This window comes from Carcharhinus amblyrhynchos, chromosome 13 (genome assembly GCF_965287045.1).
Source record: "Carcharhinus amblyrhynchos chromosome 13, sCarAmb.v2.hapA, whole genome shotgun sequence".
In the NCBI taxonomy this organism is placed as follows: domain Eukaryota; kingdom Metazoa; phylum Chordata; class Chondrichthyes; order Carcharhiniformes; family Carcharhinidae; genus Carcharhinus; species Carcharhinus amblyrhynchos.
In genome coordinates, this window is record NC_137336.1 from 71,493,185 (window position 1) to 71,637,073 (window position 143,889).

General features: G+C 50.5%; 1 protein-coding gene across 1 annotated transcript; it reads right to left on the minus strand.

Annotated features, from left to right (window-relative positions):
• Positions 1 to 6,675: 6,675 nt before the first annotated feature.
• Positions 6,676 to 114,240, minus strand: LOC145351974 (kin of IRRE-like protein 1). Its single transcript, XM_080201818.1, has 15 exons — positions 114,041 to 114,240; positions 46,377 to 46,526; positions 38,426 to 38,575; positions 37,353 to 37,510; positions 36,919 to 37,069; positions 27,690 to 27,795; positions 25,478 to 25,626; positions 23,626 to 23,753; positions 21,822 to 21,948; positions 21,041 to 21,141; positions 20,234 to 20,432; positions 19,285 to 19,392; positions 17,363 to 17,502; positions 17,105 to 17,182; positions 6,676 to 8,958 (listed from the first exon to the last, which is right to left on the minus strand). The coding sequence occupies exons 1-15, from the start codon at positions 114,087 to 114,089 to the stop codon at positions 8,521 to 8,523; spliced, it is 2,232 nt and encodes a 743-aa protein (XP_080057944.1). The 5' UTR covers positions 114,090 to 114,240; the 3' UTR covers positions 6,676 to 8,520.
• Positions 114,241 to 143,889: the final 29,649 nt, after the last annotated feature.

Sequence of the window (143,889 nt, forward strand, 5' to 3'; positions counted from 1 at the left end):
TCTCCACAGGCATTTAAGTCCAGCAAGGGGCATGCATGCGGCAGGTTGTAGTGGGCTGCTCTTGGACGTTGCTTCGGGAGTTGCCTATTGCTTCATGTCGTTAGTGTGCTTAAACTGGACCATCTCGAGGGCAACATGACAGCTCAGAGACTATCTCTGTTGCTGTGCGGACACATGGATTTGGGCCTGTGTCTGTGGGAGTTTGCACGTTCTCCCCGTGGTTGCGTGGGTTTCCTCCGGGTGCTCCGGTTTCCTCCCACATCCCCAAAGATGTGCTTTTAGGCTGATTGATTGGGTAATAAATTGTCCCTAAATTGGACCTCCCTGATCCTCGCACATTAGGCGTAGACTAAAATCATGAATAGGTCACTGAGACCGTGGGACGGCGGCGCGGGCTCGTTGGGCTGAAGGGCCTGTTTCCCGTGCTGTGTTGTTGTTCTTTGTTCTTATGTGAAGTTAAAGCACATGGGGTTGCAGGTAATGTCCTGAGATCGAAGAAAGCTGGTTAGCAGATAGCAAGCAAAGGGTTGGCATAAATGCGTCTTTTTTTGATTGGCAGTCTAGTGGGGTTCTGCACTAGATCTGTGCTAGGACCAAAAGTTTTCACATTATATATTGAAGGTTTGGAATAGGAAACTGAATGTATTATCTCCAAATTTGCAGCTGATATAAAGTTGAGTGGAAAGGTGAGCTGCGAGGAGGATGCAAAGATGATGCAGCGTGATTTGGACAGGTGGAGTGTGTGGCCATAGGTATAGCAGATGCAGTGTAATGTGGATAAATGTGAAGTTATTCACATTGGTAGCAATAATAGAAAGACAGAATATTACTTGAATGGGTGTAAACTGAGAGAGGTGGATACTCATTTTGTAAATTGAGTTTGTGTCTTTATATGTCCTGTTTGTGAACTGAAATCTCACTCACCTGATGAAGGGACAGTGCTCTGAAAGCTAGTGGCTTGTGCTACCAAATAAACCTGTTGGACTTTAACCTGGTGTTGTGAGACTTCTTACTGTATTTACCCTGGCCAATGCCGTGGTTTACTGTGTCCAACGCCAGCATCTCTATATCACTGTACACAATCCCAATGGACCTAAACTCTTCCGGATTCACTTACACTGTATACAGTTCAAATGGACCCAAACCCCTTCCCAATCAAGCCCACTGTATACAGCCTTAATGAATGAATACTCCTTACTATTCAGTACATAATAGACAGAAACACCTTCCCATTCACTCCCACTGCACATAATCCCAATGGAAACAAACTCATTCCCATTCACTCTCACTGTGGACAATCCCAATGGATCCAAACCTCTTCTCATTAACTCCCACTGTACAAAACTTCAATGGAACTGAACACCTGTCCATTCATTCTCACCATAGACATTCCAAATGGATTCAAACCCCTTTCCATTCACTCTCACTGTACACATTCTCAATGGACCCAAACCCTTTCCCATTCACTCCCACTGTACGCATTCTCGATGGACCCAAACCCCTTCTTATTCACTTCCACTGAACACAGTCCCAGTGAACCCAAAACCCATCCCATTCATTCCCACCATGCACAATCCCAATGGACCCAAACCCCTCCTATTCACTCCCACTGAACACAATCCCATTGGATTCAAACTGTGCATGGCACGGTGGTACAGTGGTTAGCACTGATGCTTCACAGCGCCAGACACCTGGGTTTGATTCCTGGCTTGGGTCACTATGTGGAGTTTGCACGTTCTCTCTGTGTCTGCATGGGTTTCCTCCAGGTGCTCAGGTTTCACTCCAATGGCGCACAATCATAATATACCCATGTCCTTCCCATTCACTCCCACTCCAATGCTTTTCCTTTTTAACAGTGTATTTATGTTGAATACGAAGCTCCAGTCCCATTGTATATTTTTTAGAAAGTATATGAGGCCTTGGTAATATTTATCAGATTGATTTACTGCTGAGAGATATGCCTCTGACTACATCAATGGTGTTGAAGTGGAAATAGAACATAGAACATAGAACATTACAGCGCAGAACAGGCCCTTCGGCCCACGATGTTGCGCTGACCAGTTACAAAAACAATGACCCACTAGCCTATACCAATCCCTTTTCGTCCATAAACCTATCCACAGATCTCTTAAACGCCCCCAAACTAGACGCATTTACAACTGCAGCAGGCAGGGCATTCCAATCCCTCACCACCCGCTGGGTAAAGAACCTACCCCTGACATCTGTCCTGTAGCTACCCCCCCTTAATTTAAAGCCATGCCCCCTCGTGGTTGAGAGCTTCAAGTTTCTACACCTACAATCTGTTCTGGTCCCCCTACACAGACACAAGAGCTAAGAAAGTCCACCAACCCCTCTACTTTCTCAGGAGGTTAAGGAAATTCAGCATGTCCACTATGGCTCTCACCAATTTTTACAGATGCGCCATAGAAAGCATCCTTTCTGGATGTATCACAGCTTGGTATGGCTCCTGCTCTGACCAAAACTGCAAGAAACTGTGAATGTAGCCCAGTCCATCACGCAAATCAGCCTCCCATGCATTGACTCTGCTTACACTTCCTGCTGCCTTGGAAAAGCAGTCAGCATAATCAAGGACTCCATGTACCCTGGAGATTCTCTCTTCCACCTTCTGTCAGGAAAAAGATACAAAAGTCTGAGAACACATACCAACTGATTCAAGACAGTTTCTCCGCTGCTGCCATCAGACTTTTGAATGGACCTATTACATATTAAGCTGATCTTTCTCTTCCCCTTATTTGTAACTGCAACACTGCATTCTATGCCCTCTCCTTTCCTTCTCCCCATGTACTCTATGAACGGTATGTTTTTGTACAACGCAAGAAACAATACTTTTCACTGTATCCTAATGCATGACAATAATAAATCAAATCACAGGGGCAGTATCAAGAATGACCAGATACAGAGGGGCAGCACAGTGGCACAGTGGTTAGCACTGCCTCCTCACAGCGCCAGAGACCCGGGTTTGATTTCCGGCTTGGGTCGCTCTCGGTGTGGAGTTTGTATGTCCTCCCCGTGTCTGCGTGGGTTTCCTCCCACACTCTAAAGATGTGTAGGTTAGGCTGATTGGCCATGCTAAATCGTCTCTTAGTGTTGGGGGACTAGCTCGGGCAAATGTATGGGGTTGTGGGGATAGGGCCTGGGTGGGATGGTGGTTGGTGCAGACCCGATGGGCTGAATGGCCTCCTTTTGTACTGTAGAATTCGATGATTCTATATTAAAGACAGGCGATCAAATGCCCAGTCAAAAATGGATATCTTCAGGAGTGTCATAAAAGAGATAGAATGAGAGAGACAGACATTGAAGGAGGTAATTCCAAGTCCATGCAGCCAAATGAACTACCAGCAATGGAGGAGTGATGAAAATCAGGGGTGGGGCGGGCTTCAAAGGTCCTGAATAGGGAGAGGCACATTGATTTCAGAGGTTTGCACGTCTTGGAGAAGTTTATACAGGGGCTGGAGGAATTTTGCCTTCAAGGACTAAGAGCATTCTGGAAGAATTTGTACATTAAGCTGGGCACAATGACAACTTTTAAAAGGCATTTGGACAGATACACAGATAGAAAAGGTTGAGAAGGGTATGGGCCAAATGCAGGCAAATGGGGTTAGCTTAGATGGGCATTTTGGTCAGACTGGGCCAGTTTGGGCTGGAGGGCCTGCCTCTGTGTCATGGATTAGGTGTCCCTGTCTGTTAAAGGGTTAATGCAAGTGCTATGGTTACTGCTGTTGCTGGAAAAGGTAACACTTCACAAGAAATGGTAATTAAGCAGTTTGAAAGAAGCTGGAAGCCTCTGAACCTGGAGTTTGGGGGCCTTGGTTACAAAATGGTCACAAGACGGTTTGATCACAAAAAAACATATCAGCAAACCAGTTTAAAAACTGCTTTCTACTTTTTGGGAGAAGTGAGAAGGATTAGCTGCTGAGGTAAGGAAGACAACACCTCCTGAAGATCCAGACCCCATCTAAAGCTGCCCCCAAATCACTTGAGGTTCTGAAATGGACTGACTGCAAGTTTTCCGCAAACTCCACCTGAAAAGTAGTGTCATCGATTGTTGCATCAGTCCTGAGGGAACAACCGTTTAAGCCAGACACCACTTCAAACACTCCAACATCTATCCTTTTCCCTCAAACCATTGACTTATAATCTAGAAACATAGAAAAACTACAGCACAATACAGGCCCCTTCGGCCCACAAAGTTGTGCCAAACATATCCCTACCTCAGAGATTACTAGGCTTACCTATAACCCTCTACCTTACTAAGTTCCATGTGCTCATCTAAAAGTCTCTTAAAAAGACCCTATCGAATCTGCCTCCACTGTTGCCGGCGGCCCATTCCATGCACCCACCACTCTCTGAGTGAAAAACTTACCTCTGACATCCCCTCTGTACCTACTCCACAGCACCTTACACCTGTGTCCTCTTGTGGCAACCATTTCAGCCCTGGGAAAAAGCCTCTGACTATCCACTTGACCAACATCTGCACTGTTGAAGATTCAATACAGAGAGTGCTGCACTGTCAGAGGGTCAGTACTGAGGGAGTGCTGCACTGTCAGAGGGTCAGTACTGAGGGAGTGCTGCACTGTCAGAGGGTCAGTACTGAGGGAGTGCTGCACTGTCAGAGGGTCAGTACTGAGGGAGTGCTGCACTGTCGGAGGGTCAGTACTGAGGGAGTGCTGCACTGTCAGAGGGTCAGTACTGAGGGAGTGCTGCACTGTCAGAGGGTCAGTACTGAGGGAGTGCTGCACTGTCAGAGGGTCAGTACTGAGGGAGTGCTGCACTGTCAGAGGGTCAGTACTGAGGGAGTGCTGCACTGTCAGAGGGTCAGTACTGAGGGAGTGCTGCACTGTCAGAGGGTCAGTACTGAGGGAGCGCTGCACTGTCAAAGTGTCAGTACTGAGGGAGCGCTGCACTGTCAAAGTGTCAGTACTGAGGGAGTGCTGCACTGTCAGAGGGTCAGTACTGAGGGAGTGCTGCACTGTCAGAGGGTCAGTACTGAGGGAGTGCAGCACTGTCAGAGGGTCAGTACTGAGGGAGTGCTGCACTGTCAGAGGGTCAGTACTGAGGGAGTGCTGCACTGTCAGAGGGTCAGTACTGAGGGAGTGCTGCACTGTCAGAGGGTCAGTACTGAGGGAGTGCTGCACTGTCAGAGGGTCAGTACTGAGGGAGTGCTGCACTGTCAGAGGGTCAGCACTGAGGGAGTGCTGCACTGTCAGAGGGTCAGTACTGAGGGAGTGCTGCACTGTCAGAGGGTCAGTACCGAGGGAGTGCTGCACTGTCAGAGGGTCAGTACTGAGGGAGTGCTGCACTGTCAGAGGGTCAGTACTGAGGGAGTGCTGCACTGTCAGAGGGTCAGCACTGAGGGAGTGCTGCACTGTCAGGATCAGTACTGAGGGAGTGCTGCACTGTCAGGATCAGTACTGAATACATTGCTTGCTTCCTCCCTGCTCCCACTTTTGCTTTGCTCCCTGTGCTTTTTCACCTGCCCGATGCTTGATCCGCCCTTCCCTTACCCTCCTTGTCCCTCCAGTCCTCCTCCTCTGCCCTCCTATCTCCATCCATGTTCAGAACTCTGTTGGTACCAGCAATGCGTGAGGCAGTCTCCCTACTCCCCACATAGCCCAGCAACCCCCTTACCACAGGCCCTTCTCTCGTGGGCCCCCAACTCCAGCTCTTCTGAAAGTGGCCTGTGGGTCAGGGAGAGAACCTGGTGGGTAAAGGTATGAAGGCGTCCAAGAGACACTGGCTTCCCTGTTCCCGCAATGTTTTAAATATAGCAGTGTTTTAAATATAGATTGACACCAACAGCTGCACCTTGCTGACTTGAAACACACAACACTCTCTAAGCCAGGCCTAATGCCAGGCTGCTCTGATGGCAGTTTAACCCTTTCCTGGATACCTCCCTGTCTCTTTGTCCCCCGCACTCTCCCCCTCTTTCTTTGTGTCCCTGTTTCTCTTTCTTTCTACTCCTTCTCTACTTATTCCTTCTCTATTGCTCTTTATCCCTTAAGCTGTCTCTTTCTGTCTCTCCCTCTCTGTTCCTTTGTTCTTTCCGTCTTTCTCTTGTATACCTTGCTATCTCCCTTTCCATCTCTCAATCTCCCCTTTCTCCATCTCTTATTCTCTATCTCCCTTAATCACTGTCCTTCTGTCTCTTTCAGTCTGTTTACCTGTCACTGTCTTTATCTGTCTCTCTTTCAGTCTCTTTACCTGTCACTATCTCAATGTCTCCATCGCAGTCTTTCTCCATCACTCATCTGTGTATTAGCCCCATTCGCTCCATCTCACACTTTGTCTCTTTCCCCTGTCTCCATCGATCTCCCCACCATCTCTCTCACCCTTGTCTCCCCCCTCCCTCTTCATTCCTCACTTGATCATTCTCTCCATTTCTGTCTCTTCTCTCTCCAGCTCTCTTTCGATTGTTCTCTCTGTCTCATCTCTCTAGCTCCAAGTCAGACAGGATGAAGGAGCCTGTTAGTGGAATATGAGGCTATTCAGCCCATTGTCTGGTGTTCTTCAATTTAGGATGACTCATTGCTCTAATACATCCTGCCCTTAGCGTGGCGCGCAGAGTCCTCTCGGAAACACACAAGAAAGCTGGGAACAGGCCCACCTTCATCCACAGATATTAAATTCAGCACTGACATACAGCCAGGACAAGAGTCAAGTTTCAAATTGGTGTTTAATTTTTAAATTGTTCTTCAAATCTGAAAACAGTGACAGGGCCGTAAGCTGCCGATGGTGCCAGTGAGCTGGAGTAAAGAATGAAATCCCTCACTGTCTGCTTTGTGCTTCAATTTGTATGGAGGGACCATCACAAGATGGGAGGAGTAAGAGGACGGAGCCAGAGATAAACAGAGAGCTCCTGTCCCAGACATAACACTCCCAGGACAGGTGCAGCACAGGGTTAGATACAGAGTAAATCTCCCTCTACACTGTCCTATCAAATTTGTACTGTGTGAATGGATTGGGAGTTGGAGGGAAGGTCTAAATGTCGGAGTGGTTGAGCCACTGATGGCTCATAAGCTCCAGATCTGGTCTGTTTGCAGGGAGCTGGGAATGGGGTTGGAATGTTTGTCAATGACAATGAGGAATTAGGGAAGGAGAGACTCGCACACTGTGACCATCAACTGCAACGTCCCGTGTGTAGGTGAGTGTGGAATGTTTACAGTTTAGCTTTGCCCCAAAATCAGACAGCAACCGAGCTTCACAAATTTGTCAGTGCTGGGATTTTAGGTGCAGTCGCATCTGTGATAGAGTGATAATATATATATATATATATTTATATAAATATATACAAAGTTTATATAAAATACCGCAGCAGGTAGAAATATATACAGACAGGTCCAGTAGGCTGGAAGGAGGTGGGCATTACCCATCGCTGATTGAAAGGACAGAGAGCATCTCAAAGTGGGAGAGTTGTCGGAGACTCACTGGCTGTAAACTCAAGAGGTGGGGGTTGCTGACCAGGTGGGGTGGTGGGGGCAGCACAGATGGGGAATCAGCAGAGCTGGGTCATTAAGAAGACATGGGGAAGTTCACCAAATTTGAACGGAGGAGAATTGGAGGGAGGGATATTGGAGGGGAGGGGAATTGGAACAGAAGGAACGGATCCTCGCTCTGGACGTGTTTCATGGAGCAAGTTATAGGGTGTCTTTTATTAACAGGATGTGGGCGTCGCTGGCTAGGCCAGTATTTATTACCCATCCCTAACTGTCCTTGAACTGAGTGGTTTGACAGACCGTTGCAGAGGGCATTTAAGAATCAACCCACATTGCTGCGTGGTTCTGGAATCACATTAGGTCAGACTAGGTAAGGACGACAGATTTCCTTCTCTATAGGATATTCGTGAACCAGATGGTTTTTTCAACAATTAGCAATGGACCGATGGCCATCACTTATTTTAATTTCTGACTTTTAATTTCAGATTTTTATTGGATTCAGCTCTGGCCGCCAGTGGGATTTGAACCCAGGGGCCTCTGGATTGTTGGGCGGTGAAAATACCATTATGTCACTGACTACCCTTCCCGCCCCATCACAGCGAGACGCTCTCACTGTCTGAATCGGCTTAATACTGACTGGTTGCCTTGAGAAGCCCCACCTTCATTTCGTCACCCCGGATGCTGCAATGCTGATTGATCACGATTCGAAAGGCACATGTAGGGAGGGCATTAATTGGTCCTTCATCATCCCCTTTGAGCCCGTGGGGGAGAGTGTGGCGGGGAGAGGAGGTAGAAGAAGGGATGAAGCTACTTCTCTTTTCCTCATCCTTAATTTCCTCCTCAACCCCCCGCATTCCTGATCCCGCCCTTTGCCTCCCTCTCCAAAGGAGCAGTCTTCATTTGCCCTTTTACGAGTTGACTATACAGTGCGCTCATTGGCAGATTGCGCGGGAGATATCCACGGTGAGGTGGGGAGGGGGGAGTGCAGGGGTGGGCGGAGAGGGTTAGGAATTGGGCAGTCTTCCACTCAGGTGTGTGTGTGGGGAGGGGGCGAGTGGGGAGAGCATCACACGTGCGTCTGCATGCGTTGCTGATAGGGCCTCCCATGCTCCGATTGCTGCGAGGAGGAATACGAGTAGCGTGACGCTCCGGTGAACTTGGCGGCAGGGTCGAAGAGGCGCTCCAGGTTACCCGGCCGCCCATAGCCCGCCAGCCCACAGGGCGGGTAGCCCGGGTAGCCATAGGCATCGAACGAAAGCTGGCTGGCCCCCTCCCCCCCGCCCCCCGGGGCCTCGCCCACGTAGTCCGGCAGGCGCCCATAGCAAGAGGCGGGCAGGGGGGCGCCAGTTGCCGTGCCGTAGCCGCTGGCGTGAGAGAGGCGGGAGGGGGGCCGGGCTTCATAGCGGGGTCCAGGGGGAGCCGGTCCATAGTCCGCATAGAGCAGCGTCCGTGATGGCAGCCGATCGTCCTGTGCTCGCACGTTGTAATAGCCGTTCGTCGGGTCCTGAGGCAAATTGGGGAGAGGAAAATAAAAGATGGGGGGGGTCGGTTAAAGGCGGGTGACATGTCAATCATCCTCCATACATTTTATTGCCATCACTCTCACGCCCACCAAAACCCACCACATCGCCATGGCATTGTTGGTAACTACACCTCTTTAAGTGCTTGCCAGTGACCTGTACAATCCTGGATTGCCTTCTTCACCCCCAAGCCACCCCACCAAGGTTTGCCCCTTGAATGATTAATGCTAACTCCTTCTGCCACAGGGAACACAGAATAGAAACAGGAGTAGGCCATTCAGCCCATTGAGCCTGTTCCACCGTTCTATATGATCATGGCTGATTGGACACTTCAGTGTCTTTTACACACACTGCCCCATAATCCTTTATTTCATTGTTAATCAGAAATCTATCAATCCCTGCCTTAAACTTACTCAGTACATAAGAACATAAGAAATAGGGGCAGGAGTAGGCCATCTAGCCCTTCGAGCCTGCCCCGCCATTCAATAAGATCATGGCTGATCTGTCGTGGCTCAGTTCCACTTTCCCACCCTCTCCCCATAACCCTTAATCCCCTCTCTTATCAAGAACCCATCAACCCGCTTCTTAAAAATATTTAGCGAGGCAGCCTCCACCACTTCAACGGGCAGAGAATTCCAGAGATTCACCACCCTTTGAGTGAAGAAGTTCCTCCTCAACTCCGTTCTAAACCGCCTCCCCTTTATCTTGAGGCTGTGCCCCCTAGTCCTACTGTCTTTTTTGAGCGGGAAGAGTCTCTCCACCTCTATCCTATCCATCCCATTCATCATCTTATACGTCTCAATGAGATCTCCCCTCATTCTTCTAAACTCTAACGAGTACAAGCCTAGTTTATTCAGCCTCTCCTCATAGCTCAATCCCCTCAACTCCGGTATCAGCCTAGTAAACCTCCTCTGCACTCCCTCCAGGGCCAAAATATCCTTGCACAGCCCTCTGGGGAAAGATTCATAACCCTCTGTCGAAAACAATTCTCTTCATCTTAGTCCTAACTTAGTCCATATTTTGAAATTGTGCCCCCTGGGTCTGGGAACCCAACCAAGGAAACATCTTACCTGCATCGACCCTGCTTATTCCTTGAAGTATTTTGTAGGATTCAGTGAGGTCACCTCTCATTATTTGAAATATCAGAGAATACAGGACCAGTTTTCCCAACTTCCCTTCATAAGACAGCCCTGTCTCCCTGGAACAGGTCTGGTGAACCATCATTGCACCCCCCTTCATGGCAATAATATCCTTTCTGAGGTAAGGGGACCAAAGCTGTACCCGGTACTCCAGCTGTGGTCTACACAAGTTCCTATACAGTTGAAGCAAGGGCTGGAAATTTTACCAGCTCACCTGTCCTGATTCTGGGGCAGGTGGGTCAGAGAACGCATTCTCCACTGGCCTCAGGTGGAGTCGTACGAGCCTTGGGCAGATGTGCCAATAAAATTCCACCCAATGTCTCACTGCTCCTGTACTCAATTCTCTTGCGATAAAGACTAACATTCCACTAGCCTTCCTAATAGCTTGCTGCACCTACATGTTAGCTTTCAGTGACTTATGGACATCTATACTTTTTAATTTCTTACTATCTAGGAAATAAAATTCTTAAAATAAGAATGAGTGACAAACATGGTAATCTCAGAAAATGGTTTATCTTCAAGGACCAAGAACATTCTGGGAGTAGATAGGAAGAAACTTTTCCCCTCAGTAGACAGGTTAAGAACCAGGGGACATAGATTTAAGGTAAAGGGGAATTGCGAAAACGCTTTTTCAGCTAGAGAGTGGTGGGAATCTGGAACTCACTGCTTGAAAGGGTAGAAGTGGAACCTCTGATAACATTTAAGGAGCATTCAGACAAGCACTTGAAACATCACTGACAGGCAGAAAGCCGGAGCACAAAGGGACTTGGAATCATGGTTCATGAAAGCCAGAAAGCTGACTTACAAGTACAGAAGACAAATGGAATACTGGCTTTTATTTCTGTACAATCATAGAATCCCTACAGTGCAGAAAGAGACCATTCGGCCCATCAAGTCTGCACTGACTCTCTAAAAGAGCATCTTATTTACCCAGACCCTCCAGCCCTGCCCTATCCCTGTAATTACATGCATTTACCATGGCCAGTCCAATAACCTACACAGCTTTGGGACACTAAGGGGAAATTTAGTATGGCCAATCCCCCTAACCTAACATCTTTGGAGTGGAGGAGGAAACTGAAGCACCTGGAGGAAACCCACACAAACACGGGGAGAATGTGCAAACTCCACACAGACAGTGACCCAAGGTCAGAATTGAATCCAGATTCCTGGCACTGTGAGACAGCACCGTGCCGCACTTTTCTAAAAATAAGGAAAACCATTTACTGCAAACCTTTGCCCTTCCAGCTAGCTTCCTCTCTTTTCCATCACTTACTCATCCCAGAAGTCCACCTCAGACAGACCCGGACCCCTTCTTCAAAATAGCACCAACCTCAATTACCCCTTTGGCCTGCCTTTGCTTCCCCCACTCTGTCCCAGCACCTATCTCTCATTTTCTCTCTCTCTTTCTTGACACATGGCTGTCCAAACCGCCAACCCATTGGGTGCCAATCTCTCACCATCCAACCAATCCAAAATTGAAGTGGTTGAAGTATAAAAGAGGGGTTGCTACAACTGTACAAGGTACTAGCAAGGCCAATTTAGAATACTGTGCACAAGTTTGGTCTACGTATTTAAGGAAAGATATGTTATCATTGGAGGCAGTACAGAGGAGGTTTACCAGGATAATCTTGGGTATGGAGAGACTGCCAAATGAGAAAAGGTTAAACAGGTAGACAGATACTCGCTGGAGTTCAGAAGAATGAAAGGCATTATGATTGAAACATATAAGATTCTTGGGGGAGGGGTTGGACAGGGCAAACATGGGGAGGATCTTTCCACTCATGGGAGAATGTTGGACCAAAGGACATAGTCTCAGAATAAGGGGATGCTCATTTGAGATGGATTTGAGGAAGAATTTCTTCTGTCAAAAAGTGGTGAAACTTTGGAATTTTTTGTGGAGGCTGAGTCCTTGAACATTTTCAAGGCTGATTTATCAGTTGGGGAACTAAGGGTTAAAGTGATGAGCAGGAAAGTGGATTTAATGAGTGTTTGATCAGCCATGATCATATTAAATTGATGATATTGTGGGGCGGCACGGTAGCACAGTGGTTAGCACTGCTGCTTCACAGCTCCAGAGTCCTGGGTTCGATTCCCGGCTCAGGTCACTGTCTGTGTGGAGTGCACACGTTCTCCTCGTGTCAGTGTGAGTTTCCTCCAGGTACTCCGGTTTCCTTCCACAGTCCAAAGATGTGCGGGTTAGGTTGATTGGCCATGCTAAGCAATTGCCCCTTAGTGTCCAGGGATGTGTAGATTAGAGGGATTAGTGAGTATAATATGTAGGGATATGGGGGTAGGGCCTGGGTGGGATTGTGTTTGGTGCAGACTCGATGGGCTGAAGGGCCTCTTTCTGCTCTGTAGGGTTCTAGAGTCTATAGTAAATGACAGCGCAGTCTCAAATGGTCAAATAGCCCACTCCTATTTCTTATGGTCTTATGGCCAACAAGGTTTCGGGTCAACAGCTGAAAAATGGAATTGATGGCTTGATAGTTGGCATCAACATCTTAGGCCGAATGACCTTAATTTTGTGTTTTTTACAATAGTGGTGTATACACATGTGGCCAGTGGGCCAACATAGTGAAAGCAGAACTGGAAACTACAAGAGTGAGAAAGTGCGAGGGTGAGGGTGATTGGTCGGGGAATGTTTGACTTGTTTTCCCTCATCGATCTTTCAAATACTGGAATAACTCAATGGCAACTGTAGGGAAGGCTTCAGAATATGAGGTGGAGGGAGGATCCTCCCATCCCACTGTGCTGCTTTTGTAGCGTAGTGGGCTGGGAGATTCGAGTGGAGGCTGGTTTGCGGGCTTCCCGCTGGGTGCCCTGGCCTCTGTGAGTCTACAAGCGCCGGATTTCCGGTGCCCCTGTCAGCTCTGCCCCAGGAATCGGCACAAAGCTGAATAAATTATGAAAATTCTAATTTCCATGCAATTTAAATCCCATTAGCGGGCCTGGGACTGAAGATTCCAGGCATGCTGGTGTCTCTCCACCACCAGGAGCATTTCATTCCAGTGGGGTTTAGTATAGCTCCCCACTTACAGGGAGCTGGCAATCCCACGCCAGTGGAGTGAAGGGAGGCTGTCAAGGTCCCCCCAGAGGGTTGGGCACTGGGGTGGAGGGGGGTCTGGGCATTGCCACCCTGGTGTACCAGCCTGGCCCCTTGGCACTGTCCACCAGGAATTGGACAGTGCTAAGGGGGTCCTGCTGTCACTCTGCATTTGGGCTGAGTGGCAGAGGGAGGGAGGCCAATGATTGGGGCTGGCCATTGGCAATATCTGCTCCAGTTTTACAGAAATACGACACTTGGAATTTTTTTGGGAGAATCGCCCTCCCTCCACCCACTTTGGTTTTTAGAACAGAGGTTCATAAAACATATTGAAAGCCGTAGGGTTTACTCATTAAAATAAATAAAGGTAAACAAGTAAAAGTTAAAGATATACCTAAAACACACATACCTGTGTGATTAACAAAGAGAACTTTTAGTAGTTTAGATTAAGCACAGTAAAGTACACAAGGTAAGTGCAAACCTTTCTTTGGTTTTTCCCAATTTGAATTTGATTAATATATGAATGATGAAGCATTCTTGTTATGAAATTTTCAGCCTGTATTAAATACATTTAATCTTACCCATGGGGTCATGATTAGTGAACAATCCAATTTCAATTGTACGGCCCACTGAGGTGAAGGACGTAAGAACATAAGAAATAGGAGCAGGAGTAGGCCATCTAGCCCTTCGAGCCTGCCCCGCCATTCAATAAGATCATGGCTGATCTGTCGTGGCTCAGTTCCACTTTCCCGCCCTCTCCCCATAACCCTTAATCCCCTCTCTTATCAAAAACCCATCAACCCGCATCTTAAAAATATTTAGCGAGGCAGCCTCCACCACTTCAACGGGCAGAGAATTCCAGAGATTCACCACCCTTTGAGTGAAGAAGTTCCTCCTCAACTCCGTTCTAAACCATCCCCCTTTTATCTTGAGGCTGTGCCCCCTAGTCCTACTGTCTTTTTTGAGTGGGAAGAGTCTCTCCACCTCTATCCTATCCATCCCATTCATCATCTTATACGTCTCAATGAGATCTCCCCTCATTCTTCTAAACTCTAACGAGTACAAGCCCAGTTTATTCAGCCTCTCCTCATAGCTCAACCCCCTCAACTCCAGTATCAGCCTAGTAAACCTCCTCTGCACTCCCTCCAAGGCCAAAATATCTTTGCGTAAGTGCGGCGCCCAAAACTGCACACAGTACTCCAGCTGCGGCCTCACCAATGCCCTATACAGCTGCAGCAAGACCTCCCTACTTTTATATTCAATCCCCCTCGCTATGAAGGCCAGCATCCCATTTGCCTTCCTGACCACCTGCTGCACCTGCAAGCTGGGTTTTTGCGACTCATGCACAAGGACCCCGAGGTCCCTCTGCACCGTCGCCTGTTGCAGTTTTTCGCCCCGTAATTAATAGTCCTTCCTACCATTCTTCCTACCAAAGTGGACCACCTCACACTTGCCAACATTAAACATTAAATTCCATTTGCCATTTCCTGGCCCATTCGCCCAGCCTATCTAGATCCTTCTGCAGACTCTCCACACCCTCCGCACAATTTGCCGTTCCCCCAATCTTGGTGTCATCAGCAAATTTCGACACCCTACACTCGGTTCCCTCCTCCAGATCATCTATATAAATGGTAAAAAGCTGAGGCCCCAGCACCGACCCCTGGGGCACTCCACTAGTCACCATCCGCCAATCCGAATAGCACCCGTTGACCCCCACTCTCTGCCTCCTATTTGACAACCAATCCTCTATCCACGCTAACACCCTACCCCCAACTCCATGTCCCTCGACCTTCTGCAATAACCTCTTGTGAGGTACTTTGTCAAACGCCTTCTGAAAATCTAGAAAGACCACATCCACCGGCTCTCCTCTATCCACCGCCCTAGACACATCCTCATAGAACTCCAGTAAATTTGTCAGACACGACTTCCCTTTAATGAAACCGTGCTGCGTCTGCTCTATCAAGCAATTCCCTTCAAGATGCCTCGCAATTTCCTCCTTAATGACAGATTCTAACATTTTACCTGCCACAGACGTTAAACTAACCGGCCTATAATTCCCCGCCTTTTGCCTGGCACCCTTCTTAAACAACGGCGTAACATTAGCCGTTTTCCAATCATCCAGCACTTCCCCGGAATCCAGCGACGTCTGGAAAATAACCACCAAGGCATCCACTATCACCTCCACCATTTCTTTCAGAACCCTCGGATGCATTCCATCTGGTCCTGGGGACTTGTCCACAATCAGCCCCTCCAGTCTGTCGCGCACCGCCTGTCTAGTAACAGTAATGTCATTCAGGCCCTCCAGTCCTACCACCTTTCCATCGCTAACACCCGGCAAATTATTCACGTCCTCCTCCGTGAAGACTCACTCGCTAACTGAGGCTGCCATCGCTGCCTTAAAGGGTTAATGCAGGCAGTGTGGTTGCTGTTGTTCCCGGAAAGGGCAGCATTTCACAAGAAAAGGTAATTAATCAGTTTGAAAGAAGCTGGAAACGGTTTTGGCGGGGGGGGAGTTAATAGAACATAGAACATAGAACATTACAGCGCAGAACAGGCCCTTCGGCCCACGATGTTGCGCCGTTGGCGGTGCAGTTACAAAATGGTCACAAGGTGGTTTATAGGTTTGAAAATAAATGCTGGGGAGTATTAGAATTAGACATTGCACTCCTCCCACGTCAGTCAGAACAACACTTAGGGGAGGGGAGGGGAGGGGTCTTGGAGGAGAGATTGTAGGGTAGGAGGATTTGAATGGAGTGGGATTGGGGGGAAGAAGAATTTGAGGGGAGTTCAGAGAGCGTTCACTAGGATGATCCCCGGTGTGGAAGGATTGTCTTATGAGGAAAGCTTGAGCAGATTGAGACTGATTGGAATTTGGTGATCTCATTGAAACAAAAAGGATTAAGGGGGCTTCACACGGTAAATGCTGAGAGGATATTTCTCACGGGAGAGTCTTGAACCAGAGGGAATAGCCTCAGAATAAAGTGGGCACCAATTTAAGATGAGGAGGAATTTCTCCTCTGTGGCAACTGTAAGGATGTCTTCAGACATGTGAAGCTGTGGGCCTTGGCCACAGACAGCTGTGGGAGGAGAGTACAAATTATATACAAATCATCATGTGTTTAAGGCTGAATTAGATTTTTGCAAAGCAAGAGAACGGAAAAGCGGGAAAGGGGACATGATGTACGTTGGATCAGCTATGACCCTAGTGGTTGACAGAAAAGACTCGGGGGGCTGAATAAGCTACTCGTTTTTCCTGTTTCATATGGTCTTTTGGAAGGGGGGTTGGAGGATGAGACAATTGAGGGAGGGGGAGTGGAGATTGGGGAGGGGGGAATGGAGAGGGGGGGTGGAGAGGGAAGGGAAGTGGAGGGGGAGGGGGAGTGGAGGGGGAGCGGGGAGGGCGAGTGGAGGGGGAGGGGGAGGGGGAGCGGGGGGGAAGGGGAGTGGGGAGGGAGGGGGAGCGGGGAGGGAGGGGGAGGGGGAGCGGGAACGGCGGGGGGAAGGGGGGGAGGGAGGGAGAGGGGGAGCGGGGAGGGAGAGGGGGAGCGGGGAGGGAGGGGGAGCGGGTAGGGAGGGGGAGCGGTGAGGGAGGGGAGTAGAGAGGGAGGAGAGTGCGGAGACGGAGGAGAGTGCGGACAGGGAGGGAGCGTGGAGAGGGAGGGAAGGGGATTGGAGAGGAAGGGGATCGGAGAGGGAGGCGATCGGAGAGGGAGGCGATCGGAGAGGGAGGCGATCGGAGAGGGAGGGGGATTGGAGAGGGAGGGGGATTGGAGAGGGAGGGGGATTGGAGAGGGAGGCGATTGGAGAGGGAGGGGGATTGGAGAGGGAGGGGGATTGGAGAGGGAGGGGGATTGGAGAGGGAGGGGGATTGGAGAGGGAGGGGGATTGGAGAGTGAGGCAATTGGAGAGGGAGAGTTAAAGCTGAGGCTGAGGGAAGGGATCCTGTACCTTCAGCTCACAGTCCTCACGGGTGTCCAGAGTGTCCGAACGGAGATCTGCTTTCAAATCCATGTCGTCCTGGAAAGCCTGTGGGGACAGACAGAGTGTCAGCAGGAAGCTGGCCAGCTGGCTGGGCATCGTCAGATATACGACTGTTTCCTAGACAGGATTGAGCAGTGTCTGGTCATCTCATCCTCACAGACAGACAGACAGCAATTTCGTTCCAGTAGACAGTCTGTACAGAAAAACCTGCAGAAAGATTCATACCGAGTACATGGCCTTTAACACACGTGTTGCAGTCGACATGTTTGATTCTTCCTCATCCATCTCCTTACTCATCAGCTGAGAATCTTTGTTCACAGTCTCGACCTTGATATCAGGCTTCCCCAGAGTTACATCCTTACGACCTGCAATAGCAAACAGCCAATGGACATGATATTGTAAATCTCCCTCTACACTGTCCCCATCAAACACTCCCAGGACAGGTACAGCACGGGGTTAGATACAGAGTAAAGCTCCCTCTACACTGTCCCCATCAAACACTCCCAGGACAGGTACAGCACGGGGTTAGATACAGAGTAAAGCTCCCTCTACACTGTCCCCATCAAACACTCCCAGGACAGGTACAGCACGGGGTTAGATACAGAATAAAGCTCCCTCTACACTGTCCCCATCAAACATTCCCAGGACAGGTACAGCACGGGGTTAGATACAGAGTAAATCTCCCTCTACACTGTCCCCATCAAACACTCCCAGGACAGGTACAGCACAGGGTTAGATACAGAGTAAAGCTCCCTCTACACTGTCCCCATCAAACACTCCCAGGACAGGTACAGCACAGGGTTAGATAGAGTGAAGATCCCTCGACACTGTCCCCATCAAACACTCTGCTGTCTTGGATATGGGGGGGGCGGGGGCGGGGGGTGCAAGTGGGTTTTGGAGGGGAGAGCATTGAAGGTGCCGTGGAAGGGAGGTGTCTTGGAGGTGGGTGGGATTAGAGGGCAGCATGGTGGCCAGTGGTTAGAACTGATGCCTCACAGCACATGGATCTCAGATTCTATTCTGGCCTTGAGTGATTGTCTACGTGGGATTTGCACATTCTCTACATGGGGTTCCTCCAGGTTCTCCGGTTTTCTCCCATTGTCCACAGATGTGGTTAGATGGATCGGCCATGCTAAATTGCCCCAAGATATGTAAGTAAGGGGGAATTAGTGGACAAATATATGGGATATGTAGAGTTAGAGGGCTTGGGTTGGGTAAGATCCTCTATCAGAGACTTGGTACAGACAGGATGGGCCGAATGGCCTCTTTCAGCACTGTAGGGATTCTATAATTCGTGTTTGGTGGTGATTGAACTGGAAAGATGGGCAAGGTCAGGAGGAGGTTTGTGGGACAGAGATTGGGGGGTTGGGGGGGGGAGGGGGGGTGCGGTGGGAGGAGAGAGGAGGGGGGCCGGAGAGGAGGGGGGATCGGAGGGGGAGGATGGGGTCGGAGGGGAGGGGGTGTCAGACAGGAGGGGTGTCGGAGGGGAGAGGGGTCAGAGAGGAGGGGGATCAGGAGGGAGAGGGGACTGGAGGGAACCAGAGGGGAGGGTGTCGGAGGCGAGGGGGTCAGAAAGGAGGAGGTTGGAAGGGAGGGGGGTCGGAGGGAAAGGGGGGACGGGGGGATCATGGGGGTAGGAGGGGAGGGGGGGTCGGAGGGGAAGAGGTCGGGGGTGGTCAGAAGGAAGGGGGGCTTAGAGAGGGGTGGGGGTCAAAGGGGAGGGGTGTCAGGGGAAGGGGGTTTGGGGGGAGAGGGTCGGAGGGGAGGCGGGTCGCAGGGGAGGGGGGGTCGCAGGGGAGGGGGGGTCGCAGGGGAGGGGGGGTCGCAGGGGAGGGGGGTCGCAGGGGAGGGGGGTCGCAGGGGAGGGGGGGTCGCAGGGGAGGCGGGTCGCAGGGGAGGGGGGCCAGATGGGAGGGAGTACCGGAAGGGACCGGGGTCGGAGGGGAGCGGGGCTGGAGGGGAGAGGGTTTGGAGGGGAGGGGTTTGGAGGGGAGGGGGGAAATCAGAAGGGAGAAGATTTGGAGGGGAGGCAAATCAGAGTAGATTGTAGGATAGGGGCTTTGTCTTGGAGGGTGATTGCAGGTGTGGGACAGGAGGGGGATTGTCAGGGAGGAGGATTGGAGGTCATGTCCATTGAGGTCACTCACTGCGCTTCCGTCTGCGGTAGAGGATGATAGCGAGGGCGGTGAAGAGGACAGTCAGCAAGATTCCAAGACCGACTGTGATGCCGATGATTAATCCAATTGGAAGAATGTCTGGAACAGAGAGAACAAGAAAGAAAAAGAGGAGGGAGATGAGTACTGAATGAAACCTGGCCTCAAAGTAGAGAAAGTGCCTTCAATCCTTTTTTGAACGTACATCATCTGGGGCCCTAAATGATGTTAGGTCCCTTGTTGAGGTGTGTTCTATCGTCTTTCTGCTCCAGGTGGACCACAGGGAGAGAGACACTAATTCCATTTGTAACCCTGACTGAAGCCTGAGGCCTAAATTTAGAGTTCAGGCCAGGACTGGGCTCATGCTGCCACCTTGTGGAGGTAAGACAAACTGCAGGGAACAGCAATGCGGTATCAGCATCTCCTTTCCCACTAAATATCTCGTGACTGAAGTAGAAGTAGGCTTACATTAACATTGCAATGAAGTTACTGTGAAAATTCCCTAGTTGCCACACTCTGGCTCCTTTTCAGGTACACTGAGGGAGAATTTAGCATGGCCAATCCACCTTAACCAGCATATTTTTCGGACGAGGGTCTCTTTCCCTTAATCTCTCCCTGTTGCTCTCTTTGAGTCTCTCTTTATCAATCTCTCTCTGTCTCTGTCTATTTCTGCCTCTATCTCTCCCTCTGTCATTTGTTCTGTCACTCTCCATCCCTCTCTCTCTGTTGCTCTCACTCTTTCCCATCACACTCACTCTCGATCGGTCTCTCTGTCACTCTCTCCCTATCGCTCTCTCTCTGTGTCTCTTTCTCTCTCTCACTCTCTCCATCTCTCATTCTCTCTCTATCATTGCCTGTCTCTCTCTTGCTCTATGAAAGCAGGGTTACTTCACCCTGCGTAGTACTGGTTCCGGGAGTGATAAAACTGGAATTGCCGCCTCACCTTGCTTGCTGAGTTGAATGAGAGCTGTGCCAGGCCCGAAAAAATTCCAGGCCGTGCAGTTGTAGTGGGTTTGAAAGTCCAACTCTGCCACATTGTTGATGAGCAGAGTGGACCGCACACCAGTGGCTGTGCCCACTTTCTCAACAGTGTATCGTTCAAACGTCCCTGATTCCAGAACATTGTCTCTGAAAGCCCAGACCTAGTAGACAAGGGACAAGAATTAATAAAACCCAGTGCACTGCCAACTATCGCTCTCAAATGCCCATCTCCCCATTTACACACAGTGCACAGTCTGTTCCCCTATTGGAGGGGGGATTAACCCTCTCACCCACCTCTCCCCATTGACACACACCGGGCAGTCTGTTCCCCTATCGGAGGAGGGATTAACCCTCTCACCCACCTCTCCCCATTGACACACACCGGGCAGTCTGTTCCCCTATCGGAGGGGGATTAACCCTCTCACCCACCTCTCCCCATTGACACACACCAGGCAGTCTGTTCCCCTATCGGAGGGGGGATTAACCCTCACACCCACCTCTCCCCCATTGACACACACCGGGCAGTCTGTTCCCCTATCGGAGGGGGGATTAACCCTCTCACCCACCTCTCCCCCATTGACACACACCGGGCAGTCTGTTCCCCTATCGGAGGGGGATTAACCCTCTCACCCACCTCTCCCCCATTGACACACACCGGGCAGTCTGTTCCCCTATCGGAGGGGGATTAACCCTCTCACCCAGCTCTGTCTATTGAATTGCTGCTTTTCTCTGATTGACAATGTAAGCTGAGGTTATTTTTCACACTTACAATACGATCAGGTAGTGGGGTACTGCCGATGTAACACTCCATTCTTCCCTGATGCCCCTCCGCTGCATACTGCACTGTGTTGCTCGAAATGATGGGAGGACCTTTGGGGAGAAAATAAAGGTGTTTGCAGATGGTAAATGGCACTGAGTGCAGACTGATTGAATGAGCGGGATCTCCCTCGCTGTCCCCATCGGATGCTGGCTCCCACCTCCCAGAGCAGGCACTGGGCAGATTGGGGAGCTGGATAGGAGATCTCAGCCCTCCCAACACTGCACCCCTCTCGCCACTCAGTAATCACCAGACTACCCAGAGACTTCCAAAACCCAAACAGGGAGATCACAACCTCCACTCCTCCAATCGCCCTCTCCTCCACTTCCCCTCTGCTCCAATCCCCCTTATCTCCAAACCCCCCTTCTCCAACCTCCCCCTCCTCCAAGTCCTCTCTGCTCCAATCCCCCTTACCTCCAACTCCCCCTCCTCCAATCCCCACTCCTCCAATTCCCCGCTGCCTCAATCCCTCGTCCTCCAATGCCCCTTACCTCCAATCCCCGCTCCTCCAATCCCTGCTCCAATTCCCCTCCCATCAATTCCTCTCCAATCCCCATTCCACTCCAATGCCTCTCCCCTCTGAAATCTTCCCTCCCAATTCCATCCCCTCCAACCCCCTCCCCTCCCATTCTTCTACCCTCTGAACCTCCTTTTCCTCCACTTATCTTCCAATCTTCCACCCCAAACATGCCCAGCTCAATTCCACATAATCAGAGTGTGTGGTGGTCCTCACCATTGACATTGAGGGTAACCTCTCGCTCGCCGACCCCGATTTGGGGTACAATGGCCTTGCAGACATAGGATCCAGCGTCAGCCTGGCTCACCGACTTCAGACGGAGGTGGTTACTGTTACTGAGGACCTGTGATCAAAAGAAAAACAAAGAGAGAGAGAGACAGAGAGAGGGAGCTCAGAGAGGGTCCAGTATACACATCTCGCACACCAGTAGACCCCCCGCTACCTCACCTCACACCCCCCCACACACACACACACACACAGAACCTTTCCAGCACTGAGAACACTTCCACAGTCTTCATCCTATCACCCCCTCTATCCTCATCCTATCGCCCCCTCCACTTCTCAACCTATCACCTTCCACCCCTCATCTTATTGTCCCCTCTACCCCTCACCCAATCACTTTCTCCATCCCTCACTCCCACTGATGTTGGAACCGATTACATCGACTCTGCTCACCCACCTCTCCAACATTGTCTCCCCTCACCCTGTGTCTCACTCCCCACCAAAATCCCCTTCTGCTCCCCACCACCTTCTATAGAAAACTGAGGGACACAGAGAGAGAGAAAGAGACAGAAAAACAGAGATAGAGGGAGAGAACAGACAGAGAGAGACAGACTGACAAAGGGAGAGACAGACAGGGAGGCAGACAGAAAAAGAGAGAGAGAGAGAGAGAAAAAGACAGAGGAACAGAGAAAGGGGGAGGGAAGAGACAGAGAGAGGACAAAGACAGAAAGAGAAAGAAACAGAGAGAGAGAAACAGAAGAGAGAGAGTCCAAGAGAGACAGAGAGGCTGAGGGAAAGCTGTGATTCAATGCGCTCCAGCTGTTGATTTCAGACTGATTCCCTGAGCCAATCTCATCGATTTGATCCTTCTCCAAAGTTGGGTGTGGACTTGCTCCCCCATCACAACGTCGCTCCCATTCGTGAACCCACAGCCCACTGGACTTGTGTAGTCTTCCTCCCCCACACCATCTCCCCTCAATGACCCCTCCCCACACGCACCCTCTCAGTGACCCCTTCCTCACACCCTCCCCCCTCAGTGACCCCTCCACATCCCCCTCTCAGTGACCCCTCCCCTACACAGCCCCCCGTCAGTGACCCACCCCCACATCCTCTCCCCTCAGTGACCCGTCCCCCACACCCTCCCACTCTCAGTGACCCCTCCCCTACATACCCCTCTTAGTGACCGCCGTGACCCCTCCCCCACACCCTCCTTCCTCAGTGACCCCTCACTGCGCCCCCCTCAATGACCCCTCCCCTACACCCCCTCAATGACCCCCTCCCCACGCCCCTTTCCCTATACACCCCTCTCGGTGATCCCTCCCTCATACACCCCCTCAGTGACCCCTTCTCCTATACCTCCCCCTCAAAGATGCCCCCCCCACCCCCCTCAATGACCCTCTCCCCCAGTGACCCCTTCCCCTACCCACACCACCCCCCGTGACCCCTTCCCTACATCCCCCTCAATGACCCTCCCCCGCAGCCCTAAGTGACCCCTTCCCCTATACACTCCCTCTCGGTGACCCCTCCCCCACACACCCCCTCAGTGACCCTTTCCTCTACACAACCCCTCTCAGTGATCCCTTCCCCACACAACCTCTATTACCTACCGCTCCCCTAAACACCTCCACACCCCCTCAGAGACCTCACCCCACCCCCACACAAACCAGAGAGAAACTCCACCCCCCCCGACCAAACCGTCTCCCACACACACTCTCTCAGAACCCCCTCCTCCTCAGCCACACATCCCCACGCAGAGACCACCTCCCCAACTCACACCCTCCAGCAGTGGCAACCCTACCATGTTTGATCCTTTCCTTGTCCACGTCAGGGTCAATGGTGGGTTCCCCACCCAGACACAGTTCAGTGTGACGTCTTGCCCTGTATCAGCTACAGTCATCTTTGGCTCCTCCACAATAATGGGTCCAACTGCAGAGACAGAGAGAGAGAGAGAGACGGAGAGACAGAAAGACACAGAGAGAGAGAGTGAAAGAGGATGAGTGAGAGTGGAAGAGAGGGACAGATAGAGTCAGTGAGGCACACAGAGACAGGGAGAGCAGAATGGAAGGAGAGAAAGAAGAACAGAAAGAGCAGGAAAGAGAGAAAGACAGAGAGCGAGAGAACAAAAGACAGAGGGAGAGATATAGGCAGGGAGAGAGGAGAAATTGAGACATTAGTGGTTCATAAATTCTAGCAAAACCATGCAGTTCTCTAATGTCCTTTACAGAAGGAAATCTGCCCTCCTTAGCTGGTCTGGTCTACATGTGTCCAGACCCACAGCAACTTGTTGACTCGTAACCTCCCTCTGAAATAGCCTGGTGAGCCACTCAGCCAAGAAGGCAAATATTGGCCACCTTCTTAAGGGGCATTTAAAGAGTGGGTGTTTAATGCCCAGCCCTACCAGCAACACACATTCCACAAAAGAATAGAAAAGAAAGTCTCTTATGTGGAGCTTGATTGAAAGCCTTCCGGTGAATGAATTAAAATAGATTCTCCCCTATCCACCGGATCCTTAGAAATGTTTTAAAGCTGATGGGACCTTGTGAAGGTCTGCAATGGCTTTGAAGTGCTTGGGAAAGCCCTGAGGCTGTGAAAGAGGCAGGGGAAATGGAGATCTTCCTGGGCAACAAGCTGAAGGAGGTTTCCCACACATGCTCTCAGACCCACTGAAAAGGAGGGGAATTGGAGAGGAGAGGAGGGGGAGAGAGATCTGAGAGGAGGGGGTTTGGAGGGGAGGGGCTTCAGCATGGACAGGGAGTGGAGGGGAGGGGGATCAGATGAGAGGGGGAGTGGAGGGAGGGGGATGTGAAAGGAGGGGGATCAGAGGGGAGGATGATCAGAGGGGAGACGGATCTGAGGGGAGGGGAATCAGAGGGGAGGGGGAATCAGAAGGGAGGGGGATCAGAGGGGAGGGGGATCAGAGGGGAGGGGGATCAGAGGGGAGGGGGATCAGAGGGGAGGGGGAATCAGAGGGGAGACGGATCTGAGGGGAGGGGAATCAGAGGGGAGGGGAATCAGAGGGGAGGGGGATCAGAGGGGAGGGGGATCAGAGGGGAGGGGGATCAGAGGGGAGGGGGATCAGAGGGGAGGGGGAATCAGAGGGGAGGGGGATCAGAGGGGAGGGGGAATCAGAGGGGAGGGGGAATCAGAGGGGAGGGGAATCAGAGGGGAGGGGGATCTGAGAGGAGGGGGATCTGAGAGGGGGGTAATCTGAGGGGAGGGGCATCAGCAGGGAGGGGGATCAGAGGGGAGGGGAATCAGAGGGGAGGGGGAATCAGAGGGGAGGGGGATCAGAGGGGAAGGGGATGTGAGGGGAGGGGATGTGAGGGGAGGGGATATGAGGGGAGGGGATATGAGGGGAGGGGGATCAAAGCAGAGGGGGATCAAAGGGGAGGGGGATCAGAAGTGAGGGTGAATCAGAGGGGAGGGGGATGTGAGGGGAGGGGGATGTGAGGGGAGGGGGATCAGAGCGGAAGGGGATCAAAGAGGAGGGGATGTGAGGTGAGGGGGAATCAGAGGGGAAGGTGAATCAGAGGGGAGGGGGAATCAGAGGGGAGGGTGTATCAGAGGAGAGGGTGATCAGAGGGGAGGCGATGTGAGGGGAAGGGTTCAGAGGAGAGGAGGAATGGAGAGCGAGTCATTGTGACACTTACACTGTACATCAACCAAGGTGCTGACGTTGGTGCTCCCGACAGCGTTTTCCACCTCACAGGAAACCGGCTCGGTGAAATAGGTGTGATCAATCGCAGTCTCATACACATGGCCCCTCGCTCCATCAATGAGAACACCGCCCTTTGCCCATCTGAAAGGATGTGAGAGGGAGATGGAGCCAGAGACAGAAAGATGAGGAACAATGAGAGATCAAGATGGAGATGGCAGAGAGACAGTCAGAGAGAGGGTCAGAGAGAGAGGGAGAGAAACAGAGAGAGAGAGAAAGAGAGAGAGGGAGAGGCAGAGAGAGAGCAAGAGAGGGGCAGAGAGAGAGAGAGAGAGGGAGAGGAACAGAGAGAGAGAGAAAGAGAGAGAGGGAGAGGCAGAGAGAGAGCAAGAGAGGGGCAGAGAGAGAAAGGAGGAGGGAGAGAGAGAGACAGAGAGAGGGAGGCAGAGAGAGAGGGGCAGAGACAGAGAAAGAGAGGGGCAGAGACAGAGAGAAAGACAACAGAGGGAGAGAGAAAGACTCAGAGAGAGTGACAGAGAGAGAGAGAGACAGACAAAGAGACAGAGAGAGAGGGACAGACAAGGGAGAGAGAGAGAGAGGCAGATAGACAACAGAGCAACAGAGAGAATGACAGAGGGGTAGTGACAGAGACAGACACAGTCAGAAAAATTCAGACAGAGAGAGAGAGAGAAAGAAAGAGATAGATAGAAGGGAAGGAAGAGTTAAATTGGTCAGTCAAGTTAAGTCAGCAATCAATTACAGAAATGGAGATGACATTTCTTGAGCAAGAGGCAGAACAGCCTCCTCAGATCACAATTTCTTCAAGGTCTTGGTGGTTCTATGGTACAGTGTGGTGCACCCAGCTGATATGGGGACCGTGGCTGAGGCGGAGGTAAGACTGACTGAGAAAAACACTGAATACTAAAGGGGAGGCCATTCAGCCCAGTTGACTTCTGTGAAATTAAAAAGCAGTGCAAGCAGGAGGAATCTCCCTGATTTACTTGACTAACATTTAACCCACAATCAAATCCAACTGTCAGAGGGTCAGTACTGAGGGAGTGCTGCACTGTCACAGGGTCAGTACTGAGGGAGTGCTGCACTGTCAGTGGGTCAGTACTGAGGGAGTGCTGCACTGTCAGAGGGTCAGTACTGAGGGAGTGCTGCACTGTCAGAGGGTCAGTACTGAGGGAGTGCTGCACTGTCAGAGGGTCAGTACTGAGGGAGTGCTGCACTGTCAGAGGGTCAGTACTGAGGGAGTGCTGCACTGTCAGAGGGTCAGTACTGAGGGATTGCTGCACTGTCAGAGGGTCAGCACTGAGGGAGTGCTGCACTGTCAGAGGGTCAGTACTGAGGGAGTGCTGCACTGTCAGAGGGTCAGTACTGAGGGAGTGCTGCACTGTCAGAGGGTCTGTACTGAGGGAGTGCTGCACTGTCAGAGGGTCAGTACTGAGGGAGTGCTGCACTGTCAGAGGGTCAGTACTGAGGGAGTGCTGCACTGTCAGTGGGTCGGTACTGAGGGAGTGCTGCACTGTCAGAGGGTCAGTACAGTGGGAGTTGAGCAGTGGTATTAGCTTGGAGATTGATACAGGACTATGACAAGACAGTGGGGCAGTGAGATTAATTTGTAATTTGATACAGTGTATGTGGGGATAGCACAGGACAGTTGGATTAGTTTGGGGATTGATACAGGGCTATGGGGAGAGAATGGGGCAGTGGGGTTAGTTTGGCAATTAATGCAGAGCTATGGGGAGAACAGGGCAGTGAGATTTGTTTGAGGATTGATGAAGGGCTATGGGGAGAGAGTGGGCCAATGGATTAGTTTGAAGATTGATACAAGACTATGGAGACAGCGAGGCAGTGGGACTAGTTTAGAGATTGATACAGGGGATATGGGGAGTGCTTGGGGCAATGGGATTAATTTGGGATTATTACAGGGTTATGGGAAGAGAACGGGGCGGGGGATTAGTTTTGGGATTGTTGCAGGACTATGGGGAGAGTGTGGGGCATTCAAATTAGTTTGGGATTGTTACAGGGCTATGGGAAGAGCATGGGGCAGTGAGATTAACTCGAGGATTGTTAGAGGTTTACAGGGAGAGCAATATGGAGAGAGAATTGTAGGAAAGCATGGATCCTAGTGTGTCACTCGCCTGGTCAATACATTGGTCTACGTTGCTAAGTGGTGAGTGCAGAGGAGTGACCTCCCATACCTGTAGTTCCTGATGACTGGGTTTGCGTTCACTGTGCAAGTGAAGACAACACGATCCCCCTCACGAACCTTCTGTGGGTGGATGGATAACGTGACGCTTGGCAGATCTGAGGAGAACAAAGTGGGAGAACGTGAGAGATCGAGTGAGTTGCATAGGATAAAAACAGGGCAAAATCAGAGAGACAAAGAGCATTGCGGGGGAATAGACAGCAGAGACAGGGAAAGTGAAAAGGTGAGAGGAAAGGAGAGAAATTACAGGGACAGAGTGAGAGGGAATGAGACAGAGAGAGAGAAAGAGAGAAAGGAACAGGAAAGAGAGAGAGCAGAAGACAGGGAGAGGGAGTGGAGACAAAGGGAGAGAGGCAAAGGGCATGAGAGAGACAGGAAGTGTGAGAGACCATCAGAGAGACAAAGAGAGACAGAAAGGGAGAGAGGCAAAGGGAGACAGAAAGAAAGAGAGACAGAGAGACAGAGAGGGGGAAAGTCAAAGACATATACAGACAGAGATTGTGAGTGATGGAGAACAAGAGAGAGCAAGTGATACAATGAGAGAGATAAAGAGCAATAATCAGGCAGAGAGCGAGACAGACAGACAGAGAGTGAGAGACAGAGTAAGACAGAGAGAGTAAGACAGAGACAGAAAGAGAGAGAGAGGCAGACAGAGAAACAGAAAGATTGAGAAAGAGAGACAGAGTGAGAGAGATAGAGAGAAAGAAAGTGACAGACAGGGAGAGAAAGAGATACAGAGTAAGAAAGGGGAATACACAGGTTACTCAGAACAGTGAAGGCCACTGATGAAGAGCTGAACAATCAGTAATTGTAGATTGAGACAGCTCTTCATTACCCAATTAATCACATTAATTCATTCTTTCTTCATCTGTCTCTCTCTCTCTCTGTCTCTCCCCCTCCACCTTCCTCTTTCCCCCACACAGCATGGTGGCACAGTGGCTAGCACTGTTGCCTCACAATGCCCTGGGTTCAATTCCGGTCTCCAGGTAAAGTGGGATCTGTACAAGCAGGATGGTCTACATCTGAATCAGGATATTTTGCTAGTGCTTTTGGGGAGGAGTTTGAACAAATTTGGCAAGGGAAATGGGACGCAGACTGTTAGCAGTGTAAGGGCACAGAATCACACAGCAAAATGATCAAGTCGGAGGGAGTATATTAAGTTTCTTTATTAAGAATTATTAAGAAACTTTGTATTAAGTTTCAAGGGGGTAAGGTAAGGCTGGACGGCCTCTACGTCAACACTAGGAGTGTTGCAGGTAAAATGGAGGAGTTAAGAGTAATGATTGACTCATGGAAGTGTGACATTGTAGACGTCACAGACATGTGGTTGGAGGAAGGGCAGGATTGACAACTTAACATTCTGGGATATAGCACCTTCAGATGAGACAGGGAAGGAGGTAAAGGAGGAGGAGACATTGCATTATTAGTTAAGTACATAAGAACATAAGAAATAGGAGCAGGAGTAGGCCATCTAGCCCTTTGAGCCTGCCCTGCCATTCAATAAGATCATGGCTGATCTGTCGTGGCTCAGTTCAGTTACGACAGTAAGGAGAGATGATATCTTGGAGGGGGCATCAAATGAAGCTTTGTGGAGAGAGCTTAGGAATGCAAAAAGGGCAGCAAAATTGTTAGGTGTTCATTGTAGACCCCCCAGATAGTCCAAGGGATATTGAGGAGTAAAAATGTGCTCAATTTGTAGAAATGTGTACAAACAATAACAGCAGGGTTATTATATTAGATGATATTATAGCTCTAGCTCATTAGAGGGGTCAGTTTTTGCACAAAGCATGCAGGAAGGTTTTTTGACTCAGTATGTAGATAGGCCAACTAGAGGTGAGGCTACATTGGATTTGGTGCTGGGAAATGAGCCAGACCAGGTGTTAGACTTGGAAGTTGGTGTGCATTTTGGTGATAGTGATCTGGATGAGGGTATAGTTGGGTGGATTAGTAAATTTGCTGATGACACCAAAGTTGGAGGTGTGGTAGATTGTGAGGAAGGGTGTCATAGTCTGCAGGGAGACTTAGATAGGTTGCAGAGCTGGGCCGAGAGGTGGCGGATGGAATTTAATGCGGAGAAGTGTGAGGTAATTCACTTTGGTAGGAGCAACAGATGTGTCGAGTATAGGGCTAACGGGAGGACTTTGAATAGTGTGGATGAACAGAGGGATCTAGGTGTGTGTGTACATAGATCCCTGAAAGTTGGGAATCAAGTAGATAAGGTTGTCAAGAAGGCGTACGGTGTCTTGGCGTTTATTGGTAGGGGGATTGAATTTAGGAGTCGCAGTGTAATGTTGCAACTGTACACTACTCTAGTGCGGCCGCACTTGGAGTACTGTGTGCAGTTCTGGTCCCCGCATTACAAGAAGGATGTGGAGGCGTTGGAGAGGGTGCAGAGGAGGTTTACTAGGATGTTGCCTGGTATGGTGGGGAGGTCCTATGAGGAGAGACTGAGGGATCTAGGGTTGTTTTCGTTGGGAAGAAGGCGGCTAAGAGGGGATCTTATTGAAACATATAAGATGATTAGGGGTTTAGATAGGGTGGATAGTGATAGCCTTTTTCCTCGGATGGAGAAAGCTAGCACGAGGGGGCATGACTTTAAATTAAGGGGGGGTAGCTACAGGACGGATGTCAGGGGTAGGTTCTTTACCCAGCGGGTGGTGAGGGATTGGAATGCCCTGCCTGCTGCAGTTGTAGATGCGTCTAGTTTGGGGGCGTTTAAGAGATCTCTGGATAGGTTTATGGACGAAAAGGGATTGGTATAGGCTAGTGGGTCATTGTTTTTGTAACTGGTCGGCGCAACATCGTGGGCCGAAGGGCCTGTTCTGCGCTGTAATGTTCTATGTTCTATGTTCTATGTTCTACAATTCGGTTACGTTCACCTTAGTGATGGAAAGGGATAGGCATGAACCTCGGGTCAGTAGTTTTAGCTGGGGGAAGGGTAATTATGAGGCTATTAGGAGAGAATTAGGAAGCATAGATTGGACTAGGAGACTACAGGGTCTGGGAACGTTCGAAATGTGGAGTTTTTTCAAGGAGCAGCTACTGCGAGTCCTTGATATGTATGTCCCTGTCAGGCAAGGAGGAAATGATCGAGCTAGGGAACCGTGGTGCACTAAAAAAGTTGATTCGCTGGTTAAAAGGAAAAAGGGGGCTTATGTCAGGATGAGACTTGAGGGCTCAGGTACTGCACTGGAAAGCTTTAGATTGGCTAGGAGGGAGTTAAAGAGTGAGTTAAGAAGGGCTAAAAGAGGACATGAGAAGACTTTGGCTGATAGGATTAAGGAGAATCCTAAGGCATTCTATAGATATGTTAAGAACAGAAGATTGGTTAGGGCAAGATTAGGGCCAGTTAGAGACAGCAGTGGGAAGTTATGTGTGGAACCGGAAGAGATTGGAGAGGCATTGAACCAATATTTCTCTTCGGTATTCACGCAGGGAGACATAAATGTAGCTGTGGAGAACACTGGGTTACAGGGTTGTAAACTGGATAGTATTGCAGTTGATAAGGAGGATGTGCTAGATATTCTTGAGGGTTTGAAAATAGATAAGTCCCCTGGGCCGGATGGGATTTACCCTAGGATTCTATGGGAGGCAAGAGAGGCGATTGCAGAGCCTCTGGCTCTGATCTTCAGGTCGTCGTTGGTCACAGGTATAGTGCCAGAAGATTGGAGGATAGCGAATGTTGTCTCATTGTTTAAGAAGGGGAACAGAGACTTCCCCGGGAATTATAGACGGTGAATCTTACTTCTGTTGTGGGCAAGGTTTTAGAAAAAATTATTAGGGATAGGATTTATAGTTATTTAGAGACTAATGAATTGATTGGAGATAGTCAGCATGGTTTTGTGGAGGGTAGGTCGTGCCTTACTAACCTTATTGAGTTTTTTGAGAAAGTGACCAAAGAGGTGGATGGGGGTAAGGCAGTTGACGTGGTATATATGGACTTTAGTAAGGTGTTTGATAAGGTTCACCATGGAAGGCTTCTGCAGAAAATGCGGATGTATGGGATTGAGGGTGATTTAGTTAATTGGATCAGGAATTGGCAAGCAGATAGGAGACAGAGGGTGGTGGTTGATGGTAAGTATTCGTCATGGAGTTCGGTTACAAGTGGTATGCCTCAGGGATCTGTTTTGGGGCCACTGCTGTTTGTAATTTTTATAAATGATCTGGATGAGGGTATAGTTGGGTGGATTAGTAAATTTGCTGATGACACCAAAGTTGGAGGTGTGGTAGATAGTGAGGAGGGGTGTCATAGTTTACAGAGAGACTTGGACAAGTTGCAGAGCTGGGCCGAGAGGTGGCGGATGGAGTTTAACGCGGAAAAGTGTGAGGTAATTCACTTTGGCAGGAATAACAGATGTGTAGAGTATAGGGCTAATGGTAGGACTCTGAATAGTGTTGATGAACAGAGGGATCTAGGTGTATGTGTACATAGATCCCTGAAAGTTGGGAATCAAGTAGATAAGGTTGTTAGGAAGGCATACGGTGTCTTGGCGTTTATTGGTAGGGGGATTGAATTTAGGAGCCGCAGCGTCATGTTGCAACTGTACAAAACTCTGGTGCGGCCGCACTTGGAGTATTGTGTGCAGTTCTGGTCCCCACATTATAGGAAGGATGTGGAGGCATTGGAGAGGGTGCAGAGGAGGTTTACCAGGATGTTGCCTGGTATGGAGGGGAGGTCCTATGAGGAGAAACTGAGGGATTTGAGGTTGTTCTCGTTAGAAAGAAGGCGGCTAAGAGGGGACCTTATTGAAACATATAAGATGATTAGAGGTTTAGGTAGGGTGGACAGTGATAGCCTTTTTCCTCGGATGGAGAAAGCTAGCATGAGGGGGCATAGCTTTAAGTTAAGGGGTGGTAGTTATAGGACGGATGTCAGAGGTAGGTTCTTTACCCAGAGGGTGGTGAGGGATTGGAATGCCCTGCCTGCTGCAGTTGTAAATGCGCCTAGTTTGGGGGCGTTTAAGAGATCCGTGGATAGGTTTATGGATGGAAAGGGATTGGTTTAGGTTAGAGGGTCATTGGCTTTTTAATTGGTCGGCGCAACATCGTGGGCCGAAGGGCCTGTTCTGCGCTGTAATGTTCTACGTTCTATTTCAACTTTCCCAACATTAACTGGGATATGTATAGTGTTAAGGGCTTGGATGGAGTAGATTTCTTGAAATGTGTACAGGAGAACTTTTAAAATCAATATATAGAAGGTCCAACAAGGGAAGGAGTTATGCTGGACCGGATTCTGGAGAATGCAGCCAGACACATGGTTGAGGTGGTTGTGGGGATCATTTTAGTGATTGTGATCACAACATATTACAATTTAAGCTCGTTATGGACAAGGAAATAGATAAGCTGCAAAAGAAGTTTTGAATTGGGGAAGAGCCAATTTTAGTAAAATAAAGCAGGATCTGCTCAAAGTAGATTGGGAACAGCTACTAATGGTAAAGTCTACGTAAGAGCAGTGGGGGGGCATTCAAAAAGGAAATGGAAAGAGGGCAAGGTCAGCATGATTCCTCTAGGGTGATAGGAAAGACTAACAAACCCAGAGAACTATAGAGACCAGAGACATTCAGGAGGAAAAGAAAGGGTTTAAACAAGTTCCAGGGGATCAAATCAGAGGTGGCATTAGAGGTACAGAAAGTGCAGGGTGGAGCTTAAGAAAGCAAGTAGGAAAGCAAAGAGCGGATATGAGAAAGCTCTGACAGGTAAAAGTAGGAAAAAATCCCAAGATATTCTATAAGTATATCAATGGGAAGAGGATGACCAGGGAAAGTGTAGGACCAAGAGGGCAGTCTGTGGGTGGAACCAGAGGACATGGGTAGAGTGTTGAATTAATAGTTTGCATCCAAGTTCACCCAAGAGAATCAGGGTGGAAGTATGGAATTCAGGAAAGAGACAGCAAGGTCCTTGAGCAAATTAACATAGGGAAGGACAAGGTAATGGAGGTGTTAGCAGCTTTAAAAGTGGATAAATATCCATATCCGGATGAATTGTGCCCTAGGCTGCTGTGGGAGACAAGGAAGGAGATTGCAGAGGCTCTGACCTAATTTTTCAATTCTTCTCTGGCAATGAGAGAGGTCATGATGTGGGTATGCCGGCGTTGGACTGGTGTAAACACAGTAAAAAGTCTGACAACACCAGGTTTTAGTCCAACCGATTTATTTGATAATAGACTCACAAGCTTTCGGGGTTAGCCCCTTCGTCAGGTGAATGGAGAGTTCGTGGCCTCAGACAGAGCATATAAAGCACAGACAGTTTAGAGATTACTGATTACAATGCGAATCCTTACACCTAACCTGCTGTTCAAGACCTGAAGTGGCTGACAATGTGAGTGGAAGGAGCACTGATCACAGGTTACAGAGATGTGTATTGTCTCCAGACAGTACAGTAAGTCAGGTTTTGCAAACCCAGGCAAGTCACGGGGGTTACAGATAGTGCGACATGAACCCAAGATACCTGTTGAGACCGTCCTCATGTGTGCGGAACTTGGCTATCAGTCTCTGTTCAGCGACTCTGCGCTGTCGTGTGTCGTGAAGGCCGCCTCACACACGACAGTGCAGAGTCGTTGAACAGAGACTGACAGCCAAGTTCCGCACACATGAGGACGGTCTCAACAGGGATCTTGGGTTCATGTCGCACTATCTGTAACCCCCGTGACTTGCCTGGGTTTGCAAAACCTCACTTACTGTACTATCTGGAGACAATACACATCTCTGTAACCTGTGATCAGTGCTCCTTCCACTCACATTGTCAGCCACTTCAGGTCTTGAACAGCAGGTTAGGTGTAAGGATTCGCATTCTAATCAGTAATCTCTCAACTGTCTGTGCTTTATATGCTCTGTCTGAGGCCAGAACTCTCCATTCACCTGACGAAGGGGCTAACCCCGAAAGCTTGTGAGTCTATTATCAAATAAATCGGTTGGACTAAAACCTGGTGTTGTCAGACTTTTTAATGAGAGAGGTGCCAGACGACTGGAGAACAACTATTGTGGTTCTGCAGTTTAAGAAGGGTTGTAGAGATAAACCAGGAACTTACAGACCAGTGAGTCTCACATCAGTGGTAGGAAACTATTGGAGAAACTTCTGAAGGAAAACATCTATCTTCACTTGGAAAGGTAAAGCTTGATCAGGGAGATTCAGCATGGCTTTGTCAGAGGGAGGTCATGCCTAACTAATTTAATTGACATGATGTGGAGATGCTTGCTTTATTTTGGGGTGGGCACAGGTTAAAGTCCAACAGGTTAATTTGGTATCAGGAGCTTTCGGAATGCTGCTTCATCAGGTGAGTCAAAAATTTCCTAATTACATTGAATATTTTGAGGAGGTGACCAGGTGGGTAGATGAGGGTGGTGCAGTTGATATAGTTTATATGGATTTCAGTAAAGCATTTGACAAGCTCCCACATGGGAGACTGGTAAAGAAGGTAAATTCACATGGAATACACGGTAATTTGATAAAGTGGATTCAAAATTGGTTCAGTTGTCAGGGACTAGAGTGTGATGACACAAGGCTGCCTTAGTGTCTGGAAGCCAGTCTAATAGCCCCCTATTACTCATCATTTATATAAATAACATTGATGACTATGTAGGGGGTAGGATTAGTAAGTTTTAAGATGACACAAATATTGGCTGGATGGTTAACAGGCTGAGTGCCTTGGGCTCCAAGAAGATATAGATGGAATGGCCAAATGGACAAATAAATGGCAGATGGAATTTACTTGAAAAGTGTGAGGTGATACACTTTGGAAGCAGTAATTTGACAAAGTACTCAATGAAGGGTAGGACACGAGGGAGGTCTGTGGAACAAAGGGATCTTGCCGTGCTTGTCCACAGATCTCTGAAAGCAGAAGAGTACGTTGGTAGGGTGGTGAAAAAGGCATATGGGACACTTTATCAATTGAGGCAAAGATTACAAAAGCAAGGAAGTCATGTTGGAGTTGTACAGAACTTAAATGAGGCCACTGCTAGAGTACTGTGTGCAGTTCTGGTCACCACATTATCTGATTGCATTGGAGGGGCTGCAGAGGAGATTCACCAAGATGCTGCCTGGGATGGAATATTTAAGTTATGAGGAGAGGTTGGGTAGGCTTGGGTTGTTTTCTTTGGAGCAGAGATATGCAGGTTAGATTGACTGGCCATGCTCAATTGCTCTTTCATGTCAGGGGGACTAGCAGGGTAAATACATGGGGTCACTGAGATAGGGCATCGTTGTGATTGTTGATGGGGCAGATTCGATGGGCCAAGTGGCCTCTTTCTCCACTGTAGGGATTCAATGATTCTATGACTGAGGGGGGCGACCTGATTGACGTATACAAGATTATGAGGGGCATGGACAGAGTGGATAAGGAACCCTTAGTTGAATTTTCCATTCGTGTCAAAAGATGTGTAGGTTAGAGGGATTAGTGGGGTAAATTTGTGGGGTTATGGAGATAAGATGTTCTGTCGGCCAGTCAATGCAGACCCAATGGGCCAAATAGCCTCCTGTTGTACTGTAGGAATTCTATTTTATGAACAACCTCTCTCCACTCCTACTCTCTCTCTCTCCCACACTCTTTCTTACTCTATATCTCTCTTGTGTTGCCTCTCTCTCACTCCATCTCTCTGTTCCTTACTCATTCTCTCTCTCTCACTACATTTCATTCTGTCTCCCTCACTCTGCTCCTCTCTCTCTCTCACTCCACCTCACACTCTCATTCCATCTCTCTCTATGCCTCTCTCGTTCTGCCTCTTTCTCTCTCTCTAACCATCTCACACTTCATCTCTCTCTCACGTTCCATATCTTTCTCTCACTCCATCGCTCTCTCACACTCCACCTGTCTCTTTTGCAATTCATCTCTCTCTTTCGTGCTCCATCTCTCTCTCTCATGTTCCATCTCTCTGTCATGTCCCATCTCTACTCTGCCTCTCTCTTCTCTTCTCCCTCCACCTCTCTATCTCCTTTGCTCCAAATCTATCTCTCTTACACCGTGTCTCCATCTTTCTCAGTCTATCGCCCACCCCACACACTCTCTCTCACTCTGCCTATTTCATTCCATCTCTCTTGCTCATTCCATCGCTCTTGCTCATTCCATCTCTCTTATTTGATCTCTCTGTCACTCCATCTGTCTCCTCTCTCTCTCTCTCCCTGTCTCTCTCAGCTTGTCCTGCTCACTTTGTCTCTCCTTCACTCCATCTCTCTCTTGCTCTGTCTCTCTCTCTTTCTCTCTCAATCTCTCTCTCTCTGTCTCTTACGGTGAACGTTGAGTCGGACTCTGCTCTCCTTTCCTGACGGCAGTGCCTCGTTCTTGGTTCTGCAGATGAATTCACGGCCAATATCCCGGTCTGTAGGACAGAAGGTCAGAACGCTGACCGTGGTCGCGCGCTTTCCATCATCCATCAGAGCCTGAAAGAGAGAGAGGATAACACGGTTACTGCTGATAGAGAAAGAAAGAGAGAGAGAGAGTGTGTGAGAGAGAGAAAGAGATAGAAAGAGAGAGAGCAACAGAGACAGAACGATAGAAACAGAGCAAGAGAGAAAGCGACATAGAGTGACAATGAAAGAGACAGAGAGATGGAAAGAGACAGATAGAGACAGACTAAGAAAGAGACGTAGATACAGAGGAAAATTGACAGAGAAGGACAGGGAGAGACAGAAGGCGAGAAGAGGAAACTCTGCTGGAATGTACCTGGGTTGAAGTTGCTCCATTCTGCTGTTGCCCCTCACTGTGCCAGGCAATCTCGGCTGCCGGCTTGGCTCCTTCAACATGACACGTCAGATTGTATGGAATGCCAGCCCTCAGCAAGATCTCTGGTGCACCATCGATGACTGGGTCACTGGGAGGGACTAGGAAGAGGAGAGATCCACACCATTGGAGAGACAGTGAGAAGTCCAGACTTCTGTGATGCATCCCACTCTTTATCAACACTCACACCCTCAAGGCGAATAACAACATCACAGCAGCATGGGGAATGGTCAAAAAGTATTTCACGGCAACTTGATCAGACAAAATTATACTCCCAGCATAGAATGAGATAGGAGTGACAGAGCGAGAGACAGTGGGGGCGGGAGGGTGTGGGGGAGGAGAGAGAGTCAGGGAGAGAGAGGGAGGGAGGGAGAAAGAGTGGGAGGGAGATAGAGAGAGGGAGGAAGAGAAAGGGAGAGAGGAAGACAGCAAGAGAGAGGGGCAAGGAAGGAGAGGGAAAGGGACAGAAGGTGAGAAAGAGAGGGATAGAGAGTGTGGTGCATCAGGAGGGAATTCCAGATCTTCGGGCCCCAAGCACCTGAAGGCACAGTCACCAATGGCGGAGCAATGGGAATTGAAGTGTCTGGAATCGGAGGAACGCAGAAATCTCATAGGATTATAGGAGCTGGAAGAGATTACAGAGATAGAGTCGACGGAGGTCACAGCGATTGGGAGGGTTGTAGGGGCTGGTGGAGGTTACAGAGATAGGGAGCGTTGAGGGGCTGGAGGAGGTCACAGAGATTGGGAGGGTTATAGCGACTAGAGGAGGTTACAGACATCGGGAGGGTTGTAAGGTCTGGAGGAAGTTACGGAGATCGGGAGGGTTATAGGGACTGGAGAAGGTTACAGAGATAGGGAGGGGTGTAGGGACTGGAGGAGGTTACAGAGATAGGGAGAGTTGAAAGTCAGAAAGTTCGCTTGCATTGAATGCAAGAGAACTGGACATGGGGACTATGTTTCACGAACTAAAGTTTTACGGAGCAATCTAGGATCATCCAAAATATCTTGGCACTTACTCAATACGGTCAGTGTAGCTCGGTCAGAGCGGAGAGCAACCTCTGTTGCCTGACATTCATAATCCGCATCATCTGAGAGCTCTGCTTCCTGGATCTCAAGGTCATAAACACCCTTGTCCATGTCTCCCAGAATTTGATACCGAGGCCAGGCTGCAAAACAGGAGTCAGGGTTAGACACAGACTAAAATTCCCTCTACACTGTCCCCATCAAACACTCCCAGGAGAGATAGAACACAGAGTTAGATGAAGGCCATACCTCACTCTCCACTGTCCCCATCAAACACTCCCAAGACAGGTACAGAATGGAGTTAGATACAGAGTAAAGCTCCATCCACACTGTCGCCATCAAACGCTCCCAGGACAGGTACAGCACTGGGTTACATACAGAATAAAATTCCCTCTACACTGTCCCCAACAAACACTCCCAGGACAGCTACAGCACAGGGTTAGACACAGAGTAAAGCGTCATTACAGGAGCTCTAGAGACATGGTCACACCCAAGGTGCAGGCAGATGGGTGACCACTACAAAGGGCAGACAGTCAGTACAGAAATCCCCCTCTCTAACAGATATACCATTCTGGATACTGTTGAGGGGATGGCCTATCAAAGGAAGACAGCAGCAGCCAGGGCAGTGGCAGCACGAGTGGCTCTGTTGTTCAGCAGGGAGGATCAAGGCGCAGAAGAGCGATAGTTATCGGGGACTTTATTGTCAGGGGCACAGACAGGCATTTCTGTGGCCAGGAAAGAGACTCAGGATGGTATGTTGTCTCTCTGGTGTCAGGGCCAAGGATGTCTCTGAATGCGCATGGGACATTCTGAAAGGGGAGGACGAACAGCTAGAGGCCGTGGTACAGATTGGTACTAACAACATAGGCAGGAAAACTGCAAGGGGAGTTCAGGGAGTTAAACAGTAAGTTAAAAAAGAGAACCTCTAGGGTTGTAATCTCAGAATTATTTCCTGTACCACATGCTAGTGAAGCTAGGAATAGGAAGATAGTGCAACTAAACACGTGGCTATAGAGGTGGTACAGGAGGGAGGAGTTCAGATATCTTGATCATTGGGATCTCTTCCGGGACAGGTTGGACCTGAACAAGTACGTGTTACACTTAAACTGGTGGGACACTAATATCCTGGCAGGTAGATTTGCTAGAGTCACTTGGGAGGGTTTAAGCTAGTATGGGCAAGGGAGTGGGCTTACCTGACTCACCTGACGAAGGGGCAAACCCCGAAACCTTGTGGATTTACTATCAAATAAACTTGTAGGATTTTAACCTGGTGTTGTGAGACTTCTTACTAAGGCAATGGGAACTAGAGCAGTAGGTCAGCAGGAGGGAGGGAGAGTTACAGACTAAAGCCAGTACAATTAAGAGGAAGAGTTGTTGAACACAGCAGGACTGGTGGTCTGAAGTGCATTTGTTGCAACGTGAGGGGTATAACAGGCAAGACAGATGAGCTAGATTAGTACTTGAAACTATGATGTTGTTGCTATTACAGAGGCTTGGTTGAAAAGGGGACAGGATTGGTAGCTAAACATTCCAGGATTTAGATGCTTCAGGCGGGGTAGAGGAGGATGTAGAAGGGGTGGGGGAGTTGCATTTCTGGTTAATAAGAATATCACAGCTGTTCGGAGGCAAGACATCTCAGACAGTTCAGGCAGCAAGGCAATATGGGTAGAGCTTAGGAATAGGAAAGGCGCAGTTGCAATGTTGGGGTTTATTACTGACTTCCCAACAGCCAGCGGGAGATAGGGGAGCAGATACGCAGACAGATTTTGGAAAGATGCAAAAACAACAGGTTTGTTGTGGTAATTTTAACTTTCCCTATATTGACTGGGATTCACTTACTACGAAGGGCTTGGATGGGACAGAACTTGTCAGAAGCATCCAGGAGGGTTTCTTGAAATATTATGTAAATAGCCCAACTTGGGAAGGAGCCATCTTAGACCTGGTATTGGGGAATGAGCCCGGCCAGGTGATCGAAGTTTCAGAGGAGAGCATTTTGGGAACAGTCATCATAATTCCATAAGTTTCGGGGTGCTTGTGGATAAGGACAAGAGTGGTCCTTGGGCGAAAATGTTAAATTGGGGGAAGACTGCAACAACATTAGGCAGGATCCGGAGAGTGTATTCTGGGGGAAGCTGTTTGAGGGTAACTCAACATCCGACATGTGGGAATCTTTCAAATGTCAGTTGATTGAAGTTCAGGACCAGTATGTACCTGTGAGAGTGAAGGATAAGTGGAGCAAGTATTGGAAACCCTGGGTAATGAGCCTTGTCAAAAAGAAAAAGGAAGCATTAGTTAGGTCTAAAAGGCTTAGGACTGATGAAGCCCTTGAAGAATAGAAAGAACATAGGAAGGAATTTAAGAAAGGAGTTAGGAGGGATAAAGGGGGTCATGAAAAGCCCTTGGCAAACAGGGTTAAGGAAAATCCTAAGGCATTTCATATGTATGCAAAAAGCAAGAGGGTAGCCAACGTGATACCGTTGTTTAGGAGGGATAACCCGGGTAACTATAGGCCGGTGAGTTTGATGTCAGTGGTAGGCAAGTTGATGGAGAGGATTCTTAGGGATAGGATGTATGAGCACTTAGAGCATTGCGATCTGATTAGGGATACGCAGCATGGCTTTGTAAAGGGGAAGTCTTGCCTTACGAATCTGGTAGAATTTTTTTGAGGAGGTGACAAAAACGGTTGATGAAGGACGAGCCGTTGATGTCATCTATATGGATTTCAGTAAGGCGTTTGACAAAGTCCCTCATGGTAGGTTGGTTGAAAAGATTAAGGCTCATGGAATACAAGGCCAGGTATCTAGATGGGTTGAGGACTGGCTTGGTAAGAGGAGACAGAGAGTAGTAGTGGAAGGGTCCTTTTCTAGCTGGAGGTCTGTCACTAGTGGTGTGCCGCAGGGCTCAGTACTTCTCTTTGTAGTATATATAAATGACTTGGAAGAGGGAGTAAGTGGTGTGATCAGCAAATTTGCAGATGACTCTAAGATGGCTGGATTGGCGGGCAGTGAGGAGCAGTGTCTGGCAATACAACGGGATATAGATAGGCTGGTATATTGGGCAGATATATGGCAAATGGAGTTTAATCCTGATAAATGTGAGGTGATGCATTTTGGCCAAAATAATGTAGGGGGGAGTTACATGATTAAGGGTAGACCTATAAAGAGTATAGAAACGCAGCGGGACCTGGGGGTGCAAGTGCACAAGTCTTTGAAGGTGGCAGTACAAGTGGAGAAGGCTGTGAAGAAAGCCTACGGTATGTAAGCCTTTATAGGAAGGGGTATAGAATATAAGAGCTGGAGCCTAATGCTGCAGTTGTATAGAACATTGGTTAGGCCACATTTGGAGTACTGCGTCCAGTTCTGGTCGCCTTACTACTGGAAAGACGTGGAGACCCTGGCGAGAGTGCAGAGGAGGTTCACCAGGATGCTGCCTGGTATGGAAGGACTGGACTATGAGGAAAGATTGAGCAAACTGGGGCTGTTTTCCCTTGAAAGATGGCGACTGACGGGAGATCTAATAGAGGTATATAAGATTATGAAGGGTATAGATAGAGTAAATAGTGGTAAGCTTTTTCCTATGTTAGAAATGCATAGTACGAGGGGCCATGGGCTTGGGGTGAGGGGGGCGAGGTATAACACGGATATTAGAGGGAGGTTTTTCACACAGAGGGTAGTGGGGGTATGGAATGCTCTGCCAAGCAAGGTGGTGGAGGCAGGAACGCTGGAGTTGTTTAAGAGTTACTTAGATGGGCACATGAATGGGTTGGAGATGGAGGGATATAGGACATTGTTTTAAATAAGGTTCAGTAGCCTTGGGACGTCCCTGGTAATGTATAAGGATGTGGAGTGATACTAATGTTTTTCTCTTTAATTCACAGCTTTTAAGTTGGTCCACCTTGTTGCCCAACGAGGGGCATACACGCAATGGATCGTACAAGGGCTGCTCTTGGATGTTCGAGAATAGCCTAGTATTTCATGATGTTAGTGTACGCTTAAACTGGACCAGATGCTGGGCAACATGACAGCTCAGCGACTATCACTGTTTGCTGTGCAGACACATGGATTTGGGCCAGTGTCTGTGGGAGTTTGCGCATTCTCCCCGTGTTTGCGTGGGTTTTCTCCAGGTGCTCCAGTTTCCTCCCACACCCCAAAGTTGTGCTATTAGGCTGATTGGAGGTGATAAATTGTCCGTAAATTAGTTTTCCCTCAATGTGGAATGCCATAAGCATAGATAGGGGTCATGGGTGGAAGGGGGACTCGTAATGTTAAAATGGTGGCGCAGGCTCGTTGGGCCGAAGGGCTTGTTTCCCGGGCTGTTTTTGTTCTTTGCCAGGGAAAGGGTTGGTCCACTCAAGGATAGTAGAGGGAATCTATACATGGAAGCAGAGGAAACGGGAGAGATACTAAATGAATACTTTGCCTCAGTATTCACCAAAGAGAGGGACGTGATGGATGAGGAGCCTAGAGTAGAGTGTGTAGATATTCTGGCTCATGTCAATACCAAAAAAGGAGGTGTTGGTCATCTTAAAAAGCATGAAAGTAGATTAGTCCCCAGGGCCTGATGGGATCTAACCCAGAACACTGAGGGAGGCAAAGAAAGAAATTGCAGGGGCCTTGACAGAAATCTTTCTATCCTCATCGGCTTCAAGTGAAGTTCCAGAGGACTGGAGGATAGCCAATGTTATTCCTTTGTTTAAGAAGAGCAGCAGGGATAATCCAGGAAATTAAAGGCCAGTGAGCCTCGTGTCAGTGGTAGAGAAATTATTGGAAAAGATTCCTAAGGACAGGATTTACTCACATTTGGAAACAAATGGACCTATTAATGATAGACAGCATGGTTTTGTGAAGGGGAGGTTGTGCCTCACTAACTTGATCGAGTTTTTTGAGGCAGTGATGAAGATGAGGGAAAGGCAGTTGATGTTGTGTATATGGACTTCAGTAAAGCTTTTGACAAGATACTCATGATACGAAAGGTGAAGTCACACAGGATCAGAGGAGCGCTGGCAAAATGGATACAGAACTGGCGTGGCCATAGAAGACAGAGGTTAGCAGTAGAGGAATGCTTTTCTGGATGGAAGGCTGTGACTAACGGTGTTCCACAGGGATCAGTTCTGGGGCCTTTGTTGTTCATAGTATGTATATATAAATGATTTGGAGGAAAATGTAACTGGTCTGATTAGTAAGTTTGCAGACGACATGAAAATTGGTGGAGTTACAGATAGGAGGATTGTCAGAGGATGCAGCAAGATATAGACCGGTTGGAGACTGGGGCGGAGAAATTGTAGGTGGAGTTTAATCCAGGCAAGTGTGAGATAATGCATTTTGGAAGGTCAAATACATGTAGGAATTATACAGTAAATACTGGAACCATTCGGAGTATTGACCGGCAGAGAGATCTGGGGGTATATGTCCACCGATCACTGAAAGTGGCAGATGGATAAGGTAGTCAAGCAGGCACATGGCATGCTTGCCTTCATCAGTCAGGGGACTGAGTATAAACAATGTTGCAGCTGTATAGATCCTTAGTTAGGCCTCATTTAAAACATTGTGGACACACTACCAGAACAATGTAGATGCTTTGGAGAGGGTACAGAAGAAGTTTACCAAGATGTAATGAAGGGAGGTTGGATAAACTCGGTTTGTTCTCACTGGAACGACGGAGATTGATGGGTGACATGATAGAGATTTACAAGATTGAGTGGCATGGACAGAGTGGATCGTCAAATGCTCTTTCCGAAGGTAAACAGTCAAGTACTAGGAGACGTAGGTTTAAGATGTGTGGGGAAAAGTGTAGAGGAGATGTACAAGGCATGTTTTTTAACACAGAGGGTGGTGAACGCCTGGAACGCGCTGCCTGGGGAGGTGGTGGGAACAGATACGATAGCAGCATTTAAGGGGCAACTAGACGACTACATGAATAGGATGGGAATGGAAGGACTCCATAAATGCATATGATTTTAGTTTATGCAGACATCATGATTGATGCAGGCTTGGAGGGCCTACGGGCCTGTACCTGTGCTGTACTTTTATTTGATCTTTGTTCATTGTAAAGCTCCCTCTACGCTGTCCCAATCAAACATTCCCAGGACAGGTACAGCACAGGGTTAGACACAGAGTAAAGCTCCCTTTACACTGTCCCCATCAAACACTCCCAGGACAGGTACAGCACGGGGTTAGATACAGAGTAAATCTCCCTCTACACTGTCCCCATTAAACACTCCCAGGACAGGTACAGCACGGGGTTAGATACAGAGTAAATCTCCCTCTACACTGTGCCCATCAAACACTCCCAGGACAGGTACAGCACGGGGTTAGATACAGAGTAAATCTCCCTCTACACTGTCCCCCATCAAACACTCCCAGGACAGGTACAGCACGGGGTTAGATACAGAGTAAATCTCCCTCTACACTGTCCCCATTAAACACTCCCAGAACAGGTACAGCACGGGGTTAGATACAGAGTAAATCTCCCTCTACACTGTGCCCATCAAACACTCCCAGGACAGGTACAGCACGGGGTTAGATACAGAGTAAATCTCCCTCTACACTGTCCCCCATCAAACACTCCCAGGACAGGTTCTGCACAGAGTTAGACACAGAGTAAAGCTCCCGCTACACTGTCCCCATCAAACACTCCCAGGACAGGTACAGCACGGGGTTAGATACAGAGTAAATCTCCCTCTACACTGTCCCCATCAAACACTCCCAGGACAGGTACAGCACGGGGTTAGATACAGAGTAAAGCTCCCTCTACACTGTCCCCATCAAACACTCCCAGGACAGGTACAGCACAGGGTTAGATACAGAGTAAATCTCCCTCTACACTGTGCCCATCAAACACCCCCAGGACAGGAACAGAACAGGGTGAGATACAGAGTAAAGCTCCCTCTACACTGTCCCCATCAAACACTCCCAGGACAGGTACAGAACAGGGTGAGATACAGAGTAAATCTTCCTCTACACTGTCCCCATCAAACACTCCCAGGAGAGATAGAACACGGAGTTAGATGAAGACCATACCTCACTCTCCACTGTCCCCATCAAACACTCCCAAGAAAGGTACAGAATGGGGTTAGATACAGAGTAAAGCTGCATCCACACTGACCCCATCAAATGCTCCCAAGACAGGTACAGCACGGGGTTAGACACAGAGTAAAGCTCCCTCTACACTGTCCCCATTAAACACTCCCAGGACAGGAACAGAACAGGGTGAGATATGGAGTAAAGCTCCCTCTACACTGTCCCCATCAAACACTCCCAAGACAGGTACAGCACGGGGTTAGACACAGAGTAAAGCTCCCTCTACACTGTCCCCATCAAACACTCCCAGGACAGGTACAGCACGGGGTTAGACACAGAGTAAAGCTCCCTCTACACTGTCCCCATCAAACACTGCCAGGACAGGTACAGCACAGGGTTAGATACAGAGTAAAGCTCCCTTGACACTGTCTCCATCAAACGCTCCCATGACAGAAACAACATGCGGCAAGATACCAAGCAAAACTCCCTGTCCAATGACCCCATCAAATACATTCAGGACAGTTAAAGCATCATGCTAAATATATAGTATTTCGAGTGGAGATATAGAGCATCAGGTCACTGTGTGGAATTTGCACATTCTCCCCATGCCTGCATGGGTTTTCTCTGGGTGCTCCGGTTTCGTCCCACAGTCCAAAGATGTGCGGGTTAGATTGATTGACCATGTTAAATTGCCCCTTAGTGTCAGGGGGGCTAGCTTGGGTACATGCATGCAGTTATGGGGATAGGGCCTAGATGGGATAGTAGCCGGTGCAAACCCAATGGGCTGAATGGCCTCCTTCTGCATTGCAGAATTCTATAATTCTATATTTCCTTCTACTTTCAGGACAGATACAGTGGTGGTTAGATATAAACTGAATCTTGCTCTGCCAATGATGGGGGATGAAGTTAACATCGAGTTCCTTACCTGGTAACCCATAACCCATTCCAAGGGCAAGTCCATCTTTGGTCCATTGTACAATTCCTGAATAATTGGAGACTGCGCAGGACAGAACAGCTCTCTCTCCGGCGACCACCACTTGGTCTAAAGGTTGCTGCGTGATTCTGGTACTGCTACCTGTGTAAGGAAGGGCAGCCATTTTAAATTAATCAAACCATTTGCAACAGTTCCACTCCTCATCACTAACATATGATTTGTCAAGCTCCCTTCACTCCTTACTGACTCTTGGCAAATTAGAAAGGACATCAATCATCATCACTTCGAGCCAATAACTGCAAATTATTCTCCAAACAATCAAGTTTCCACTAACCATGGAGCAATTGCACACTGACTGACCCTAAAACATGCTTCCCTGAAAGATCCCATCCGGAGAAGCAACTCCAACTACCCTCCATAAATTGGATAAGGCAGATGAGCACCATTTCATCCATGGTGGCTGTGCAAAGTCATTGAAAGAGACGTCCAAATTATCCACAGTAGTAAAAAGGATATTCATATCAATTCAAATACATCAACCATTACTCTTCTCGATACAAATACAATCCTCACTCCACTCCATTCCAATACAATCCTCACTCCACTCCATTCAAATACAATCCTCACTCCTCTCCATTCCAATACAAGCCTCACTCCGCTCCATTCCAATACAATCCTCACTCCACTCCATTCCAATACAATCCTCACTCCGCTCCATTCCAATACAATCCTCACTCCGCTCCATTCAAATACAATCCTCACTCCGCTCCATTCCAATACAATCCTCACTCCATTCCAAATACAATCCTCACTCCACTCCATTCCAATACAATCCTCACTCCACTCCATTCCAATAAAATTCTCACTCCGCTCCATTCAAATACAATCCTCACTCCACTCCATTCCAATACAATCCTCACTCCGCTCCATTCCAATACAATCCTCACTCCGCTCCATTCAAATACAATCCTCACTCCGCTCCATTCCAATACAATCCTCACTCCATTCCAAATACAATCCTCACTCCGCTCCATTCCAATACAATCCTCACTCCACTCCATTCCAATACAATCCTCACTCCGCTCCATTCAAATACAATCCTCACTCCACTCCATTCCAATACAATCCTCACTCCACTCCATCCAAATACAATCCTCACTCCACTCCATTCCAATACAATTCTCACTCCGCTCCATTCAAATACAATCCTCACTCCACTCCATTCCAATACAATCCTCACTCCACTCCATTCCAATACAATCCTCACTCCGCTCCATTCAAATACAATCCTCACTCCACTCCATTCCAATACAATCCTCACTCCACTCCATTCCAATACAATCCTCACTCCACTCCATCCAAATACAATCCTCACTCCACTCCATTCCAATACAATCCTCACTCCACTCCATTCCAATACAATCCTCACTCCACTCCATCCAAATACAATCCTCACTCCACTCCATTCAAATACAATCCTCACTCCACTCCATTCCAATACAATCCTCACTCCGCTCCATTCCAATACAATCCTCACTCCACTCCATTCCAATACAATTCTCACTCCGCTCCATTCAAATACAATCCTCACTCCACTCCATTCCAATACAATCCTCACTCCACTCCATCCAAATACAATCCTCACTCCACTCCATTCCAATACAATTCTCACTCCGCTCCATTCAAATACAATCCTCACTCCACTCCATTCCAGTACAATCCTCACTCCACTCCATTCCAATACAATCCTCACTCCACTCCATCCAAATACAATCCTCACTCCACTCCATTCCAATACAATTCTCACTCCGCTCCATTCAAATACAATCCTCACTCCACTCCATTCCAGTACAATCCTCACTCCACTCCATTCCAATACAATCCTCACTCCGCTCCATTCAAATACAATCCTCACTCCACTCCATTCCAATACAATCCTCACTCCACTCCATTCCAATACAATCCTCACTCCACTCCATCCAAATACAATCCTCACTCCACTCCATTCCAATACAATCCTCACTCCACTCCATTCCAATACAATCCTCACTCCACTCCATCCAAATACAATCCTCACTCCACTCCATTCAAATACAATCCTCACTCCACTCCATTCCAATACAATCCTCACTCCACTCCATCCAAATACAATCCTCACTCCACTCCATTCCAATACAATTCTCACTCCGCTCCATTCAAATACAATCCTCACTCCACTCCATTCCAATACAATCCTCACTCCACTCCATTCCAATACAATCCTCACTCCACTCCATCCAAATACAATCCTCACTCCACTCCATTCCAATACAATCCTCACTCCACTCCATCCAAATACAATCCTTACTCCACTCCATTCCAATACAATCCTCACTCCACTCCATTCCAATACAATCCTCACTCCACTCCATCCAAATACAATCCTCACTCCATTCCAAACGAATACAATCCTCACTCTGCTCCATTCCAATACAATCCTCACTCCACTCCATTCCAATACAATCCTCACTCCACGACATTCCAATACAATCCTCACTCCGCTCCATCCAAATACAATCCTCACTCCACTCATTCCAATACAATCCTCACTCCGCTCCATTCCAATACAATCCTCACTCCACTCCATTCCAATACAATCCTCACTCCGCTCCATTCCAATACAATCCTCACTCCGCTCCATTCCAATACAGTCCTCACTCCACTCCATTCCAATACAATCCTCACTCCGCTCCATTCCAATACAATCCTCACTCCACTACATTCCAATACAATCCTCACTCCGCTCCATCCAAATACAATCCTCACTCCACTCATTCCAATACAATCCTCACTCCGCTCCATTCCAATACAATCCTCACTCCACTCCATTCCAATACAATCCTCACTCCGCTCCATTCCAATACAATCCTCACTCCACTACATTCCAATACAATCCTCACTCCGCTCCATCCAAATACAATCCTCACTCCACTCATTCCAATACAATCCTCACTCCGCTCCATCCCAATACAATCCTCACTCCGCTCCATTCCAATACAATCCTCACTCCACTCCATTCCAATACAATCCTCACTCCACTCCATTCCAATACAATCCTCACTCTACTCCATTCCAATACAATCCTCACTCCACTCCATCCAAATACAATCCTCACTCCACTCATTCCAATACAATCCTCACTCCGCTCCATCCCAATACAATCCTCACTCCGCTCCATTCCAATACAATCCTCACTCCACTCCATTCCAATACAATCCTCACTCTACTCCATTCCAATACAATCCTCACTCCACTCCATTCCAATATAATCCTCACTCTACTCCATTCCAATACAATCCTCACTCCACTCCATCCAAATACAATCCTCACTCCACTCATTCCAATACAATCCTCACTCCACTCCATCCAAATACAATCCTCACTCCATTCCAAACGAATACAATCCTCACTCCGCTCCATTCAAATACAATCCTCACTCCTCTCCATTCGAATACAATCCTCACTCCACTCCATCCAAATACAATCCTCACTCCATTCCAAACGAATACAATCCTCACTCCGCTCTATTCCAATACAATCCTCACTCCACTCCATTCCAATACAATCCTCACTCCACTCCATTCCAATACAATCCTCACTCCACTCCATTCCAATACAATCCTCACTCCGCTCCATCCAAATACAATCCTCACTCCACTCATTCCAATACAATCCTCACTCCACTCCATTCCAATACAATCCTCACTCCACTCCATTCCAATACAATCCTCACTCCACTCCATTCCAATACAATCCTCACTCCACTCCATTCCAATACAATCCTCACTCCACTCCATCCAAATATAATCCTCACTCCATTCCAAACGAATACAATCCTCACTCCGCTCCATTCCAATACAATCCTCACTCCACTCCATTCCAATACAATCCTCACTCCACTCCATTCCAATACAATCCTCACTCCACTCCATTCCAATACAATCCTCACTCCGCTCCATCCAAATACAATCCTCACTCCACTCATTCCAATACAATCCTCACTCCACTCCATTCCAATACAATCCTCACTCCACTCCATTCCAATACAATCCTCACTCCACTCCATTCCAATACAATCCTCACTCCACTCCATTCCAATACAATCCTCACTCCACTCCATCCAAATATAATCCTCACTCCATTCCAAACGAATACAATCCTCACTCCGCTCCATTCCAATACAATCCTCACTCCACTCCATTCCAATACAATCCTCACTCCACTCCATTCCAATACAATCCTCACTCCGCTCCATCCAAATACAATCCTCACTCCACTCATTCCAATACAATCCTCACTCCACTCCATTCCAATACAATCCTCACTCCACTCCATTCCAATACAATCCTCACTCCACTCCATTCCAATACAATCCTCACTCCACTCCATTCCAATACAATCCTCACTCCGCTGCATTCCAATAGAATCCTCACTCCGCTCCATTCCAATACAATCCTCACTCCGCTCCATTCCAATACAATCCTCACTCCACTCCATTGCAATACAATCCTCACTCCACTCTATCCAAATACAATCCTCACTCCACTCCATTCCAATACAACCGTCACTCCACTCTATTCCAATACAATCCTCACTCCACTCCATTCCAATACAATCCTCACTCCACTCCATTCCAATACAATCCTCAGTCCACTCCATTCCAATACAATCCTCACTCCCCCATTCAAATACAATCCTCACTCCACTCCATTGAAACACAATCCTCACTCCCCCGTTGAAATACAATCCTCACTCCACTCCATCCAAATACAATCCTCACTCCACTCCATTCCAATACAACCGTCAGTCCACTCTATTCCAATACAATCCTCACTCCACTCCATTCCAATACAACCCTCACTTCACTCCATTCCAATACAACCTATGATAAATCCTCACTCCCCCATTCAAATACAATCCTCATCCCACTCAACTGAAACAGAATCGTCCAGTGAGAACAAACCAAGTTTCTCCAATCTTTCCTCATAGCTAATGCCCTCCATACCAGGTAACATCCTGGTAAATCTTTTCTGTACCCTCTTAAAATCTCCACATCCTTCTGGTAGTGTGGCAACCAGAATTGAACGCCCTATTTCAAATGTAGCCTAAGTTTCTATAAAGCTGCAGCATGACTTGCCAATTTTTAAATTCAATACCCCAGCCGATGAAGGCAAGTATGCTGTATGCCTTCTTGACTACCTTCTCCACCTGCGTTGCCACTTTCAGTGACCAAAGTACATCTACACCCAGATTCCTCTGCTTATCAATACTTTTAAAGGTTCTGCCATTTACTGTATATTTCCCCTCTGTATTTGACCTTCCAAAATGCATTATCCCAAATTAAGCTCCATCTGTCATCTCTCTGCCCAAGTCTCCAACCAATCTATATCCTGCTGTATCCTCTGATGGTCCCATCGCAATATGCAATTCCACCACCTTTGTGTCATTCGCAAACTTACTAATCAATCCAGTTACATTTTCCTCCAAATCATTTATATATATTACAAATAGCAAATGTTCCAGCACTGATCCCTGAGGATTAGTCACAGACTTCCATTCAGAAACACATCCTTCCACTGCTAACCTCTGTCTTCTATGACTGAGCCAGCTCTATATCCATCTTACCCGTTCACCTCTGATCCTGTGTGACTTCACCTTTTGTACCAGTTTACGAGGGGCCTTGTCAAAGACCTTACTGAAGTCCATGTAGCCAATATCTACTGCCCTACCCTCATCAATCATCTTCATCACTTCCTCAAAAAACTTGATCAAGTTCGTGAGACACAACCTCCCCTTCACAAAACTATGTTGCCTCTCATTAATACGTTCACTAATCTCCAACTGGGAGTAAATCCTGTCTTGAAGAATCCTCTTCAATAATTTCCCTACAACTGAAGTAAGGCTCACTGTAATTACCTGATTATCCTTGCTACCTTTCTTAAACAAAGAAATAACGTTCTCCAATTCTCTGCGACCTCCTCTGTAGCCAGTGAGGATACAAAGATTTCTCTCAAAGCTCCAGCAATTTCCTCCCTTGCCTCTGTCAGTATCCTGGGGTATATTCCATCAAGCCCTGGGGACTAGTCTATTTTAATGTTTTTAAAGACCTTTTTGATCTCAAATGACCCAAAACTATCTATGCATCCTTTCCCAGACCCATCATCACCAAATCTTTATCTTTGGTGAATAGTGATGCATTTAATATCTTGCCCATTTCCTCTGGCTGCAAGCACAGATTCCCTCCCCTGTCCTTGAGTGGGCCAACCCTCTCCCTGGCTACCCTCTTGCTTTTAATATATGTATAAAAAGCCTTGGGATTTTTCTTAATCCTGCTGGCCAATGACTTTTTGTGACACTTTTTAGCCCTCCTGACTCCTTGTTTAAGTTTCTTCTACTTTCCATATATTCCACACTTGCTTCATGTGTTCCCAGCTTCCTAGCCTTGACAAATGTTTCCTTTTTTTCTGTCTGGGCTCACAATATCTCTTGTTATCCAAGGTCCCTGAAACTTGCCATACCTGTCCTTCATCCTTACAGGAACATACCGGTCCTGAATTCCTATCAACTTACACTTGAAAGCCTCCCATACGTCAGATGTTGATTTACCCTCAAACATCTGCCCCCAATCCACATTCTTCAGTTGCTGCCTAATATTGTTGTAATTAGCTTTTCATTGATTTTGCACCTTCACCTGAGGACTACAATTACCTTTATCCATCAGTACCTTAAAGCTGACTGAATTGTGGTCATTGTTCCAGAACTGCTCCCCTACTGAAACACCGACCATCTGGCCAGGCTCATTCCCCAATACCAGGTCCAGTACAATCCCTTCCCTAGTTGGACTATCTACACACTGTTTCAAGAAGCCCTCTGGATGCTCCTTACAAACTCTGCCCCATCCAAACCCCTAGCACTAACTGAGTCCCAGTCAATACTGGTAAGTTAAAGCCACTCACCACAACAACCCTGTTACTTTTACCCTGCCTACATATCTGTTCCTCTATCTCCTGCTGACCGTTAGGAGGCCTACAGTAAGCCCCTAACATTGTGACTATACCCTTCCTATTCCTGAGCTCTACCCATGTTGTGTCTCTGTATGAGCACTCTGAGATGTCCTCCCGCAGTACAGCTATGATAATCTCCTTAATCAGTAGTGTAACTTCCCCACCCCTTTTATGTCCCCCTCTATCCCACCTGAAACATCTGTATCCTGGACTATTAAACTGCCAATCCTATCCTTCCCTTAACCAAGTCTCTGTAATGGCAAAAACATCATAGTTTCAAGTATTAATCCAAGCTCTAAGTTCACCTGCCTTACCTGTTACACTTCTTGCATTCAGTCCACCAAACGCTCTTTGATCAGCAACCACACCCTGCCTGTTCTTCCTCTGAGTCTTACTGACCCTAATCTCTAGATTCCCTTCAGTTAATTCACCTTGGCTTTGCTTCCCACCCCCCACTGTCAAAATAGTTTAAATCATCCGACACAATCCTCACTCCGCTCCATTCCGACACAATCCTCACTCCGCTCCATTCCAAGACAATCCTCACTCCACTCCATTCCAATACAATCCTCACTCCGCTCCATTCCAATACAATCCTCCCTCCACTCCATTCCAATACAATCCTCACTCCGCTCCATTCCAATACAATCCTCACTCCGCTCCATTCCGACACAATCCTCACTCCGCTCCATTCCGATACAATCCTCACTCCGCTCCATTCCGACACAATCCTCACTCCGCTCCATTCCGACACAATCCTCACTCCGCTCCATTCCGACACAATCCTCACTCCGCTCCATTCCGACACAATCCTCACTCCGCTCCATTCCGACACAATCCTCACTCCGCTCCATTCCGACACAATCCTCACTCCGCTCCATTCCGACACAATCCTCACTCCGCTCCATTCCGACACAATCCTCACTCCGCTCCATTCCGACACAATCCTCACTCCGCTCCATTCCGACACAATCCTCACTCCGCTCCATTCCGATACAATCCTCACTCCGCTCCATTCCGATACAATCCTCACTCCGCTCCATTCCGATACAATCCTCACTCCGCTCCATTCCGATACAATCCTCACTCCGCTCCATTCCGATACAATCCTCACTCCGCTCCATTCCGATACAATCCTCACTCCGCTCCATTCCGATACAATCCTCACTCCGCTCCATTCCAATACAATCCTCACTCCGCTCCATTCCGATACAATCCTCACTCCGCTCCATTCCGATACAATCCTCACTCCGCTCCATTCCAAGACAATCCTCACTCCACTCAATTCCAATACAATCCTCCCTCCACTCCATTCCGATACAATCCTCACTCCGCTCCATTCCAATACAATCCTCACTCTGCTCCATTCCGACACAATCCTCACTCCGCTCCATTCCGACACAATCCTCACTCCACTCCATTCCGATACAATCCTCACTCCGCTCCATTCCGACACAATCCTCACTCCGCTCCATTCCGACACAATCCTCACTCCGCTCCATTCCGACACAATCCTCACTCCGTTCCGACACAATCCTCACTCCGCTCCATTCCGACACAATCCTCCCTCCACTCCATTCCGATACAATCCTCCCTCCGCTCCATTCCGATACAATCCTCACTCCGCTCCATTCCGATACAATCCTCACTCCACTCCATTCCAATACAATCCTCACTCCGCTCCATTCTAATACAATCCTCACTCTGCTCCATTCCATACAATCCTCACTCCGCTCCATTCCGATACAATCCTCACTCCGCTCCATTCCGATACAATCCTCACTCCGCTCCATTCCGATACAATCCTCACTCCGCTCCATTCCGATACAATCCTCCCTCCGCTCCATTCCGATACAATCCTCCCTCCGCTCCATTCCGATACAATCCTCACTCCGCTCCATTCCGATACAATCCTCACTCCGCTCCATCCAATACAATCCTCACTCTGCTCCATTCCGATACAATCCTCACTCCGCTCCATTCCGATACAATCCTCACTCCGGTCCATCCCGATACAATCCTCACTCCGGTCCATCCCGATACAATCCTCACTCCGCTCCATTCCAATAGAATCCTCACTCCACTCCATTCCAATACAATCCTCACTCCACTCCATTCCGACACAATCCTCACTCCACACCATTCCGATACAACCCTCACTCTGCTCCATTCCGATACAATCCTCCCTCCACTCCATTCCGATACAATCCTCACTCCGCTCCATCCCAATACAATCCTCACTCCGCTCTATTCCGATACAATCCTCACTCCGCCCCATCCCAATACAATCCTCACTCCGCTCCATTCCGATACAATCCTCATTCCGCTCCATCCCGATACAATCCTCACTCCGCTCCATCCCGATACAATCCTCACTCCGCTCCATTCCGATACAATCCTCACTCCGCTCCATTCCGATACAATCCTCACTCCGCTCCATCCCAATACAATCCTCACTCCGCTCCATTCCGATACAAACCTCACTCCGCTCCATTCCAAGACAATCCTCACTCCACTCCATTCCAATACAATCCTCCCTCCACTCCATTCCAATACAATCCTCACTCCGCTCCATTCCGATACAATCCTCACTCCGCTCCATTCCAATACAATCCTCACTCCGCTCCATTCCGACACAATCCTCACACCATTCCGACACAATCCTCACTCCACTCCATTCCGATACAACCCTCACTCTGCTCCATTCTGATACAAACCTCCCTCCACTCCATTCCGATACAATCCTCACTCCGCTCCATCCTAATACAATCCTCACTCCGCTCCATTCCGATACAATCCTCACTCCGCTACATTCCAATACAATCCTCACTCCGCTCCATTCCAATACAATCCTCACTCCACTCCATTCCGATACAATCCTCACACCACTCCATTCCGATACAATCCTCACTCCACTCCATTCCGATACAATCCTCACTCCGCTACATTCCAATACAATCCTCACTCCGCTCCATTCCAATACAATCCTCACTCCGCTCCATTCCGATACAATCCTCACTCCGCTACATTCCGATACAATCCTCACTCCGCTCCATTCCGATACAATCCTCACTCCGCTCCATTCCGATACAATCCTCACTCCGCTCCATTCCAAGACAATCCTCACTCCACTCCATTCCAATACAATCCTCCCTCCACTCCATTCCAATACAATCCTCACTCCGCTCCATTCCAATACAATCCTCACTCCGCTCCATTCCGACACAATCCTCACTCCGCTCCATTCCGACACAATCCTCACTCCACTCCATTCCGACACAATCCTCACTCCGCTCCATTCCGACACAATCCTCACTCCGCTCCATTCCGACACAATCCTCACTCCGCTCCATTCCGACACAATCCTCACTCCGTTCCGACACAATCCTCACTCCGCTCCGTTCCGACACAATCCTCCCTCCACTCCATTCCGATACAATCCTCCCTCCGCTCCATTCCGATACAATCCTCACTCCGCTCCATTCCGATACAATCCTCACTCCACTCCATTCCGATACAATCCTCACTCCGCTCCATTCCAATACAATCCTCACTCCGCTCCATTCCAATACAATCCTCACTCCGCTCCATTCCGATACAATCCTCCCTCCGCTCCATTCCGATACAATCCTCCCTCCGTTCCATTCCGATACAATCCTCACTCCGCTCCATTCCGATACAATCCTCACTCCGCTCCATTCCGATACAATCCTCACTCCGCTCCATTCCGATACAATCCTCACTCCGGTCCATCCCGATACAATCCTCACTCCGGTCCATCCCGATACAATCCTCACTCCGCTCCATTCCGATACAATCCTCACTCCGGTCCATCCCGATACAATCCTCACTCCGGTCCATCCCGATACAATCCTCACTCCGCTCCATTCCGATACAATCCTCACTCCACTCCATTCCAATACAATCCTCACTCCGCTCCATTCCAATACAATCCTCACTCCGCTCCATTCCGACACAATCCTCACTCCACACCATTCCGATACAACCCTCACTCTGCTCCATTCCGATACAATCCTCCCTCCACTCCATTCCGATACAATCCTCACTCCGCTCCATCCCAATACAATCCTCACTCCGCTCCATTCCGATACAATCCTCACTCCGCTCCATCCCAATACAATCCTCACTCCGCTCCATTCCGATACAATCCTCACTCCGCTCCATTCCGATACAATCCTCATTCCGCTCCATCCCGATACAATCCTCACTCCGCTCCATTCCGATACAATCCTCACTCCACTCCATTCCGATACAATCCTCACTCCGCTCCATCCCAATACAATCCTCACTCCGCTCCATTCCGATACAAACCTCACTCCGCTCCATTCCAAGACAATCCTCACTCCACTCCATTCCAATACAATCCTCCCTCCACTCCATTCCAATACAATCCTCACTCCACTCCATTCCGATACAATCCTCACTCCGCTCCATTCCAATACAATCCTCACTCCGCTCCATTCCAATACAATCCTCACTCCGCTCCATTCCGACACAATCCTCACTCCACTCCATTCCAATACAACCCTCACTCTGCTCCATTCCGATACAATCCTCCCTCCACTCCATTCCGATACAATCCTCACTCCGCTCCATTCCGATACAATCCTCACTCCGCTCCATTCCGATACAATCCTCACTCCGCTCCATTCCGATACAATCCTCACTCCGCTCCATTCCGATACAATCCTCACTCCGCTCCATTCCGATACAATCCTCACTCCGCTCCATTCCGATACAATCCTCACTCCGCTCCATCCCGATACAATCCTCATTCCGCTCCATCCCAATACAATCCTCACTCCGCTCCATTCCGATACAATCCTCACTCCGCTCCATCCCGATACAATCCTCATTCCGCTCCATCCCAATACAATCCTCACTCCGCTCCATTCCGATACAATCCTCACTCCGCTCCATTCCAATACAATCCTCACTCCGCTCCATTCCGATACAATCCTCACTCCGCTACGTTCCGATACAATCCTCACTCCGCTCCATTCCGATACAATCCTCACTCCGCTCCATTCCAATACAATCCTCACTCCGCTTCATTCCGACACAATCCTCACTCCATTCCGACACAATCCTCACTCCACTCCATTCCGATACAACCCTCACTCTGCTCCATTCCGATACAATCCTCCCACCACTCCATTCCAATACAATCCTCACTCCGCTCCATTCCGACACAATCCTCACACCATTCCGACACAATCCTCACTCCACTCCATTCCGATACAACCCTCACTCTGCTCCATTCTGATACAATCCTCCCTCCACTCCATTCCGATACAATCCTCACTCCTCTCCATCCCAATACAATCCTCACTCCGCTCCATTCCGATACAATCCTCACTCCGCTCCACCCCAATACAATCCTCATTCCGCTCCATCCCGATACAATCCTCCCTCCGCTCCATTCCGATACAATCCTCACTCCGCTCCATTCCAATACAATCCTCACTCCGCTCCATTCCAATACAATCCTCACTCCGCTCCATCCCGATACAATCCTCACTCCGCTCCATTCCGATACAATCCTCACTCCGCTCCATTCCGATACAATCCTCACTCCGCTCCATTCCGATACAATCCTCACTCCGCTCCATTCCGATACAATCCTCACTCCGCTACATTCCGATACAATCCTCACTCCGCTCCGTTCCGATACAATCCTCACTCCGCTCCATTCCAATACAATCCTCACTCTGCTCCATTCCGACACAATCCTCACTCCGCTCCATTCCGATACAATCCTCACTCCGCTCCATTCCGACACAATCCTCACTCCGCTCCATTCCGATACAATCCTCACTCCGGTCCATCCCGATACAATCCTCACTCCGGTCCATCCCGATACAATCCTCACTCCGCTCCATTCCGATACAATCCTCACTCCGGTCCATCCCGATACAATCCTCACTCCGGTCCATCCCGATACAATCCTCACTCCGCTCCATTCCAATACAATCCTCACTCCACTCCATTCCAATACAATCCTCACTCCGCTCCATTCCAATACAATCCTCACTCCGCTCCATTCCGACACAATCCTCACTCCACACCATTCCGATACAACCCTCACTCTGCTCCATTCCGATACAATCCTCCCTCCACTCCATTCCGATACAATCCTCACTCCGCTCCATCCCAATACAATCCTCACTCCGCTCCATTCCGATACAATCCTCACTCCGCTCCATCCCAATACAATCCTCACTCCGCTCCATTCCGATACAATCCTCACTCCGCTCCATTCCGATACAATCCTCATTCCGCTCCATCCCGATACAATCCTCACTCCGCTCCATTCCGATACAATCCTCACTCCGCTCCATTCCGATACAATCCTCACTCCGCTCCATCCCAATACAATCCTCACTCCGCTCCATTCCGATACAAACCTCACTCCGCTCCATTCCAAGACAATCCTCACTCCACTCCATTCCAATACAATCCTCCCTCCACTCCATTCCAATACAATCCTCACTCCACTCCATTCCGATACAATCCTCACTCCGCTCCATTCCAATACAATCCTCACTCCGCTCCATTCCAATACAATCCTCACTCCGCTCCATTCCGACACAATCCTCACTCCACTCCATTCCAATACAACCCTCACTCTGCTCCATTCCGATACAATCCTCCCTCCACTCCATTCCGATACAATCCTCACTCCGCTCCATCCCGATACAATCCTCACTCCGCTCCATTCCGATACAATCCTCACTCCGCTCCATCCCAATACAATCCTCACTCCGCTCCATTCCGATACAAACCTCACTCCGCTCCATTCCAAGACAATCCTCACTCCACTCCATTCCAATACAATCCTCCCTCCACTCCATTCCAATACAATCCTCACTCCGCTCCATTCCGATACAATCCTCACTCCGCTCCATTCCAATACAATCCTCACTCCGCTCCATTCCGACACAATCCTCACACCATTCCGACACAATCCTCACTCCACTCCATTCCGATACAACCCTCACTCTGCTCCATTCTGATACAATCCTCCCTCCACTCCATTCCGATACAATCCTCACTCCGCTCCATCCTAATACAATCCTCACTCCGCTCCATTCCGATACAATCCTCACTCCGCTACATTCCAATACAATCCTCACTCCGCTCCATTCCAATACAATCCTCACTCCACTCCATTCCGATACAATCCTCACACCACTCCATTCCGATACAATCCTCACTCCACTCCATTCCGATACAATCCTCACTCCGCTACATTCCAATACAATCCTCACTCCGCTCCATTCCAATACAATCCTCACTCCGCTCCATTCCGATACAATCCTCACTCCGCTACATTCCGATACAATCCTCACTCCGCTCCATTCCGATACAATCCTCACTCCGCTCCATTCCGATACAATCCTCACTCCGCTCCATTCCAAGACAATCCTCACTCCACTCCATTCCAATACAATCCTCCCTCCACTCCATTCCAATACAATCCTCACTCCGCTCCATTCCAATACAATCCTCACTCCGCTCCATTCCGACACAATCCTCACTCCGCTCCATTCCGACACAATCCTCACTCCACTCCATTCCGACACAATCCTCACTCCGCTCCATTCCGACACAATCCTCACTCCGCTCCATTCCGACACAATCCTCACTCCGCTCCATTCCGACACAATCCTCACTCCGTTCCGACACAATCCTCACTCCGCTCCGTTCCGACACAATCCTCCCTCCACTCCATTCCGATACAATCCTCCCTCCGCTCCATTCCGATACAATCCTCACTCCGCTCCATTCCGATACAATCCTCACTCCACTCCATTCCGATACAATCCTCACTCCGCTCCATTCCAATACAATCCTCACTCCGCTCCATTCCAATACAATCCTCACTCCGCTCCATTCCGATACAATCCTCCCTCCGCTCCATTCCGATACAATCCTCCCTCCGCTCCATTCCGATACAATCCTCACTCCGCTCCATTCCGATACAATCCTCACTCCGCTCCATTCCGATACAATCCTCACTCCGCTCCATTCCGATACAATCCTCACTCCGGTCCATCCCGATACAATCCTCACTCCGGTCCATCCCGATACAATCCTCACTCCGCTCCATTCCGATACAATCCTCACTCCGGTCCATCCCGATACAATCCTCACTCCGGTCCATCCCGATACAATCCTCACTCCGCTCCATTCCAATACAATCCTCACTCCACTCCATTCCAATACAATCCTCACTCCGCTCCATTCCAATACAATCCTCACTCCGCTCCATTCCGACACAATCCTCACTCCACACCATTCCGATACAACCCTCACTCTGCTCCATTCCGATACAATCCTCCCTCCACTCCATTCCGATACAATCCTCACTCCGCTCCATCCCAATACAATCCTCACTCCGCTCCATTCCGATACAATCCTCACTCCGCTCCATCCCAATACAATCCTCACTCCGCTCCATTCCGATACAATCCTCACTCCGCTCCATTCCGATACAATCCTCATTCCGCTCCATCCCGATACAATCCTCACTCCGCTCCATTCCGATACAATCCTCACTCCGCTCCATTCCGATACAATCCTCACTCCGCTCCATCCCAATACAATCCTCACTCCGCTCCATTCCGATACAAACCTCACTCCGCTCCATTCCAAGACAATCCTCACTCCACTCCATTCCAATACAATCCTCCCTCCACTCCATTCCAATACAATCCTCACTCCACTCCATTCCGATACAATCCTCACTCCGCTCCATTCCAATACAATCCTCACTCCGCTCCATTCCAATACAATCCTCACTCCGCTCCATTCCGACACAATCCTCACTCCACTCCATTCCAATACAACCCTCACTCTGCTCCATTCCGATACAATCCTCCCTCCACTCCATTCCGATACAATCCTCACTCCGCTCCATTCCGATACAATCCTCACTCTGCTCCATTCCGATACAATCCTCACTCCGCTCCATTCCGATACAATCCTCACTCCGCTCCATTCCGATACAATCCTCACTCCGCTCCATTCCGATACAATCCTCACTCCGCTCCATTCCGATACAATCCTCACTCCGCTCCATCCCGATACAATCCTCATTCCGCTCCATCCCAATACAATCCTCACTCCGCTCCATTCCGATACAATCCTCACTCCGCTCCATCCCGATACAATCCTCATTCCGCCCCATCCCAATACAATCCTCACTCCGCTCCATTCCGATACAATCCTCACTCCGCTCCATTCCAATACAATCCTCACTCCACTCCATTCCGATACAATCCTCACTCCGCTACGTTCCGATACAATCCTCACTCCGCTCCATTCCGATACAATCCTCACTCCGCTCCATTCCAATACAATCCTCACTCCGCTCCATTCCGACACAATCCTCACTCCATTCCGACACAATCCTCACTCCACTCCATTCCGATACAACCCTCACTCTGCTCCATTCCGATACAATCCTCCCACCACTCCATTCCAATACAATCCTCACTCCGCTCCATTCCGACACAATCCTCACACCATTCCGACACAATCCTCACTCCACTCCATTCCGACACAACCCTCACTCTGCTCCATTCTGATACAATCCTCCCTCCACTCCATTCCGATACAATCCTCACTCCTCTCCATCCCAATACAATCCTCACTCCGCTCCATTCCGATACAATCCTCACTCCGCTCCACCCCAATACAATCCTCATTCCGCTCCATCCCGATACAATCCTCCCTCCGCTCCATTCCGATACAATCCTCACTCCGCTCCATTCCAATACAATCCTCACTCCGCTCCATTCCAATACAATCCTCACTCCGCTCCATCCCGATACAATCCTCACTCCGCTCCATTCCGATACAATCCTCACTCCGCTCCATTCCGATACAATCCTCACTCCGCTCCATTCCGATACAATCCTCACTCCGCTCCATTCCGATACAATCCTCACTCCGCTACATTCCGATACAATCCTCACTCCGCTCCGTTCCGATACAATCCTCACTCCGCTCCATTCCAATACAATCCTCACTCTGCTCCATTCCGACACAATCCTCACTCCGCTCCATTCCGATACAATCCTCACTCCGCTCCATTCCGACACAATCCTCACTCCGCTCCATTCCGATACAATCCTCACTCCGGTCCATCCCGATACAATCCTCACTCCGGTCCATCCCGATACAATCCTCACTCCGCTCCATTCCGATACAATCCTCACTCCGGTCCATCCCGATACAATCCTCACTCCGGTCCATCCCGATACAATCCTCACTCCGCTCCATTCCGATACAATCCTCACTCCGGTCCATCCCGATACAATCCTCACTCCGGTCCATCCCGATACAATCCTCACTCCGCTCCATTCCAATACAATCCTCACTCCACTCCATTCCAATACAATCCTCACTCCGCTCCATTCCGATACAATCCTCACTCCGCTCCATTCCAATACAATCCTCACTCCGCTCCATTCCGATACAATCCTCACTCCGCTACGTTCCGATACAATCCTCACTCCGCTCCATTCCGATACAATCCTCACTCCGCTCCATTCCAATACAATCCTCACTCCGCTCCATTCCGACACAATCCTCACTCCATTCCGACACAATCCTCACTCCACTCCATTCCGATACAACCCTCACTCTGCTCCATTCCGATACAATCCTCCCACCACTCCATTCCAATACAATCCTCACTCCGCTCCATTCCGACACAATCCTCACACCATTCCGACACAATCCTCACTCCACTCTATTCCGATACAACCCTCACTCTGCTCCATTCTGATACAATCCTCCCTCCACTCCATTCCGATACAATCCTCACTCCTCTCCATCCCAATACAATCCTCACTCCGCTCCATTCCGATACAATCCTCACTCCGCTCCACCCCAATACAATCCTCATTCCGCTCCATCCCGATACAATCCTCCCTCCGCTCCATTCCGATACAATCCTCACTCCGCTCCATTCCAATACAATCCTCACTCCGCTCCATTCCAATACAATCCTCACTCCGCTCCATCCCGATACAATCCTCACTCCGCTCCATTCCGATACAATCCTCACTCCGCTCCATTCCGATACAATCCTCACTCCGCTCCATTCCGATACAATCCTCACTCCGCTCCATTCCGATACAATCCTCACTCCGCTACATTCCGATACAATCCTCACTCCGCTCCGTTCCGATACAATCCTCACTCCGCTCCATTCCAATACAATCCTCACTCTGCTCCATTCCGACACAATCCTCACTCCGCTCCATTCCGATACAATCCTCACTCCGCTCCATTCCGACACAATCCTCACTCCACTCCATTCCGATACAACCCTCACTCTGCTCCATTCCGATACAATCCTCCCTCCACTCCATTCCGATACAATCCTCACTCCGCTCCATCCCAATACAATCCGCACTCCGCTCCATTCCGATACAATCCTCACTCCGCTCCATCCCAATACAATCCTCACTCCGCTCCATTCCGATACAATGCTCATTCCGCTCCATCCCGATACAATCCTCACTCCGCTCCATTCCGATACAATCCTCACTCCGCTCCATTCCGATACAATCCTCACTCCGCTCCATTCCGATACAATCCTCACTCCGCTCCATTCCGATACAATCCTCACTCCGCTCCATCCCAATACAATCCTCACTCCGCTCCATTCCGATACAATCCTCACTCCGCTCCATTCCAAGACAATCCTCACTCCACTCCATTCCAATACAATCCTCCCTCCACTCCATTCCAATACAATCCTCACTCCGCTCCATCCCGATACAATCCTCACTCCGCTCCATTCCGATACAATCCTCACTCCGCTCCATTCCGATACAATCCTCACTCCGCTCCATCCCGATACAATCCTCATTCCGCTCCATCCCAATACAATCCTCACTCCGCTCCATTCCGATACAATCCTCACTCCGCTCCATCCCGATACAATCCTCATTCCGCTCCATCCCAATACAATCCTCACTCCGCTCCATTCCGATACAATCCTCACTCCGCTCCATTCCAATACAATCCTCACTCCGCTCCATTCCGATACAATCCTCACTCCGCTACGTTCCGATACAATCCTCACTCCGCTCCATTCCGATACAATCCTCACTCCGCTCCATTCCAATACAATCCTCACTCCGCTCCATTCCGACACAATCCTCACTCCATTCCGACACAATCCTCACTCCACTCCATTCCGATACAACCCTCACTCTGCTCCATTCCGATACAATCCTCCCACCACTCCATTCCAATACAATCCTCACTCCGCTCCATTCCGACACAATCCTCACACCATTCCGACACAATCCTCACTCCACTCTATTCCGATACAACCCTCACTCTGCTCCATTCCGATACAATCCTCCCTCCACTCCATTCCGATACAATCCTCACTCCGCTCCATCCCAATACAATCCTCACTCCGCTCCATTCCGATACAATCCTCACTCCGCTCCATCCCAATACAATCCTCACTCCGCTCCATTCCGATACAATCCTCACTCCGCTCCATTCCGATACAATCCTCATTCCGCTCCATCCCGATACAATCCTCACTCCGCTCCATTCCGATACAATCCTCACTCCGCTCCATTCCGATACAATCCTCACTCCGCTCCATCCCAATACAATCCTCACTCCGCTCCATTCCGATACAAACCTCACTCCGCTCCATTCCAAGACAATCCTCACTCCACTCCATTCCAATACAATCCTCCCTCCACTCCATTCCAATACAATCCTCACTCCACTCCATTCCGATACAATCCTCACTCCGCTCCATTCCAATACAATCCTCACTCCGCTCCATTCCAATACAATCCTCACTCCGCTCCATTCCGACACAATCCTCACTCCACTCCATTCCAATACAACCCTCACTCTGCTCCATTCCGATACAATCCTCCCTCCACTCCATTCCGATACAATCCTCACTCCGCTCCATTCCGATACAATCCTCACTCCGCTCCATTCCGATACAATCCTCACTCCGCTCCATTCCGATACAATCCTCACTCCGCTCCATTCCGATACAATCCTCACTCCGCTCCATTCCGATACAATCCTCACTCCGCTCCATTCCGATACAATCCTCACTCCGCTCCATCCCGATACAATCCTCATTCCGCTCCATCCCAATACAATCCTCACTCCGCTCCATTCCGATACAATCCTCACTCCGCTCCATCCCGATACAATCCTCATTCCGCTCCATCCCAATACAATCCTCACTCCGCTCCATTCCGATACAATCCTCACTCCGCTCCATTCCAATACAATCCTCACTCCGCTCCATTCCGATACAATCCTCACTCCGCTACGTTCCGATACAATCCTCACTCCGCTCCATTCCGATACAATCCTCACTCCGCTCCATTCCAATACAATCCTCACTCCGCTCCATTCCGACACAATCCTCACTCCATTCCGACACAATCCTCACTCCACTCCATTCCGATACAACCCTCACTCTGCTCCATTCCGATACAATCCTCCCACCACTCCATTCCAATACAATCCTCACTCCGCTCCATTCCGACACAATCCTCACACCATTCCGACACAATCCTCACTCCACTCTATTCCGATACAACCCTCACTCTGCTCCATTCTGATACAATCCTCCCTCCACTCCATTCCGATACAATCCTCACTCCTCTCCATCCCAATACAATCCTCACTCCGCTCCATTCCGATACAATCCTCACTCCGCTCCACCCCAATACAATCCTCATTCCGCTCCATCCCGATACAATCCTCCCTCCGCTCCATTCCGATACAATCCTCACTCCGCTCCATTCCAATACAATCCTCACTCCGCTCCATTCCAATACAATCCTCACTCCGCTCCATCCCGATACAATCCTCACTCCGCTCCATTCCGATACAATCCTCACTCCGCTCCATTCCGATACAATCCTCACTCCGCTCCATTCCGATACAATCCTCACTCCGCTCCATTCCGATACAATCCTCACTCCGCTACATTCCGATACAATCCTCACTCCGCTCCGTTCCGATACAATCCTCACTCCGCTCCATTCCAATACAATCCTCACTCTGCTCCATTCCGACACAATCCTCACTCCGCTCCATTCCGATACAATCCTCACTCCGCTCCATTCCGACACAATCCTCACTCCACTCCATTCCGATACAACCCTCACTCTGCTCCATTCCGATACAATCCTCCCTCCACTCCATTCCGATACAATCCTCACTCCGCTCCATCCCAATACAATCCGCACTCCGCTCCATTCCGATACAATCCTCACTCCGCTCCATCCCAATACAATCCTCACTCCGCTCCATTCCGATACAATGCTCATTCCGCTCCATCCCGATACAATCCTCACTCCGCTCCATTCCGATACAATCCTCACTCCGCTCCATTCCGATACAATCCTCACTCCGCTCCATTCCGATACAATCCTCACTCCGCTCCATTCCGATACAATCCTCACTCCGCTCCATCCCAATACAATCCTCACTCCGCTCCATTCCGATACAATCCTCACTCCGCTCCATTCCAAGACAATCCTCACTCCACTCCATTCCAATACAATCCTCCCTCCACTCCATTCCAATACAATCCTCACTCCGCTCCATTCCGATACAATCCTCACTCCGCTCCATTCCAATACAATCCTCACTCCGCTCCATTCCGACACAATCCTCACACCATTCCGACACAATCCTCACTCCACTCCATTCCGATACAACCCTCACTCTGCTCCATTCTGATACAATCCTCCCTCCACTCCATTCCGATACAATCCTCACTCCGCTCCATCCCAATACAATCCTCACTCCGCACCATCCCGATACAATCCTCACTCCGCTCCATTCCGATACAATCCTCACTCCGCTCCATTCCGATACAATCCTCACTCCGCTCCATCCCAATACAATCCTCACTCCGCTCCATTCCGATACAATCCTCATTCCACTCCATTCTAATACAATCCTCACTCCGCTCCATTCCGATACAATCCTCACTCCGCTCCATCCCAATACAATCCTCACTCCGCTCCATTCCGATACAATCCTCACTCCACTCCATTCTAATACAATCCTCACTCCGCTCCATCCCAATACAATCCTCACTCCGCTCCATTCCGATACAATCCTCACTCCACTCCATTCTAATACAATTAGCCGAATATTGGGCTGTGGTCCGGGAGAATCCTTTAAAGGAACGGAAGCTTCTGACAGGAGAGGAGGTTAATGAGGCTGCTGCAAGAGCTTCTTGTCCAGTCAATATACACCTCAGCACGTCAGCAATTTGAAGACAGGGGAAGGGAATTGGAGGGAAGTGTATTGAGGGAGGAGTTGGGAGAGAGCAGATTGGAAGGTCAGAATTGGTGAGGGACAGAATTGGAGTGATGTTGAAGAAAGCTGCATTAGAGACGAAAGAATCAATGGGAGGGAGCGATTGGAAGAGTAGGTGTTCCAAAGGAATGGATTGGAGTGGAGTGGGATTTGAGGGGAGTTGAATTAGAGAGAAGAAGAGAGGTCCACAATGGCACAGTGGTTAACACTACTGCCTCACAGCCCCAGGGACCGGGATTCAATACCCGGCTTGTGTGTGTGGAGTTTGTGCGTTCTCCTCGTGTCTGCATGGGTCCAAAGGTGTGCGGGTAAGGTGCATTGGCCATGCTAAAATGTTCCTTAGTGTCATGGGGACTAGCAGGTGTAAATGCTTCGGGTTATGGGGATAGGGCCTGGGTGGGATTGTGGTCAGTGCAGACATGATAGGCCGAATGGTCTCCTTCTGCACTGTAGCAGTTCTATGATTGGAAGGGAGAGGATTGGAGAGGAGAGGGATCAAAGAGGAGGGGGATCAGAAGGTTGGATGATCGGAGGGGAGGGGGGATCGGAGGGGAGGGGGATCAGAGGGGAGGGGGATCGGGGGGAGGGGGATCGGTGGTGAATTGGAGGGGAGGGGGATCGGGGGGAGGGGGATCGGGGGGAGGGGGATCGGTGGTGAATTGGAGGGTAGAGAGATCAGAGAGAGGGATTGCGGGGGAGGGGGATCGAAGCGGAGGGGGATTGGGGGTCAGGGAAGAATTGGAGTGTTGAGGGATCGGAGAGAGGGGGATTTGTGGGGAGGGGTGTTTGAGGCCAGGGGATTGGCAGGGAGATGATTATGCTCAGATGGGCAATGGAGGCAAGTGGAACTGGAGGGTGATTGCAGAAGAGAGAATTTGGGTGGGAGCATTATTGAAGGGGAAGAGGGCTGGGGGTTGTGGGGTTGAAGGAGAGTGGACTGAAGGAGATTTGGAGGGAAGGAAATCAGAGGGGAGGGAGATTAAGGGAGTAGTCACTTTACAGGATGAAGCTAGAAGAGGGGAGGGTTAAATGCCGTGGCAGAGAGCTCAGTGAAATAATTTCCTTGGTATGCTTGAACAATTTAAGAGAAAGATATTAATCTCTCCTCAATGGTTTGATGCTGCTGTCTGCTTGAATTCATCAACACAAACATCAATGCTGCTGCCTTCGGCCTTTTACTCTGTACTTCTCTGTCCCACTCTCTCTTTCTCTCATTCTTTCTCAACACACCCTCTTTCTCTGTCTCACTCAATGATTTTGTCTCACTCTCTCTGTCCTTGCTTCTGTCCCCCTTTTCTGCCTGTGTCTTTTTATGTCTATGTCTATCTCTCTCCTGCTCTCTGCCATCCATGTCTCCCACTCTATCTTTCTCTCTTGTTATCTCTCCCTCTTTCTGTCCCTGGGATTCTGTGTCTCTCTCTTCAACTCCTTCTTTCTCTCTTTCCCTCTCTTTCTGGCTCTTTGTCTCTCTCTCTCTCTCTCAGTGACCTGGTATACATGTGGAGATTTCAGAAGAAACGGTCTTTTATTCCACTCGACAGATCTCAGATGGCTTTCCAGAACTGCCCCTGCAGCATAGTTCTGTGTGTTTTTTCTCTCTCTCTCTCTCTCTCTCTCGGCTTTTTTCTTGTAAATCACGATCCATTCCTCTCGCCGGAAGCAGTCACATTTCTATTTTTAAACTTCAGCTAATGCAAGGGACTGCGGCAGAGAAGATTAAAGGAACAAGAGTTGCCCATCTCTGAGCTGCTCAGTCACCAGAGTTCTCCACTCTCCAACAGGTCCCCACACAATGGGCCTTTGCAAAAAGTTACTCATCAGCATCACAACCAATCCCCTGGGGATGAGGCCATCTCAACTCAGTGAAAGGAATCTCTCTCTACTTCTCTTTATCACACTCTCTCTCTCTGTTTGCCTCTATCCCTCTGTCTCTTTCTCTTGTTTGCATTTATCTCTCTTTCCCTCTGCCTCTTTCTGTCTGTGTCTCACTGTCTCTCTCACTTTCTGCCCCATATCTCTTCCTTGTACCCTTCTGTCTGTATATCTATTTCTCTGTCTCTCTCACCGTGTGCGCATGTGCTCTCTCTCTCTCTGTCTCTCTCTTTCTGACAATGTTGATCTCTCTATGTCTCTCTGTTTCTTCCTCTCTTTGACCCTCTCTGTCTGCCTGTCTATTTAACTCTCTCTCACTGTTTTCTCACTTTTTAACTCATTCACTCTATTACCCTCACTTCTCTGTCAGTCTGTCTCTTTAGCTCTCTGTTTGCATCTCCCCGTCTATCTGTCTCTCAGTCTCTCCATCTGTGTGTGTCTCTCTCTCTCTCTTTAGCACACTCAATCTATGTCTGTCTCCCTTTCTCTGTCTTTTCACTGTTTCTCCTTCTGTCCTGCGTTCTTGTCCTCTATTCCCACTCCTCTCTCAATGTTTCTCCCTTCTTTCGCTCTCTGACTTCCACTGTCTCATGTTCTCTCTTTCTCACCCTCTTTACGATGCTCTGAATTTGCCTCACTCTTTCTTTCCCTCTATCTGTTTCTCCATCAATGTCTCTTTCCATCTCTGCCTCTCTCTGTCTTCCTCCCCAACCTTTCTTTTCGCGCTTCTCTCTTCCTGCCTCTCCCTTATTCTCTAAATTTCAGTATTTCTCCCTCAACATCTTTCCTTCTCTCTATCCCTGACTTTCCTTCTGTCTCTCCTTCACCGTGTCCCTTCATCCATTACCCTGATTGTTTTTCCGTCCTTCATTTCTGCCACTTTGTAACTTCTCCTCCATCACACTGTCTTGCTCTTTTTCTCACTCCTGCATTTTCTCTCCCTCCACAGCATTTCTCCCTCCCTCTTTCAACCTCACAGCCGGACTTGCGTCCCTACAAAACTCTGACTCTCGCTCCATCCCCTCACCATCCCCTCAATCTCCCTCTATTCCCTCACTATCCCACAGACTCTCCCTCCATCCTTTCACCATCTTCCCCGACTCTCCCTCCATTCCCTCATTATCCCCCCGACTCTTCCTCCATCCCCTCACCATCCTCTCCAATTCTCCCTCCATTTCCTCCCAGACTCTCCCTCCATCCCCTCACCATCCTCTCCAATTCTCCCTCCATTTCCTCCCAGACTCTCCCTCCATCCCCTCACCATCCTCTCCAATTCTCCCTCCATTTCCTCCCTGACTCTCCCTCCATCCTCCCCACTCTTCCTCCATCCCCTCACCATCCTCCCCAACTCTCCCTCCATTCCCTCACCATCCTCCCCGACTCTCCCTCCAGTCCCTCACCATCCTCCCTGACTCTCCCTCCATTCCCTCACCATCCTCCCCGACTCTCCCTCCATTCCCTCAACATCCTCCCCGACTCTCCCTCCATCCCCTCACCATCTTCCCTGACTTCCTCCATTGCCTCACCTTCCTCCCTGACTCCCTCCATCCCCTCACCATCTTCCCTGACTCTCTCTCCATTGCCTCACCCTCCTTCCTGACTCCCTCCATTCTGTCACCATCCTGCCTTCCTCTCCCCTGACAAAACTCACCACTCCCACTTAATAAGGAATGAATTGTTGGTTTTGAGACCCGTGACTCTGGCTAGCACAGGGAAATGCAAGCCAGAAGGTAGGAATTTGCCCTTATTGCCCTCCATCCAGGATGCTTGAGAACAAGAATGGATGTTTGCATTTCTGACTGACCCCAAAAGTTTACATCTCAGCAATAACTACCTGGATTTGCAAACGGGGCCATTCAACCATTGGCAGGGGAGAGGGTAATGGGTGTCAGGATGGGGTGGCAGTAGGGGGATGGGGGACAGTAGGGAAGATAATCTGGACAGTGAGAAATTAGCTGATCAAATGCTTCAAAACACTAGCCCGTTGGCTAACTGAGTTAATTCTGAGAATAACATAAATCTAACAAATTCTGCAGGGGTTATCTGAGAGAGGAGGTGGAGATGGGTAACTGAGGCAGGAATTGAGGGGGTGCCTGAGGGAGGAGTGGGAAGTGCAGGGGGAAGAGTTTGGAGATGGGTAGATGAAGGAGGAGGTGGAGAGGGGAGTTTCTGAAGTGGGATACAGAGGGAATGGCTGAGGCAGGGGATGGAAGGAATGATAGCTGAGGTGGGATAGAGAGGAGTAGCTGACGGAAGGGTTTAGAGGTGGGTAGATGAGGGAGAGGTTAAATGAGGGAGGGGGAGGTAGTTGAGGCGGGGTGGAGAGGGGATTGGCCGAGGGAGGGGGTGGAGCTGGGTAGGTGAGGGAGGGGATGGTAGTTGAGGTAGGGGTTGGTAGCTTGCGTGAGGGCGGAGGTGTCGTTAAAGGATGGGAGGGGGAGCCTAAGTGGGAGGGGGTTAGAAAGGGAGATTTCTGAGGTGGGGTGGAGGGGATAGCTGAGGCAGGGCATGGCAGGGGTGGGTAACTAAGACAGAGGGGGTGGAGGGGGATGCAGCTGAGGCAGGAGTTAGAAAGGGGGCCTGCAACAAAGCTTAATAAAAACTGGGAGCCATGGGAGGGATTGAAACGAGGTCAGCTTTGCGATTCTACCAGCGGAACGCTGGAGAATTCTGAATTAAACATTGACTTTGTGTGTTTGGGGCATTGCTAATGCATTTGGCAGAGAAATTCGCTTTACATTCTCAGTAATTGTGGATCTGTGAGTATGTATGTGAATAAGAGAGACAGAAGAGGTGAGAGAAGAAGAGGGAGAGAGAAAGAGATGGAGGGAGAGAGGAGAGCCTCCTTGATGACAGTTGGAGATTCAAACAGCTGATTCATAACCTAGGTGTCATATTTGACTCCAGTTGAGTTTTTTGGCTCATGTTCACTCATTACGTTGGCTATTTCCAACTCCATAATATCGCAGGCATCACCCCTGCCTCATTCCATTGACTACAGAATTCGTCAGTGACTCAACTATCCCAGCACTCTCCCAGATCCGAGCCTCAATGATCTTCAGCTCATTGAAAATGCTGACCCCTTCTCTCTGAACTCATGCGAAATCCCAGTCACCCATCACCCCCGGCCATTCTGATATATAGTGGCTCCCACAACAGCAACACCTAAATTTGAAATTCTCATCTTTCCATTCTAATTCCTCTGTGACCTCCATAGAAGTCCTACAGTGCAGAAGAAGATCATTCAGCCCATCAAGTTTGCATCAACTCTCTGAAAGATCACCTTACCCAGTCCCATCCTCCATAACTCCACACATTTAGCATGGCCAGTTCACCTCATTGACTTCAGGAAACGTAAAGGAGAACATGCCTCTGTCTTCATCAACGGGGACAAAGTAGAAAGGTCGAGAGCTTCAAGTTTTTAGATACCCAGATCACCAACAGCCTGTCCTAGTTCCCCCATGCCAACACTACAGTTAAGAAAACCCACCAACACCTCTAATTTCTCAGAAAACTAAGGAAATTTGGCATGTCAGTTACGACTCTCACCAACTTTTGCAGCATTCTTTCTTTTTGTATCACAGTTTGGTATGGCTCCTGCTCTACCCAAGACCGCAAGGAACTACAAAAGGTTGTGAATATAGCCCAATTCATTACGCAAATCAGCCTCCCGTCCACTGACTCTGCCTCAGCAAAGCAGCCAGCATAATTAAGGACCCCACATACCCTGGACATTCTTTCTTCCACCTTCTTCCTTCGGGAAAAAGATACAAAAGTTTGAGGTCATGTACCAACTGATTCAAGAACAGCTTCTTCCCTGCTGCTGTCAGACTTTTGAATGGACTTACCTTGCATTAAGTTGATCTTTCTCTACGCCCTAGCTATGACTGTAATACTACATTCTGCACGCTCTCCTTTCCTTCTGTATGAATGGGATGTTTTGTCTGTGTAGCGTGCAGGAAACAATACTTTTCACTGTATGTTTATATATGTGATAATAATAAATCAAATCAAATCAAATCAAATCACCTAACATGCACATCATTGGACTGTGAGAGAAAACCAAAACACCTACAACACTCATGAAACTCCTCCAGTCCCTACAACCCACAGGTGCACCGGTCCACCTTGTTGTCTAACGAGGGGCATACACACGGTGGGTCGTACGTGGGCTGCTCTCGGATGTTTCGAGAGTAGCCTAGTACTTTGCATTGTTTGTGTATGCTTAAACTGGACCAGCAGATGGGCACCATGACAGCTCAGTGACTATCACTGTTTGCTGTGCAGATACATGGATTTGGGCCAGTGTCTGTGGGAGTTTGCGCATTCTCCCTGTGGTTGCGTGGGTTTCCTCCGGGTGCTCCAGTTTCCTCCCACATCCCAAAGATGTGCTCTTAGGCTGATTGGTGTAACAAATTGCACCTAAATTATTCTCCCCTCAATCTGGTTTCCAATGTGGGTGCCATAAGCATAGACATGGGTCAAGGGTTCAAGAGGAAAAGCACAATGTTAAAATGGCGGCACAGGCTCGTTGGGCCGAAGGGCCTGTTTCCCATGCTGTGTTGTTCTTTGTTCGCTTTGTAACCCTCCCTATCCTTGTAACCTCCTCTAACCCCTACCTCTCTCCCGTTCTCTGTAACCTCCTCCAGCCTCGGCAACACTCCCGATCTCATGAACATATTCCCACCCCTATAACACTCGCTATTTCTGTAACCTTCTCCAGCCCCCATAAATCTCCTGTCTCTCTTGATCCCTCTCCTCTCTCCCTCTTGAATGTTCCGTATCTCTCTCTACCTTCCCTACATCACTGCGCAAATCAACCTGGTCATCACTCCCTCGTCCCACAGGTTCCCACAGATCCACATTCTCCCTTGCTTCTTGTGCCCCTCATCATCTTCCCCCGTCCTCTCTTCAGGTTCCCAGGGTCTTGCTGACACACCTAATTTTTCATTCACGACACTGCTAATTGTCAATCATGCACAGACTCTGTAGTTAATGTGCCTGGTCCAAAGAGTGAGATGGAGATAACTATCACTATAATCCTGGCTCCAATTTCATCTGTCACCAGCGATTAACAGCAAGCAGTTTGCAACACTCAATCCTTTGGTGTTCCCATTCATACAGAGACTGTTCTGTTGGTAATCAGAGTTCCCACAATACTCAATTCCAATGGATAACATCACTTCCCATTCACTCTCACTGTACACAATCCGAATGGAATGAATCTCCTTCCCATTCACTCCCACTATACACAATTCCAATGGACCCAAATTCCTTTGCATTCACTCTCACTGTACACAATCCCAATGGAACAAATCCCCTTCCTCTTTACTTCTACTGTACACAATCTCAGTGGACCCAAACCCCTTTGCATTCACTCCCACTGTACACAATACCAATGGATCTAAACCCTTACCCATTCACTCCTACTGCAGACAATCCCAAAAGGACTCAAATATCCTATTGTACTGAACTGATTGGGAGACACCTTCTCCTTATTTATTCCATCCAAATATTTACTGATTTTGAACCTTGATAAAATCTCATCCCCCCCTCCCCCTTTCTCTGCTCTCCCAGGCTCTCCCCATTAACTGAAGTCCCTCATTCTCTGGAACCGTTCCGGTAAATCTTCCACCACACCCCCTCCAAGGCTTTGAAAGCCACTTTTTTCAAGTGCACTCCAACTGGCCTGATCAATAGACCAAGAGACCATTCAGCCAATCCTTTTGGTGCTGTCTCACTGAGACACCAATGACAGTCACTGGTGCATCCAATGCATTCCCAGTTTCTTGTTTGGGAACCATGTCCTCCATTTCCCTCTGAAATCTTGTATTAGAAAGAAAAAAACATAGGAAATAGGAGCAGGCCATTCGGCCCTTTGAGCCTCACCATTCAATATAATCATGGCTGATCCTCTACCTTAACCCCATTCTTCAATGCTCTCCCCCTACCTCTCGACACATTTTGTGTCGAGAATTCTATTTCCTTCTTAAATATGGTAGAAATACCAGAGGTTCACCACCCTCTGGGTGAAGCAATATCTCCTCATCTCAGTCCTAAATGGCCTACCGTGTATCCTGAGACTGTTCTGGACCTTCCAGCCAGAGGAATCCAGTCTGTCCAGCCCTGTCAAAATTTTATACGTTTCAGGAAGATAATGACACATTCATGGGAAGGCAGTGGCCTATCAGTATTGTTACTAGACTCGTAATCCAAAGAGCCAGGGTAATGCTCTGGAGATCAGGGTTCGAATCCCATCATGGCAGACCGTGACATTTGAATTTAATATATTAAAAGAATCTGGAACTAAAAGTCTACCGGTTACTATGAAACTACTGTCGATTATTGTAAAAACCCACCTGGTTCACTAATGTCCTTTAGAGAAGGAAACCTGCTGTCCTAATCCAGTCTGGCCCACATGTGACTTCACAGCCACAACAATGTGGTTGACTCTTAAATGCCCTCTGAAATGGCTTTACCACCTGACTCAAAGGCAATTTGGGATGGACAATAAATGTTGGCCTAGCCAGAGATGCTCACAACCCATGGAAGACCAAATGACTGGTTAGGAAATGTGTTGGAGCAAGTCGCTGATGTTGGGGTTGAGTGAGGGGATGTTTCATCAGGGCATGAGGGGGAGTGCCCTCCACAAACCCCTTCCTGTCACTACTCAGGAACACCACTCACCCCCTCCGCCTCCCATCCTGCACCCTACCCCAGTGGGAATCGTGTGATCTGTCTGCATTGTCGCTGGGATTGTGGGGGAACAGGAGGGGGTAGAGGGAGTGGGAGTGATGGGGAAGGGGAGAGTAACAGAGCAAGAGGAGAGGGAGAGAGGGAGCGAGGAGAGAGGGAAAGATGGGGAGGAGGTGAAAGGGAGAGACGGAGGGTGAGGGAGAGGAGTGGGTAACATCCCTAGAACATTAGCTGAGTTTCTGGATTAATAGCCAGCCATAATATCATTAGGCTATCACCTCCCTGTGAGTGGAAAGAGTGGGAGAAGAGGGAGTGGAGAAAAGGAGGGGGAAAAGAGGGAGTGGAGGAAAGGAATGAGGAAGAGGAACTGGGCAGGAAGGAGGAGACACAGTGAGGGAGATGGAGTGAGGGAAGGGCAGTAAGAGGTGGGAATTGAGGGAAAGTGAGTGAAGGGAGGTAATTATACGACAGAGTGAGGGGACAAATTGAGATGAGGGAGTGCGGGGAGAACGTGAGGGGTGAGAACGGTGGGGGGGAGGCAGAATGGAGGCAGTGAGGTAGAGGGAATGAACGACAGGGACAGGAGAGGGAGGAGATTGGAGGGAGGGAGTGGGGAAGCTGGATTGGGGAAGAGGGGATGGGGAAGAGGGAGTGAAGGAGATGAGGAAGAATGAGTGAATGAATGGGAGAAAGGAGAGGGGTGGAGTGAGGGACAAAGAGAGAAAGAGTATGGGCTGTGATTAAGCCTGTGCCTGTTGACATTAAATCCATGAGCAAACCCATGAGCAAACAATAACCGATGAAAATCTGGAACTGACTGCCCCATTTTTCTCATTCCTCTGAGCTGATATCAGCTGCATTCCCAATTTCCAAATTCCCCGCAACACCAAAGACTCTGAATAAGCCTCTGAACCAGTTCCTCCCATTGGAGGATCAGTACTGAGGAAGTGCTGCACTGTCAGAGGGTCAGTACTGAGGGAGTGCTGCACTGTCAGAGAGTCAGTACTGAGGGAGTGCTGCACTGTCAGAGGGTCAGTACTGAGGGAGTGCTGCACTGTCAGAGAGTCAGTACTGAGGGAGTGCTGCACTGTCAGAGGGTCAGTACTGAGGGAGTGCTGCACTGTCAGAGGGTCAGTACTGAGGGAGTGCTGCACTGTCAGAGAGTCAGTATTGAGGAAGTGCTGCACTGTCGGAGAGTCAGTACTGAGGGAGTGCTGCACTGTCAGAGGGTCAGTACTGAGGAAGTGCTGCACTGTCAGAGGGTCAGTACTGAGGGAGTGCTGCACTGTCAGAGGGTCAGTACTGATGGAGTACTGCACTGTCAGAGGGTCAGTACTGAGGGAGTGCCGCACTGTCAGAGGGTCAGTACTGAGGGAGTGCTGCACTGTCAGAGGGTCACTACTGAGGGAGTGCTGCACTGTCAGAGAGTCAGTATTGAGGAAGTGCTGCACTGTCGGAGAGTCAGTACTGAGGGAGTGCTGCACTGTCAGAGGGTCAGTACTGAGGGAGTGCTGCACTGTCAGAGGGTCAGTACTGAGGGAGTGCTGCACTGTCAGAGGGTCAGTACTGATGGAGTACTGCACTGTCAGAGGGTCAGTACTGAGGGAGTGCCGCACTGTCAGAGGGTCAGTACTGAGGGAGTGCTGCACTGTCAGAGGGTCAGTACTGAGGGAGTGCTGCACTGTCAGAGGGTCACTACTGAGGGAGTGCCGCACTGTCAGAGGGTCAGTACTGAGGGAGTGCTGCACTGTCAGAGGGTCAGTACTGAGGGAGTGCTGCACTGTCGGAGAGTCAGTACTGAGGGAGTGCTGCACTGTCAGAGGGTCAGTACTGAGGGAGTGCTGCACTGTCAGAGGGTCAGTACTGAGGGAGTGCTACACTGTCAGAGGGTCAGTACTGAGGGAGTGCTGCACTGTCAGAGGGTCAGTACTGAGGGAGTGCCGCACTGTCAGAGGGTCAGTACTGAGGGAGTGCTGCACTGTCAGAGGGTCAGTACTGAGGGAGTGCCGCACTGTCAGAGGGTCAGTACTGAGGGAGTGCTGCACTGTCAGAGGGTCAGTACTGAGGGAGTGCTACACTGTCAGAGGGTCAGTACTGAGGGAGTGCTGCACTGTCAGAAGGTCAGTACTGAGTGCTGCACTGTCAGAGGGTCAGTACTGAGAGAGTGCTGCACTGTCAGAGGGTCAGTACTGAGGGAGTGCTGCACTGTCAGAGGGTCAGTACTGAGGGAGTGCTGCAATGTCAGAGGGTCAGTACTGAGGGAGTGCTGCACTGTCAGAGGGTCAGTACTGAGGGAGCGCTGCAATGTCAGAGGGTCAGTACTGAGGGAGCGCTGCACTGTCAGAGGGTCAGTACTGAGGGAGTGCTGTGCTGGCAGATTTGCCAAATTTGTACAAGGGTTTAAAACATGGAGTTGAGAATTTCCTGTCTGGGAAGGGATGGTCCCTGTAACAGTCTAAACTACCAACCCTGACCTTTCACCTGTGGACAATGAAAGGTCATAGTTCACCTCAGCGTTGAGTCTGGATACTGAGACCGGTCAGGATGAATAATTGATGATTGCGTGATTATTTAAGGGGCTTTCAATAAAATCTCTTTGTTTCACTATTCGCACCAGTGACCCTAAAATGATGTGTTTAATCTTTTAACAATGTCTCATGGAAGATAGATGGATGGAAAGTGACATCAGTCACAGGTGATGAAAGCCTTTCAGGAAAGGAAGGACTGGCTAGAAATGAGGTAGTGGAACAAAAGGCCATTCGGCCCCTCTTCTATCTGTTACACAGGAACAGCAGAAGGCCATTCAGCCCCTCTCAAATCTGTTACACAGGAACAGGAGGAGGCCATTCAGCCCCTCTCGTATCTGTTACACAGGAACACAAGGAGGCCATTCAGTCCCTCTCATATCTGTTACACAGGAACAGGAGAAGGCCATTCAGCCCATCTCGTATGTTACACAGGAACACAAGGAGGCCATTCAGCCCCTCTTATGTCCGTTAAACAGGAACAAGAGGCCATTCAGCCACTTTCATATCTGTTACACAGGAAGAGGAGAAGGCCATTCAGCCCCTCTCTGCTTGTTACACAGGAGCAGGAAGAGGCCATTCAGCCCCTCTCTGCTTGTTACACAGGAACAGGAGAAGGCCATTCAGCCCCTCTCTGCTTGTTACACAGGAAGAGGAGAAGGCCATTCAGCCCCTCTCTGCTTGTTACACAGGAACAGGAGGAGGCCCATTCAGCCCCTCATATCTGTTACACAGGAACAGGAGTAGGCTGTTCAGTCCCTTTCGACTTTGTTACACAAGAACAAGAGATGGCCATTCAGCCCCTCTCAAACCTGTTACACAGAAACAGGAGTCCCATTCAGTCTCTCTCTCTCTCTCTCTCGAGCTTGTTACACAGGAACAGAAGGTGCCATCAACCATTCCTGAACCCTTCACAAAGGAGGCCCATTCTGATCTCTCTCGAGTTGTGGGTTCCTTATCTCACTGTATAGTAGGGGAGGCTGTATGAGACTGAGTAATTGAGGACTATCCAATTGTTTGATGCTCATTTTCCCACTCACGCTCCTCTGCCTTCAGAATCTAATTTTTATAGCCAGGAATGTGCAGCATTTCCTGTCAGCCACAGGCCTGGGAATTTCTTTGCAGACCGCGTGTTTTCCCACTCCTTCTCTTGAGGAGAAACATAAGGCAGAACGCCTCCCTCTCGTTCTTTCTCACAGGAACAGAGGTGAGGGAGGGAGTTGTGGGCAGGAGGGGAGAGGTTGGGAGGAACTCTGCAAAGTTAAAGGAATCACTGTAATTGTCCCTCTCTCTCTGTCGCTCTGTCTTTTTGTGTGTCCCTCTCTCTTCCTGGCTTTACACACTTTTTTTCTCTCTATTTACGTTTCTACCTCTTTCTGTGTGTCTTCCTCATCCTGTCTGCTTCTATGACTTTTTCCCTCTGTAATCTACTCAGAATTTCTCTCTGTCCTTTCCTGTCTCTCTGTTCCCCTTCTCTCTCACTACCCCTCCTCCTGTTGTCTTTCTCTCTCACTACCCCTCCCACTGTGTGTGTGTCTCTCTCTCTCTATTCCCCCCTCACTCTCTCTCACTGTCCCTCTCCCTCTCACTACTTCTCTCTCTCCCCCTCTGTCCCTCTCTCTCTCTCTCTCCTTGTCTCTGTCTGTCTGTCTCTCTCTCCCTGTCTCTCTAGAATTTCAGTGTTATACTGATATTGCCATCTCCTTTCCTCTTTCCAATCCTGCTTTGATCTCTCTGTGCGACTCAATCCTTTTTCATCCCTCGTTCACTCTCCAATTAGTCAGGGGGCCCCTGGGCACAGCCGAACCCGACTGAAGCACAGAATTAGGTCAGCAGTGGGATTAGTGCAGGATCAGGCTGAAAAACTCTCTCCCCGGTGCAAGACTGATCTCACTACCAACAACACCATGCATTGGAAAAAGTCAAACATCTTCACAGAATGATTATCTAACCGTTGTGCAGTTTAAGACTCAGAAGGTGACATGAGGGACAGGTGACCAAAAGCTCGGTTGAAGAGAAAGAATTGAAGGAGTTTCTTAAATGGGGAGATACAGAGAGAAGCAGAGACAGTGAGACATACATAAAGAGAGAGAGAGAGACAGATAGAGAGACAGAGAAAGGGAGGCAGAGAGAGAGAGAGAGAGACAAGGAGAGAGATGAGAGCGAGGGAGAGAGATACAGATAGGAATAACAGACAGAGAAAGACGCATGGAAGTTCAGGAAGGGAATTCCAAAGTGTAGGTCTCCAGGCAGCTGAGGGCATGGTCAACAATGGTGGACTGATGGGAATTTGAGAATGATTGAGAGACCAGAATTGGAGGAGTGCAGAGATGTCAGAGGCTAATAGCTGAAGGAAATCACAGAGATGAGGAAGGTTGTAGGGGCTGGAGGAGGTACAGAGATAGGGAGGTTGTACAGGCTGCAGGAGGCTACAGAGATAGGGAGGGTTGTAGGAGCTGCAGGAGGTTACAGAAATAGGGAGGGTTGTAGAGGCTGGAGGAGGTTACAGAGATAGGGAGGGTTGTAGCAGCTGGAGGAGGTTACAGTGAAAAGGAAGGTTGTAGGGATTGGAGGAGGTTACAGAAATAGGGAGGGTTGTAGAGGCTGGAGGAGGTAAAAAAGATGGGGAGGGTTGCAGGCACTGGAGGAGGTTACAGAGATAGGGAATGTTGTAGGCACTGGAGGAGGTTACAGAGATAGGGAGGGTTGTAGGCACTGGAGGAGGTTACAGCGATAGGGAGGGTTGTAGGCACTGGAGGAGGTTACAGAGATAGGGAGGGTTGTAGGCACTGGAGGAGGTTACAGAGATGGGGAGGATTGTAGAGCTGGAGGAGGTAAAAAAGATGGGGAGGGTCGTAGCAACTGGAAGAGGTTACAGAAATAGGGAGGGTTGTGGGCACTGGAGGAGGGTACAGAGATAGGGAGGGTTGTAGGAGCTGGAGGAGGTTACAGAGATTGGGAAGAGGGTGAGTAAACACTGGAGGGATAAACAAAGAAAAGGTCAGAATTTGAAAATGAAGGTGATGGGGGATTGAAGTGGGGGCTTGGAGAGGAGGGGGATTGGAGGAGGAGAGGGGGATTGGCGGAGAAGGGGATTGGGGAGAGGGGAGCGGGATCAGAGGGGAGGAGGGTTGATCGTAGGGGAGGGGGATTGGCGGGGAGGGGGACTGGCGGGGAGGGTGCATCGTATGGGAGGGTGGATCGTAGGGGGAAGGTGGATCGTAGGGGGAGGGTGGATTGTAGGAGAGGGGGATTGGAGGAGGGGGAATGTGAGGGGGGATGGATAGGGGATGGGAATTGGAGGAGAGGGGAATCAGAGGGGAGTCTAAGACGAGGGGGATCGGTGGGTAGGAGGATCAGAGGGGAATGATTTTTAGTATAGGGGGATTGAAGTGAAGAATTATTCAATGATTATGTTGGATTTTAATTGTTTTTTCATTCAAGGGCAACTGGGGAATGTGCTGGATTTGGAGTTTGTAAAAATCCACAACAGCCTTGTCTCAGATAGAGGCAGCGGATAAATCTTAAACCCAGATTCTGTCATGAGAAAGACCTCTACTGTCCCCATCAAATACTCCCAGGACAGGGACAGCACGGGGTTAGATATAGGGTAAATCTCCCTCTACACTGTCTCCATCAAACACTCCCAGGACAGGTACAGCACAGGGTTAGATACAGAGTAAATCTCCCTCTACACTGTCCCCATCAAACACTCCCAGGACAGGTACAGCATGGGGTTAGATACAGAGTAAATCTCCCTCTACACTGTCCCCATCAAACACTCCCAGGACAGGTACAGCACGGGGTTAGATACAGAGTAAATCTCCCTCTACACTGTCCCCATCAAACACTCCCAGGACAGGTACAGCACAGGGTGAGATACAGAGTAAAGCTCCCTCTACACTGTGACCATCAAACACTCCTAGGACTCTTTCGGGCAGCACGGTAGCACAGTGGCTAGCATTGCTGCTTCACAGCTCTAGGGTCCTGGGTTCGATTCCCGGCTTGGGTCACTGTGCAAATTCCACACAGACATTCTCCACGTGTCTGTGTGGGTTTCCTCTGGGTACTCCGGCTTCCTCCCACAGTCCAAAGATGTGCGGGTTAGGTCGATTGGCCATGCTAAGAAATTGCCCCTTAGGGTCCAGGGATGCGTAGGTTAGAGGGATTAGTGGGTATAATATGTAGGGATCTGGGGGTAGGGCCTGGGTGGGATTGTGTTCGGTGCAGACTCGATGGGCCGAAGGGCCTCTTTCTACACTGTAGGGTTCTATGATTCTATGACAGGTACAGGACGGGGTTAGATACAGGGTAAATCTCCCTATCAAACTCTGCTTGTATTTAGACATACTGATGAGGTGCAGTCAGGAGGATGTTTGTTCAGTGTATTGACGTGATCAGCTAGCAATCCCTCTCAGTTGGCCTCCTGCTCCCCCCATCACATTGCGAGCAGACAAAAGGCCATGAACGAGAGGCCAGCATTCATAAAGCCCCTGGAAGATGAAAAGGCTGCTGTGACGTGCAATCTGTGTTATCTGAAACAGACTTTCTCTCACTCTCTTGCACATCACTACTCCCTCAGTACCCCTCATGCATTCCTTAGAAACATTAACTCCACAGTTACACTCGCACAGTCTCACAAAGATCCTCAGAAACACACTCTCAGACACGCACAGTCTCACACATACTCAGAAAGACACAGACACTCACACGGTCTCTCACACACACATAGACACGTTTAGAGGCACACAGTCTCACATCCATACTCAGAAACACACTCAAACACTCATACAGTCACACTCAGAAACATTCACACAGTCTCTCACACACACTCAGAAACATACCCTTCGACACACACACCGGAACTATATCACCTCTCCCACTACAGAATCAGAGTGGGCGAGGGTCTAACAATGGAAGTCTCCTGGGGAGGAATTTCCGTTCTCGCTCAAACGAGGCCATAAAATCCCATTACGGCAGGATTTTCCAGCCCCGCTCATCCCAAAACCGAAAAATCCCACCTGAGGCAAATGGACCTTTCCATATTCTGCCCTTGGCCGCTCTAATTTCAGTGGGCAGGCGGAACAGTAATATTCGCCCCAAAGTCTCACAAACACTCTCAAAGAAACAGTCTCAGACAGTCTCTCACACACTCTGAAACATACTCTCAGACACACACACCCTTAGACACACGCCCAAAATCTACCACCTTGCCTGCCATGGAATAAGAGCTGGCGAGGGTCTGATGGAGGAAATCTCTGTTGACCTGGGGTGGGAGTTTCTGGTCTTGCTCAATGGTCTCTGGTTCCACCGGCGAGGCCAAGTCGACTGCTCCCCGTTGATGGGGAGCATGAGTATTCCTCGCCGGCGAGAACCTTTCCCGGCGAAATCACAAAGGGAGGCAGGCCCAGACGACTGAGCACGTGAGGGTGGAAGGGTGGAGCCAGAGACCATTGAGGCCCCCTAGGAAGGCTAAGGACAAGGGGGGGTGCCCCTTGGCCAGTGACAGTCTGGGACCTGGGCAATGCCCACTGGGCAGTGCTCAGGGCGGAGCCAATGTTGGCAGGTCAGTGGGGGTGGGGATAATGGGGGAGGGCCCAGTAACATGGGACTAATGGGGGAGGGTGCCCGCTGCCACTCTGCAGTGATCGGTGAGGCGGGGAGGAGGAAGATGGGAGGGGGGCCCCACTCTGCAGTGATTGGTGGGTGGAGGGCAGTGGGGCCATGATTGGTGGAGAAGGGAGAGGGTCCACGATTGGTGGAGAAAGGAGAGGGTCCGCGATTGGTGGGGAAGGGAGAGGGTCCGCGATTGGTGGGGAAGGGAGAGGGTCCGCGATTGGTGGGGAAGGGAGAGGGTCCGCGATTGGTGGAGAAGGGAGAGGGTCCGCGATTGGTGGAGAAGGGAGAGGGGCCGCGATTGGTGGAGAAGGGAGAGGGTCTGTGATTGTTGGAGAAGGGAGAGGGTCTGCGATTGGTGGGGAAGGGAGAGGGCCCGTGATTGGTGGGGAAGGGAGAGGGCCCGTGATTGGTGGGGAAGGGAGAGGGTCCGTGATTGGTGGGGAAGGGAGAGGGCCCGCGATTGGTGGGGAAGGGAGAGGGTCCGCGATTGGTGGAGAAGGGAGAGGGTCTGTGATTGTTGGAGAAGGGAGAGGGTCTGCGATTGGTGGGGAAGGGAGAGGGCCCGTGATTGGTGGGGAAGGGAGAGGGCCCGTGATTGGTGGGGAAGGGAGAGGGTCCGTGATTGGTGGGGAAGGGAGAGGGTCCGCGATTGGTGGAGAAGGGAGAGGGTCCACGATTGCTCTAGGCAACCGGGAGTCTGCTGGGGCTGCACCTACAGCCCAGGCCCCTGCAATTGGAGGGAGGGTGAGCTGCTTCAGGCTGCCTGCATTAACAGGGGCCTGACAGCTCACTCTTTGTCTGTCAGATCCCTGCTACTGCTAATGCACACGTGCACCATCGGAGGCCTGCACATGCGCACTACCTCCCTCTGCAGGCTTTCGGGCACGTTAAACCCTCCCACAGGCTTCTACAGCGAGCAACAGGCTCACTCAGAATTTTACAGGTAGAGTGCGTCTCTAGGGACCTAAAAACATGCCCAAAAGATGGATCTGAAACTTTCCTAGTTTCAAGTCTGCTCAGCACTTAGAAAATGGCAAAATACTGCGCATAGACTCTCAGACAGTCACATTCTCACACAAAATTCAGAGGCATTTATAGTCTCACACACACACTCAGAAATACACTCTCAGACACTCAAGTCACACGGAAACTTAGAAACACACACGCAGAAACACTTATAGTCTCATATACATGCTCAGAAACAAACTGTCATACACTCACACAGTTACACACACTCAGATACTCACACAACCTCACAGACACACTCCAAAAACTCAAAGACACTCGTACAGTCTTAGATTCACACTCATTGTCACTCCCTCTTAGGCATTCTTACCCTCTTGCTCTCAGGTCCTCTCGCACAACTGCCCATACGCTATCTCCCGCCCTTGCGTGCTCTCCCGCCCTCATGCTCCCTCCTGCTCTTGCACTCTCCCCGCTTTTACACTCTCTCCACCCTAGCACTCTCCCCCCTCTCGCACTCTCCCCCCTCACACTCTCCCCGCTCTTGCACTCTCTCCCTCGCACTCTCCCCACTCTCGCACTCTCCCCCTCTCACACTCTGCCCCCTCATACTCTCCCCGCTCTTGCACTCTCCCCCCTCACACACTCTTCCTGTTCTCACGCTCTCCCACCTCACACACTCTTCCTGTTCTCGCTCTCTCTCCGCTTTCGCACTCTCCCCGCTCTCGCAATCACCTCGTTCCCACACTCACCCCATTCTTGAGCTCACCCCACCTCTCGCATTCTCCCCACCTCTCGCAATCACCCCGTCTCGCACTCATCCTATCTTGCACTCAACCTATCTTGCACTCACCGCCCTCACACCCTCCCCGCTCACATTGTCCCCACTTTCACACTCCTCTCTCAAATTCGCCCTTGCTCTCACACGCGCTAGCTCTCTCTCATACATTCGCTCTTACACACGCACTCTCGGTCTCTCACACACTCGCTCTCTCTCATACACATGCCCCTGCTCTCACAAACATGCACCCGCTCTCCTTCTCACTCATGCTCTTGCTCGCACACACTCGCTCTATCACACTCACTCTCGCTGTCACACACTCTTGCTCTCAGACACTCGACCTCATGCTTACACTCGCCCTCGCTCTTAGACACTCACGCTCACTATCAGACACTCACCGTCGCTCTCACACACTCGACCTCGCCCTCACACTTTCCCCACCCTCATTCTTTGCACACTCTCAACACACTTCCCCCCTCACATTCTCCTCCTGTCTCAAATTCGCCCTCGTTCTCACACACTCACTCTCGTTCTCACACTCTCCCCACCCTCACACATTTCCATTCTCAACACACTCCCCTTACATTCTCCTCCTCTCTCAAATTCGCCCTCGTTCTCACACACTCACTCTTGCTCTCACACACTCGCCCTTGCTCTCATGCTTGCCCTCGCTCTCACACACTCGCCCTCGCTCTCACACACTCACCCTTGCTCTCGTACACACCCTCTTGTTGTCACACACATGCCCTCTCTCTCAGACTAACCCTTGCCCTCACACACTTGCCCTCGCCCTCTTCCTTGCCCTCACACACGGCCTCGCTCTCACACACTCGCTTTAACACTCGCCCTCGCTCACACACACTCGCCCTTGATCTCACACATTTGCTGTCACTTTCACACACTCGCCCTCGCTCTCACACACTCGCCCTCGCTTTCACACACTAGCCCTCACTCGCAAACAATAGCCCTCGCTCTCACGCACTCGCCCTCACACGCACGCCCTCGCTCTCATGCACTCACCCTCGCTCACACATGCGCCCTCTCTCTCATACTTGCTCCCGCTCACTCGCTGATACTTGAACACACTCGTCCTCGCTCTCACACGCTCGCCCTTGCTCACACACTTCTTCCCATTCCCTCGCCCTTGCACGCCCGCCCTCGTTCTCGCGCGCCCACCCTCGCTCTTGCGCACTCACCCTCACGCACGTGCCCTTGCTCTCACACTTGCTCCTGCTCACTCGCTCATACTTGCACACACTCGTCCTTGCTCTTGCACACTCACCCTCCCTCTCACACACTTCCTTCTGTTCACTCGCTCACACTCAGACACAGTAGCCCTCGCTCTCGCACGCTCGCCCTCACTCTTGCATACACACTCGCTCTCACACACTCACACTCGCTCTCGCACACCCGCCCTCGCACTCACACACCCGCCCTCGCTCTCATGCACCCGCCCTCGCTATCACACACGCGCTCTCGCTCTCTCACACACTCGACCTTGCTCTCACGCGCTCGCCCTCACTCTCACACACTTCCTCCCACTCACTTGCTCATTGTCGCACACACTCGTTCTCGCGCTTGCACGCTGCCCTCGCTCTTATACACTCGCCCTCGCTCTCATGCTTGCTCCCACTCACTTGCTCATACTCGCACACAATTGGCCTCGCTCTCACACAGTTCCTGCCGTTCACTCATGCTCGCACGCGCTCGCATTCGCGCACACGCTCGCCCTCGCTCTCACACGCTCACCCTCACTCTCGAACGCTCGCCCTTGCTCTTGCACACTCGCTCTCACACACTCGCCCTCGCTTTTGCACACTCACCCTCGCTCTCACACACTCACCCTTGCTCTCACACACTCGCCCTCGCACTCACACTCCTGCCCTCGCTCTCACACACGCGCCCTCGCTCTCACATATGCGCCCTCGCTCTCACACACTTGTTCCCGCTCACTTGCTCATACTCACACACATTTGTCCTCGCTCTCGCACTCTTGCCCTCACTCTCACATACTTCCTCCCGGTCGCTTGCTGATGCTCGCACACATTCGTGCAGCTCGCCCTCGCACACTTGCCCTCACTCTCATGCAGCCGCCGTCACTCTCAGGTACTGCCCTCACTCTCACAAACTCACCCTTCCTATCACACACTCGCTCTTGCTCTCACGCTCGCCCTCACTCTCACACACTCGCCCATGCTCTCACACACTCGCCCTTGCTCTCACACACTCGCCCATGCTCTCACGCTCGCCCTCACTCTCACACACTCGCCCATGCTCTCACACACTCGCCCTTGCTCTCACACACTCGCCCATGCTCTCACACACTCGCCCTTGCTCTCACACACTCACCCATGCTCTCACACACTCGCCCATGCTCTCACACACTCGCCCTTGCTCTCACACACTCGCCCATGCTCTCACACACTCGCCCATGCTCTCACACACTCGCCCTTGCTCTCACACACTCGCCCATGCTCTCACACACTCGCCCATGCTCTCACACACTCGCCCTTGCTCTCACACACTCGCCCTTGCTCTCACACACTCGCCCCTGCTCTCACACACTTGCTGTCACTCTCACATACTCGCCCTCACTCTTACACACTTGCCCTCGCTCTTACACACTTGCCCTCGCTCTTACACACTCACCCTCGCTCTTACACACTCGCCCTCACTCTAACACACACCCTCACTCTCACACATTTGCTGTCACTCTCACACAATCGCCCTCGCTCTCACAAACTCGCTCTTGCTCGCAAACAATAGCCCTCCCTCTCATACACTTGCCCTTGCACTCACACACTCGCCCTCGCTCTCACACACTCGCCCTCACTCTCATGCACTCGCCTTTGCTCTCACACACTCACCCTTGCTCAGACACACACCCTCACTCTCACATTTGCTCCTGCTCACTCGTTCATACTCGCACACACCCGTCCTCGCTCTCGCATGCTTGCCCTGGCTCTCGCATACTCACCCTTGCTCACACACTTCTTCCCATTCCCTTGCTCTCGCGCGCCAACCCACTCTCTTGCACGCTTGCCCTCGCTCTGGCGCCCTCACTCTCAGGCACGAGCCCTTGCTCTGTCCCGCTCACTCGCTCACACTCACACACACTCGTCCTCGCTCACACACACTCATCCTCGCTCTCTCACGCTTGCTCTCCCTCTCACACACTTCCTTCTTTTAGGAGTCGCAGTGTAATGTTGCAACTGTACACTACTCTAGTGCGGCCGCACTTGGAGTACTGTGTGCAGTTCTGGTCCCCGCATTACAAGAAGGATGTGGAGGCATTGGAGAGGGTGCAGAGGAGGTTTACTAGGATGTTGCCTGGTATGGTGGGGAGGTCCTATGAGGAGAGACTGAGGGATCTAGGGTTGTTTTCGTTGGGAAGAAGGCGGCTAAGAGGGGATCTTATTGAAACATATAAGATGATTAGGGGTTTAGATAGGGTGGATAGTGATAGCCTTTTTCCTCGGATGGAGAAAGCTAGCACGAGGGGGCATGACTTTAAATTAAGGGGGGGTAGCTACAGGACGGATGTCAGGGGTAGGTTCTTTACCCAGCGGGTGGTGAGGGATTGGAATGCCCTGCCTGCTGCAGTTGTAGATGCGTCTAGTTTGGGGGCGTTTAAGAGATCTCTGGATAGGTTTATGGACGAAAAGGGATTGGTATAGGCTAGTGGGTCATTGTTTTTGTAACTGGTCGGCGCAACATCGTGGGCCGAAGGGCCTGTTCTGCGCTGTAATGTTCTATGTTCTATGTTCTATGTTCTGTTCACTCGCCCACGCTCGCACACGGTAGCCCTCGCTCTGGCCTGCTCACACTCACTCTTGCATATGCGCCCTCGCTCTTGCACACTCACTTTCACACACTCGCCCTTGCTCTCGCACACCCGGCCTCGCTCTCACACACCCACCCTCGCTCTCACACTCCTGCTCTCGCTCTTACACGCCCACCCTCGCTCTCACGCACCCGCCCTCGCTCTCTCGCCCTCGCTCTCATGTGCTCGCCCTCACTCTCACGCGCTCACCCTCGCTCTCACACACTTCCTCCCATTCACTCACTCAGGCTGGCACACGCTCGCTCTCACACACTCGCCTTCGCTATCACGCTTGCTCCTGCTCACACTTGCATACGCTTGTCCTTGCTCTCGCATGCTTGCCCTCGCTCTCACACACTTCCTGCCGTTCACTCGCTGACGTTCGCACACATTCGCGCACGCTCACCCTCACACACTTGCCTTCACTCTCACGCAGCCGCCCTCGCTCTCACAAACTCATCCTTCCTCTCACACACTCGCTCTCGCTCTCTCTCTCACACACACACACACACACACACATACACACACACACACACACGGTCTCACTCTCACACTCGCCCTCGCTCACTCACTTTTGCTCACACTTGCTCCCGCTCACTTGCTCATACTCGCACGCACTTGTCCTCGCTCTCGCATGCTCACCCTTGCTCTCACACACTCGCCCTTGCTCACACACTTCCTCCCATTCACTCGGCCTCGCTCGCCCACCCTCACTATCACACACTCAGCTTTGCTCTCACACACTTGCCCTCACTCACATTCTCCCCACTCTCAACACACTTCCCCCCTCACATTCTCCTCCACTCTCAAATTCACCCTCGCTCTCACACTTGCCCTCGCTCTCACACACTCGCCCTCACTCTCTCACACAGGGTCTTGCTCTCACAAACTCAGCCTTCCTATCACAGACTTGCTCATGCTCTCACACTCACCAAGCTCTCACGCATTCGCCCTCGCTCTCACACTCGCCCTCCCTCTCACACTTGCTCTTGCTCTCAGAAACTTGCCCTTGCTATCACACACTCAGACTTGCTCCCACGCTCGCCCTCACAAAGCCCTCACTCTCACGCAGCCGCCCTTCCTATCACACACTCACTCTTGCTCTCACGCTCACCCTCGCTCTCACACACTCGCCCCTCCTATCACATGCTCGCTCTTTCTCTCCCACACTCACCCTTGCACACTCGCCTTCGCTCTCACAAACTCACCCTTCCTATCATGCACTTGGTCTTGCTCTCTCACACTTGCCATCACTCTCACACACTCGCCCATGCTCTCGCACACTCACCCTTGCTCTTGCACACTTGCCCTCGCACACTCAGCCTCGCTGTCACATACTCACTCATACTCTCACACACTCGCCCTCGCACACTCACCCTCGCTCTCACATACTCACTCATACTCTCACATACTCACCCTCGCGCTCACACACTCGCCCATGCTCTCACATACACAGTCTCGCACTCACAATCGCCCTCGCCTTCACACTCGCCCTCGCTCTCACGCACTCGTTCTCACACTTGCTCCCGCTCACTTGCTCATACTTACACACACCCGTCCTAACTCTCGCACACTCGCCTTTGCTCTCAGGCTCGCCCTCGCTCTTGTGAGCCCGCCCTTGCTCTCGTGTGCTCACCCTCGCTCTCACGCGCTCGCCCTCGCTCTCACACACGTGCCCTCACTCTCACACTTGCTCCCGCTCACTTGCACACACTTGTCCTTGCTCTCGCACGCTTGCCCTCGCTCTTGCACACTTGTCCTCACTCTCACACATGCACCCTCGCTCTCACATACTCGCCCATGCTCTCACACACTCGTCCTTGCTCTCGCTCTCGCACACTCGCCCTCGCTCTCACATACTCACTCATACTCTCACACACTCACCCTCGCACACTCGCCCTCGCTCTCACATAGTCACTCATACTCTCGCACACTCACCCTCGCTCTCACACACTCGCCCATGCTCTCACACAAACAGTCTTGCTCTCACAATCGCCCTTGCCGTCACACTAGCCCTCGCTCTCACGCACTCGCACTCGTTCTCACACACTTGCTCCCGCTCACTTGCTCATACTCGCACACACCCGTCCTAACTCTCGCACACTCGACCTCGCTCTCGTGAGCCCACCCTCGCTCTCGTGTGCTCACCCTCGCTCTCACGCACTCGCCCTCACACACACGCGCCCTCGCTTTCACACACGCGCCCTCACTCTCCCACTTGCTCCCGCTCACTTGCTCATACTCGCACGCACTTGTCCTTGCTCTCGCACGCTCGCCCTCGCTCTGGCACACTTGCCCTCACACACTCGCCCTTGCTTTCGCACACTTGCCCTCGCTCTCACACATGCGCCCTCGCTCTCACATACTCGCCCATGCTCTCACACACTCGTCCTTGCTCTCGCACACTTGACCTCGCTCATACTCACACACTCGCCCTCGCTCTCACACATGCGCCCTCGCTCTCACACACCCGCCCATGCTCTCACACACACACTATCTCGCTCTCACAATCACCCTCGTTCTCACACTCGCCCTCACACACTTGCTCCCGCTCACTCGCTCATACTCGCAGACACTCGTCCTCACTCTTGCACACTCGCACTCGCGTGCCCGCCCTCGCTCTCACGCATGCCCCCTTGCTCTCACACACACATGGTCTTGCTCTCTCACTTGCCCTCGCTCTCACAAACTTGGCCTTGCTCTCACACATTTGCCCTCACTCACATTCTCCCCACTCTCAACACACTTTCCCCCCTCACATTCTCGTCCTCTCTCAAATTCACCCTTGCTCTCACACTCGCCCTCGCTCCCACACACGCGCTCTCAAACACCTGTCCTCGCTCTCAAACACCCGTCTTCGCTCTCACGCACGTGCCCTCGCTCTCACACACTCGCCCTCGCTCTCACACACCCGCCCTCGCTCTCACACACGCGCCCTCGCTCTCACACACCTGCCCTCGCTCTCACACACCCGCCCTCGCTCTCACACACCCGCCCTCGCTCTCACACACCCGCCCTCGCTCTCACACGCTCGCCCTCGCTCTCACACACCCGCCCTCGCTCTCACACCCGCCCTCACTCTCATACACTCGCCCTCGCTCTCACACACTCGCCCTCGCTCTCACACACGCGCCCTTGCTCTCACACACCTGCCCTCGCTCTCACACACCCGCCCTCGCTCTCACACACCCGCCCTCGCTCTCACACACCCGCCCTCGCTCTCACACGCTCGCCCTCGCTCTCACACACCCGCCCTCGCTCTCACACACCCGCCCTCACTCTCATACACTCGCCCTCACTCTCATACACTCGCCCTCGCTCTCACACACTCGCCCTCGCTCTCACACACGCGCCCTCGCTCTCACGCATGTGCCCTCGCTCTCACACACCCGCCCTCACTCTCACACAGTCGCCCTCGCTCTCACACCCACCCCCGCTCTCACACCCACCCCCGCTCACACACCCACCCCCGCTCTCATACACTCGCCCTCGCTCTCAAACAGTCGCCCTCGCTCTCACACACTCGCCCTCGCTCTCACACACTCGCCCTCGCTCTCACACACGCGGCCTCGCTCTCACACCCGCCCTCGCTCTCACACACACGCCCTCGCCCTCACACACTCGCCCTCGCTCTCACACCCGCCCTCGCTGTCATACACTTGCCCTCGCTCTCAAACAGTCGCCCTAGCTCTCACACACTCGCCCTCGCTCTCACACCTGCCCTCGCTCTCACACACGCGCACTCGTTCTCACACACTTGCTCCCGCTCACACTCGCACACACCCGTCCTAACTCTTGCACACTCACCCGCGCCCTCACACACTCGCCCCTGCTCTCACACACTCGCCCCTGCTCTCATACACTCGCCCTAGCTCTCACACACTTGCCCTCGCTCTTACACACGTGGCCTCGCTCTCACACCCGCCCTCGCTTTCACACACGTGCTCTCGCACACTCGCCCTCGCTCTCACACACTCGCCCTCGCTCTCACACACGCATCCTCGCTCTCACACCCGTCCTCACTCTCATACACTCGCCCTCGCTCTCACACACTCGCCCTCGCTCTCACACACGCGCCCTCGCTCTCACACACGCGCCCTCGCTCTCACACACGTGCCCTCGCTATCACACACGTGCCCTCGCTCTCAAACACCCGCCCTCGCTCTCATACACTCGCCCTCGCTCTCAGTCGCCCTCGCTCTCACATAAGAACATAAGAAATAGGAGCAGGAGTAGGCCATCTAGCCCTTCGAGCCTGCCCCGCCATTCAATAAGATCATGGCTGATCTGTCGCGGCTCAGTTCCACTTTCCCACCCTCTCCCCATAACCCTTAATCCCCTCTCTTATCAAAAACCCATCAACCCGCGTCTTAAAAATATTTAGCGAGGCAGCCTCCACCACTTCAACGGGCAGAGAATTCCAGAGATTCATCACCCTTTGAGTGAAGAAGTTCCTCCTCAACTCTGTTCTAAACCGCCCCCCCTTTATCTTGAGGCTGTGCCCCCTAGTCCTACTGTCCTTTCTGAGCGGGAAGAGTCTCTCCACCTCTATCCTATCCATCCCATTCATCATCTTATATGTCTCAATGAGATCTCCCCTCATTCTTCTAAACTCTAACGAGTACAAGCCTAGTTTATTCAGCCTCTCCTCATAGCTCAACCCCCTCAACTCCGGTATCAGCCTAGTAAACCTCCTCTGCACTCCCTCCAAGGCCAAAATATCTTTGCGTAAGTACAGCGCCCAAAACTGCACACAGTACTCCAGCTGTGGCCTCACCAATGCCCTATACAGCCGCAGCAAGACCTCCCTACTTTTATATTCAATCCCCCTCGCTATGAAGGCCAGCAACCCATTCGCCTTCCTGACCACCTGCTGCACCTGCAGGCTGGGTTTTTGCGACTCATGCACAAGGACCCCGAGGTCCCTCTGCACCGTCGCCTGCTGCAGTTTTTCGCCACGTAAGTAATAGTCCTTCCTACCATTATTCCTACCAAAGTGGACCACCTCGCACTTGCCAACATTAAATTCCATTTGCCAGTTCCTGGCCCATTCGCCCAGCCTATCTAGATCCTTCTGAAGACTCTCCACACCCTCCGTGCAATTTGCTGTTCCACCAATCTTGGTGTCATCAGCAAATTTCGACACCATACAGTCGGTTCCCTCCTCCAGATCATCTACATAAATGGTAAATAGCTGAGGCCCCAGCACCGACCCCTGGCGCACTCCACTAGTCACCAACCGCCAATCCAAATAGCACCCATTAACCCCGACTCTCTGCCTCCTATTTGACAACCAATCCTCTATCCACGCGAACACCCTACCCCTAACTCCATGCCCCCTTACCTTCTGCAATAACCTCTTGTGAGGTACCTTGTCAAACACCTTCTGAAAATCAAGAAAGACCACATCCACCGGCTCTCCTCTATCCACCGCCCTAGACACATCCTCATAGAACTCCAATAAATTTGTCAGACACGACTTCCCCTTAACGAAACCGTGCTGCGTCTGCTCTATCAAGCAATTCCCCTCAAGATGCCTCGTTATTTCCTCCTTGATGATGGATTCTAACATTTTACCTACAACAGACATTAAACTAACCGGCCTATAATTCCCTGCCTTTTGCCTGCTACCCTTCTTAAACAACGGCGTAACATTAGCCGTTTTCCAATCTTCCGGCACTTCCCCGGAATCCAGCGACATTTGGAAAATAACCACCAAGGCATCCACTATCACCTCCGCCATTTCTTTCAGAACCCTCGGATGCATTCCATCCGGTCCTGGGGACTTGTCCACAATCAGCCCCTCCAGTCTGTCGAGCACCACCTCTCTAGTAACAATAATGTCATTGAGACCCTCCAGTCCTACCACCTTTCCATCTCTAACACCCGGCAAATTATTCACGTCCTCCTCCGTGAAGACCGAAACAAAAAAGTTATTCAAGACCTCAGCCATTTCCCCATCCCCTACCACTAAGTACCCCCTCTCATCCTCTAAGGGTCCAACGTTCACCCTAGCCAGCCTCTTCCTTTTTATATATTTATAAAAACTCTTGTTATCCTTTTTTATATTAAGCGCTAGCTCAGCTTCATAGTTTCTCCTACCCTTCTTTATCAACTTCTTTGTCAATCTTTGTTGACATTTAAACCTCTCCCAATCCTCTTCTCGCCCACTACTCTTAGCTACTCTAAACGCCTCCGCTTTTAACACTTTCCTTCACCTCCTTCGTTATTCGCCCTCACTCTCACACACCCGCCCTCGCTCTCACATACTCACTCATACTCTCACACACTCACCCTCGCTCTCACACATTCGCCAATGCTTTTACACACAACAGTCTCGCTCTCACACTTGCCCTCGCTCTCATGCACTCGCACTCGTTCTCACACACTTGCTCCCACTCACTCGCTCATACTTGCACACACCCGTCCTAACTCTCGCACACTCGCCCGTGCCCTCACACACTCGCCCCCGCTCTCACACACTCGCCCCCGCTCTCATACACTCGCCCTCACTCTCACAACCCGCCCTCACTCTCACACACCCGCTCTCGCTCTCACATACTCACTCATACTCTCACACACTCACCCTCGCTCTCACACACTCACCCTCGCTCTCACACACTCACCCTCGCTCTCACACACTCGCCAATGCTCTTACACACACAGTCTTGCTCTCATACACGCGCCCTCACTCTCACACTTGCTCCCGCTCACTCGCTCATACTCGCACACACTTGTCCTTGCTCTCGCATGCTCACCCTCGCTCTTGCACACTTGCCCTCACACACTCGCCCTCGCTTTCGCACACTTGCCCTCGCTCTCGCACACTCGCCCATGCTCCCGCACACTCGCCCATGCTCCCACACACTTGTCCTTGCTCTCGCTCAATTGCCCTCGCTCTCGCACACTCACCCTCGCTCTCACACACTCGCCCATGCTCTCACACACACGCTATTTTGCTCTCACAATCTCCCTCGTTCTCACACTCGCCCTCACTCTCACACACTTGCTCCCGCTCACTCGCTTATGCTCGCACACACTCGTCCTCACACTCACACACTCGCCCTTGCTCTCACGCACGCCCCCTTGCTCTCACACACTCTCGCCCTCGCTCTCACACACTCGCCCTTGCTCACACACATTCGCCCTTGCTCTCACACACGCACCCTCGCTCTCACACCCGCCTTCGCTCACACACACCTGCCCTCGCTGTCACACACCTGCCCTCACTCTCACATACCCGCCCTCGCTCTCACATACTCACTCATACTCTCACACACTCACCCTCGCTCTCACACTCACCCTCGCTCTCACACACTCGCCAATGCTCTTACACCCACAGTCTCGCTCTCACGCTTGCCCTCGCTCTCACGCACTTGCGCTCGTTCTCACACACTTGCTCCCGCTCACTCGCTCATACTCGCACACACCTGTCCTAACTCTCGCACACTCGCCCTTGCTCTCACACACTCGCCCTCGCTCTCGTGAGTCCGCCCTTGCTCTCGTGTGCTCACCCTCGCCCTCACGCACTCGCCCTCGATCTCACGCATGCCCCCTCGCTCTCACACACTCGCGCTCATTCTCACATGCACGCACCCTCGCTCTCACACATGCGCCCTCACTCTCACACTTGCTCCCGCTCACTCGCTCATACTCGCACACACTTGTCGCACGCTCACCCTCGCTCTTGCACACTTGCCCTCACACACTCGCCCTCGCTTTCGCACACTTGCCCTCGCTCTCGCACACTCGCCCATGCTCCCACACACTTGCCCATGCTCTCACACACTCGTCCTCGCTCAATTGCCCTCGCTCTCGCACACTCGACCTCGCTCATACTCACACACTCACCCTCGCTCTCACATACTTGCCCTCGCTCTCACACTCACCCATGCTCTCACACACACACTATTTCGCTCTCACAATCTCCCTCGTTTTCACACTCGCCCTCGCTCGCATGCGCTCGCCCTCGCTCTCACACACTTGCTCCCGCTCACTCGCTCATGTTCGCACACACTCGCCCTTGCTCTCATGCACGCCCCCTTGCTCTCTCACTTGCCCTCGCTCTCACACACTCGTCCTCACTCCCACACACTCGCCCTCACTCCCCCACACTCGCTCTCAAACAGCTGTCCTCACTCTCAAATACCCGCCCTCGCTCTCACGCACCTGCCCTCGCTCTCACGCACCCGTCCTCGCTCTCCACACCCGCCCTCGCTCTCACACTCGCGCCCTCGCTCTCACATGCGCCCTCGCTCTCACACGCCCGTCCTCGCTCTCACACGCTCGCCCTCGCTCTCACACACTTGCTGTCACTCTCACACACCTGCCCTCGCTCTCACACACCCGCTCTCGCTCTCACACACTCGCCCTCGCTCTCACACACTTGCTGTCACTCTCACACACCTGCCCTCGCTCTCACACACCCGCCCTCGCTCTCACACTCGCGCCCTCGCTCTCACATGCGCCCTTGCTCTCACACGCCCGTCCTCGCTCTCACACGCTCGCCCTCGCTCTCACACACTTGCTGTCACTCTCACACACCTGCCCTCGCTCTCACACATGCGCCCTCGCTCTCACACACTCGCCCTCGCTCTCAAACACCCGCTCTCACTCTCACACACCCGTCCTCGCTCTCACACACGCGCCCTCGCTCTCACACACGCGCCCTCGCTCTCACACACTCACCCTCGCTCTCACACTTGCTCCCCCTCACTTGCTCATACTCGCACACATTCATCTTCGCTCTTGCACGCTCGCCCTTGCTCACACACTTCCACCCGTTCACTCACCCTCGCGTGCCCGCCCGCTCGCCCTCGCTCCTGCTCACTCGCTCATACTCGCACACACTCATCCTCGGCCTTGCACGCTCGCCCTTACTCTCACACACTCACCTTGCTCACACACTTCCTCCTGTTCACTCGGTCACGTTCGCACACACTCGCCCTCGCGCGCCTGCCCGCCTGAGCTCTCGTGTGCCCACCCTCGCTCTCACGCACTCACCCTTGCTCTCACACTTGCTCCCGCTCACTCGCTCATACTGACACACACTCGTCCTCTGTCTTGCATGCTCGCCCTTGCTCTCTCACGCTCGCCCTTGCTCACACACTTCCACCCGTTCACTCGGTCACGCTCACACACACTTGCCCTCGCTTGCCCGCCCTCGTTCTCTTGCACGCCCCCTTGCTCTCCAACACTTGGCCTCGCTCTCACACACACCCTCACACACGCCCATGCTCTCTCACACACACACATGGTCTCGTCCTCTCACTCGCCCTCACTCTCACAAACTCACCCTCGCTCTCACACACTCGCATTCTCCCCACTCTCAACACACTTCCCCCCTCACGTTCTCCTCTCTCAAATTCAGCCTCGCTCTCACACTCACCCTCACACACATGGTCTCGCTTCACACACTCACCCTTGCTCTCACAAACTCACCATTCCAATGACACACTCGCTCATGCTTTCACACACTCGCCCTCACACACACTCGTCCTCGTTCTCACACAATTGCTCTTGTTATAACACACTCGGCCTCGCTCTCACACACTCGCCCTCGCTCTCACACACTCGCCCTCGCTCTCACAAACTCGCCCTCGCTCTCAAACACTCGCCCTCGCTCTCACAAACTCGCCCTTGCACTCAAACACTCGCCCTCGCTCTCAAACACTCGCTCTCAAACACTCGCCCTCGCTCTCACACACTCGCCCTCGCTCTCACAAACTCGCCCTCGCTCTCAAACACTCGCCCTCGCTCTCACAAACTCGCCCTTGCACTCAAACACTCGCCCTCGCTCTCAAACACTCGCCCTCGCTCTCAAACACTCGCCCTCGCTCTCACACACTTGCTCTTGCTCTCACACATTCGGCCTCACTCTCACACACTCGGCCTTTTCTTGCACTCGCCTTCGCGCACCCACCCTCGCCCTCACTCGCATTCTCCTCACTCTCAACACACTCCCCCCTCACATTCTCCTCTCTCAACACACTCCCCCCCTTACATTCTCCTCCTCTCTCACATTCGCCCTCGCTCTCACAAACTCACCCTTCCTATCACACACTCGCTCATGGTCTCACGCACGCACGCGCGCCCTCGCACACTTCCTCCCGTTCACTCGCTCACGCTCGCATACACTCGCTCTCAGTCTCACGTGCCCGCCCTCGCTCTCTCACACCTGCCCTCGTTTTCACAAACTCACCCTCGCTCTCACACACTTGCCCTCACTCACACTCTCCCCACTCTCAACACACTCCTGCCCCACATTCTCCTCTCAAATTCGCCCTCGCTCTCACACTTGCCCTCGCTTTCACATTCGCTCTCACAAACTCACCCTTCCTATCACACACTTGCCCTCGCTCTCACACTTGCTCCCCCTCACTTGCTCATACTCGCACACACTCGTCCTCGCATGCTTGCCCTTGCTCACACACTTCCTTCCATTCGCTCGCTCTCACGCACTCGCCCTCGCTCTCTTGCTCATCATCGCACACACTCGTCATCGCTCTCACACGCTTGCCCTTGCTCTCACACTTCCTCCCGTTCACTTGGTCACGCTCGCACACACTCGCCCTCCCTCACCCTCACGCGCCCACCCACGCTCTCTCACTCACCCTTGGTCTCACGCACTCGCCCTCACGCACTTGCGCTCACGCACTCGCCCACACACTCTCGCCCTCACAAACTCGCCCTTGCACTCACACATGTCCTCGTTCTCTCACACACTCGCCCTCACACATGCCCTCGCACTCACACACTCGCCCTCGCTCATAAGCACTCACCCTCGCTTTCACACACTTGCCCTCGCACTCATGCACTCGCCCTTGCTCCCACTCACTCGCTCATACTCGCACACACTCGTCCTTGCTCTCACACACTTCCTCCTGTTCATTTGCTCACGCTTGCACATGCTCGCTCTTGCTCTCGCACGCATGCTCTCGCGCGCTTGCCCTCGCTCTCACACTTGCTCCCATTCACTTGCTCATCATTGCACACACTCGTCCTCGCTCTCACACGCTCGCCCTTGCTCTCACACTTCCTCCCGTTCACTCGGCCTCGCTCTCACACACTCGCCCTCGTTCTCACGCACTTGCCCTCGTGCTCATGCACTCGCCCTTGCTCCCACTCACTCGCTCATACTCGCGCACACTCGTCCTCGCTCTTGCACGCTGGTCCTCGCTCTCACACACTTCCTCTGCTCACTCGCTCACACTTGCACACGCTTGCACTTGCTCTCGCACGCACGCTCTCGAATGCTCACCCTCGCACGCTCGCCCTCACTCTCACATTTGCCCTTACTCTCCCACACTTGCCCTCGCTTTCATACTCCCCCTCTGTCTCACACTCTCCCTCGCACTCGCCCTCGCTCTCATACTTGCCCTCGTTCTCACGCACTCGCCCTCGCTTTCACACTCTCGTCCTCACTCTCACGCACTCACCCTCGCTTTCACACTCTCGTCCTCACTCTCACGCACTCACCCTCGCTCTGACGCACTTGCCCTCGCTCTGACACTCGCCCTTGCTCTCAAACACTCGCTCTCTCGCACCCGCCCTCGCTCTCACGCACTCGCCCTCACTCTCATGCACTCGCCCTCGCTTTCACACACTCGCCCTCGCTCTCACACACTTGCCCTCACTCTCACCTTCATGCACTCGACCTTGCTCTCGCACTCGTCTTTGCTCTCACACACTCACACCACAACGAGCGGCATGGTAGCACAGTGGTTAGCACTGCAGCTTCACACCTCCAGGGACCTGGGTTCGATTCCCGGCTTGGGTTACTGTCTGTATGAAGTTTGCACATTCTCCTCGTGTCTGCGTGGGTTTCCTCCGGGTGCTCCGGTTTTCTCCCACAGTCCAAAGATGCGCTGGTTAGGTTGATTGGCCATGCTAAAATTGCCCCTTAGCGTCCTGAGATGCATTGCTTTGAGGAACTAGCGGGTAAAATATGTAAGGATGGGGGGTAGGGATAGGGGGGTAGGGCCTGGGTGGGATTGTGGTCAGTGCAGACTTGATGAGCTGAAGGGCCTCTTCCTTCACTGTAGGGCTCTATGATTCAAATCGCCCTCGCTCTCTCGTGCCCGCCCTCGATCTCTCGCGCCCGCCCTCGCTGACACGCCCGCCCTTGCTCTCTCGCGCCCACCCTCGCTCTGGCACGCCCGCCCTTGCTCTCTTGTGCCTGCCCTCGCTCTCTCGCGCCCGCCCTCGCTCTCTCGCGCCCGCCCTCACTGATGCGCCCGCCCTCGCTCTGGCACACCTGCCCTCGCTCTCTCGTGCTGGCCCTCGTCTCTCGTGCCCGCCCTCGCTCTGACGCTCCCACCCTCGCTCTCGTGCCCGCCCTTGCGCTCTCGCGCCCGCCCTCGCTCTCACGCTCGCCCTCTCGCGCCCATCCTCGCTCTGACGCGCCTGTTCTCGCTCTCGCAAGCCTGCCCTCGCTCTCGCCCTCGCTCTGACGCGCCCGCCCTCGATCTCTTGCGCCCGCCCTCACTCTGGCGTGCCCGCCCTCGCTCTGACGTGCCCGCCCTCGATCTCTTGCGCCCGCCCTCACTCTGGCACGCCCGCCCTCGATCTCTTGCGCCCGCCCTCGCTCTGATGTGCCCGTTCTTGTTCTCACGCGCCCGCCCTCGCTCTCTCGCGTTCGTCCTCACTCTCATGCGCCCGCCCTCACTCTCTCGCGCACGCCCATGCTCTCTCACGCCTGCCCTCGCTCTCGCTGTCGTGCTGACGCGCCCACCCTCGCTCCGACGCGCCCACCCTCGCTCTCTCGCACCCGCCCTTGCTCTCGTCCTCGCTCTCTCGCACCCGCCATCGCTCTCATGCGCCTGCCTTCGTTCTCTCGCACCCGCCCTCGCTCTCACACCCGTCCTCGCTCTCATGTGCCCGCCCTTGCTCTCACGTCCGTCCTCGCTCTCTCGCGCTCGTCCTCGCTCTCTCGCGCCTGCTCTCGTTCTCACGCGCCCGTCCTCGCACTCTCGCGCCTGCTCTCGCTGTCACGCGCCCGCCCTCACTCTCACGCGCCCGCCCTCGCTCTCTCGCACCTGCCCTCGCTCTCATGCGCCCGCCCACGCTCTCTCGCGCCCACCCTCGCTCTCGCGTCCGTCCTCGCTCTTGCGCTCGTCCTCGCTCTCTCGCACCCGCCATTGCTCTCATGCGCCCGCCCTCGCTCTCACGCGCCCGCCCTCGCTCTCTCGCGCCCGCCCTCGCTCTCTCACGCCCGTCCTCACTCTCTCGCGCCCGCCCTCGCTCTCTCGCGCTCGTCCTCGCTCTCACGCGCCCACTCTCACTCTCTCACGCTCGCCCTCACTCTCTCACGCCCGTCTTCACTCTCACGCGCTCGTCCTCGCTCTCACGCGCCCGCCCTCGCTCTCACGCCCGTCTTCGCTCTCACACGCTCGTCCTCGCTCTCACGCGCCCGCCCTCGCTCTCTCGCGCCCGCCCTCACTCTCTCGCGATCGTCCTCGCTCTCACGCGCCCACCCTCGCTCTCACGCCTGTCCTCGCTCTCACGCCCGTCTTCGCTCTCTCGCGCTCGTCCTCGCTCTCACGCACCCACTCTCACTCTCTTGCGCTCATCCTCACTCTCGCGCCCATCCTCGCTCTCTTGTGCTCGTCCTCACTCTCACGCGCCTGCCCTTGCTGTCTCGCGCCCGCCCTCGCTCTCACGCGCCCGCTCTTATTCTCACGCGCCCGCCCTCGCTCTCTTGCGCCTGCCCTCACTCTCTCGCGTCCGCCCTCGCTCTCACGCCCGTCTTCGCTCTCTCGCGCTCGTCCTCGCTCTCACGCACCCACTCTCGCTCTCTCGCGCCCGCCCTCGCTCTCTCGCGCCCGCCCTCGCTCTCACGCCCGTCTTCGCTCTCGCGCTCGTCCTCGCTCTCACGCGCCCGCCCTCGCTCTCTCGCGCCCGCCCTCGCTCTCTCACGCCCGTCCTCACTCTCTCGCGCCCGCCCTCGCTCTCACACGCTCGTCCTCGCTCTCACGCGCCCGCCCTCGCTCTCTCGCGCCCGCCCTCACTCTCTCGCGATCGTCCTCGCTCTCACGCGCCCACCCTCGCTCTCACGCCTGTCCTCGCTCTCACGCCCGTCTTCGCTCTCTCGCGCTCGTCCTCGCTCTCACACACCCACTCTCACTCTCTTGCGCTCATCCTCACTCTTGCGCCCATCCTCGTTCTCTTGTGCTCGTCCTCACTCTCACGCGCCTGCCCTTGCTGTCTCGCGCCCGCCCTCGCTCTCACGCGCCCGCTCTTATTCTCACGCGCCCGCCCTCGCTCTCACGCGCCCGCTCTTATTCTCACGCGCCCGCCCTCGCTCTCTCGCGCCCGCCCTCACTCTCTCGCGCCCGCCCTCGCTCTCACGCCCGTCTTTGCTCTCTCGCGCTCGTCCTCGCTCTCACGCGCCCGCCCTCGCTCTCTCGCGCCCGCCCTCGCTCTCTCGCGCCCGCTCTTATTCTCACGCGCCCGCCTTCGCTCTCTCGCGCTTGTCCTCGCTCTCACACGCCCGCCCTCGCTCTCTCACGCTTGTCCTCACTCACGCACTCGCCTTCGCTCTCTTGCGCCCGCCCTCGCTCTCTCGCGCCCGCCCTCGCTCTCACGTGACCGCCCTCGCTCTCTCGCACTCGTCCTTGCTCTCACGCGCCTGCCCTCGCTCTCACGTGACCGCCTTCGCTCTCTCGCGCTCATCCTCACTCACGCGCTCGCCCTCGCTCTCTCACGCTCGTCCTCACTCACGCGCCCGTCCTCGCTCTCTCACGCCCGTCCTCGTTCTCACGTGCCCGTCCTCGCTCTCTCGCGCCCGCCCTCGCTCTCTCGCGCCCGCCCTCACTCTCTCACGCCCGTCCTCACTCTCTCGCGCCCGCCCTCGCTCTCACGCCCGTCTTCGCTCTCACGCTCGTCCTCGCTCTCACGCGCCCACTCTCACTCTCTCGCGCCCGCCCTCACTCTCTCGCGCCCGCCCTCGCTCTCACGCCCGTCTTCGCTCTCACGCGCTCGTCCTCGCTCTCACGCGCCCGCCCTCGCTCTCTCGCGCCCGCCCTCACTCTCTCACGCCCGTCCTCACTCTCTCGCGCCCGCCCTCACTCTCTCACGCCCGTCCTCACTCTCTCACGCTCGTCCTCGCTCTCACGCGCCCACTCTCACTCTCTCGCGCTCGCCCTCACTCTCTCGCGCCCGCCCTCGCTCTCACGCCCGTCTTCGCTCTCTCGCGCTCGTCCTCGCTCTCACGCACCCACTCTCACTCTCTTGCGCTCATCCTCACTCTCGCGCCCATCCTCGCTCTCTTGTGCTCGTCCTCACTCTCACGCGCCTGCCCTTGCTGTCTCGCGCCCGCCCTCGCTCTCACGCGCCCGCTCTTATTCTCACGCGCCCGCCCTCGCTCTCTCGCGCCCGCCCTCACTCTCTCGCGCCCGCCCTCGCTCTCACGCCCGTCTTCGCTCTCTCGCGCTCGTCCTCGCTCTCACGCACCCACTCTCACTCTCTCGCGCCCGCCCTCACTCTCTCGCGCCCGCCCTCGCTCTCACGCCCGTCTTCGCTCTCGCGCTCGTCCTCGCTCTCACGCGCCCGCCCTCGCTCTCTCGCGCCCGCCCTCGCTCTCTCGCGCCCGCCCTCGCTCTCACGCGCCCGCCCTCGCTCTCATGCCTGTCCTCGCTCTCACGCCCGTCTTCACTCTCTCGCGCTCGTCCTCGCTCTCACGCACCCACTCTCACTCTCTTGCGCTCATCCTCACTCTCGCGCCCATCCTCGCTCTCTTGTGCTCGTCCTCACTCTCACGCGCCCGCCCTTGCTGTCTCGCGCCCGCCCTCGCTCTCGCGTCCGTCCTCGCTCTCACGCGCCCGCTCTTATTCTCACGCGCCCGCCTTCGCTCTCTCGCGCTTGTCCTCGCTCTCACGCACCTGCCCTCGCTCTCGCGCCCGTCCTCACTCTCTCGCGCTCATCCTCGCTCTCACACGCCCGCCCTCGCTCTCTCGCGCTCATCCTCGCTCTCACGCGCCCGCCCTCGCTCTCTCGCACCCGTCCTCGCTCTCACGCGCCCGCCCTCGCTCTCTCGCACCCGTCCTCGCTCTCACGCGCCCGCCCTCGCTCTCTCGCGCTCGTCCTCACTCATGCGCCCGCTCTCATTCTCACGCGCCCGCCCTCACTCTCTCGCGCTCGTCCTCGCTCTCTCGCGCCCGCCCTCGCTCTCGCGCCCGTCCTTGCTCTCTCGCGCTCGTCCTCGCTCTCACGCGCTCGCCCTCGCTCTCTTGCGCTTGTCCTCGCTCTCACGTGCCCGCCCTCGCTCTCTCGCGTTCGTCCTCACTCATGCGCTCACCCTCGCTCTCTTGCACCCGCCCTCGCTCTCTCGCACTCGTCCTTGCTCTCACGCGTCCGCCCTCGCTCTCTTGCGCTCGTCCTCACTCTCGCGCTCGCCCTCTTGTGCTCGTCCTCGTTCTCACACGCCCGCCCTCGCTCTCTCGCGCCCGCTCTTATTCTCACGCGCCCGCCCTCGCTCTCTCGCGCTTGTCCTCGCTCTCACACGCCCGCCCTCGCTCTCTCACGCTTGTCCTCACTCACGCACTCGCCTTCGCTCTCTCGCGCCCGCCCTCGCTCTCTCGCGCCCGCCCTCGCTCTCTCGCACTCGTCCTTGCTCTCACGCGCCTGCCCTCGCTCTCACGTGACCGCCTTCGCTCTCTCGCGCTCGTCCTCACTCACGCGCTCGCCCTCGCTCTCTCGCGCCCTCCCTCGCTCTCTCGCGCTTGTCCTCGCTCTCACGCGCTCGCCCTCGCTCTCTCGCGCTTGTCCTCGCTCTCACGCGCCTGCCCTCTCTCTCTTGTGCTCATCCTCGCTCTCTCGCGCTCGCCCTCGCTCTCTCGCGCTTGTCCTCGCTCTCACGCGCCTGCCCTCTCTCTCTTGTGCTCATCCTCGCTCTCACACGCCTGCCCTCGCTCTCTTGCGCTCGTCCTCACTCACGCGCTCGCCTTCGCTCTCTCGCACCCGTTCTCGGTCTCTCGCGCTCGTCCTAGCTCTCATGCGCCCGCTCTCGCTCTCTCGCGCTTGTCCTCGCTCTCACACGCCTGCCCTCGCTCTCTCGCGCTCGTCCTCACTCACGCGCTCGCCTTCGCTCTCTCGCGCTCGTCCTCGGTCTCTCGCGCTCGTCCTAGCTCTCATGCGCCCGCCCTCGCTCTCACGCGCCCGCCCTCGCTCTGATGCGCCCGCCCTCACTCTCACGCGCCCGCCCTCACTCTCTCGCGCCCGCTCTCGCTCTCTCGCGCTCGTCCTCGCTCTGACACGCCCGCCCTCGCTCTGACGTGTCCGCGCTCGCTCTCTCGCGCCCGCCCTTGCTCTGACTGCGCCTGCCCTCGCTCTCTCACTCGTCCTCGCTCTCTCATGCCTGCCCTCACTCTCGTTCGCCCTCCCTCGCTGACGTGCCCGCTCTCGTTCTCTCGCGCTCGTCCTGACTCTCACGCGCCCGCCCTCGCTCTCGTCCTCATTCTCTCGCACTCGCCCTCGCTCTCACACCCGTCCTCGCTCTCATGCGCCCGTCCTCGCTCTCTCGCACTCGTCCTTGCTCTCATGCGCCCGCCCTCGCTCTCACGCCCGCCCTCGCTCTCTCGCCCGCCCTCGCTCTCTCGCGCTCGTCCTCACTCTCATGTGCCCGCCCTCGCTCTTGTCCTCGCTCTCTCGCGCCCGTCATCGCTCTCTCGCGCTCGTCCTCGCGCTCACGTCCTCACGCTCACGCGCCCGCCCTCGCTCTCTCGCGCCCGCCCTCGCTCTCTCACGCTCATCCTCGCTCTCACGCGCCCGCCCTCGCTCTCAAGCGCCCGCCCTCGCTCTCTCGCGCCCGCCCTTGCTCTCTCGCGCCCGCCCTTGCTCTCTCGCGCTCGTCCTCGCTCTCACGCACCCGCTCTCGCTCTCTTGCGCTCATCCTCACTCTCACGCCCGTCCTCGCTGTCTCGTGCTCGTCCTCACTCTCACGTGCCCGCCCTCGCTCTCGTGCCCGCCCTCGCTCTCACGCGCCCGCTCTTATTCTCACGCGCCCGCCCTCGCTCTCTCGCGCTCGTCCTTGCTCTCACGCGCCCGCCCTCGCTCTCTCGCGCCCGCCCTCGCTCTCTTGCGCCCGCCCTCGCTCTCTCGCACTCGTCCTCGCTCTCTCGCGCCCGCCCTCGATCTCGCGCTCGTCCTCGCTCTCATGCGCCTGCCCTCGCTCTCATGTGCCCGCCTTCACTCTCTCGCGCTCATCCTCGCTCTCACGCACCCGCCCTCGCTCTCTCGCGCTCATCCTCACTCGCGCTCGTCCTCACTCTCACGCGCCCGCCCTCGCTCTCATGCGCCCGCCCTCACTCTCACGCGCCCGCCCTCGCTCTCACGCGCCTGCCCTCACTCTCTCGCGCCCGCCCTCACTCTCTCGCGCCCGCCCTCGCTCTCACGCGCCTGCCCTCGCTCTCTCGCGCCCGCCCTCACTCTCTCGCGCCCGCCCTTGCTCTCACGCACCCGCCCTCGCTCTCTCGCGCCAGCCCTTGCTCTCACACACTCACACCGCAATAAGCGGCACGGTAGCACAGTGGTAGCACTGCAGCTTCACACCTCCAGGGACGTGGGTTCAATTCCTGGCTTGGGTTACTGTCTGTGTGGAGTCTGCACATTCTCCTCGTTTCTGTGTGGGTTCCCTCCGGGTGCTCCAGTTTTCTCCCACAGTCCAAAGATGTGCAGGTTAGGTTGATTGGCCATGCTAAAATAGCCCCTTATTGTCCAAGGATGCATAGGTTTGAGGACTTAACGGGTAAAATATGTAGGGATACAGGGGTAGGGCCTGAGTGGGATTGTGGTCAGTGCAGACTTGATGGGCTGATGGGCCTCTTTCCACACTGTAGGGCTCTATGATTCACTCGCCCTCGCTCTCACACACTCGCCCTCGCTCTCACACTCTCCCCACTCTCAACACGCGACCCCCTAACATTCTCCACCTCTCTCAAATTCGCCCTCGCTCTCATCCTGCCCTTGCTCTCACACACTCGCCCTTGGTCAAACACACTCGCCTTCGCTCACACACACCCGCTGTCGCTCTTGCGCACCCACCCTCGCTCTCTCACACACTCGCCCTCGCTCTCTCACAAACTTGCCCTCGCTCAAACTCACTCGCCCTCGCTCTCACACACTCGCGCTCTCTCACCAACTCGCCCTTGCTCACGCACACTCACCCTCGCAGTCGCCCTTGTGCACTCACCCTCGCACACACTCACCCTCACACACTTGCCCTCGTGCTCACACCTTGCTCTCACACACTCGCCTTCACTGTCACAAGTACTCACCCTCACACACGCTCTCTCACAAACTCGCCCTCGCGCACCTGCCCTCGCTCTCATGCGCGTTCTTGTCCCCGCCCACACTCGCCCGCGCTCTCTTGAGCCCGCCCTCGCTCTGACGCGCCCGCCCTCGCTCTCTCGCGCCCGCCCTCGCTCTCTCGTGCCCGTCCTCACTCTGACGCGCCCGCTCTTGCTCTGACGCGCCCGCCCTCGCTCGCTCTCGCTCTCTCGCGCCCGCCCTCGCTCTGATGCGCTCGCCCTCGCTCTCTCGCGCCCGCCCTCGCTCTGACGCGCCCACCCTCGCTCTGACGTGCCCGCCCTCGCTCTGACGCGCCCACCCTCGCTCTGACGTGCCCGCCCTCGCTCTGACGCGCCCACCCTCGCTCTGATGTGCCCGCCCTTGCTCTCACACACTTGCCCTTACTCTCACCACTCTCAACACACGATCCCCAACATTCTCCACCTCTCTCAAATTTGCCCTCGCTCTCATCCTGCCCTTGCTCTCATGCACTCGCCCTCGCTCTCACGCACTCGCCCTCGCTCTCACGCCCTCGCCCTCGCTCTCATGCGCCCTCGCTCACACACTCGCCTTCGCTCACACACACTTGCTGTCGCTCTCTCACAAACTCGCCCTCGCTCACATGCACCCTCGCTCAAACACACTCGCCCTCGCACTCACACACTCGCCCTCGCTCTCACACAAACTTGTCCTTACTCTCACACACTTGCCCTCTCTCACCAACTCGTCCTCGGTCACGCACACTCACCCTCGCCCATGCACACTCGCCCTCACACACTCGCCCTTGCGCACTCGCCCTCGCTCTCACACATACCCTCACACACTCGCCCTCTCACAAACTCGCCCCTGCTCTCGCGCACACGCCCTCGCTCTCACTCTCTCACAAACTCGCCCTCGCTCAAACACACTCGCCTCACGCACACTCGCCCTCGCTCACACATACTCACCCTCACACAAGCCCTCGCGCTTGCCCTCGCTCTCACGCTGTCACACCACAATGGGCGGCACGGTAGCACAGTGGTTAGCATTGCTGCTTCACAGCTCCACGGACCTGGGTTCAATTCCCGGCTCGGGTCACTGTCTGTGTGGAGTTTGCACATTCTCCTTGTGTCTGTGTGGGTTTCCTCCAGGTTCTCTGGTTTCCTCCCACAGTCCAAAGATGTGCGGGTTAGGTTGATTGGCCATGCTAAAATTGCTCCTTAGCGTCCTGAGATGCGTAGGTTTGAGGACTTAGCGGGTAAAATCTGAAAGGATACAGGGATAGGGCCTGAGTGGGATTGTGGTCAGTGCAGACTTGATGGGCTGAAGGGCCTCTTCCTGCACTGTAGGGCTCTATGATTCACTCGCCCTCGCTCACACACACTCGCCGTCACACTCTCACAAACACGCCCTCGCTCAAACACACTCGCCCTCGCTCTTACACACTCACCCTGGCTCTCACACACCCGCCCTCGCGCTCACGCACTCACCTTCGCTCACACTCACCCTCGCTCTCACACAATCACCCTCACACACTCGCCCTCACGCTCACACACTCGCCTTCACTCTCACACGCTCGCCCTCGCTCACACACACTCGCCCTCGTTCTCACATGCTTGCCCTCTCTCACACACGCTCACCCTCTCTCACACACGCTCGCCCTCGCTCAAGCACACTTGCCCTCGCTCAAGTACACTCGCCTTCACTTGCACACACTTGCCCTCGCTCTCACGCACTCACCCTCGCTCTCAAACTCACCCTCACATTCTCGCCCTCACCCTCTCACTCTCCCCGCCCTCACACTTTCTGCACTCTCAACACACTCCCCCACCCCCACAAATCCTCCTCCTCTCTCAAGTTCACCTTTGGTTTCACACATTTGCCTTCAACCTCACATTCGCCCTCGCTCTCACACACTCGTCCTCGCTCTCACACACTCGCCCTCGCTCTCACACACTCGCCCTCGCTCTGACACACTCGCCCTCGCTCTCACACATTCACTCTTGCTCTCACACACTCACCCTCGCTCTGACACACTCACCCTCACTCTCACACGCTCGCCCTCGCTCTCACACATTCACTCTTGCTCTCACACACTCGCCCTCGCTCTCACACACTCACCCTCGCTCTCACACACTCGCCCTCGCTCTCACACGCTCGCCCTCGCTCTCACACATTCACTCTTGCTCTCACACTCACCCTCGCTCTGACACACTCACCCTCACTCTCACACACTCACCCTTGCTGTCACACGCGCTCTCACACTCATTTTCACACATGTTCTCGCTTTCACACAGTCAGAAACACACTGCCAGATCTGTTGCTTGCTCTGAATATTGTCCTCTTGCTGTCTGATGGTGTGGATTGAATCTGCAGACAATTCCCACAGGCAATTCTGCAACTCCCAAAAACATTGTGATCAAAGGCAGCCAGTTCTGTGGAGAGAGCAAGCTCAGCCTCTCCTTTGTGTCCTCAGCTCTGTGTTACCCAGCATTTCAATCTCTTCCACCACACTCCCCCCCAAATCGCTCTCTCTATCTCATCCTCTCTCTCCCAGTCCATCTCTCTGTCTCTCCCAGTCCATCTCTCTGTCTCTCCCTCTCTCTCTCTTCCTGTCGCTTTGTCTCTGTCTTTTTCTCTCACTCTGTGTCTCCCTTTGTGTTATAAGGAGAGGCTGGATAGACTGGGACTTTTTTCCCTGGAGTGTAGGAGGCTTAGGGGTGATCTTATAGAGGTCTATAAAATAATGAGACAGATCAGTTAGATAGCCAACATATTTTCCCAAAGGTAGGGGAGCCAGAGGAGAGAGGAGAGGTACAAAAGTGTCCAGAAGGGCATTTTTGTCACACAGAGGATGGTGAGTGTCTGGAACAAGCTACCAGAGGCAGTAGTAGCGGGAGTACAATTTTATCTTTTAAAAAGCATTTAGACAGTTACATGGGTAAGATGGGTAAAGAGGAACATGGGCCACATGTGGACAATTGGAACTAGCTTACTAGTTTAAAAAAAAGGGCAGCATGGACAATTTGGGCTGAAGGGCCTGTTTCCATGCTGTAAACCTCTCTGACTTTATGACTTTCTATCTCTCCCTTGTTCAGTCTCTCCCTTTTTCCCTATATCTCTCTCTTGCTCTGTCTCTCTCTATCTTGCTGTCTCTCTCCTTTTCTATATCTCTTTCTCGTTCTGTCTCTCCCTTGCTCTCTCTTGCTCTATCTCTCCCTTTCTCTCGCTGTCTCTCCTTTTCATTCAATCTCTTCTCTCTCTTCCTGTATCTCTCTCCATCTTTCTCTCTTCTGTCTCGCTCTGTCTCCCTCTCGCTGTCTCCCTCTCTCTTTGTCTCCCTTTCTCTCTCTTCCTCTCTCTCTGTCTCCCTCCCTCACACATTCTCTCCCTCGCCATCCAGGGTGCCTACAGCAAGCAGCAACTCCTTCAATTCTTGTCTCCCAGTGAGGCATTGCAGTAACATTCCAGCAGTCTGCAAAATCCCTCCTCCCCCGCACTCGACACCCTCTCCCCCCACCACCAGCCCTGTCCCCCTGCACTCTCCATCCCTCTCCACATGCCTCCCTCAACATCTACCTCTGTCTCCTCTGAATCTCTGAAAGACTGGGTGGGGGGAAAGAACAGAGCAGAGGCAGAGAGAGAGAGAGAGAGAGAGAGAAGAGACAGTTTTCAAAAGTTAACCCTACCTGTTGTCCCTCTGCCGATGAACAGAAGGCAGAGGAGATAACGGAACATCTCTCAGGAAATCCTTCACGGGAAATGCAGTGAGGGGGATGGAGGGTGAGAGGGAGGGGAGGTTAGGAGGGGAGAGGAGAGGGGGGAGGAGAGAGTGAGAGAGAAACGGGAAGTGTTGTCTGCAACTGCAGGAATTTCAAGCACTTTCTGGTCTGGGAGACTGAGTCAGAAAGAAAAAAAGTAATTTTTTTGGGATTAAAGGGGATGGGATGGACCGTTCCATTCAGGGCTTGGAGCAGGGGACGCAAGTCCAGAGAGTGGACTCCAAACTCGTTTTGTTCTCCAGCATAGCCCCCCCACCGTCTGGGGTTCCCCACCTCCCCCTGAGTCAAACAGTGGGAGCTGTTACTGTGAAGGGGGAGGGTTAACTCCCAGGTGGGGCAGGAGGGGGCGAAGGGAGGGAATGAGGTTTGTTCATGCAACTCTTCACTTTCCCCTCTCCCTTTCTCTGCCCTTCTCCCTCTGGCTGCACACACATTGCTGATGTGGAGCGAGTTGGAATGCCAGTGGATTCAAGCAGCTTTGCTGGGGGTATGAGAAGTGGGGGGGGGTGCCCAGGGAGAGGGGTCCAAAAAATTCTTAAAGGGAGGGAACATCAGGATTTAATATCCTCCAGAATCAGAAACAAAGACAGAGAAAGAACGGGAGTGAGACAGAATGAAGGGTAGATACAGAAAATGAAAGAGGTGGAAAGACAAAGCGTTAGAGAGATGGAGGGAGAGACAGGGAAAGACGGAGACGGAGAGAAGGAGGAACATTTGCACAGAGGGAGGGAGAGGCAGGGAGGGAGAGAGAGGGAGAGAAAGACAGTGAGAGAGAGAGACAGATAGAGAGAGAGAGACATACAGTGAGAGAGAGAGACAGACAGACAGAGAGAGAGAGAGAGCACAAGTGAAAGAACAAGAGAAACACAGAGATAATGAGAGATGTAGAGAAAGAGAGGAGTGGATGAGAGAGAGAGATGCAAAGCGAGGGAGAAACACAGAAAGGGGAAAAACAGAGAGAGAGACAGAGAGTCAGAAAGGAAGTGAGGGAGAAAAAGTAGATTACATGGTGGCACAGTGGCTAGTATTGCTGCCTCACTACGCCAGAGACCCAGGTTCAATTCCAGCCTTGGGTGTCTATGCCGAGTTCTCTTGTCTGCGTGGATTTTCTCCAGGTACTCCGGTTTACTCCCACAGTCCAAAGATGCACGGCTTATGTGAATTGGCCTGTCTAAATTAGCCATTCGTGTCAGGGGGATTAATAGGGTAAACATGTGAGGTTAGGGGGAAAGGGTCTGGGTGAGATTGTTGTCAGTGCAGGTTCAATGGGCCAAATGGTTTCCTTCTGCACTGCAGGAATTCTATGATTAAAATATGAGCCCTTTCAATACCTCATCAAGTGGTGATAACAAATTGAATGTCTTTGCAATGTCACAACACAAGTCAATTGCTAAAGAATATGTGCACAGCAAGATCCCAAATCCACAATGTAACGGTCAGATCATCTGTCTTTAATTATAGAACATAGAACAGTACAGCACAGTACAGGCCTTTCAGCCCTCAATGTTGTGCCAAGCTATGTCTAAACCCAAGATCAAGCTAACCCACTCCCTATAATTCTGGTGTGCTCCACGTGCCTATCCAATAATCGCTTGAAAGTTCCTAAAATGTCCGATTCCACTACCACAGCAGGCAGTCTATTCCACACCCCAACCACTCTCTGAGTGAAGAATCTACCTCGGACATCCCTCCTATATCTCCCACCATGAACCTTGTAGTTATGCCCCCTAGTAACAGCTGCTTCCACCCAAGGAAATAGTCTCTGCACGTCCATTCTATCTATCCCCCTCACCATCTTATGGACCTCTATTAAGTCGCCTCTCATCCTCCTACGTTCTAAAGAGAAAAAGCTCCAGCTCCCTCAACCTTTCCTCATAAGACCTACTCTCCAAACCAGACAGCATCCTGGTAAATCTCTTCTGCACTCTCTCCAATGCTTCCACATCCTTCTTATAGTGAGGTAACCAGAACTGAATATAATATTCCAAATGTGATTTCACCAAGGTTCTGTATCGTTGCAGCCTAACCACACAGCTTTTAAACTCAAACCCCCGTTAATAAACGTTAACACACTATAAGCCTTCTTCATGGCTCTATCCACTTGAATGACAACCTTCAGAGATCTGTGGATACTAACCTCAAAATCTTTCTGATCCTCCACATTCCTCAGAACCCTGCCGTTGACCCTGTAATCGCATTTAAGTTTGTTCTACCAAAATGAATCACCTTGCACTGATTAGGGTTAAACTCCATCTGCCACTTTTTGGCCCAGCTCTGCATCCTATCAATGTCTCTTTGCAGCCTGCAAGAGCCCTCCATCTCATCCACTACTCCACCAATCTTGGTGTCATCAGCAAATTTACTAACCCACCCTTCTGCCCCTTCTTCCAAGTCATTGATAAAAATCACAAATAGCAGAGGACCCAGCACTGATCCCTGTGGTACATCGCTGGTAACTGGTCTCCAGTCTGAAAATTTTCCTTCCACTACCACCCTCTGTCTTCTATGAGATAGCCAGTTACTTATCCAATCAGCCAAATTTCCTTCTATCCCACACCTCCTTATCTTTTTCATGTGCCTACCGTGGGGAACCTTATCAAATGCCTTACTAAAATCCATGTATATGACATTAACTGCTCTACCTTCGTCTACACACTTAGTTACCCCCCTCAAAGAATTCAATCAAATTTGTGAATCAGGACTTACCCCTCATGAAACCCTGCTGACTATCCAGGATTAAACTGCATCTTTCCAAATGTCGTAAATCCTATCCCTCAGGACCTTTTCCATTAACTGGCCTATAATTCCCAAGGTCATTCCTATTTCCTTTCTTGAAGAGAGGAATAACATTCGCCACTCTCCAGTCCTCTGGCACAATACCCGTGGACAGTGAAGACCCAAAGATCAAAGCTAAAGGCTCCACAATCTCATCCCTTGCCTCCTAAAGTATCCTAGAATGTAACCCATCTGGCCCAGGGGACTTACCAACCCTCAGGTTTTACAAAATTGCTAATACATCTTCCCTCAAAACATCTACCTCCTCCATCCTATCAGCCTGTATCATGCACTCCTCCTCAAAAACATGGCCTCTCTCCTTAGTGAACAGTGAAGAAAAGTATTCATTCAATGCCTCACCTACCCCTTCTGACTCCATGCACAAGTTCCTACTATTATCCTTGACTGGCCCTAACCTCACCCTGGTCATTCTTTTATTTCTCATGTAAGAGTAAAAAGCCTTGGGGTTTTCTTTTATCCGACCCGCCAAGGACTTCTCATGCCTCCTCCTGGCGCTCCTAAGCCCATCCTTTAACTCATTCCTAGCTACCTTGTTACCGTCAAGTGACCCAACTGAACCTTGTTTTTTCATCCTTATTATGTTTCTTTCATCCTTATTATGTTTCTTCAGTGAGTATAGTTAATGTGGCAACTGCTCCAACCCGGAGATGTTCCTGATCCTCCGGCAGTGCAGCACTCCCTCAGTACTGACCCTCTGGCAGTGCAGCACTCCCTCAGTACTGACCCTCTGACAGTGCAGCACTCCCTCAGTACTGACCCTCTGGCAGTGCAGCACTCCCTCAGTACTGACCCTCCAACAGTGCAGCTCTCCCTCAGCACTCAGCCACTGACAGTGCAGCACTCCCTCAGTACTGACCCTCTGACAGTGCAGCATCCCCTCAGTACTGACCCTCTGACAGTGCAGCTCTTCCTCAGTACTGACCCTCCAACAGTGCAGCTCTCCCTCAGCACTCAGCCTCTGACAGTGCAGCACTCCCTCAGTACTGACCCTCTGACAGTGCAGCATTCACTCAGTACTGACCCTCTGACAGTGCAGCATTCACTCAGTACTAACACTGACTAGCAAGTTTGCGGACGATATTAGAATTGCTGCAGTTGCGGATAGAAACATCGAAGATAGGAGCAGAAGGAGGTCATTTGGCCCTTTGAGTCTGCTCCGCTATTGGTTAAGATCATGGCTGATCATCCAACTCAATCCTGCTTATTCCCCATAACGTTTGAACCCATCTGTCCCAAGTGCTATATCCAGCCGCCTCTTGAATACATTCAATGTTTTGGTGTCAACTACTTCTTGTGGTAATGAATTTCACAGGCTCACCACTCTTTGGGTAAAGACATGTCTCCTCACCTCAGTCCTAAATGGCCTACCCCGAATCCTCAGACTGTGACCCCTGGTTCTGGACTCCCACACCATCAGGAACATTTAACCTGTCTATGAGATCCTCCCTCATTCCTCTGAACTCCAGCGAAAACAATCCTAACCTAGTCAATCTCTCCTCATATTCTGCAGTATCCCCGGAATCAGCCTAGTAAACATTTGCTGCACTCTCTCAAAAGCAAGAACATCCTTCCTCAGAAAAGGAGACCAAAATTGCACACAATACTCTAGGTGTAGCCTCACCAAGGCAACCTATAATTGCAACAACACATCCCTGCTCCTGTACTCGAAACCTCTTGCAACGAAGGCGAACATACCATTTACCTTCTTTACTGCCTACTGCACCTGCATGTTCACCTTCAGTGACTGGTGCACAAGGACACCCAGATCCCGCTGCACACTCCCCTCTCTTAATTTACAGCCATTCAGATATTAACCTGCCTTCTTGTTTTTGCTTCCAAAGTGAGTAATCTCACATTTATCCAAATTATGCTGCATCAGCCATTGATTTGCCCATTCACCCAACCTGTCCAGATCATTCTGAAGGATCTCTGCATCCTTGTCACACTTCACCCACTTACCCAATTTGGTGTCTTCTGCAAACTTTGAGATGTTACATTTTGTTCCTTCATCCAAATCATTACAATATATTGCGAATAGCTGGGGTCTCAGCGCTGATCACTGTGGCACCCCACTTGTTACTGCCTGCCAGTTTAAAAAGCACCCATTAATTCATAGTCTTTGTTTCCTCTCTGCCAACTAGTTTTCTATCCATCTCAATGCATTTCCCCCAATCCCATGCGCTTTAATCTTGCACGATAATCTCTTATGCTGGACTCTGTCAAATGCTTTCTGAAAGTCCAACCATACCACATTGGCTGACTCCCCCTTATCAACTCTACTAGTTACATCTTCAAAGAATTCCAACACATTTCTCAAGCACAATTTCCCCTTCATAAATCCCTTCTGTCTGATCCTGCCACTGCTTTCTAAATACTCTGATATAAAGTCCTTAGTAATGGATTCGACAATTTTCCCCACTACCGATGTTAAGCCTACTGGTTTATAATTCCCTGTTTTCTTTCTGGCTCCCTTTTTGAATATTGGAGTGACATTAACTATCCTGTAATCTGCAGGGACTGTTCCAGAGTCTATAAAATCCTGGAAGATGACCACCAACGCATCCACTACTTCTACAGCCACTTCCTTAAGTACTCTGAGATGTAGATTATGGGAATTTATCCACCTTCAGTGCCATCAATTTTTCCAGCCCTGATTGCCTCCCCTCCTTCATTCCCGCGGGGTCTCCCGCTAGTTCCCAAACATGGGGAGCTACTCCAAACCCCACTGGAGTGAAGAACTCCTGATGGGGTGGGAGATGCTATCGGGCCTGGCAAGTGTTGTGTCCGACCCAATAATCACATGTAAAATGGATTTAAAATACATTGACAACAAATTTAAATCACTTACCTCTCTTCTCGCCGATTACCAGTGCATTCCCGACTGTGATTGTTCCCTGGCACTGGGAAACGTATATGCGTTGGGAATGCATGCGTGAATCCTGTGAAATGGCCGATATGCCATTCTCTATACCAGAAAATCTGTGTGTTGCAATGGGAGAATTTCACCCCCCACCACCATCAGTCTCTGAATCAACTACTTCACTCTCCATCTCGGTAAAAAATTCTATCATGTTATGGTCACTCATCCCCAAGGGGTCTCATACAGTTAGACTGGCAATGATTCCCTTCTAATTAACAGTACCCACTCTAAGACGGCCTGCTCTCTAGCTGGTTCCTCCACATATTGGTCAAAAAAAACATCCAGTAATCCAAGAATTCCTCCTCTGCAGCACTGTGGCTAATTTGATTTGCCTAATCTATGCGCAGATTAAAATCACCGATGATCCCTTATCACATGCATCTCTAATTCCATGCTTAATGCCATTCCCAAAATCATCACTGCGGTTTGGGGATCTATTTATGGGGATAGTGATGAAGATTGTCAGAGCGTACAGCAGGATATAGATAGGCTGGAAAATTGGGCTTACAAATGGCAGATGGAATTTAGTCCAGACAAATGTGAGGCGATGCATTTTGGTAGATCCAATTCAGGTGGGAGCTATAAAATAAATGGCAGAACCATCAGGAGCATAGACACTCAGAGAGATCTAGGATGTACAGGTCCACAGACTCTTAAAAGTGGCAGCACAGGTGGTGAAGATAACATGTAGCACGCTTGCCTTCATCGGCCGGGGTACTGAGTATAAAAATTGGCAAATTATGTTAGTTATATAAAATGTTGGTTAGGCTATGTTTTGAATACTGTGTCCATTTCTGGTCACCACACTCACCAGAAGAGGTGATGGCTTTGGAGGGAGTACAGAAAAGGTTTATCAGGATGTTGCCTGGTATGGAGGGTATTAGCTATGAGGAGAGATTGAATAAACTGGGATTGTTCTCCATGGAAAAATGGAGGCTGAGAAGTTTATAAAATTATGATGGTCATAGATAAGGTGAACAGTTGGAAGCTTTTTCCCAGGGCAGAAATGACAGTCACAAGGGGCCATAAATTCAAGGGGGGGGAAGCTCAGTAGAAATGTGCAGGCGAAGTTTTTTTACACAGAGTGGTGGGGGCCTGAGATGCACTGCCAAGCGAGGTGGCTGAGGCAGGTAGTTAGTGACGTTTAAGATTTATCTGGATAGGTGCATGAACAAGTGGGGTATCAAGGGATACAGGCTGTTGGTCTAGGTAGGGCAACATGATCGACACAGGCTTGGTGGGCTGAAGGGCCTGTTCCTGTGCTGTACTGTTCTTTGAAGGGAAGGGATGTGTCAGAGATGGATCATGTAAGAGATCGTATTCTGATAGTACAGCACTCCTGCAATACTGACCCTCTAACAGTGCAGCGCTCCCACAGTATTGACCCTCTGACTGTGCAGCACTCCCTCAGTACTGACCCTCTGATCGTGCAGCACTCCCTCAGTACTGACCCTCTGACAGTGCAGCACTACATCAGTACTGACCTTCCAACAATGCAGCAGTCTCTCAGTACAGACACATGGACAGTGCAGTACTCCCTCGGTACTGACCCTCTGACACTGCAGCACTCCCTCATTACTGACCCTGTATCAGTGCAGCCCTCCCTCGGGACTGATCCTCTAACAGTGAAGCACTCCCTCAGTATTGACCCAGTGCCGGTACACTGCTCCCTCAGTACTGACCCTCTGACAGTGCAGCACTCCCTCAGTACTGACCGTCTGACAGTGCAGCGCTCCCTGAGTACTGACCCTCTGGCAATGCAATACAACCTTAGTACTGAACCTCTGAAAGTGCAGTACTCATTCAGTTATGACTCTCCAACAGTGTGGCACTCCCTCAGTACTGACACATTGACAGTGCACTCCCTCAGTACTGACCCTCTGAAGTGCAGCACCTCCTCAGTACTGACCCTCTGACTGTGCAGCACTCCCTCATTACTGACCCTCTGACAGTGCAGCACTCCCTCAGTACTGACCCTCTGACAGTGCAGCACTCCCTCAGTACTGACCCTCTGACAGTGCAGCACTCCCTCAGTACTGACCCTCCGACAGTGCAGCACTCCCTCAGTACTGATCCTCTGGCAGTGTAACACTCCGTCGGTACTGACAATCTGAAAGTGCCATACTCACTGAATACTGACTCTCTGGCAGTGCATCTCTTCCTTAACACTGAACCTTTGACAGTGCACTCCCTCAGTACTGACCTTCCAACAGTGCAGCACTCCCTCTGTACTGACCCTCTGATAGTGCAGCACTCCCTCAGTACTATCTTTTTGATATTGCAGCATTCCCTGAATGCTCACCCTCTAAGAAGTCTCACAACATCAGGTTAAAGTCCAACAGTTTTAACTGGTAGCGAAAGCCACTAGCTTTCGGAACGATGCTCCTTCATCAGGTAAGTGGGAGTTCTGTTCACAAGCAGGGCATATAAAGACACAAACTCAATTTACAAAATAATGGTTGGAATGCGCGTCTTTACAGCCTTCAACTGCACAACCTCAGACCACTGTCCGCAGCAAACTATCCAGCCTTCAGGAGAACCTGGTGAGGCCGCAGCTGGAGTACTGTGTGCAGTTTTGGGCGCCGCACCTGCGCAAGGATATTTTGGCCCTGGAGGGAGTGCAGAGGAGGTTTACTAGGCTGATACCGGAGTTGAGGGGATTGAGCTATGAGGAGAGGCTGAATAAACTAGGCTTGTACTCGTTAGAGTTTAGAAGAATGAGGGGAAATCTCATTGAGACGTATAAGATGATGAATGGGATGGATAGGATAGAGGTGGAGAGACTCTTCCCGCTCAAAAAAGACAGTAGGACTAGGGGGCACAGCCTCAAGATAAAGGGGGGGCGGTTTAGAACGGAGTTGAGGAGGAACTTCTTCACTCAAAGGGTGGTGAATCTCTGGAATTCTCTGCCCGTTGAAGTGGTGGAGGCTGCCTCGCTAAATATTTTTAAGAAGCGGGTTGATGGGTTCTTGATAAGAGAGGGGATTAAGGGTTATAGGGAGAGGGCGGGAAAGTGGAACTGAGCCACAACAGATCAGCCATGATCTTATTGAATGGCGGGGCAGGCTCGAAGGGCTAGATGGCCTACTCCTGCTCCTATTTCTTATGTTCTTATGTTCTTATGTAGAACAGTAACACTATACCACACATCCCTGCCACAGCAACCTCTGCAAAATGTGTCAGATTATTGACATGGATGCCATCATCTCACATGAGAACACCATCCACCAGGTACATGGTGCATACACTTGCAATTCGGCCAATGATGTCTACCTGATACGCTGCAGGAAAGGATGTCCCAAAGCATGGTACACTGGGGACACCATGCAGATGCTACAACAATGGATGAATGAACACCGCTTGACAAACACCAGGTAAGAGTGTTCTCTTCCTGTTGGGGAACACTTCAGCAGTCACAGGCATTCGGCCTCTGATCTTCGGGTAAGCATTCTCCAAGGTGGCCTTCCACGACACGTGACAACGCAGGGTCGCTGAGCAGAGACTGATAGCCAAGTTCTGCACGCATGAGGACGGCCTCAACCGAGATCTTGGGTTCATGTCACACTATCTGTAACCCCCACGACTTGCCTGGGCTTGCAAAACTAACTGTCTCACTAACTGTCCTGGCTGGAGAAAATACACATCTCTTTAGCCTGTCCTTAACCCTCTTTCCATCACAATGTCTGTACCTTTAAAACTTGATTACTTGTAAAGCCTCGCATTCCAACCATTATTTTGTAAATTGAGGTCTCTTTATATGCCCTGTCTGTGAATAGAACTCCCACTTACCTGATGAAGGAGCAGCACTCTGAATTCTAGTGGCTTTTGCTACCAAATAAACCTGTTGGAATTTAACCTGGTGTTGTTAGACTTCTTATTGTGTTTAACCCAGTCCAACGCTGGCATCTCCACATTATACTGACCCTCTGGCAGGGCAGAACTCTCTCACCACTGATCTTCCAACAGTGCAGCACTCCCTCAGTACTGACCCATTGACAGTGCAGCGCTCCCTCACACTGACCCTCTGACAACACAGCACTCCCTCAGTACTGACCCTCTGACAGTGTAGCCCTCCTTATTGGCCCTGACAGTGTAGCGCTCCCTCAGAACTGACCCTGACTGCATTACTTCCTCATTTTTGACCCTGACAATGCAACACTCCCTCAGTACTGACCCTCTGACAGTGCAGCGCTCCTTCATAATTGACTGTGACAGTGCAGCTCTCCGTCAGTGCTAACCTGTGACAGCGTAGCACTTGATCTGTACTGACACTTACCGTGCAGCGCTCCTTCAGTACTGACACTCCGACAGACGCTCCCTCAGCACTGACTGCGATTAAACCCAGGATTACATGTGGAATCAATGATTGGCCTCCAACTTGAGATCACTGAATACGAGCTCCCTCGGCATTGATAATTAACAAGCCAGGTGGCGCTCCTATACTAAGTCCTGTATAAAGCAGGCCCTGAGTGGGTCCATTATTGTATTGCCCTGATTTGGAATTATGTTCACCACAGGCTTGTGGTTTTGCTTTCCATTATATTGTGCAATAAAGTTCTGTTCCTTCACAAATGACTCCTGGAATTATTATATGGGTGACAATGTAGAAGAACATTTCTGAACTTTGCTCATCAGATCCTGATGAGTCTGTATCATTCAGTTTTTGGCAAATTGTAGCCATATGATGCGAGTATTGAGGACTGGCCACAGTATGCTGAGAGATTGAGGTATTTCTTTCGCACTAACAAACTAAAAGGATAACTGCAAACAGCGGTGGCAACATTCAGTATTACAAAAAGTCTGATGTATCCGGAAACATCAGATTCCAAGACCATTGATGAGTTAGTGGAAATGGTAGCAAATCATTATGATCCTAAACCGTCCCTTGTGGTAGAGGTTCAATCCAACTATTACCTTGGCAGGGAAACCAGTGATGGATTTCTCGACACGACTAAGAAAACTGGCGGAGTATTGCATGTATGGCTCAGCGTTACCTGAAATCTGAAAGATTGCTTAGAATGTGGCATAAATGATGTAGCAATCCAAAGAAGGTAGAAAGCTAAAATCCTTTTATCTTTCTTCGTGAAAAGGGGCAGTGATGGCAGTTAGGGCGGTGGTTTACTCATCCTACCAGATGTGGGAGATCAGGGAGCTTGCTAGTGTCCCTGGCGACTATGTCTGCAGGAAGTCTGACCAACTGCAGCTCCTCACAAACTGTGTGGCTCAGTTGGAGCAGCAGTTGGACACACTGAGGAGCATACAGAGGTAGAGAGTGAGATGGTCACACCGCAGGTTCAGTCAGGTAGATGAGTGACTGCCAGATGAGGCAGGCAGGTAAGGCAGGAGTCTCCTGCGGCTATTCCCCTCTTTAACAGGTACACTGTTTTGGATACTGTTGGGGGAATCAGCCTCTCAGGGTAGCAAAATAGCAGCGGCCAGGCCTCATGCATCACAGCTGGCTTTTTGTAGAGCCAGGTTGGGCAAAGTCCAAGTGAGCAGTAGTGCTAGGAGACTGACTAGTTAGGGGGCCTAGACAGGCGTTTCATTGGCCGCATTTGAGACTCCAGGATGGTGTTTTGCCTCCCTGGTGCCAGGATCAAAGATGTCTCTGAGCTGTTGCATGAAATTGCTAAGGATGAGGATGAGGAGCCAGAGATCATTGTGTATATTGGAACCAATGACATCAGTAAAAAGAGGGATGAGACCCTGCAAAGTAAGTCTAAGGAGTTAGGGAAGAGGCTGAAAAGCAAAACCTTCAAGGGTAGTAATTCCGAGATTACTAGTGCAGGTATGATACTCTCTCTGATTAGTAATGCAAATCCTGCACCCCTTTTACCTCTCTGTCTATCTAGTCCAAAACGTCGAAACCCTGGAACGTTGAGTAGCCAGTCCTGTCTCTTTCTCAACCAAATCTCTGTAATGGCCACATCATAGTCCCATTACTAGTAAGTGCCTTGTGCTAATGAGGCAAGGAACAGTAAGACAGGACAGATGAATGTGTGGCTAAGTAGCTGATGCAGGGCACAGGGTTTCAGGTTGTTGGATCATTGGGACCTCTTCTGGGGCAGAGGTGACCTGTACAAGAAGGACATGTTGCACCTAAACTGGAAAGGAATCAATATTCTTACAGGGAGGTTCATTAGTGCTAGTCCAGAGGGTTTGAACTAGAGTGGCAGGGTGCTGGGAACCAGAGCAGCACGCGGTGGCATTGAGGGGAAGCTAAACGTTAGGACCAGTAAGTCTGAAAGGAAGGACAAACAGAGGGACAGGATAATAAACACGATGGGCTGAAGTGTGTTTATTTCAATGCAAGGAGTGTTATGGGTAAGACAGATGAGCTTAGAGCCTGGATCAGTATATGGGACTATGATGTTGTGGCCATTACAGAGACTTGGTTGAGAGAGGGACAGGATTGGCTACTCAACGTTCCGGGATTTCGATGTTCCGGACTGGATGGGGGGTAAAAGAGGTGCAGGAGTTGCATTACTAGTCAGGGAGAATGTCATACTTGCACTCAGAGAGGAAATCCTGGAGGGCTCACCTACTGAGGCAATATGGATAGAGCTCAAAAATAAGAAGGGTGCAATCACTCTGATGGGATTATACTATTGGCCCCCCTACAGCCCTGGGACATTGAGGTACAAATATGCAGGCAGGTTATGGAAAGATGCAATAACAACACAGTTGTCACAGTGGGTGACTTTAACTTTCCCAATATTGACTGGGGTTTCCTTAGGGCAAAAGGCTTAGATGGGGCAGAAGTTGTCAGTTGCAACAAGAGGGTTTCTTGAAACAGTATGTGAATAGTCCAACTGGAGGAGGGGGTCATACTGGACCTTGTATTGGCAAATGAGTCTGGTCAGGTGACTGACCTTTCAGTAGGGAAGCATCTTGGAAACAGTGATCACTCCTTAAGTTTTTTAAGATAGCTAGGAATAAGGGTAAGTCAGGACTTTGTGGAAAGGTACTAAGTTAGGGGAGGGCAAATTACGGCAGAATTAGGCAGGAGCTAGGAAGAGTTAATTGGGAGCAGCTGGTATTGGGCAAGTGGGAGTTGTATAAAGACCTATTGATTAGAGTTCAGGACTGGAATATTCCAGTAAGCAGGAAGGACAAGGTTGGTAAGGTAAGAGACTCTTGGATAATGAGAGAGGTTGTGAATTTAGTTAAAAGAAAAGAAGCATTTGTAAGGTGTAGGAAGCTAAAATCAGACAGGGCCTATGAGGAATATAAAGCAGAAAAGAACTCATGCAGAGAATTAGGAGAACAAAGAGAGGCCATGAAATAACTTTGGCAGGTAGAGTTAAAGAGAATCCAAAAGCATTTCATACAAACATTGAAAACAAAAGGATATCTCGGGAAAGGATAGGACCACTTAAGGAAAAATGAGGGAATTTGTATTTGGAAGCACAGGATGTGGGCGAGAGCTTAAATAAATACTTTGTATTGGTGTTCATCAAGGAGGGCAGGACGATAGTTAGATTAGGGTGCTAGGGCATTTTCAGATCAAGAAAGAAGTGATGTTGGGTCCTTTGAAGAGCATTATGGTGGAAAAATCCCCACGGCCTGATGGAATTTACCCCAGGTTATTGAGAGAGGCGAGAGAAGTGACTTCTGGGCCCTGACAAAATTCTTTGTATCTTTGCTTGGTACTGGATAGGTCCCGGAGGACTGGCAAGTTGTTTCTGTTCAAGAAAGGAAAAAGGGATAATCCAGGAAAAATATAGACTGGTGAGTCTCACATTGGTGGCTAGAAAGCTATTAGAGAGAATTCTTAGGGATAATATTTATGTACATTTGGAAAACCATGGCCTAAATGGGAAAAACAAGGAAACCAGGAAATCCTGGCACCAGAGGTGAGGGAGTCCCACAGTTTAGGGATCGACCAGCATGACCGCATTGTGCATGCAGCCAGAAAACCCGTCCAAGAAAGGTTACCAAAACAAGCAAAGCGTGCATTGCTCACTTCAAAGTATGAAGCCATCCCAAACATATCAGGTAAGTCAGGCTATAGAGGAGGAACTAGCACAATTAAATTGTGTCATCACGCCAACACAGTACCAGCTCCAAGTGAACGAACACTCACTAAACATGGAGCTGAACATGGACGCAGCAGTATCCATTGTAGGGGAGCGGGAATTCAGAAGATTAGAATCGAGCATTTCATCACTCAAGCTAAGGACACTAAGATTGGCAAACTGTACAGGAGAACCATTACACATAATGGGGACCACTGCAGATGAAGCGATTAGAAGTGCTGGGTATTATTCGAACTGTGCAATTGTCAGGTGTTAAAGCCAGACAATATACTCTGCCTCTGTGGTGATTATAAAATTACAGTGAGCAGAGCATCTCATGTGGACAATATGCAATGCCACGAATAGGGGATCTGTATGCAAAATTATCCAGAGAAGTTGGCTATGAGTTACGTATGCCTCTAGTTAGAATTAGAAGTCTCATCAAGAAAATATGTGACGGTAAACACGTACAAGGGATTGTATGAATACACTCGTCAACTCTTTGGGGTACCATTGGCATGTGCCATTTTCCAAAAAGTCATGGAAGTCTTACTGCAGGGGATACCATGGGTGACAGTTTACTGAAACAATGCTGTAATCAAAGGACCTATTGTCAAGGAACATCACAAAAAGGTCAGAGCCATAAAAGATACTCCAACATAAAGGAATATGACAGAATTAAAATTGTTTCTTGGCTTCGTAAATTATTATGGAAAGTTCATTCCAAACTTGGCAATCTTACCGACACCCCTACATACTTTGTTGAAAAAGCATCAGAATTAGGCATGAAAAAGAACCGCAGGAGGATGCTTTTGTGAGGGTCAAGCATCAGTTACAGTCGGATAACGTATTGATCCATTTCAACCCAGAAAGACTGTTAGTTATAACAGGCAATGTCTCTTCCTACAGTGCTGCAATAGGCAACATGATGGAGCGCCCAATAGCATGTTCCTCCTAGACATGAGCCGACGCAGAGAATAAGTATGTGCAGATCAAAAAGGAGGGTTTGGCAATGGTCTTGGAGAAGAAATTCCATCGTGTGTATGGGCGACATTTTACCATCATAACAGACTACAAACCTCTGTCGGGCCTTTTTCCGGGCACAAGACGATGCCTCCTATAGCATCAGCCGAATATAACAACGGGCACTATTATTAGACACCAACGAGCATTCTCTGGAACACAGACCAGGGTCACAAGTTGCCAACACAGGTGCCTGAATCGCCTACTTTTGTCCACAAGCTTACCACCACCACCAAAAATGAATTAAGTCATAATGGCATTAAATGTTATGACCACCTTAACAATGTTCCCCCCCCATGCCGAAACAATAGTTAAGAAAGCCCACCAACGCCTCTACTTTCTCATAAGACTAAAGAAATTTGGCATGTCAGCTACGAGTCTGGCCAACTTACATATGCACCATAGAAAGCATTCTTTCTGGTTGTACCACAGTTTGGTTTGGCTCCTGCTCTGCCCAAGACTGCAAGGAACTATAAAAGGTCGTGAATGTAGCCCAATTCATCACACAAACCAGCTTCTCACCACTGACTCTGGCTACACTTCGTGCTGCCTTGGCAAAGCAGCCAGTACAATTAAGGAGCCCCGCACCCCGGACATTCTCCCTTCCACCTTCGTCCTTCGGGAAAAAGATACAGAAGTCTGAGATCACATACCAACTGACTCAAGAAGTTTCTTCCCTGCTGCTGTCAGATTTTTGAATGGACTTACCTTGCATTAAGTTAATCTTTCTGTACCCTAGCTATGACTATAACACTACATTCTGCACTATCTCGTTTCCTTCTCTATGAATGGTATGTTTTGTCTGTATAGCGCGCAAGAAACAAACTTTTCACTATCAAACTTCCGACAAAACAAATTAAGATTTTGACTTAGAACAATCTCACATTGGCAAAATTACCAAGTAATATTAAATGGTGGAATCCAACAATGTCCAACAGAAGACCTGATGCCATATGCAACAAAATACCCGGATTTAAGCACAGAAGATGGCATTATCTTATGGGAGCCCAGGTACTTATCCCACATTCCGTCCAAAGGCCAATACTTTAAAAACTTCATAATGGCCACCCAGGCATATCAAAAATGAAGATGTTAGCAAGAAGCTACGTCTGGTGGTCTGGCATAGATGGAGATATAGAGAAGATGTTAAAGCAATGCAGAATCTGGCAAGAAAACCAGGAGACCCCACCAGAGCCTACCTACATCCCTGGGAATGGCTAGGAAACATAGTAAGACAGGCTCACAACACCACGTTAAAGTCTAACAGGTTTATTTGATGGCAAACACCACTAGCTTTCAGGGTTCAGCCCATTTGCAGGTGAGTGGGGAGTTCTGATTACAAACAGGCCATATAAAGACAAATACAGTTTACAGAATACTGATTAGAGTGTGAATCTTTACAGCTAATCAAGTCTTAAAGGTGCAGACAATGTGAATGGAGATCGCATTAATGCACCGATTAAGGAGCAGCGCTCCGAAAGCTAGTGGCATTTACTACCAAATAAACCTGTTGGGACTTAAACTGGTGTTGTGGGACTTCTTACTGTGTTTACCCCAGTCCAATGCCGGCATCTCCACATCATGCCATCAAACACTCCCAGGACAGGTACAGCAAGGGGTTAGATACAGAGTAAAGCTCTTTCTACACTGTCACCATCAAACTCTGTTGTGGAGATGCCGGCTCACATTGTATTTCCACTCACACTGTCTGCACCTTTAAGACTCGATTAGCTGTAAAGACTCAGTATTCTGTAAACTGAATGTGTGTCTTTATATGCCCTGTTTGTGATCAGAACTCCCCACTCACCTGGTGAAGGGGCAGGGCCCCGAAAGCTAGTGGCGTTTGCTACAAATAAACCTGTTCGACTTTAACCTAGTGTTGTGAGACTTCTTACTGTGTTTACCCCAGTCCAACGCCAGCATCTCCACATAATGGCTAGGAAAGCCATGGGTTACAAAGAACAGTACAGCATAGGAATAGGCCCTTTGGCCCTCCAAACCTGAGCCAATCATGTTGTCCTATCTAGACCAACCACTTACATTCCTCTATTCTCTGTTTGTTCATATGCCTATCAAGACAAGTCTTAAATGTGGCTAATGTATTTGATTTAACCACCTCACTTGGCAATACATTCCAGGCCTCCACTACCATCTGTGTAAAAAAAAAAAATCTTCCCCCACACATCTCTACTGAACCTTTCCCCCCCTTATCTTGAACTTGTGCCACCTTGTAATTGTCACTTCTGCCCTGGAAAAAAGCTTCCAACAGTTCACCCCTTCTGTATACCTCATAATTTTATGAACTTCTATCAGGTCACCCTTCAGCTTCTGTCTTTCAGGGAGAACAATCCCAGTTTATTCAATCTCTCCTTATAGCTAATACCCTCCATACCAGGCAACATCCTGATAAACCATTTCTGTACTCTCTCCAAAGCCTCCATGTCCTTCCGGTACTGTGGTGACCAGAATTGGACACAGTATTCAAAATGTGGCCTAACCAATGTTTTAAAAAACTGTAACATCATTTGCCAACTTTTACACTTGATGCCCCATCCGATGAAGGCAAGCATGCCATATGTTTTCTTCACCACTTTTCCATCTGTGCGGCCTCTTTTAAGGATCTGTGGATCTGTACGCCTAGATCTCTGTGTGTCTATGCTCCTGATGGTTCTGCCATTTATTTTATAGCTCCCACCTGAATTAGATCTACCAGAATGCATCACCTTGCATTTAGACCATAAGAAATGGAAGCATAATCAGGCCATTCAGCCCATCAAGTCTGCTCCGCCATTCAATCATGGCTGACATTTTATCTCATCCCCTTATTAAGAGTTCCACAGATTCACCACTCTCTGGCTGAAGAAATTTCTCCTCATCTTTGTTTTAAAGATCGTCCCTTTAGCATGAGGTTGTGCCCTCTAATTCTAGTTTTTCCTACTAATGGAAACATCCTCTCCATGTCCACTCTATCCAGGCCTGTAAGTTTCAATAAGATCCCTCCTCATCCTTCTAAACTCCAATGAGAACATACCCAAAGTCCTCAACCATTCCTCATAGGACAAGCTCTTCATTCCAGGAAACATTCTGATGAACCTCCTCTGGACCCTTTCCAAGGTCAGAACATCCTTCCTTAGATGTGGGGCCCAAAGTTGCTCACAACTATTCAAATGGGTCTGACCAAAGCCTTATACAGCCTCAGAAATACATCCCTGCTCTTGTATTCTAGCCCTCTCAACGTGAATGCTAACATTGCATTTGCCTTCCTAACTGCCGACTGCACATTAACCTTAAGAGAATCTTGAACAATGACTCCCATGTCCCTTTGTGTTTCTGATTTCCTAAGCATTTTCCCGTTTAGAAAATAGTCTATGCCTCTATTCATCCTTCCAAAGTGCATAACCTCGCATTTTTTCATATTGTATTCCATCTGCCGTTTCTTTCCCCACTCTTCTAACCTGTACATATCCTTCTGCAGCCCCCGTTTCCTCAATACTACCTCTCCCTCTACATATCTTTGTATCATCTGTAAACTTAGCAACAGTGCCTTCAGTTCCTTCCTCCAAATCGTTAATATATATTGTAAAAAGTTGTGGTCCTAGCACTGAACCTTGAGACACCATTAGCCACTGGCTGCCATCCTGAAAAAGACCCCTTTATCCCCACTCTCTGCCTTCTACCAGTCAGCCAATCCTCTATCCATGCCAGGATCTTACCCTTGACACCATGGATACTTAACTTATTTAACAGTCTCCTATGCGGCACCTTGTCAAAGGCCTTCTGGAAATCTAAATAAATCACGTCCGCTGGTTCTCCTTTATCTAACTTCCTTGTTACCTCCTCAAAGAACTCTAACAGATTTGTCAGACATGGCCTCCCCTTGACAAAGCCGTGCTGAATCAATCCTACTTTATTATGCACTTCCAAGTACTCTGCGATCTCACCTTTCATAATGGACTCTAAAATCTTGCCAATGACCGAAGTCAGGCTAACCGACCGATAATTTCCCATCTGCGGCCTCCCTCCCTTTTTAAATAGTGGTGTTACATTAGCTACGTTCCAGTCGTCTGGTACCCTCCCTGCCTTCAGTGATTCCTGAAAGATCACCACCAACGCTTCCACAATTTCCTCAGCTATCTCTTTTAGAACCCTAGGATGCAGTCTATCCGGTCCAGGTGATTTATCCACCTTCAGAGCTTTCAGTTTCCCCAGAATCTTCTCCTTAGTGACGGCCAATACACTCACCTGTGCCCCATGACTCTCCTGGAGCTCTGGCATCCCACTGGTGTCTTCCACTGAAGACTGATGAAAAGTAACTATTCAGTTCCTCTACCATTGCTTTGTTTCCTAAAATTATTTCTCTAGCCTAATTTTCCAGTGGTCCAATGGCTACTTTTGCCTCTCTCTTACCTTTTACATATTAAAAAAACTCTTTCTTCTTTTATATTACTAGCCAGCTTACACTCATATTTCATCTTCTCCCCCATTATTGCTTTTTTAGAGGTCCTCTCTCGCTTTTAAAGGCTTTCCAATCCTCTGGCTTCCCACTAATCCTTGCCACTTTGTCTGCTTTTCTTTTGCTTTTATGCTGTCCTTGACTTCCTTCGTCAGCCATGGATTCCTCGTCTTTTGCTTAGCATGTTTCTTCCTGCTTGGGATGAATTTCTGTTGTGCCTCCCAAATAACTCTCAGAAACTCCCACCATTGCTCTTCCACTGTCTTCCCTGCTAGGCTCCCTTTCCAATCAACTCTGGCCAGCTCCTCTCTCGTGTCTTTGTAGTTACCTTTGTTTAATTGTAATACCGTTACATCTGATTCCAGCTTCTTCCTCTCAAACTGCAGGGTAAATTCTATCACATTGTTGTCACTGTTCCCTCAGGGTTCCTTCACCTTAAGTTCCCAAATCAAGTCTGCCTCATTACACATCACCAAATCCAGGATTGCATGTTCCTTAGTAGATTCTGTCACAATTTGTCCGGATTAAATTCCATTTGCCATTTCTCCGCCCAATTCCCAGCCTATTTATATCCTGCTGTATTCTCTGACAATCTTCATCACTATCCACAACTCTGCCAATCTTAGTATCATCCACAAACTTGTTCATCAGACCAGCTACATTTTCTACCAAATCATTTATACATATATATTACAAACAGCAGAGGACCCAGCACTGATCCCTGTGGAATACCACTAGTTAGATCTCCATTCAGAAAAATACCCTTCCACTGCTATCCTCTGTCTTCTATGGCTAAGGTTAGGATATATGTGGATTTCACAGGAAACATTTATGGACTCCATGTTTTTGTTACTATTTGATGCCCGCTCTAAGTGGATGGAGGTGCACAGGATAACATTCACCACATCGCAGAACATAATAGAGAGACTTCGGCAATCTTTTAGTACTCATGGAATCCCAGCAGTTTTTATGACAGTGGAATCCCATTTACCAATGGAGAATTTAGGGCATTCATAAAAACAAATTGAGTACAACATGCCCACATGCTCCATACCATTCATCAAGCACAGCAAGCATTTCAAGTTTTCAAAAATGGAATGTCAATGAGATCATGGCTGATCTTTGATTTAACTCCTTTGGCCCATATCCCTTAATACCTTTGCTTAACGAAAATGTACCTCCCTGAGATTTAAAATTAGCAGCTGATCTAGCATTAACTGTAATTTGTGGAAGAGTTGCGAACCTCTACCACCCTTCGTGTGTAGAAATGCTTCCTAACATCTCCCCTGAACAGTCTGGCCCTAATGTTTAGACTATGCCCCCTCGTTCTAGAATTTGCAACCAGTGGAAATAGTTTATCTTTATCTATGGTGTCTTTCCCTGTTAGTACCTTGAAGATTTCGATCAGATCAGCCCTTAACCTTCTAACTTCAGAGAAAACAGGTCTAATTTGTATGATCTCGTCTTGGAATTAAATCCTGAAGTCCAAGTATGATTCTTGTAAACCTACGTTGTAGGTTTTCCTCCCACAGCCCTCTCTGGGAAGAAACCCACACCGACACAGGGAGAACATGCAAACTCTGCACAGACAGTGACCCAAACTGGGAACTGAACCCAGTGATAACTATTGTGCTGCCCCTCACTCTTGCCTAGATTGAAATCTACCTGCCACAGTTTTACCTTTGCTTCCACTGCCTTTGAGGAAAAGAGTTCCAGATACTTACAACCCTGAGAGAAAACATTTCTCCTCATCTCCACCTTAAATGTGCAACCTGATATTTTTAAATAGTGATCCCTAGTTTTAGATTCTCCAATAAGTAGAAACATCCTCTCCACATCCATCCTGTCAATACCCCTCAGGATTTTGTATGTTTCAATCCGTGTGCCTCCTACTCTTCTAAACTTCAGTGGATACAAACCTAACCTTTCCTCATAAGACAACCTGCCCATTCCTGGTATTAGACTGGTAAACCTTCTCTGAACTACTTCCAAAGCACTTACATCTTTCCTTAAATAAGGAAGCCAGTACTGTACACAATACTCCAGATGTGGTCTCATTGATGTCCTGTACAATTGAAGCACAACCTCCTTATTTTTGTAATCAATTCCCCCCACAATAAACAATCACATTTTATTAACTTTCCTAATTACTTGATGTACCTACATACTAGCCTTTTGTGATTGGTGTGCAGGGTTGTAATCTCAGGATTACTCCCTGTGCCATGTGCTAGTGAGGCTAGGAATAGGAAGATAGTGCAGCTCAACATGAGGCTAAACAGCTGGTAGAGGAGGGAGGGTTTCAGATATCTGGACTATTGGGCTCTCTTCCAGGGAAGATGGGGCCTGTATAAGAAGGATGGGTTATATCTAAACTGAAGGGGTATAAAATATTTTGGCGGGAGGTTTGCTAGTGTCACACAGGAGGATTTAAACTAGCTTGGGGATGGGAACCAAAGCAAAGGTGAATTAGCTAAGGGGAACCAGAGAGTAGGTCCAATAGAACATAGAACATAGAACATTACAGCGCAGAACAGGCCCTTCGGCCCACGATGTTGCGCCGACCAGTTACAAAAACAATGACCCACTAGCCTACACCAATCCCTTTTCGTCCATAAACCTATCCAGAGATCTCTTAAACGCCCCCAAACTAGACGCATTTACAACCGCAGCAGGCAGGGCATTCCAATCCCTCACCACCCGCTGGGTAAAGAACCTACCCCTGACATCCGTCCTGTAGCTACCCCCCCTTAATTTAAAGCCATGCCCCCTCGTGCTAGCTTTCTCCATCCGAGGAAAAAGGCTATCACTATCCACCCTATCTAAACCTCTAATCATCTTATATGTTTCAATAAGGTCCCCTCTTAGCCGCCTTCTTTCTAACGAAAACAACCTCAAATAAGACTCAGAGAAAGAGTAGGCAGGGTGTGGTTACTAATCAAAGAGGATCTGGTGGACTGAAGTGCATTTGTTTCAATGCAAGAAGTGTAACAGGTAAGGCAAATGAATTTAGAGCTTGGATTAGTATTAGGAACTGTATTGCAGTTGTATTGTATTATTATATTATATATATATAAATATATAGTATTGCAACTGTACAAAACTCTGGTGCGGTCTCACTTGGAATATTGTGTGCAGTTCTGGTCCCCACATTATAGGAAGGATGTGGAGGCTTTGGAGAGGGTGCAGAGGAGGTTTACCAGGATGTTGCCTGGTATGGAGGGGAGGTCCTATGAGGAGAGACTGAGGGATTTGAGGTTGTTTTCGTTAGAAAGAAGGCGGCTAAGAGGGGACCTTATTGAAACATATAAGATGATTAGAGGTTTAGATAGGGTGGACAGTGATAGCCTTTCTCCTCGGATGGAGAAAGCTAGCACGAGGGGGCATAGCTTTAAATTAAGGGGTGGTAGTTATAGGATGGATGTCAGGGGTAGGTTCTTTACCCAGAGGGTGGTGAGGGATTGGAATACCCTGCCTGCTGTAGTTGTAAATGCGCTTAGTTTGGAGGCGTTTAAGAGATCCGTGGATAGGTTTATGGATGGAAAGGGTTTGGTTTAGGTTAGAGGGTCATTGCTTTTTAACTGGTCGGCGCAACATCGTGGGCCGAAGGGCCTGTTCTGCGCTGTAATGTTCTATGTTCTATTACAGAGACTTGGTTAAGGGAAGGATATACCCCAGAATACTGAGTGGCAAGGTACGAAATTTCTGCGGCCTTGAAGAAAAACCTTTGTGCCTTCACTGCCTATAGGGAGGTCCCAGAGCATTGGAGACTAGCCAATGTTGTTCCTTTGTTTAAGAAAAGTAACAACAATAATTCAGGAAATTATAGCCTGGTGAGTCTTATGTCAGTGGTCGGGAAATTATTGGAGAGGATTCTTCGAGACAAGATTTATTCCCACTTGGAAATAAGTGGACAAATTAGCAAGAAGAAACATGGTTTTGTGAAGTGGAGGTTGTGTCTCACCAACTTGATTGACTTTCCGGGGGCATGACGAAAATGATTGATGAGGGTAAAGCAGTGAATGTTGACAAGATCCCTCATAGAACATAGAACATAGAACATAGAACATTACAGCGCAGAACAGGCCCTTTGGCCCACGATGTTGCGCCGACCAGTTACAAAACAATGACCCACTAACCTAAACCAATCCCTTCTCGTCCATAAACCTATCCACGGATCTCTTAAACGCCCCCAAACTAGGCGCATTTACAACTGCAGCAGGCAGGGCATTCCAATCCCTCACCACCCTCTGGGTAAAGAACCTACCCCTGACATCCGTCCTATAACTACCACCCCTTAATTTAAAGCCATGCCCCCTCGTGCTAGATTTCTCCATCAGAGGAAAAAGGCTATTACTATCCACCCTATCTAAACCTCTAATCATCTTATATGTTTCAATAAGATCCCCTCTTAGCCGCCTTCTTTCCAGCGAAAACAACCCCAAATCCCTCAGCCTCTCCTCATAGGACCTCCCCTCCATACCAGGCAACATCCTGGTAAACCTCCTCTGCACCCTCTCCAAAGCCTCCACATCCTTCCTGTAATGTGGGGACCAGAACTGCACACAGTACTCCAAGTGCGGCCGCACCAGAGTTGTGTACAGTTGCACCATGACGCTGCGACTCCTAAATTCAATCCCCCTACCAATAAACGCCAAGACACCGTATGCCTTCTTAACAACCTTATCTACTTGACTCCCAACTTTCAGGGATCTATGTACACATACACCTAGATCCCTCTGCTCATCCACACTATTCAAAGGCACTATTCATGGCAGACTGGTGTAGAAGGTAAAGTCACATAGGATCAGAGGTGAGCCGGCAAGGTGGATACAAAACCGGCTCAGTCAAAGAAGACAGGAGGTAGCAGTGGAAAACTGCATTTCTGAATGGAGGACTGTGACAAGCGGTGTTCCTCAAAAATCAGTGCTGGGACCTTTGCTGTCTGTAATATATATAAATGATTTGGAGGAAAATGTAACTGGTTTGATTAGTAAGTTTGTGGACAACACAAAGCTTGGCAGATTTGCAGATAGTGATGAGGACCATCAGAGGATACAGCAGGATAGAGATCAGTTGGAGACTTGGGTGGAGAGATGGCAGATGGAGTTTAATCCGGACAAATGTGAAATAATGCATTTTGGAAGGTCTAATACAGATAGGAAATATACAGTAAATGGCAGAACCTTTAAGAGTATTGATAGGCAGAGGGATCTGGGTGTACAGGTACAACAGGTCACAAAGTAGCAATGTAGGTGGAGAAGGTAGTCAAGAAAGCATACAGCATGCTTACCTTCATTGGCTGGGGCACTGAGTTTAAAAATTGGCAAGTCATGTTGCAGCTTTATACAACATTAGTTAGGCCGCACTTGGAATATAATGTCCAATTTTGGTCGCCATACTACCAGAAGGATGTGGAGGCTTTGGAGATAGTACAGAAAAGATTTACCAGGATGTTGCCTGGTATCGAGGGCATTAGCTATGAGAGGCTGAAGAAACTTGGTTTATTCACACTGAAGCAACGGAGGTTGAGGGGCAACCTGATAGAAGTCTACAAGATTATGAGAGGCATGGACAGAGTGGATAGTCAGAAGCTTTTTCCCAGGGTGGAAGAGTCAATTATTAGGGGGCACAGGTTTAAGGTGCAAGGGGCATGGTTTAAAGGAGATGTATGAGGCAGACTTTTTACACAGAGGGTGGTGGGTGCCTGGAACTTGATGCCAGGGGAGGTAGTGGAAGCAGATACGATAGTGGCTTTTAAGGGACGACTTGACAAATACATGAATAGGATGGGAACAGAGAAATATGGTCGCCAGAAAGGTAGGGACTTTAGTTAAGTCAGGCAGCATGATCGGCGTAGGCTTGGAGGGCCGAAGGGCCTGTTCCTGTGCTGTAATTTTCTTTGTTCTTTTGTTCTTTGACACCCAGATTTCTTTGCACCTCAGAACTCCATAATCTATAACCATTTAAATAAGCAACCAACCTGAATGAGTACACCACTACAGTAACAGACTCCTTAGTAAGTGCAGAGGGCTATATGCCAAAGAAGCAATTCCATGCGTTTTCCATCCAGAAGCCACAGACGAACAGGGATATCTACTGCTTACTGAAGTCCAGGCGTTCAAGTCAGGTGACCCTGACCTATACAAGAAAGTCAGATATGACCTTTGGAGAACTATCAAAGATGTCAAGAGGCAGAACTAGACCAAGCAAGGGTGCCAGGCTGGCCACACGGACTCCCACCGACCATGGCAAGCTCTGCAAGACATAACAGCCACAAGATGAAGGCAGGTAAAATTGACAGCATCAATGCACCCCTCTCTGATCAGCTTAACACATTGTATGCCTATTTTACACAAGAGGTCAGAGGGAGCACGCCTTCTATCCTGGAAGCCTCAGTATCCGAGGTCACCATTAAACATGTCAGATCAGTCTTCCTGAAAGTTTACCCGTGGAAAACGACTGGCCCGGATGGGATACCCAGACGATCACTCAGATCCTGCGCGGACCAGCTGGCGGGGGTATTCGCAGACACCTTTAACCTCTCCTTACATTGATCTGAGGTCCCTACTTGCTTCAAAAAGACAACCATCATCCCTATAAAAAGCACTGGGCAGCATGCCTTAATGATATTGTTCGGTGGTCCTGACACCCGTCATTATGATGTGCTTTGAAAGATTGGTCATGGCACAAGTCAATTCAGCCCCCCAGATTGCCTAGATCCACTAGAATTCACCTCTCGCCACAACAGGTCCACGGCAGATACCAACTCCCTGGCCTTACACCGTACATAGAGAAGGAAAGGAGAGACTGCTGTATGGATACAGTCATAGCCAGGGTGTAGAAAAAGATCAACCTAATACGAGGTAAATCTTTTCAAAAGCCTGATGGCAGCAGGGAAAAGGACACCAGGATAACAAAGGCACTTAAGTCAGACTTCTATTTATTAACTACAGCTCAGACTTCAACACCATTATTCCTACAAAGCGCATCTCCAAACTCTGTGACCTAGGGCTCTCTTCCCTCGGTGACTAGATCCTAGATCCTAACCCCAGACTGCAATCAGTAAGGGTATGTAACAACACCTCCTCCATGATAACTCTCAACACCGGTAACCCACTAGGCTGTGTCCTCAGCCCCTTACCATACACCCATGACCAAATTCCCCACCTACTTGATTTTCAAGTTTGCTGGTGACACCATTGAGTTGGAGTTCAATAATGAGGCGGAGTACAGGAAAAAGACAAAGGCTCTGATTTTACCGGCATGCTCGCCCTGAAATCGGCATGCCAGTAAAATTCCAGCCAAAGAATTGGTGCAACAACATTAATCTCTCCCTCACTAGTTCACTAGACTGATACCGGAGATGAGGGGGTTAGCCTATGAAGAGAGATTGAATAGACTGGGTCAGTACTCGTTAGAGTTTAGAAGGCTGAGGGGGGATCTTATAGAGACATATAAGATAATAAAGGGGCTAGGTGGGATAGAGGTAGAGAGATTCTTCCTGCTTAGAAAGGACGTGGTGTGATCAGCAAGTTTGCAGATGACACAAAGATGGCTGGACTTGCTCATAGTGAGGAGCAGAGTCAGGCAATACAGCAGGATATAGATAGGCTGGCATATTGGGCAGAGAAATGGCAGATGGAATTTACTCCAGATAAATGCGAAGTGATGCATTTTGGAAGAAATAATGTCGGGGGGAGTTACACGATAAATGGTAGGCCTATTAAGAGTATAGAAACGCAGAGGGACATGGCGGTGCAAGTACACAAGTCCTTGAAGGTGATAGTACAGGTGGAGAAGGTGGCGAAGAAGGCCTGTGGTATGCTTGCCTTTATAGGGAGGGGTATAGAGTATAAAAACTGGCGTCTAATGTTGCAGTTGTACAGAACGTTGGTTCGCCTGCATTTGGAGTACTGCGTCCAGTTCTGGTTGTCTTACTACCGGAAGGACGTGGAGACCCTGGAGAGAGTGCAGCGGAGGTTTACCAGGACGCTGCCTGGTATGGAAGGACTGAGCTATGAGGAGAGATTGGGTAAATTGGGGCTGTTCTCCTTAGAAAGGTGGAGAATGAGGGGAGATCTAACAGAGGTATATAAGATTATGAAGGGTATTGATAGAGTGAACAGAGGTAAGCTTTTTCCTAGGTTGGATACAAAAATTACGAGGGGCCACGGGCTTAGGGTGAGGGGGGGCGAGGTATAATTCGGGTGTTACAGGGAGGTTTTTCACACAGAGGGTGGTGGGGGCCTGGAATGCACTGCCAAGTAGGGTGGTGGAGGCAGGCACACTACAGTTGTTTAAGGCTTACTTAGATAGGCACGTGAGTGGACTAGAGATGGAGGGATACAGGAGACTGTTCTAAATAAAGATCAAGAGCCTTGGGATGTCCCTGGGAATCAATTGATTCCCATGGACCTTCCAACATATTTCATGGCTCACTTGTCTTACTTCTGAGCTTCTGGGGATTCCATAAATGTCTAAGTTTTGCGTGTTTATTCACAGGTGATTCGGTCCGCCTTATTGTCCAACAAGGGGCAGTCACGTGGTGGGTCGTGCAAGGGCTGCTCTTGGGTGTTGCTTCAAGCGTTGCTTAGTGCTTCACATCGTTAGTGTACACTTAAACTGGACCATCTGATGGGCGGCATGACAGCTCAGTGACTATCACTGTTTGCTGTGCAGATACATGGATTTGGGCCAGCGTCTGCAGGAGTTTGCACATTCTCCCCGTGATTGCGTGGGTTTTCTCCGGGTGCTCTGGTTTCCTGCCACACCCCAAGAACGTGCTCTTAGGCTGATTGGTGTAACAAATTGTCCCTAAAGTAGTCTTCCCTCAATTTTCCCCAATAGGTGTAGACAAAGGTCATAGGTAGAGGAGGGCACTCATAATGTTAAAATGGTGGCGCAGGCTCGTTGGGCCAAAGGGCCTGTTTCCCGTGCTCTGTTGTTCTTTGATAGCAGAACTACAGGGCACAGCCTCAAACTAAGCGGGGGGAGCAGTTTAGATCAGAGTTGAGGGGGAACTTCTTCACTCAAAGGGTGGTGAGTCTCTGGAATTCTCTGCCCATTGCACTGGTGGAGGCTACCTCGCTGAATATATTTAAGTCAAGGGTAGATAGGTTTCTGATAGACAAGGGATTTAAGGGTTATGGGGAGAACTTCAGATCAGCCATGATCTTGTTGAATGGCGGGGCAGGCTCAAAGGGCTAGATGGCCTACTCCTGCTCCTATTTCTTATGTTCTCAATGTCAGTAAAATGAAGATTATCATCAACTTCAGGGAGCATAGCGGAGGACATGCCTCTGTCTACATCAGTGGGGATGAAGTGGAAATCATTGAGACCTTCAAGTTTCTAAGTATCCAGATCACCAAGAACCAGTCTTGGTCCCTCCGTACCGACGCTATAGTTAAGAAAGCCCACCAATGCCTCAGCTTCCTCAGGAGGCTACAGAAATTCAGCATGTCCGTTACAACTCTTTCTAATTTTTACAGATGCATCATAGAAATCTTTCTGGAAGAATCACAGCTTGGTGTGGCTCCTGCTCTGACCAAGATCACAAGAAACTACATTTTGGCAGGAAGAATATTGTCACATGGATTGGGATAGTAAAAAGTGTTGTTTCTTGCGCGCTATATAGACAAGGCATACCATTCATAGAGTATATAGAGGGAAGGAAATGGAGAGGGTTTAAAATGTTTTGTTACAGTCATAGTTAGGGTGTAGAGAAAGATTAACTTAACATATGGTAGGTCCATTCAAAAGTCTAATGGCAGCTGGGAAGAAGCAGTTCTAGAGTCGCTTGGTACGTGTCCTCAGACTTTTCTATATTCTTCCCAAAGGAACAAGGTGGAAGAGAGAATGTCCGGGGTTCATGGGATCCTCTACTGGCTACTTTTCTGAGGCAGTGGGAAGTATAGAGGTGGAGAGACTCTTCCCGCTCAAAAAAGACAGTAGGACTAGGGGGCACAGCCTCAAGATAAAGGGGAGGCGGTTTAGAACAGAGTTGAGGAGGAACTTCTTCACTCAAAGGGTGGTGAATCTCTGGAATTCTCTGCCCGTTGAAGTGGTGGAGGCTGCCTCGCTAAATATTTTTAAGAAGCGGGTTGATGGGTTTTTGATAAGAGAGGGGATTAAGGGTTATGGGGAGAGGGCGGGAAAGTGGAACTGAGCCACAACAGATCAGCCATGATCTTATTGAATGGCGGGGCAGGCTCGAAGGGCTAGATGGCCTACTCCTGCTCCTATTTCTTATGTTCTTATGTTCTTATAGATGGAGTCAATGGATGGGAGGCTGTTTTGTGTGATGGACTGGGTTACATTCATATCCTTTGAAGTTTTTTGTGGTCTGATACAACCAGAAAGAATGCTTTCTATGGAGCATCTGTAAAAGTTGGTGAGATTTGAATTGATTTATTATTGTCACGTATTAGTATACAGTGAAAAATATTGTTTCTTGTGCACTATACTGACAAAGCCCACTGTACGTAGGGAGGGAAAGGAGAGTGAGCAAAATGAACTGTTACAGCCATAGCCAGGGCGCAGAGAAAG

Excerpts from the sequence above, each read along its gene's own strand:
- LOC145351974 (XM_080201818.1), bottom strand. The coding sequence starts at position 114,089 with ATGTTCCGTTATCTCCTCTGCCTTCTGTTCATCGGCAGAGGGACAACA. Across the intron at positions 37,070-37,352 it reads ATGGAGCAACTTCAACCCAG|GCTCTGATGGATGATGGAAA; the intron begins GTACATTCCAGC and ends TCTCTCTTTCAG. Across the intron at positions 25,627-27,689 it reads CCAGTCATCAGGAACTACAG|ATGGGCAAAGGGCGGTGTTC; the intron begins GTATGGGAGGTC and ends ACATCCTTTCAG.